Source organism: Chionomys nivalis, chromosome 4, assembly GCF_950005125.1.
Source record: "Chionomys nivalis chromosome 4, mChiNiv1.1, whole genome shotgun sequence".
Taxonomy (NCBI): domain Eukaryota; kingdom Metazoa; phylum Chordata; class Mammalia; order Rodentia; family Cricetidae; genus Chionomys; species Chionomys nivalis.
This window is the reverse complement of record NC_080089.1, coordinates 31364463-31508641: the sequence shown is the minus strand read 5'-3', so window position 1 is coordinate 31508641 and position 144179 is coordinate 31364463. Positions and strand designations below refer to the sequence as shown.

The window sequence follows — 144179 nt, the reverse complement described above, 5'->3', positions numbered from 1 at the left end:
TCTTTCTCTCTCTCTCTCCCCCCCTCTCTCCCTCTCTCCCTCTCTCCCTCTCTCTCCCTCTCTCTCCCTCTCTCTCTCTCTCTCTCTCTCTCTCTCTCTCTCGATCTCTCTTGGTCTTCCTTTGTCTTTCTCTCTTACTCCCTGCCACCTCTCTCATGGCCAAGTCCACTCTGCTGACTATGTCCAGTTACTACTTTTTAATCTCTGCTTAGGACTCTTCCAGAGTCTTTAGCTGTACTCTCCCTCATATCTAAAATAAAAAAAAAAAAACCTTCCCTTCAACTATACCTTGAAATAATCATGTCCACATTGTATGTATATGGTGTCAGAACTCTTAGTTTTAATACTAGGTCCTATGAGGAAGTAGACTGAGCAAGCCGTGATGAGCAAGCTAGTAAGCAGCACCCTCCATGGCCTCTGCATCAGCTCCTGTCTCCAGGTTTCTGCCCTGTTTGAGTTCCTGTCCTGACTTCCTTCAATGATGAACTATAACATTGAAGTGTAAGCCAAATAAACCCTTTTCTCACCTACTTTCTTTTTGGTCATGGTGTTTTGTCCTAGCAATAGAAAACCTAACTAAGACACAGGATATCTATATTACTCCCTCAAAGGCTCAAGAAATGTTGTAGAAAGTGGGGTGAAATTAATGTAAGAATCAGAGGTAGGTTGGGATGGAGTACTGTGAAATGCTGTCTTCTAGACATGACAGGGCTGCTTCACCTATGAACCCAGAGCAACATTGGCTACTTGCACAGGACTGGGCTCATTGGCATTCCATCATGGATGGGAGAGGAGGTCATAGGTGCCACCCTTTGCTGAGAAGCTATAGGCACATAAAGGTTGTTGTTGTGGTTTGAATGAGAACAGTCACATAGGCTTATATGTTTCAACTCTTGGTTGGCAGGTAGTGGAAATGTGTGGCAAGGATTAGGAGGTATGGCCTTATTGGAGGAGGTATCTTACTGAGAGTGGATTTTGAAATTTCCAAAGTCCATGCCATTCCCAGTTAGCCCCTTCTCTTCTATCTCTGTCTGTCTGTTTGTCCATCTCTCCTTCCCTCTATCCCTCACTTGTGAAACAGTGAAACAGAAGCTCTTAGTTACTTCTCCAGTGCCATGTCTGCTGCCAACTCCCCATCATGAGGGTCAGGGACTAATCCTCTGGAACCATGAGCCCCAAATTACATGCTTTCTTTTATAAGTTGCCTTGAACATGGTGTCTCTTCACAGCAAAAGAAAAGTAACTAAAACAGTTGCTGAAAGAGAGAAATTCCTGTTCCTCAGTGGTGTAACCATCAGTAAGTTTCCCTTGCTCAAGTAAGCCCAGCAGGCAGTCTTTACTAAATGTAGTGGGCGATATAGATATATAAACAGTCATGAAAGCAGAAGGGGTCTATTGGAAGAAGGAAGGAAAAATGAATAAGGAAATAACTGGGAAATTATGATAAAATATATTTAATACATATAAAGTAGTGAAGAAATAAACACAATTTTTAAAAAAGTTGGAACCCTTATGATCCTTCACTTCTCACGTCTGAATATGGATGCACTGGAGAATAAACCTTTAATGTACAACTCTTTGGGATATTCCTTGTTCAAACCACAATAGTGTATAAGAAGCATGGGTGAATTTGGGGTTTAGAAGTATATCTCATGCCTAAGACAACCCATTATATCTATGCAACTTTTCTAAAATACAGAAAAACTCTGAAACAATTCTGGTCACAAGCAGTTCAGATGAGGGATACTCAATCTGCATTTGCTACAACAGGAATGTTTATGGATAGAATGGGAGGCTGACATAGTCTCTGAAAATGTGAAGGCAGTTTTATGGAGGAGGTAACATCAGAGTTGACCACTGATGGTTGTGATCGCCCTACAGAACTACAGAATGCATTGATACAGGGCCAAGGACTCGTGATAGAAGATGGGGTGGGGCTAGAGTATGGCTTAGTGGCTAGGAGTACTTGTCACTCTTGTAGAGGATTCACCACGCATGAAGTGGCTCACAAGCTTCGGTAACTCCAGGTCCAGGTGACTGAATGCCTTCTTTTGACCTCTTCAGGCACCAAGTGCAGGTGGAGTTTTCTTTTCTGCCCACCAGTTCTCAAATAACCAACACGGAGGCTTAATATTAAGTGCTCGGCCAATAGTTCAAGCTTGTTACTAACTAACTCTTACATTTTCAATTAAGCTATATTTTTATCTATGCTTTGCCATATGGCTTAGTACCTTTTCTCAGTATGGCATGTCCATTTTGCTTCTCTCTGAATCCACTCACTACTCCTGAGACTCTGCCCTTCTTCCCAGCATTCTCTGTTTGGCTCTCCCCCTGACCTTATCCTGCCCAGCTATTGCCAGTCAGCTTCTTTATTAAACCAATCACAGTGACATATATTCACACAGTGTGAAGGAATATTCCACAACCCAGCATTCATGTAGCATGCATACATACATGTAGGCAAAACACACATAAATTAAATAAATCTAAGACAATAAGGAGGATAGGGCAACTGGAAAACTGACTACTTTTGGGGTCCTTAAATGTATTTGTTTCCTTCAAATATTGAAAAATTACCAAATATATATCCTTACCATGTTTTGTTCTGAGTGTGGCCTTCCTGAATGAATTAAAGCATTTTTACAGAAGTGCGCCCGTGAAGACATGGGTGAGCAGACTCATACTGCCTTCCATGCAAGTAGACAATTGTCCTTTGTAGCTGGTTTGGGAATCACGCTGCTCTTCGTTTTGCAAAATTCAGACTCACAGTTCAGACTGAAGTAATCACAGACTGAGGCCATTAGGCGTATATAAAATGGCCACCTCAATTTTATAGCCAGGCCTACAAAGTGACTCGTGTAATCAGTTGGCATCAGCACATTGCCCACTCAGTCAGCATTAGACTCAGAGTTTGAGTATGACCGTCACAGGCTCAGCTGTGACCCTTCAAGGTTTATGTGCTGAGGCCCTAAGCCTTGTCCGCCTGGGATCTGACCAGATTTGGAGGCCTGAGATAGCCGAGTAGGTTCTAGCCTAGCCTGAGGGCCACAGAAGGAGAGGAGATAGCAGAACTGATGAGCACGGGAGGAAGGCTGTGTGAAAACCAAGGGAGACTGTGGTGCATCTGTATGCCAAAGAGAGATCTCGGAAGCCAGTTCCACCAACTTGGACTTGCAGCCTTCTGAAGTGTGAGGAATCCGTCTGGGCTGTGTAAGCTTCTCAGTCTGTCGCAGGTTGCTATGGCAGCCCTAGCAGAGGGAGACCAGTGTCCTAACAGCAAGGCTCATGCTCCTGTAGCTGTTTGGCAGCCTGCGCTGGCAAGTATTATGGGGCAATGCAGCAGCTCTCCGCATGTCCTTGGCTGCTGGGGGAGGATGGAAACAACCTGCCTGGTGAGGATGACCTTTGACATGGCAAGGCTCTCATCCTCACAGGCAATATTCTTGGAATGACTATTACCCTAGGCCGTCTGTGCAATTTACAGCATTGCTCAGGCAATTTGGAAGGTCAATCCAGTGATGTTTGTAGTTCACAATAACAATGCTGATGGTCTAATTGGGACACAGTGCCTGTCCCTTTTACAGGTTTGTTTCTATGTCATAACTACTGGTCCCAAGCATAGATTTTACTGTGTGTCAAGAATATAGCAATGAACTCACTTTCGTATTCTTTGCTGCTGAGAAAAAAAGTCCTCATTAGACAATGAGAAGAAGCCTTATCATCAGCAATCTAAGCAAACAGTTCCTCCGCTCCAGAGGCCACACAGGGCCTTTTAATCGGGGCTCCCAGAGTCTCCCCAGCCAGGCTCCCCGTTGACACACTGCCATCTGCTGGAGCTGGGCCTGCGGAGCAGCTTTTGTAGGCTGAGGCTGCCCGTGTCTGCGCATATGTTTGTTCCTCTCCCCTGCTGATTTTCCTGACAGCTGTCCAGATCTAAGAGCGAGCACGACACAGGCTTAAGCCTCTGTAAAATACTGAGGAAGACAACGTTTTTCTCTGCTTCCCAGTTTAGAGATGTCCTCAGCAGGGCGCTCTTCCTTCTAGGGAAGAAATGCTAGTTCCAGGCCCCCAGAAAACATCTCTTTCCTCACCCCCAGATTTCTTTTATTTGTCTAGACTCTCAGGTATTTTTGTTGTTGCTGTTCTTTCTGAGACAAGTTCTTTCTGTGTCATCTGGCTGTTGTGGAGCTTGCTGTGTGCAACAGGCTGGCCTTGAACTTACAAAAACCCACCTGCCTCTATACTATCACATCCAGCTATTATAAATCGCTTCCTCTTTCATTTGATATTTAATTCTTTTTTTTTTTTTTCAAGACAGGGTTCCTCTATGTAGCCCTGACTGTCCCGGAACTCACTCTGTAGATCAGGCTGGCCCAAACTCAGAGGTCCACTTGCTTTTGCCTCCCAAGTGCTGGATTAAAGGTGTGAGCCACCACTGCCTGGCTTCTCATTTGATTCTTAAACAACCTTTTTTGTTTTCGTTATTAGTTTTTTTTGTAGGTGGGCCTAGAACTTTAATTTCATTAAAAATAAGCATCTTGAGTATCAATTGTGAACAGACTAGGAACTAAGGAAACAAAGACAGAAAGACTAAAGAAAGTTTAATAAGTTGGACTCAAAAGGCCCAGCACCTGGATCTCCCAATATTTTCAGGGACTTGTAGAATGATTTCAATTATATTAAAGTAAACCACCTCCAAATTTTAGGAGGAAGAAAATAAAGCTTTTATACTAAGGCCAATGTTTAATCCCATTTTCATTCTTTAAAAAATAACTTTCTGCTGAGCATAGTGTTACAGGCCTACAATCTTAGCACTCCAGAGTCTGAGGCAGGAGGATCATGAAGACTGGCATGGGCTACAAAAAAAATTCCATGTAAGCCTAAGGGGACTCTATCTCTAGAAACCAAAAATGAATAAATAAACAAGTTAAATGATATTATAATTCTTAGTCTTGTTTTAAATTTATTTTTATTTTGTAACAGGTCCCAAGACCTTAGTAGGTCCCAAACCTTAGCACAATTGATGCCATGGTGAAAGCATCATGCCTTGGAACCCAGCAATACCTGCCAAAAGGAAATGGAAGACCTGATCCATCCAAGTTTTAAACATAGGCACCATGCTTTGCAGCTTCTGTAGTTCCACTCTGGCTGTCCTTGCTTGGGTGTGTCAATGCAAGATGTGGGGTTTTTTTGTTTGTTTTTGTTTTGTTTTGTTTTTGTCCTTAAAAGTCGACCCGGTGAGAGGCTCAGGACTGCACTCAGGTCCAGAACAATGAGTTTCATCACTAGCTGCCTAATAAAACCTTTTATTGATACCTCACAACATTTTAAGTGTGTGTGTCTCTGTGTTTGCATGCATGCGTGCTCTCTGTGTGTTCAGGTGTCTGGAGAAGCCAGAAGAGGATCCTGAATCGACTAGAGCCATCCAGTGTGGGTGCTGGGAACTGAACTTGAGTCCTCTGTGAGAGAAGCAAGCCCTCTTAGCTACTGAACTATCTATTCAACCTCCAGAATTTCATGGAGAAACTCATAAGGCCAAATTGTCTATGACCTAAAAAAGACAATGATATAACCCTATAAAAGAGAGATTTTTTTTTAAATAGTTCACTTATTTTAATTTTATTTAATTTTCCTGCATATATCCCTGTGCGAATGTGACAAATCCCTTGGAACTGGAGTTACAGGCTGTTGTGAGCTGCCATGTGGGTGCTAGGACTTGGACCCAGGACCAAAAGATTCTTTAAAGAAATCAATTATAGCCGGGCGGTGGTGGGGCATGCCTTTAATCCCAGCACTCGGGAGGCAGAGGCAGGTGGATCTCTGGGAGTTCGAGGCCAGCCTGGTCTACAAGAGCTAGTTTCAGGACAGGCACCAAAGCTACAGAGAAATCCTGTCTCGAAAACAAAAACAAAAACAAAAACAAACAAAAAAAAAAAAGAAAGAAAGAAAGAAAGAAAGAAAAAAGAAAGAAATCAATTATGTATGAGAAACAACATGGGACAATGGACGGAGGGGGACTTTCTTTTGTTTCTAAATGGGATTGAAATGATGTTTGATCACATCAGGAAAGCTAAAAGTAATTGCTTGAGGGTTCAGACCTGAGGGCTGGGAGCATCTGATGACACTCTATGAAGACACCATATCATTCATTCCTCCATGATCAGCATGCAGGGGAGTAATAAAGAGAACTGAGGGAGAGAAGTCATTCTGAGAAAGAAGAAAACAGCTGTAATACACTTAACTATGTAAGAAAGTCTTCTGTTGGGGAAGATGACTTATAGGGTGCCTATTACTGTTGCAACAAGTATTCTCCATTCCGCTGGTTCTCCTCTCTCCACCCACCAGGTTCTGCTCACCAGCTCCTGCAATAACCATTCTGAGGCTTAATAATATTTTCATTCTTTGACCTATTAACTCAAGCTTATTAACTAACTCTTACATCTTAAATTAACCCATTTCTATTATTTTATACTTTACCTCGAGGTTTGTGGTTTGTTACCTTTGCTTCTTGGGCAGCTACATGGCATTTGTCTGACTCCACCTTCTTTCCTCCTCTATCTCTGCTTGGATTTCACACCTTGCTGTATTCTGCCCTGTCATAAGCCAAAGCAGCTTCTTTATTAATCAATGGCAATAAAACATAGTCAAAGCATACAAAGGGGAATCCTACATCATATCACTTATGTTTATTTTTTATTTATTTTTTAATCAGGGAAGACCTGGTAGGCAGGGCCACAAGCTTGATTGTATAAAATGATACCTAATCTAATAATAGTAGGTTTCATTGTTCTTGTTCAATGATTTATTTTGTGAAATGGAGTTGTATATGCTGTCCTTGAATTTGTAATCCTACTTTAGTCTTCTGAGTGCTTGGATTACAGGCTACCATATTAAGCCTTCATTGTGGCTTTAGTTTGCTTATCACTGATAACTAGAGATGTTGATGTCTTTTCAGGTCTTCATGTGCCATTCTTATTGATTTTTTTGAGAAATGTATATTCAGTTCCTTTGCCTAAAGAGATAAAATTTATTTGTGCTAATACCCACAAGATTCCTAGGAAAAAAATGTGATGATAAATCTTTACGACTTTAGTCTGACAATATGTTTTTCAGTTAGTATATACATAAAGTCTTCAAGAGTTAGTCTTGTGTTTCCTGCTAAGAACTTTATTGTTTAGCTCTAGTATTTAGGATTCCAACTTATTTTGCGTTATTTCTTGTATATGTTGGGAGGTAAGGTCCCAGCTTCATTCATGTGCATGTAGCCATCCAGTTGTCTCAGCATCATTGCTTCTTCCAGGATCGTTTTCGAATGGTTGTTCTTCTGCCTGGAATGGTCTTGGAGACCTTGCTGCTCATAGGTTATATAGACTTTCAATCCTACGATATATGTTCATCCTTTTCAGAACCACACTTTCTTGCTCACTCTTGGTTGGAAGTAAATGTTTTCTTTTTGTGGTGTGTGTGTGTGTGTGTGTACATGCCTGTGCATGCACCTGTGTGTAGATCAGAGGTCAATGTCAGATATCTATTTATCCTTTTTTACCTTATGTTTATTGAGACAGCATCTCCCCCTGAACTCATTGATTTTCTAGAATGGCTGGCCTTCTAGTGCCAGGGATTTGCCTGTCTCCACCCTCATATTGCTTATGTTTTGGACACAAGAGACTACACCTGTGTTTTAAAAGAGGGTACAAGGGATTAGAACTCAAGTCTTCATGCTTGCCTGGCAGGCATCTTTCTCACAAGTCATCTCCTTAGTCCCCTGCTGTAAGTTTTCAAGTTGGGAAACTTGAGCCCTTTCACTTTGTTCTTCCTTTTCAAAAACACTTTCTTAATTTTGGGTGTCTTGAAGCTTCATAAGACTTTTAAAAGAAGCTTGTTAATTTTTGTTTTTTACAGAGAAAGCAGTGGGCACTCAAATGGGAATTACAGTGAACTATAGGCCACTTTGAATAGTATTTGAATCTCCATAGTGAGAATCTCTGTCTCTTCATTGGATTGTTTGATTCATTCATATTTAAGGCTATTATTGACATGAATTTATTCTGGAATGATTTGCTATTCCAGACACAGGGTATTTTCAAGTTTTTGTTAGTCTCGATGTCTTTAATAAAGCCAATCTCTTAATGGCTGCCATCACTTCCTTCTTTTTTTTTAAAGATTTTATTTATTTATTATGTATACAGCATTCCTTCCATGTACGTCTGCACACCAGAAGGGGACACCAGATCTCATTACAGATGGCTGTGAGCCACCATGTGGTTGCTGGGAATTGAACTCAGGACCTTTGGAAGAGCAGGCAGAACTCTTAACCACTGAGTCATCTCGTCAGCCCCATCACTTCCTTCTTGATCTTCAAGCCCAGAGCTGTTGTGGAGAAGAGAACCCTGCCCCCATTCTGTATGTTTTTCTTACCACTGGTATGACTATCACCATCGTGGATGAATTGTCATTTCTCTTTTCCAAGAGGTTTCTCCTCTTTGAATCGAACCTTTATTAATTTTGATGGTTCAATTTTTCTTCTCCTGTGGAAACAAGGTATTCCTGATTGAAGAACAACAGCTGTCATTGACTGACCTTCTATCTTCAGAGTCCTTAACCGTTGTAAATTTTGTTTCCAGGTCAGTTGTTCAATGCAGCCTTTTACTGCCAGTGTTAATAGTGGATATTGGACACTTAAGGGATATGGACAATTAAGCACAAGAGAAAATGATACATTAAACTGTTTTCATTATTATTATTTTGAGACAAGGTCTTACTATGTAGCTCATTATTTTGACTCTGTTCCTGTGGCTTCTTTACAAGACACCAAGTTCAATTCTGAGCATCCGTATGGGGTAGTATATGACCACCAGTAACTCCAACTCCAGGCGGCACTTGCCCTTGTGTCCATACCAACTCAATATACATAATTATAAATAAATATAAATATTTTAAAAACTAATTGTCTCAAAGCCTTTACCTTCCTCCTTTTCTCCCTTCCATTCCCCTGCTTCAGCAACTTTCCTGCTTGGGAACTCTGGACCAATGACGCCACCTCCCCCCTTCACCTCACTGTAGTAAGAATGTGATGATGTTCCTTGGGAGTACAGCTTCTGTGGCCTAACAGACAGCCATGCTGAAAAGTCAATGGTTCCGCATGGATTTCTTCCTTTCTTCTGACCACAAATACCAGGTGATTGCTTCTCTGTTTGCAAGGATTTCCTAATGCATAAACCACTCTATTGAAAAATGTAATAAAATCATAGCTGTTTTATAGAAATGGTTTCTGAGGTTGGCGCTTGGTATTTTCCCAAGAGGCTCTTTTTGGTTGTTGTAGTCTGAGCTCTTGTCCTACACAGCAGCCAGTTTGTGGCTTGTGTTGGACCTTGAACTGCTCCTGTCACCCACAGTTTCTATGTAGGACCTACTTCTCCAAGCTCTGTTATAAATGAGAGGATTCTTTTGGGGAGGAAATTAGGAGTTCCCTCTATCATGGGCCATTTTTTTTGATCCAGGTGACTCCTCTGAGCCAGTCTGGTGCTTCTGGGTGAGGATTGAGGACAGCAAGCTTCGCTGTGAAGGACACTGCTGCCCCTAGAGTGCTCAGTGGCGGGATGAGGGCAGTTTCCAAGTGTCCTCCCATCTTGCCTCTTCTGACACAGATCCAGTACTGCATTGGCCGTTGCTAAAGTGCCAGGGCTCCAGTCTTTCCCACAGGCAAAGCCCAAGGTTGGCCCTCCCTTTTGTAAGTGGATTGAGCAGCAGAAGGGAGCCATCTCTCTAGTGTGTTCCCACAGGACTTGACCCTAACAAGAAGTCACAAAGACGGAGCAATTCTCCCAGAGTCAATACCGTGAGTCATAATTCCCAAGCCTTCTTGGCCACCAATGCCAGACTTATTCAAACTATGAGAAAATCAAAAAGGAGTATGCAGTGACTGAGCTGGAGGGAACTCACAACTCAGCTGTTGTGAGACCACTGTGATCAACATGCCCAGAGAGGCCTCTGTGCCCACCGGTGTAGTCTGGTCCCTGTTCAACACACTTTTCTTGGACATCTGTTGCCTGGGCTTCATTGCCTGTGCCTACTCCATGAAGTCCAGGGACAGGAAGACTCTGGGTGATGGGATGGGAGTCCAGGCCTCTGCCTGAATATCAGCTCCCTGATCTTCTGCATCCAGTGGTCACTATCTGCATCATTTTGTCCCCACCACCCCGTGTCCATCATTCAAGCCTTTTCACAAAGAGCGCCACAGTCTGGATTCTAGTCCTGCCTTGTGCTCCACGGTCCACAGCTGGTTTCCCGCCTAGGCTGAAGCCTTGACCCCTTACCCTACAGATATGCAAATGCTACCTTCACGTGTCTGTCCCCAGTGAAGTCAATAAAGTGCACACGGTGGCAAGGAGAAAAAAGAAGTCATGGAGACAGGATGGGAAACTCTGGTAGCCTGATCCTCCAGAGAAGATTTTCTGACTGAAAAGGGAGGGGGATGGAATCTTGTACGCGCAGCTGCAGTAGCTGTAGTGGAGTGGGTACGGGGTGACGGGAGAGGGCATGTTGCCAGGGTTGTTAGCGTCAGACCATAGGCCCTGGCAGCGCACAAGCTAGGCTTGTCATCCCATTCTCAATAGGCCAATTAAAGAAGCAGATAATGGTGGGAAGCAGAGAGAGGAGACTTATTCACTGTGGCCACATTGAGAGGAGATAAAGGGGTCCAGTGACCCCCAAATCCATCTTTGGAGTCCTAACTTGAGGCGTAGGTTAAAGTTGAGGACACTAGATATGTTATGGCCAGCTAAGAAGAGCTGGTCAAGGCCCGGCTCTGCCCACCACTGACTCATCCTTGTCTTGGGTCCAGTATCTCCCACAGGCAGTCAGACATGCTGACTCTCTTTCTGGCAGTATCTGCCTTTTGCTTCTCCCAGCAAGAGACTCCTGGGGAAATTCCAGTTTCTTCCAATCCATTGTTTCAGTATTCCAGTAACCAAAAGGAGGGGTTTTTAGACTGATCCCATTCCTCTCAGGGCAGTTACAAGGAACTGGCTGTGTTCAGACCACAGACTCTTCCCCTGACACTAGACGCTCTTGGTTAGTCATTTCTTCATTTGCCATTTGCCCTTAGGACTATTTCTAGGAAACTTAAAAGAATTCTTTCTCCAATAACAGTTTGCATGAGTTTTACTGGAGAGCTGGGCAGGGCTGTGCTTCACTACATGTGATGGAAAGACATCTGTCTGCGAACTCCAAAGTCATAGCTAACGCTTTTTTTTCTTCACACGTTTTTTAAAATGCTGCTCACAAGTTCGAGGCCAGCCTGGTCTACAAAAGCTAGTTCCGGGACAGGCACCAAAGCTACAGAGAAACCCTGTCTCGAAAACAAAACAAAACAAAGCAAAAAAATGCCTTTATGTATTGCTGCCTTCTCAACGTTTTCTTTTCTTTTCTTATATTGAAAGTAGCTTTCTTCATGCAATATACTCTAATTACTATTCCCCTCCTCCCAGTTCCACACTTCCACTGTTAATCCCATTGGTCGAGAGTAAGACCACTATGACAATCTTAACCAAATTTGAAGTAAGCTTTAATTAAATACTAACCAAGTAGATGGACTCTAGTTAGATCCATACCTAGGTTCTCAGGCAATGGCCACAAGTCATGTTTTATAGGGTCTTAAAAAGGCAAAGCCCATAATTCACCCCATTTCCCATTCAGTCCAATCAGGGGAAAGCACACATTGTGACATAGTTCCAGCCTATGTACCTCCCACCTACTTGGATCCAGCACATCCAGTGCAGATAGGTCAAACAAAGAGGATAAACAGAATTATTTTTAGCTGTCTTAACCGCAAACAGAACCCCTGACTTGCAAGGCCTATTGCTCCTGATTTGGTTTCACACTTCCCTTCCCATCTGTATCCACCCCTTTCTGTCTCTCTTAGAAAACAAAAGCCATTGGGAGGTGATGGCGCACACCTTTAATCCCGGCACTCAGGAGGAAGAAGCAGCTGGATCTCTGTGAGTTCAAGGTCAGTCTGGTCTACAAAGTGAGTTCCAGGATAGCTAGAACAACACAGAGAAACTCTGTCTCAAAAAAGCCAAGATAGATAGATAGATAGATAGATAGATAGATAGATAGATAGATAGATAGATAGATGGATAGACAGACAGACAGATAGAATCTAAGGAATAATAATAAAATGAAATAAGATAAATCAGTAACAAAAACGATTAGAGTATGACAAAACAACCTAACAAATGAGCCAAAGGAAAAAAGCACAAGAAACATGTATAGATGCAGACACACACATACACACACACACACACACACATACACACACACACATACACACACTCGGGAATCCCATTAAAACTCCAAACTGGAAGATTTAATGTAACAGAATCGGCCTGTAAAGTGGGAAAAAATAAAACAAACATTATGAGACTTATGACTTAACATTATGAGACAAAGTACCTCCAAAAATGCTGATGAGTTTGTTTTGTGTTGACTAACTACTGTTGGAATAGTGAAATTCCTTTGGTGAAAACTAATTATTCATTGTAAGTGTTATCAATTGGAGATAGCTTCTGGGCGAAGGATGGGGTGTGTGTCCACTTCTTTCAGCTTCAAGACCTCATTTGGTGAAGATCTATGCAGGATCTGCGCATGCTGCCTCAGTCTCTAAGTTCGTATGTGTGTCTGTCCTGTTGTATCTGAAAAACACTGTTTCCTTGGTGTCCTCTGTACCCTCTGACTTTTACCCTCTTTCTGGTTCCTCTTCCACAGAATTCCCTGAGTCCCAAGGGGAAAGAGCTGATGGAGACATCCCATTTAGGGCTGAGTGTACCAGAATCTCTCATTCTCTGCCTAACCTCTGGCTCTGGGTCTCTGTATTTGTTCCCATCTGCTGCAAGAGGAATTGTCTCTCACAATGGTTAAGCAATGCATGAATCTATGAATATAGCAGGATGTCATTAAGAGTCATTTTATTGCTTCATTCCTTTAGTAGAACAGTAATATTTGGTTTCCCCTAGATCCCTGGGCTATCCAGTCTCAGGTTCTTGACCACCCAAGCAGCGTTGGATGTGGGTTCTACCTCATCAAGTGGGTCTTAACTCAAATCAGATATTCGTTGGTTCTTTCCACAAGTTTTGTGACATTTTGCCCCAGTGTGTCTTGCAGACTGGTGACTCCTGAAGATGGAAGCATTTGGTGTCTACCTCTCTCCTTTGGTAGTGTGCAGACTACCTCCCAGTGCCATGAATAGATACTGTAGGGGTGAAGGCTCCAGCTCAGCTTCTCTGTGTTCAATGAGTTGTGGAGGTGTAGTCTTTAGCGATAGGACCTTGGCATCAGTTTCTGGAGAGTTATCACTAGCCTTGGCAAAAGCCTGGGTTGTTTGGGGGTTCCCATAGGACACCTTTGGCTAACAACTTGACTAGATGTAACCCATTACTGGTACCGGAAGCTTCATTTGGTGCTGAGACATGCAGTTGGAGCTCTGTCTTTCTTGCTATTTGGTGATTTCATTCAGGTTGACATAGCAGTAGGAAGCTGCTACTGTATTAAGTTTCTGTATGACCCCCTCAAATGGCCCTTAGTTTTAGCTGTTTTCCCTCCATTATCCCCTTCATCCCCCTTTCTCCTTCCTGTTTGGTTCTTCCATTTGAGTCCTCATCCCTATCCACCCATAACTACTTATTCCATTTCCCCTTCCTAGGAAGATCCATCCCTCTCCTCTACCCCTTTACTTTCCATTTAACCTCTGGGCCTAAATAGACTGTAGCTTGATTATCAATGACTTAACAGCTAACATCACATATAAGGGAATAAATGCATACCATATTTGCCTTTCTGGGTCTGAGTTACCTTACTGAGGATGATTTGTTTTAGTTCCATCCACTTACTGCAAATTTCGTGATTTCATTTGTTTGGATGGATGAATAATATCCCGTTGTATAAATTGCCACATTTTCATTATCCTTTCATCTGTTGACAGATACCTAAATTGTTCCCAACTTTTGGATATTATGAACCGAGCAGCAACAAATATGGCTGAGAAGTTGTCTCTGTAGTAGGATGAAGCATCCTTTGGGTATATGCCCAAGAGTGGTATAGCTAGATCTTGAAGTAGATCAATTCCCATCTTTCTGATGAACCATCACACTGATTTCCACAAAGGCTGTTCCAGCATGCACTCCCTCCAGCAGCGGATGGGTGTTCTCCTTACTCTGCATCTTAGCCAGCATGAGCTGTCTCTTGTTTTATTGAGTTTGGCCATTCTGATTGGCCAAAGATGAAATCTCAAAAGAGTTTTGGTTTACATTTCCCTGATGACTAAGGATGTTGCACATTCTTAAAGTGCTTCTTGGCTAGTTGTGTTTCCTCATTTGAGAATTTTCTGTTTGTTTCTGCACTCCACTTTTAAACTGGGTTATTTGTTTTGATGTCCAGTTTTTGAATGTTTTATTTATTTTGTGTATTAGTCCTCTATCAGATGTGGAGTTGGAAAAAAATCTTTTTCCATTCTGAAGCCTGCTGCTTCATTCAAATGACGGTGTCATTTGCCTTACAGAAGTTTCTTAGTTTCATGAGGTTCCATTTGTTAATTGTTGATCTTAATGCCTGTGCTATAGGTGTTCTGGTCAGAAAGTCTTTTCCTGTGTCAATAAGCCCAAGGCTATTCCCACTTTCTCCTCGATCAGATTCAGTGTATTGGGCCTTATGGTAATGTCTTTGATCCGTTTGGAGTCTGGTTTTGGCAGAGTTATAAGTATAGACCTATTGCAATCTTCACATGCCATCCACATTGACCAGCAGCATTTGTTGAAGAGATTGTCTTTTTTTCCCAGTATATATTTCTGGTTTCTTTATCCAAATTCAGGTGTCCATAAGCATGTGGACTTATGTCTGGGACTTCAATTCTATTCCATTCACCAACATTCCTGGTTTTGTGGCAATGCCACGCTGTTTTAGTTACAATAGCTCTGTAGGATAACTTGAGACTGGGGGTGGAGATACTTCCAGCAGTTCTTTTATTATTTAGGAATGTTTTAGCTATCCCGAATATTTGTTTTTTCAGATAAAGCTTAAATTGTACTCTGAAGTTCTGTAAAGAATTATATTGGAATTTTTAGGGGATTATATCAAATATGTAGATTATTTTTAGTAGGACAGCCATTTTTACTGTTAATCCTACTGATCCATGAGCACAGAAGATCTTTCCATCTTTGATTTCTTTCTTCCATGTCGTAAAGCTTTTATTAGGTAAGTCTTTCACTTTCGCTTAGAGCTACCCCAAGTTATTTTATATTTTTTGAGACTATTGTGAAAGATGTTGCTTTCCTGACTTTTTTCCTTAATCTGTCTTGTCATTTGTATATAGGTTTTTAAATAAAATTATAATTGTCATTTGTATATATACTGATTTTTGTATATTAATTTTGTATTCTGCTATTTTGTTGAAAATGATTGTCAGCTGTAGGAGTTTCTTGATGGAATTTTTAGGGTTACTTATGTGTTCATATCTGCAAATAAAGATACTTCGACTTCTTTTTCTATTTGTATTTCCTTGATCTCCTTCAGTTGTCTTATTGCTCTAGCTAAGATTTCAAGTACTATATTGGGTAGGTATGAAGAAAGTGGACAACATTCTCTTGTTTCTGATTTTAGTGGAAATGCTCTGAGGTTTTTTTGTTTTTTGTTTTCTTAAGTTTATGTTGGCTATAAGCCTGCTGTAAATTTCCTTTATTATATTGAGGCACATCTCTTGTATCCCAAATCTCTCCAGGACTTTTGCTATAAAGGGTGTTGGATTTTGTCAAAGACCTTTACTGAATCTTGTAAGATGATCACACAATTTTTGTCTTTCAGTTTGTTTATAAAGTGGATTACATTTATTGTTTTACAAATATCAAACCATTCCTGCATTTCTGTGATGAAGCCTACTTGATCATAGAGGATGATCTTTTAGAAATGTTCTTGGAATTTGTTTTTGAGTAATTTATTGAGAATTTTGCATCTATGTTCATAAGGGAAATTGGTACTTTTTCTGTTGGGTTATTGTGTGATTTAGGTATCAGCAGAGTAATGTGACTTTGTAAAAAGAATTAGGCAGTGTTCTTTCTGTTTCTGTTTTGTGGAATAATTTGTGGAGTATAGGGGTTAACTCTTCTTTGAATATCTGATAGACTTCTGAGATAAAACAATCTGACCCTGTGCTTTTTTGGTTGGAAGATTTCTAATTACGCCTCCTATTTTACTATTGGTTATAGGCCTGTTTAAATTGCTTGTCTGATCTTGATTTAACTTTGGTAGGTGATATGTTTTAAGAAAATTATCCATTTCTTTTAAATTTTCCAATTTGGTAGAGCACGGGTTTAAAATTTCCTCAGTGTCCGTTGTTGCATCCCTCTTTTTCTCTCGAATAGTGTTGATTTAGATCTTCTCTCTGTGTGTCTTTTAGTTAATTTAGCTAAGATTTTGTCAATCTTATTAAAATAATATTTATCTTTGCAGTTTTTACAAAAGATTTTGTTTTATCTTATTTTATTTCAAACTTTCTTTTTTTTAATAAGTTTTACCAATACAATATATTTTTTTAGTTTATTTGTTCAGTTTTTCTCTGTGTAGGCCTGATTGTCCTGGAACTCGCTCTGCAGACCAGGTTGGCCTCGAACTTGCAATGCATCTGTCTGCCTCTGTCTCCTGAGTGCCGGAGATAAAGGCAAGCACCACCACTGCCAAGTGGATACAAAATATTTTGATCATGTTTTTCTTTCTCCCGGCTCCTCCTAGATCCTCTCCACCTCCATACCCCCCAACTTTATACTCTTTCCCCCTCTCCATTTCAAAAAAAGAGAAACAAAAATGAGAACAAATACCCTCTAAAAATGAATATCCAAAGAAACTGACAAAAGACCAGTAAGACAAAAAAAAAAGTCAAAACACAGCAGAACAAAAAGTCACTTACAAAAAAATACCCTTCCATTAACCTTGTTTTGTGTTGTTGATTAGCTACTTCTGGGCAAGGGGACTGTCTTGGTGTCATTGATATACCCAGTGACACTGCACTGGGGAAAACCGATGATGTTCCCTTTCCCAGAGTGTGTAAATTGCAGATAGCTTCTTGGTTAGGAGTGGAACCCTGTGTCCACTTCTTCCTCCCCGTGCTAGAACCCCATCTACCTCAGACCTGCACAGGTCCTGTGCATGTTCCCACAGCATCCATGAGTTCGTCTGTTTATTGGTCCTGTGTCTGGCAGACCCTTCCTTTGGAGTCATCCACCACAGCTGGCTCTTACAATCTCTCTGCCTCCTCTTCCACATAGATCCCTGACCCCTGAGAGGAGTTTGATGAAAACATCCCATTTAGGACTGAGTGTTCCAAAGCCTCTTACTCTTTCCACATGATCAAGTTGTGGGTCTCTGAGCTAATTCTCATCTACTACAAGAAGCTTCTCTGCTGATGGCTAAGGAAGGAACTGATCCATGGGTATAGCACTATGCCATTAGGAGTCATTTTATTTCAATGTTCCCTTAGAATAATAGCACTATGTGTTTCCCAGGCCCATGACCTATCTGGCTTCAGATTCGTGTCTACTTTAGTAGTGTCAGGTATGGGTTCCAGCTCATGGAATGGGACTAAAATTCAATCAAAAAGTGGTTGTTTACTCCCATAGTATTTGTGCCACTATTGTATCAATATGTCTTGCAGGCAGGTCACTGTTGTAGGTGACAGCGTCTGTAGCTGAGTGCTGTTGATGACTACCTTCCTCCTCCAGCAGCATGCAAAGTATCTTCCAGGACCACAAACACTAATCCATGCAGGTGAAGCTTCTAGTTGGGGACCAACTTGACTTTTTCCAGTTTGATGACACATACAAGTATTATCTTTCTTCAGGTTGTGGAGAACAGACAACAGCCTTGGCAATTGTCTGTGATGTTTGTGGGTTTCCTGGGATCCCTTTGGCCAATGACTCAACAAGATGTAATCTATTCCATGGCACTGGAGGTTTCACTTGGTGGCATAAGATGTTTAGTTGAGCATTGTCACTTCTATTATTTGGTGACTTCATTTAGATTTCTTTCATAGATGTATATATTTCAGGGAATTAAGCATGTTACACTGCACTAGGTTTCCATGTGGTTTTTCAAATGGCTTATAGTGTTAATTGTTCCTCCATTTACTTCCTCCCCTCCCCTTCTCCTCCATCCCTCTCTCTCATTTCCCCTTCTCTCTCCATAACACTGTATTCTATTTCACATTCCTCAGTGTTCTCTTCCCTGGTCCCTTCCTAGGTAATTAATTTCTGTGGTTATCCAGATTGTAGCACACATATTAAAAATTTAAAGCTAACATCCACATATAAAAAACATAAAATATTTGTCATTTGGGGTCTGGGTTACCTCACTCAGGATTTTTTTCTAGCTCCATCCATTTACCTGTGAATTTCATAATTTCTTTTTTCTTAGCAACTGAATAATATTCCACTGTGTGAATGCACTGTATTTTCAGTATCTATGCATCAGTCGTTGGACATCTAGGCCATTTACTATTTCTGACTATTATGAAGACAGCAGCAATGAACATGGGTAAGCAAGATCTCTGCAGCAGGGTGTAGAGCCCTTTGGGTTTATGCCCAAGAGTGGTATAGTTAGATATGGTGGTTTGAATGAAAATGGTCCTCATAGGCTCATATATTTGAATACTTGGTCATCAGGGAGTGGAACTGTTTGAAAGAATTGCAAGGATTAGGAAGTGTGACCTTGCTGGAGGAGCAGTGTCCCTGGGTTTTGCAGTTTCAAAAGCCTATGTCAGGCCCAGTCTCTCCCCCCCTTCCTGCCTCCCTGTCAAAACAAAAGATTGTCTTTTTTTTTTTTTAATTTCTGTGAAGAATTGTCTTGGAATTTTCATAAGGGATTACATTAAATTTGTAGATTGCTTTTTCTAGGATGGCCATTTTCACAATATTAGTCCTACCAATTCATGAGTGTTGGGACATCTATCTTCTGATGTCTTTTTCAATTTCCTTTTTAAAATGTCTTAAAGTTGTTTTGTTTTTTTTAATCATGCAGGTCTTTTACTTGCTTGGTTAGAGTCATCCTAATATATCTTATAATAAATCTTAATATATATCTTATATCTATTACATTTAAAAGTTATCTATTGTAAGATACATAAGATATATCTATTATATAGGTTTCATATACACATATTCATATATTTATATTTAAATACATCTATATGTATTTAAGGTTATTGTGGAAGGAAGTACTGTTTCCCTGATTTCTTTCTGTTAACTTTGTACTACATATTTCTGTGTGTTAATTTTGTATCTTCCTACTTTGTTGAAAGCGTTTATCAGCTATAAAAAGTTTCCTGGCGGGGCGGTGGTGGCGCACGCCTTTAATCCCAGCACTTGGGAGGCAGAGGCAGGCAGATCTCTGTGAGTTCGAGGCCAGCCTGGTCTACAAAGGGAGTTCCAGGACAGGCTCCAAAGCTACAGAGAAACCCTGTCTCGAAAAACAAAAAACAAAAAAAAAGTTTCCTGGTGGAGTTTTTAGGATCCCTTAAGTATAATAAAGATAAGTAAAGATACTTCAACTTTTTTCTTTTCTGTTTGCATCCCTTTGATGTCCTTCAGTTGTCTTATTGTTCTGTTTAAAACTTCAAGTACTAAATTGAATAGATATGAAGAGAGTGGACAACCTTGTCTAGCTTCTGATTTTAGTGAAAATATTTTGAGTTTCTGTTTAGGTTGATGTTGGCTATGACCTTACTATAAATTGCAGTAAGTAAAGACAGATAATCTTTTTATCATGTTATTGGACATTGGTTTCAAGTATTTTATTGAGAACTGTAGTATCTATGTTCATAATGAATATTGGCCTGTAATTCTCTTTTTTTAGGAGATCATTGTATGGTTTTGGTATCAGGGTAATATTAGCCTCATGAAAACAATTAGGAAATGTTCCTTCAATTTCTGTTTCATGAAATAATTTGAAGAATATTGGCATCAATTCTTCTTCAAAGTACTGGTAAAAATCTACAGTGAATCTATCAGACCCTAAGCTTTTGTTGTTGTTGTTGGGAAGTTAAAAAATATTTATTTTTATTTATTTATTATTTCAGTTTTCAAGACAAGGTTTCTCTATGTAGCCCTGGCTGTCCTGGAACTCACTTTGTAGACCAGGCTGGCGTTGAACTCATAGAGATCCATTTGCTTTTACCTCCCAAGTGCTGGGATTAAAGGCATGTGCCACCACCACCCAGTTGTACGGTTGGGGAATTTTTAATTACTTCTTCTATTCACTAGTGGCTGTGGGTCTGCTTAACTTGCTTATTTCATCTTGATTAACTTTGGTAGGTTATATATGACAGGAAATTCATCCATTTTTAAAAGATTATTTAAATACAGATTTTTTTTGACATCACGTTTTATTTATTCTTTGGGAATTTCACATCATGAACCCCAATCCTACTCATTTCTCAGTCATTTCTCCCCTCTTGTAGCCTTCCACCCCCCCATTAAAACTATCAATTAAAGACAAAGCAAAGCATAAAAACAAAACAAAACACTTCTCTGTCTCTCCTATATCTCCATCCATCCAGTGGCACCGGGAGCTGAGGCGTGTCACACAGTATATATGCCGTTTTTTCCACTCAGTTTTACTTGCAAATGTTCATTGTGTAATGTATTGTTGGTTAGGTTCGAGATCTCTGGCTTCTGGCACATCATCAGTACTGGACCTTCACTGAGACTCTTCTCGGATATCCTGCTGCTGCCCCAAGTCATGGAGATCTTGCAGCTAAGGTTCTACAGGATCAGTTCCTTCATGCAGTTCCTTCATGCATTCCTGCAAGTCATAGACAGGGTAGTTTTTGGAGTGTACCAACTCAAAGTCCCGGATATGGCTCTGGATTTTAGCTGATTTGATCAGTCTGGGCTGCTGGGACCGCCCCATCTCAGGTGAGGGGCTGAGCTAGCTCTTCTATACTTGTACCATTAGGGCAAGTTCTCCCATGCCTATTGCGAGGGTGGGGCAACCTCTCCCATATGGGACCAGTTCTTCAGCTGCAGTGGCCAGAGAGAGGCAGGGTCAGCTCTCTATAGGGTCAGCAAAGTGTGGTGCTGGCTCAACACAACCCTCAGATTTCAACAGGAATGGTCTCTATGGCCCCTGCGGTAACATGGGCCACGAAGATCAACACAGACCCTGGCTGTGGCAGAACCATGGACCCAATACGGCCCTTGGCCGCAACTGGGGCCCAGACATCACTATGGCCCCAGACATCACTATGGCCCCAGACATCACTATGGCCCCAGATGGCAGCCCAGGCCACTCAGATCAGCATTGTCGCAGAGTCAGCGTGGCCCTCAGAGACCGAGAAGGACCCAGGTTTCAGCCCAGACCCTGGGCATGCACACAGCCTTTGGTGGTAACAGGAGTCATGGATACAAACACAGGCCCTGACTGCTGTAGGGTCACAGATCCAGACATGACCTTGGCTGCAGTTTGGGCCCAGACATTACCATTGTCCCAGATAACATCCCAGGCCCCTCAGGTCAGCCTGGGTACATTGGCAGCATGGCTCTCGGACACCAACATGGACTCAGATGACTGACCAGATCCCAGGAAATCCGACACTGGGCCTTCAGCAATAACTGAGGCCATGGACATCAACACAAACCCTGGCTGGTGTAAGGCCATGTACCTAGACATGGCCCTTGGGAGAAGCCGGGGCCTGGATGTCACCATGGCCCGGATGGCAAGCAGTCACCGCCACCTTTCTTCAGATCTGCCTCTTTCCACAGCACATGGACTGGTCTGCTTCTCTTTCCCATTTTCCACCATATATTCGCTCATCATAATCGTGACTACCAGGTTGGCCTGTGGGCGCCTTCCCCAAACACAGATTTTTAAGGTGTGTTCTCATGAGTCTCTGAATTTCTCAGTATCTGTTGAAATGCTCCCTCTTTTTCATCTCTGACTTATTAATTTGGATCACCTCTCATTGCCTTTTGCTTTGCTGCTTGCAGAAAGTGAGACCTAATTTTTCATTTCACTTATATAAGAATCCAGGGCATTGGAGCGACCTCCACCTAACAGCTTTCCATAACCCATTTAAAAGAACCCTAGCTACAACGGTTTGAATAAGAAATGACCCCCAGCTGGGCAGTGGTGGCACAGACCTTTAATCTCAGCACTTGGATGTGGCCTGGATGGTAGCTGAGTCTGAGCCTCTAGGCAAGGGTCATGAGGGGTAAGGCCAATCTTCCCATGGCCGGCTGGTGGTAACACGACCCACGGACGTCAGCACAGACCCTGGTTGTGGTAGGACCACAGACCCAGACACGGCACTGGGCTCCAGCAGGGCTCAGCTGTCACCAGGGCCTCTGGTGGCAGCACAGGCCACCCAGATTGGCCTTTTCTTCACCTCCTTTGTGTTTTCAGTTCTGCTGCTCTCCACAGTATGGGAACTGCTCTGCTCCTCCTTCTCGCTCATTTCTGCTCCACAAGCCTGTTCCTCATAGGTTCGTGCCAGGAGTGGGGCTGTCTTCTCTCTGCCCCACCTCCTTTTCTTTTACCCCCTCCCAGTACTAATAGCCAATATTCTCTGAATAACCAGCATTCTCTTAGACCGTAGTTAAACTCAGCACACTAAAGCTCCGCACAATCGTCTCTGTAGTTTTAGCCTTTTTGTGGAAAATAGGTTTAGTCTGCCCACCAAAACCAGTCTGTTTCCTGTCCCAATGCCGCCCCCCCCCCCGGGCATGCAAAGAATTCTTGCTCATCTTGTACTGTGTCACTTCGTGAACTGGTGCTTGTTGCTTTTCTAGCAGAATGTCCGGTGGGTCTTCACAACGTTCAACGTGTGCATGGAAGCGATTGTCACAGAAAACCAGCCGATTTGTTTTTTACAAGAGGTCTTATGAGCTGAGGTTCCCTGAAAAAAAAAATTCCCACCTACATGGAAGAATCTGAAGATTGTGTAGAATTTCATGACTGTGTAGAGTTAGTTGTGTAGAGAATGTGCTGGAATCCAGAGCCCAATTTGGAACATGTGAAGTCTCTGAATAGCCATCCGCTGGCTGCCGATTGCACTGTCTGATCTGTCATCCTGCCCTTCCTGACCACCCTCCACGGTGTTGGGTCAGAGTCTGGATTTGTGACTGTCTTTTGTTCTGTAACTATGAAAGTTCACGCAACCAATTCCAGGAGCAGTGTGTGATTTGATGCAGCGGGAATCAGTGTCCCAGGTCATCTGCACTCGAATTTGGCTCATAATAAACTGCCTTTTATCCCTTCGGAGGGAAGGTTTACTTTGCCCTCATATCATGAGGAATAACTGGAGAGTTAAAATTATAATCCTCCTGCTAGTACATGTTAGGAGTTAGTCCTTTTGTTGTTGTGTTTACCAACACCTTGCTAAATACCACACTAAAGACATAATCTACAAAAGAAAACTAAAAAATAAATAAATAAATAAAAAGCCCCCAACAAATTGTAAACACCTGTGCTTCAAAGAAATTTTAAAAAGTGAAAAACAAAATAAAACAAAAAACAACCCAAAGAATGGGAAAGAATATTTTTAAAGGCATGTCTAATGAGAAACTGTGGTTACGCCTGGATCAATGGATTGCTCTTGCTGCTCTTCCAGGGAGCCTGGGTTTCCATCCCCAGCACCAATATGACAACTCCAGGCCCAGAGGATCCAACACCCTCTTCTGACCTCTGGGGTGCTACATGAATGTGGTGTACAGACATGCTTGCAGGCAAAACACCCAGACATGGGAAATAATAAAGTGATTTTTTAAAAAGAAAAGAAAAAGAAAGTGGTGGGATACACCCAACAAAGTGACGTGAGATGGTAGCTCGTGTGACATGTGAACCTGTCGTTGATGGTCCACTGCCTGGGCAAGCCAAAAAATGTGCTGAGGAATTCAGCATGTGGAGGCAGAGGCATGAGTTCACCACAGGTGAATGGGCTTGATCTGCAGCTTGGGAGAACTCCAGAGTGGACGCCAAGAAACACAGTGGAGCGCTGGTGAGGAGAACCTTTCCAGGTCCAAATAAGGCCAGCAGAGGGGCGTGGTCAGGCCCTAACTGAACCCCAGTACTTGGTGCAACAATAATAATTGGTGGTGATTTTTCAGAAGAGTTCTGGAGAGACTGAAAAAAGAAAAAGAAAAACCAAAGGGTGTGCTGACACCTACTGGTGACTGTGCAGAAGCTCAACTCAGTAGATGTTTGAACTCCACGGGACTCAGCAATTGCGTTTTACAGGTTTGAACTGGAGCTGTAAATCGCACCTCCTGCTTCTGCATATTCAAAACCAATTCCACAAAGGAAGCCATGTTTCAGTTTAAAAAACAGAATCTTAAAAATGTATTTACTTATTACTCTGTCGCGAGCGCACACACAAATTTGTGGAATCTGTTCTCTCTGACCACCTTTATGTCAATTCCAGGCTTGGTCAGCAAGCTCCTTTGCCTCCTTGGCCATCTTACCTGCCAACTATAAATAATTTTCAAAATCTCTTTTATTTTGTTTAAAAATCATTAGTTTATATTTTTCGCTCAGGCTTATGCTTATTCTGTATGTTTCTACGTCCGTTCTGTCATCTACTTCCCTTCTACACACGGTCTGTGCGCTCCCCGTCTCATTCGACCTCACTTTCTCTGCCGTGTCTCTCCCATCCCTTCCCCTTTTACCTCTTACTTTCTGTGGTTTTAATAAGCTTTCTTTTCTTTAGGCATTTCCTTTGAATGGTCTGTTCTTGGGTGGTGCTCAGGTAATCTCAGTTTATGGTTCTTCCTGCAACCAGATATTGCTTCAGGATAAACTACTGAGACTCAGGTCTCCATTAAACTTATTGATGGCCGAGTCCTACACTGGCAGGTGACAATGGTTGGAAGTAAAGAATTTCCTTTGGGTGGTCTGTTTCTATTTAACTTATCATGACTGGCTCCTACATTCTTCTTCCTCTTTCTTTTTTTCTTTCTTTGAAATTGGGTCACAGTACTAACTCAGGCTGACCTCAGATCATGTCCTTCTACTCCCCCCCTCCCAAATGCTAGGATTATAGACAACTGCCTCTATAACTAACTGGGTTATAAATTTAATTTATTCAATAATTTAGAAATTTAATTAATAAAATGCTTATATACTTGAATCTAGTTTATTTCAGTTAGTGTAATACCTAAATGGATGCATCTACGTAGAATGTATCAGAACTTTATTTGTGTGTATGCAACATTTGATGTTTATTTAATTTTTTTTGTTGTTAGACTCATGTTGTTTCTGTAATTTTTAGCCATAGTAGATAATAATGTAGTGAACATCTGAGTATACTTTTGCAATTCCTTTTAAGATTATTTTGAGTACCTGGATAGTATGTGGGGTGGCTTGATTGAGAACGCCCCCATAGGCCTATATGTTTGAATATTTGGTCCCCATTTGGTGGAACAATTTGGGAAGGATTAGGAAGTGTGACCTTGTTGGGGGAAGTGTGTTCCTGGGGGTGGGCTTGGAGTTTCAAAAGTCCATAGCATTTCCACTTAGCTCTTTCTACTTTCTGCTTTGGATCAGGATGTAAGCTCTTGGCTACTGCTCCAACACCATGCCTGCTAGCCTGTTGCCATGCTCCCTGTCATGATGGTCATGGACTCATCTTTTGAAACTGTAAGGAAAATGTGATGGTTTGAACGTCATTGGCCCCCATAATTTCATAGGAAGCAGCACTATTAGGAAAGTGGATTTGTCGAGTGGGTATGGCCTTGTTGGAGGAAGTATGTCACTTTTGGTTGGGCTTTGATAGCCCTCATCATGTTGATGGGGATCTTTGTCAGCCAATTATCTTTAAGAGATAGGTCCAAGTTAGGGCGTGGCTTTCTGGGTATCTGGAGAAAAATGCCTTGCAGCCCAGGTGTTCTCTCTCTTTGTGGTTCCTGCTCTACACAACTGAGCTTGGACCTCTCATTTCTGTTTCATGAGTTTGCCCCTTGTCATAAAGAAAAATATAATTGCTCTATCTTTTAGCTAGCCTGGCTATTTCTTGACCTGAGATAATTCACCAGTTGGCACTGAATCGTGGGGCTAGGATCTCCTGTGGCTCCAGCCAGCCGCCGCCAGACCAAATGGTGCATTTGGGTATAGGATCCCCGTGTGGCAGCCCTGAGTAGCCGCTAGCCTTGATAGCATCTTGGAGCCACTCCAGGTCCTCAGACATCTGTGCCGCTGAGAGCTGCGCATCTGGCTTGTGGGTCAGCTTTACCAGTGGGCCACGGAAGCTCAGGTGGGATGCTTCTCCTGGTGTCTGTCGGCATCGCTGCCTTGCTATCCTTGTGCTTGTGATGCTGCTGACCATTCAGGAACCTCTGCAGAGCACACAGTCTGTGATTTACACTGAATAACTCTTTTTAATCTGAGCATATTTTTCAGTATCTAGCACTATAACCAAGTTCAAGCTGGTCAGGTAACTACAACTGTGCCACGACACCTACTGGCCAGTAATGGTTATTGCACCTATTCCAATTCATTACAGGTGAGATTTATAATTTAAAATAAATTATAAATTTATAATTTAAAAGGGAAAGATGACAGATAACTTGACAATACAATTCTCAACAGAAGAAATTCAAATGGCCAAAAGACACTTAAGGTCATGCTCAACCTCCTTAGCGATAAGGGAAATGCAAATTAAAACAACTTTGAGATACCATCTTACACCTGTCAGAATGGCTAAAATCAAAAACACCAATGATAGCCTTTGCTGGCGAGGTTGTGGAGAAAGAGGCACACTCATTCATTGCTGGTGGGAATGCAAACTTGTGCAACCACTTTGGAAATCAGTGTGGCGATTTCTCAGGAAATTTGGGATCAACCTACCCCAAGATCCAGTAATACCACTATTGGGAATATACCCAAGAGATGCCCCATCAAATGACAAAAGTATCTGTTCAACTATGTTCATAGCAGCATTGTTTGTAATAGCCAAAACCTGGAAACAACCTAGATGCCCTTCAATGGAGGAATGGATGAAGAAAGTGTGGAATATATACATATTAGAGTACTACTCAGCAGTAAAAAACAATGACTTCTCGAATTTTGCGTGCAAATGGATGGAAATAGAAAACACTATCCTGAGTGAGGTATCCCAGACCCAAAAAGAGGAACATGGGATGTACTCACTCATAATCGGTTTCTAGCCATAAATAAAAGACATTAAGCATATAATTTGTGATCCTAGAGAAGTTAAATAAGAAAGTGAACCCAAAGAAAATCATATAGTCATCCGCATGGAGAGGGGAAGTAGACAAGATTGCAGGGCAAAAACTGGGAACTTGCGGGTGAGGTGGCATGGGGCAAAGGGGAAATGGGATGAGAATCATGAGAAGGGGAGGATGGGAGGAGCTCGGGGGATTGGGATGGTTGGGATATAGGAAGGATTGATACGGGAGCAGCGAAGTATATACCCTATCTAAGGGAGCCATCTTAGGGTTGGCAAGAGACTTGACTCTTGAGGGGTTCGCAGGTGTCCAGGAATATGTCCCCAGCTGGTACCTTGGGCAACTAAGGAGAGGGAACCTGAAATGACCCTATCCTATACTGATGAATATCTTGCATATCACCTTAGAACCTTCATCTGGCGATGGATCGAGGTAGAGACAGAGTCTCAATTTGGAGCAACGGTCTGAGCTCTTAAGGTCCAAATGAGGAGCAGAAGGAGGGAGAACATGAGCAAAAAATCAGGACCACGAGGGATGCACCCACCCACTGTGACAGTGGAACTGATTTATTGGGAGCCCACCAAGGCCAGCTGGTCTGGGACTGAATAAGCATGGGTTGATTCCGGACTCTCTGAGCATGGCGGACAATGAAGGCAGATGAGAAGCCAAGGACAATGGCACTAGGTTTCGATCCTAATACATGAACCGGCTTTGTGGGAGCTTAGCCTGTTTAGATGCTCACCTTCCTGGAAGTAGATAGAAGACCTTCGTCTTCCCGCAGGGCAGAGAATTTGGACTGCTCTTCAGTATCGAGAGGGAGGGGGAATGGTGTGGGGGGAGGAGAAGAGGAGCGGGGATAGGGGGAGGGAAGTGGGGGGAGGGGGCAATATTTGGGAGGAGGGAGGGAAATGGGAAACGGGGAGCAGGTGGAAATTTTAATTAAAAAAGAATAAAAATAAAAAAAAAGAATTTAACAGCTTTTTTTACTTATATCATGTATAATATTATGTAAGGTATATGTAATTTTTTTTCTACGTCCCTCTATTTGATTCTGGGGATTAGCTTTGTCCTTCATATTTTCTCCTTAAAAACATGGTTTAATAATAGGGCCAAGAATGAGGCACTTTTAGAAATGATTCAGTCTTTACAGACTTATAATGATCAACTAAAAGGGAAATTCAGCACTCTGCAGAAGGATAAAACCAATTTGATGAGCAAAATCAAGTCAATGACAGAAGGTGCTGAGACACTGTCTGAGAGAGTTTGAACTGTTGTATGTATTAATCGGACTCTGTCAAATAGTTATGAAATATTGATGGATAGAATATCTCTCCAGGAAGGTAATATGCATGATATTAAATTTACATCTAACGATGAGACATTATCTTTATTGAACAGACTTCACACCTTGGAATCCTCAATGAGGGCATTAGAACAGAACACCAGACAGGAGATCTACTCTTTACAAAGGACAGTGGTAAAAAGATTTGAAAAGATTTTTTGAGGAGTTTATCAAATTTGATGACCAGGGACAGAAGGTATAAAAATAAAATGTAGCCTAATCAGTATGTACCAAACTCTAGGATAGCTTGCCCAGAGTTCTACATGCCTATCCAGTGACATCATCAGAAAGAGCATCTGGCACCAAGTAGCCTAAGGTAGTTGAAGAATTTACATGGGAACCCATACATATGAATGATCTAAGGGAAATTAAACAAGCAATAGTTAATTATGGAATACATTTACCTTTGTTAGGGAAATGGTCAAAACGTGGGCTTCAGGCAATAAGGCAATCTCACAAGATTGGCTTCAATTAATCTCAGTGGTCCTAGAAAATGGACTGCAGCTTCTTCTTTGGAAATGTTATTGGAGGGAAGAAGCAAAATTTTTAGAACAGTAGGGAAAAACAAACAGACTTGAGATTTCCCGAGATCAAATTCTGGGTGAGGGACTTTACTCTGATCCTCAGGATCAGGCTCTTTACCATGAACACACCTTGTCCCTATGTAGCACAGCAGCTTTAAATGCTTGGGACAGGATTCAGGAATCAGGAAAGGGAACTGAGTCATATATTAGGGTTAAACAGGGTCAGAGAGAATCCTTTAGTGACTTTTTACAAAGATTAACTAAGGCTGTACAAATAGGAGTAACAGACCCAGAAGCTAGATGTGTATTAATTGAATCTTTGGCTTTTGAGAGTGCCAACTTAGATTGCAAAAGATCTTTGGGCTTTTAAGATCAGATCAGCACCAATGGATGAATGGATCTTGCATACAATGAATGTTGAGACATTTGACTATAGTACTGAAGCTTGGGTAGGAGAAGCAATTTCCAATGGCATGAAGAGACACCAAAATTCCAAATGCATTAATTGTGGTAGAATAGGACATCTAAGAAGGGACTGTAGACATGGAATTCCTAGGAATAATATCTCCTCTGGGAATGGCAAGAATAGAAGGACTCAGCCTTCAGGTATATATAGGAGGTGTGGCAAAGGCCAACTTTGGACCAATAAATGTAGGTCAACAAAAGACAGACAAGGCAACCCAATACCATTGGGAAACTCCTTGGGGGCTTCTTGTAGGACCCCATGACAAGCATGGTCCAATCATTCCCAGTTACTGCGTAGAGTATGTCTCACCAGGAAAATTAAAAAATCCAGTGCTGACTGTAAAAACCCATACTGGTCTGGATGATGGAATAGACGTGGAGGATGAGTCAAAAACCCCAGTAGGACATAGGAAACATATATTCTGGCAGACTTCTATAAATGATCAAAGACCAAAGAGTTGGAGATCTTTACAGTGTTTTGACATCAGATACGGAGATGCAGAGTTTGGAGTTTGCCCAACTGGTTTTCAGTCTTGCTTTGGTCCAAAATTTCCTCACTATACTTCCTTCCCTATGTTTTGGAATGATAATGTATATCCTGTTTTATTATATGTTGGAAGTATGTGATCTGCTTTTTTATTTTGACTTTTATAGGTGATTACAGGTAAGAGATTGCATGAATCTCAGAAGAGACTTTGAACTTTCAAACATTGGTGAGACTGTGATAGACTATGGGGACTTTTGAAGTCGGGCTAAACAAATTTTGCATTGTGATAATGTTACAAGTTTATGGGGTCAGGGAGTGGAATGTGAGAGTTTGAATGTATTTGTCCCCAATAATCTCATAGGGAGTGGCACTATTAGGAGGTGAGACTTTGTTGGAGTGGGTGTGGCCTTGTTGAGGAAGTGTGTTCATGTGGTGGTGGGCTTTGAGGTTTCCTATACTTGAGATAGCACTCCGTGTGTCAGTTGACTTCCTGTTGCCTATAAGATGTAGGACTCTCAGCTACTATTCCAGCACCATATCTGCCTGCACGTTGCCATGCTCCCCACCATGATGATAATGGACTGAACTTCTGAAACTGTAAGGAAGCCTCCCCAGTTAGATGTCTTCATAAGAGTTGCCATGATCATACTGTCTCTTCACCGCAATAGAAATAGTAAGGTAAGCAATAAACTCTTTCTTCTATAAGTTGCCTTGGTCATGGTGTCTTAGCACAGCAATAGAAAAGTAACTAAGACAGTTTAGTCATCTTATGTTAGGTTTCTGAGGCGCTGCCAAACTGCTTTCTAGAGCAATTGCACCATTTAACTTTCCCAGCAGCCTCGTCAAAGCAAGGGCTCCAATTTCTCTATATCTACACCAATACTTTTTTATCGTTTCTTTTTAGTGATAATATGTGTGAAGGATTATATCGTTATGATTTTGATTTATTCATTTAATTTTCCTAGTGATAAATAATATTGAACATCTTTTCTTGTCTGTGTTTGACATTTCTGTAACTTTATTGGAGAAAATATATTCAAGCCATTTTTTTGAGACAGTTGGACTCAATTCACTGTCTAGCACAGGCTGGGCTCAAATTCCTGGCCACACTTCTGTTTTAGCCTCCCAAGTTTTGGGATTATAGGTATGAATCAGTGCACTGGCTCCCCTTGGAATGAAGTTGTTAGGGAATTTAAATATTCTGAATATTAAATTGAAACATTCTTTCTTTCCTTTCCTTTTCTTTTTGAGACAGTCTCCCAGTGTAGCCCTGGCTGGCCTAGAAGTGCTTCTAACCCAGAGAGGTATGCCTGTCTCTGGACCTGCTAGGGTTAAAGTCACGTACCACCATGACCTGCCCTCACTCTATTTTTGAGGCAATGTCTTTCTATATAATGGACTAGACTTGCCTGATGTTGCTATGTAGTCTAAAATAGGCTTAAATTCATAATCATTCTGCTACAGCCTCCAAAAGACTGGGATTATAGGAATGATCACAATGCTTGGCCTGACTTTGACTTCTTTGTTTTTCTCACATCAAAGTAATCCTCGAGTCTCACAGATTCAAATTTCTCAAAACCGTTCCCATCTCTCCTTCACTTCATCTCCATCACTTCCGAAAATAGCTACTACCCACAGACCCCAGTATCGTAATGTCCTAACTGGCTTCCCATCTCTCTTTGTCACATCTGCATGTGTGTGTTTACATCACTCCTGCCGTGGAGGTGGCAGGGCTTCTCTAGGCTTTCAGAATAAGGTTAAGTGGATGACAGTTTGGGAGATGCTTTACGGTCCTGCTCATCTTCTTACCTGCCCGTCAACTGACCTTACCCTCTCTATAACTGCTCTCCAGCTACACTTGGCACCTCCAGACCACCAGGTACTTTCTTTCACTTGCCTCTCGCCTTTGGATGCCTCTCCTGTCGACCTTGAATGACTTTCACTTTCCATTCACTGCTTGCTAACTTATATCTTCTTTCAGACCTTAACTTAGGTGGAAGTGAGTTTTTTTTCCTTTTCTGTCTCTGAAATTCTTCCATGGTCTCCTCTAAGACTGAGCTCTGACTACACTATCTCCGAGCACTCTCTAGGACATAGGCAGTTAGTTGCTTGGTGATTCATTTGTCTGCTATTCTGAGGTGGCACTGTACACTTCTTAACCCATGTTTCTCTGACAGGCCCCCCCCCCCAGGGCTTCTGGGAGAGAACTGATGGTCAACAAATAATTAGATACATTATCTCTATATTTACCTTATGTGCATTTTCTCTGCCACACAGAATTACAGCACACAGCCTTGATTGTGGGAAGGCAATGCAGTGCAAGGAAAAATGCCGCTATTGAACAATGTGGTATTAAATATCAGGAAGCAACAATGTCCTGGTCCTAAGCTCACTTATCTGATTGACTAAATCATCACTGGGAATGCAGTACCAAAGCCAGCTTCTTAATGATTATCTACAGTGCTCTGTAGTTTGTGCTGGTTTCAGCCAGTCACATGAACTGGAGCATTGCTCTGAAAGGTTCTGCAGGGCTGGATGGCTGTAGAGACATACAAACTTGCTATTCATGCCTAGCCAGACTGGTTAGCTTGCTATGTCCTATTGCAGAACAGGGGTGAATAAGGAAATAGGCATTTCATGTGAAAGCACCAATGTCACTGCTGCCAAGTCAACAGTGACCTAGGCATTTCTAAGACCAGGGCTTTTTCTCCATGGTAGGAAGGGTAAGATGTTTTCAGTCTGTTTTCTTTTATGTGCACCCTGTTTTTTTTTTTTTTTTTTTTTTTTTTTTTTTTTTTTTTTAACATTTTGTACCTTACATCTTCCTATTTCAGCCACACTCTTTACTTCTTTTCTCAGAAGGTCTACAGGCTTGGTTAAAGGAGACCATGTGTGTCTGTAAGTTCAGAGTGATGTTAAATACAGCCAACCCTCAGAAGCTGGGTGTGTTAAAATACGGCCCGAAGTCGGCATACATAGACTAAAACACACTGTAAGTACGTAGTGTAGATCATATTGGAGATTTGCTGAGTGCACCAATGAGGTCTCTGAGGCTAACTCTCTCAGGCCAGTGGGCTTTTAGTATTGCTTGAGGCCCACAAATGGAGCTTGGACTTGGGCTCACTTAAATTATTTTCGATGCATATTTAAGTCCTTGACGGTGGGGATTACCAGGACCTACACGAAGGTAGGACCAGCAGAGAGCCTTTCTTGTCACGGCCAAAGCTGGTTCCGAATCTGGGAAGAACAGTTGGCAGTGATGCTTTCAGACACAGTGTTGAAATCAGCGCCCTGAGGATCCCTGGAGAACAGAAGTTGGTAGAGCCTGACTCGGTACCTCAGGAGCCCTGCCTTCAGGGACATTCCCGTGTCCTGCCAATAGAGGGAGCCGTGACTCCACCTCACAGACGACATCTCTGAGAGAGGGCAGTAACCACCGAACTGCTGCTTTGAGATGTGGCCTCTGCCAGGGGCTCCTGAGGGTTCCAGGCAGAGTCAACAGCTAAATTTGCTTGCTGATAACTCTCCGCCAGGCTCCTCGCTGTATTGCTGGCCTGGGAACGCTTAGGAGTCCAGTTGGCAGCGTTGACTTCACACACTCAGCTGATTTCCTTGCTCAGGAAATTTCTGTTAATTCAAAAAGGCAATTGGAACTATTTATATCTAGATTGCTTCATAACTGAAGCTTCATGGGCCATGAGATGATTAAGGTTTCTACAAATATGTTTTCCTACCAGTCTTCTTAATATTCAAATAATTTCAATGTCATCAATGGCTTGGCATATAAAACAAAACCATAGGGCAGACAAATGAACAGTAGAAATTAGAATTCTTTTTTAAAACATAACTGGGGTCAAAAGAAAATATTGTCCAACATAGAGCATTCTTAACTTGGACCAAAAACAAAAACAAAAACAACAACAACAACAAAAAAAAAAAAAACAAAAACAACAACAAAAACCCAAACAACCTGGATTTGGCACTCAACTCTTAAAAACTGAGCAGTCTTTGGAAAGCCTAAGGGAAGCGGATGATTTCATTTCCTTCAATGTAAAACAGGAGTAGTGCACATATTAGTTTTCCATGCATAGGATTGCTTGAGGCTCCCAGGAAGCAATGCACGCAAAATACTTCTGTAAATGTATTATTCAAATATAAGATAGTATTAAAGTACACTTTACATGGCTAAACTTAACCACACAACTTTCACATAGTTACTTTTTAGGCGAAGTCTCACTGTGTAGTTCTGACTGACCTAGAACTCACTATGCAAACCAGGCTGACCTCAAATTCACATTGATTTGCCTACCCCTGCCTCCGTGTGCTGAGGTTAAAGGTGTGTGATTTAACTCCATATAAATTGCTTTACATAGATAATACAAAATAAAATAATGGAAATATTTGTTTAAAATTTTAGATAAATCCTATAAATATCCACCAGCAAGAGATTATCAGCTAATATTCAAACATGTTCTGGGCCATGTCTGCATGTAAACTCAAGCCCATGAACAGCATTTCAAAGATTGAACTGTATTTTACATATTTTTTAATGGACCCTTTCTTTTTTAAATGATAAAGTTAAACTTTATCATTCAGTATTCATAATTAACAGTTGCTTATCTTTATGTTGGACAATTTTAAAATGTTTGTCTTTTTAAATCCCACAAGAGCTTCAAAAGATTTGTGTGTGTGTGTGTGTATGTGTGTGTATGTGTGTGTGTATGTGTGTATGTGCGTGTGTGTATCAAACACAAGAAAACTAAGGCTCAGAAATATGAAATAACTTTCTCTAATTTCTGCAATTTCAATGAATGTTATAATCAACGTATATCTTTCTGTTTATGACTTCCCCACTTTTATTGTAAAAACAAGAGCAGACAGCTTGTTTGAAAACGTCAATTCTTCCTGGCATGGTGGTACTTGCCTTTAGTCTCAGCACTTTGGAGACAGAGGCAGAAGAATCTCTGTAAGTATGAGGTCAGACTGGTCTACAGAGTGAGTTCTAGGAGAGTCAAAGCTACACAGAGAGAGCCTGTCTCAAGAAACAACCAAAAACAAAACAACAACAAAAAACAATCTAAAGAACAGCAAACCAAAAAACCCTCAAAACCCAAAGGGAGGTCGATTCTCACATGCCAGGCATCGACAGTCGATTCTCACATGCCAGGCATCGACAGTCGATTCTCACATGCTAGGCATCAACAGTTTTCAGGCAAGTTCTCTTAAACTCCAGGAGAAGTTGAGGACTCTAGGATCTAGAATGTTAATGTCCATATCGCACTGGAGAGCCACAACTTTGGATTCAGTTGCTAGATCGCTTCTGAGTTTGACATGATGCCAAGCTGCCCTCCAGAAGTGTCACACCAGGCCACATGCCCACAAACAGGGTGGGAGTCGCTTAGCCTCTTTTCTGTGTGTCTAACCGTGCTCCTTGTAAGTTGCTTCTCGGTTTGTCATTAGGACGGCAGCTCACTTGTAGGCTGCTAGCCTCCGTGTGTCCACGGGCAGGTATGGCATTCTCAAGTTGGAACTGCAAGTCTGGCATGTTCATCTTGCTTGTCAGTAACTCTGAAGTTGCTGGGAGTTGGGTGTCATAGCCTGTTCAAGAATATACTCCCACCTCGTCAGCGTTCTTTCATGCTCTGCTCCCTGGCCACTCTCTGCAAGGCCCATGTTCCTAAGGTTATACTGGCCGAAGGAAGGCTAGCGTACAAACAGCATAGGAGCTGGTTGTATAACTCAGTGTAGGATGCACACATGGGTCTGGACTCCAACCCAGCACCCACTCTGCTCAAGGAATGTGAGCTCCAGAGTTGCATCGTTATTTATTTATTTATTTATTTATTTATTTATTTATTTAAATGTATTTTCTGTATATAGGTGATATACTTGCATGCATGTGCACCGCATGCTTGCCTAGTGCTCTTAGAGGCAAGAAGAAAGGGGGAATCCCCTTGAATGGGAGTTACAGATGGTTGTGAGCCACCATGGAGGTGCTGGGAATTGAACCCGGGTCCTCTGGAAGAGTAGCTACAGCTACTGATCCCTGAGTCATCTCTCCAGCCCTTACCTATTTTTTTAAACGAAGCAAGGGTATACTCATGCTGAGTTTCTAAATAAAGTATTTTTCCTTCCCCCAAAAAACAACAAAAACCCCACTTCCTCCTACTGAGAAAATGAGTTCCTTTAAATTTCTTTGCCCTTGAAAGCCTTTTCCCTTTAGGAGAAAGAAATTCTTTAAACAAAGCAAAGCAAAAACCTAGTTTATTAGCAATTAACTCTGAGCCATTAAGCTGTAGACATCTAACAAGTTCCACACAGACATCAGCATAAACGATTACGTGCTCTGGAATATTCAGAACGAAAGTGAGTCACCCCCGACCTTTACACAAAGTTTATATTGTATACATGACAATAATTGTTTCTAATCATCTCTGGTTTTCTTTTTTCAGTTTAAAGCTATATGCAGATAAGAAAGCTATAAAAATTAGACATAGGTAATTAATTAGACATAGTCATCTGTCTTTAATGTACAAATCAATATGAACATGTTTTCTTTTTCTAGTGAGTTTCTTCAAGAAAGAATCTGTATCGTGGTGCAGATTTCTGAACCAAATCATTCAGTAGAACGTTACAATTCATAGGATATTTCCTCCCCAGGGAACACATGGGAAAGGAAAATCAGGACAACGTCCTCGGAATGCCGGGCTCTCGGGGCTTTCCCTCTTCTTATTCTCTTGGGGCTGTGACTATATGATTCATAAAGATAATGACTTGAAATTCCTGGTATCAGCTGAGGATGTCATATGAGAGGCTGAGGAAATCAAAGTTCTCTGTTGATCCCAGCTTATACTCTATCGTATGGAGAAACATTTCACACACGAAGCTTCCAGCGGAAAGCTGCGGGCTAGGCTTGTTTTAGGCAATGAAAGCACGTGTGGAGTTTTGTTACAGCGAAGACACCATTCTGTGATTGCTAGCATGGCTACTTTTCTTTTTCAGCATTCAGTGAATACCAACCAGCTTTGGTCTGTTGGCTTGGTCCCAACTTCTAGAATTTAAATAACACAGAATTGTCTCACAGACGTGAATCAGTCAGCTTCACACCCATCACCTCGTAGACCGAAGATCTGTCAGAATACTTTGCAAGCATTAACTGATAAAAATCACAACCTCTTTCAGGAATTACGGACTGTATTATGGTTTCCGAAGAGAAAACCAAAACTGGTTGGAGCTATATCCACTCACTGTCTATGCGAAGAAAACAAGCCCTTGTTCTGCCTATACAAATGAGTAATCGTACTAATTTTTTTCCCCCCGACTTGGCACAATCTCTTATTGACCTGATTGAAACCACCAGATGTTCTGGCAGCTCCTGGAGACATAATCTAAGTAACTCAATAATTGATCTAAGTAAACGTATCAGAATGCACTGGCAGTGGAATCAGGGAGTCTCTGTTCCGTGATGACTTTGAATTAAACAAAAAAAAAAAAGGCAGTCTGCTCACATAATCGAAATGAATAGAGACTGGTACCATCTCATTCATTTACTTCGCTAATTTACAGCCTGTTTAGGTCTGTGCATTCCTATAACTGTTGAAAGACATGAAAGAAAACCCATAGCGTCACAGAAATGGAAAAATTGTCCTGGGGTTGTCTGTTGGAAGTTAAGTTTCTCCACAGGGGGAAAAATTGATTAAAAAAGAAAAGACAAAAACAGAGATTCCTTTGACTTATTTTCTAAGGAAAGACACTTTAGCATTTTAAGTTTTGGATTATTTCATATGGTATTCCAGAATGCTTCATACTTTCTTTTTCTCTGCTTTCCCCTGTATTATCATCTCTACAGCTGATAAAGAATATTCCTTATAAGTAGATCTTAGAAACAGAAACAATTTACATCTTTGTACATGCAGCAAAGAGCAGGAAGAACCATGCTTCAGATGTGAAACTGTGGGTTGCTGGGAATGCTCAGGGGTTTGTTGTTGTTGTTGTTGTTTCCTCCTGTAGTATGGGCAAGTTCTTTTGAATTTGATTAATAAATACTATTTTAAAATGCCTTTTCTTTCCATTTCTCCGCTCTCCATTGGAAGAAAAACAAAAACAAAGCCACAATGACGAGAGAGAGAGACAGAGACAGAGACAGAGACAGACAGAGAGAGAGAGAGAGAGAGAGAGAGAGAGAGAGAGAGAGAGAGAGAGAGAGGATAGTCAGACAAAAAGTTCAAGGAGCAAGACCATTTGTGGTCCTACAGAAAGAAGCACACAACCTCACACACTCACTCACACACACCCTCTGCACTTAGACCAAAGTAGGTGATTAGCAGTACCTGTGTCCAGGACTCTGCACAAACTTCCTCTTTCTTAAGGGCCTGGAGTGCAGAGACCATTACACTTTGATTGGCATATTGCCCCCAGTGTTCTTGGTAAATATTGTCCTGAATTAGCAGAGTAATGATCCTGCCAGCAGATTCTCTTAATCACCCAATGCTCTCATGACTGTTGTTTTTCTTCGTGTGCTCTGAAGGCCAACTGGCTCCACAAGTCTCTTCCTGGCTGGCTGACAGGGACCCTTCTGTCCTCATTAGCATAACAGCCTAAGCTAGTGGCCCAGGGACTGCTGGCTGTCTTTGAAACCCAGCTCTCTTGCGAAGAATACACACAAAATCCCATTCAAAACGACTTGAGAACAAGAAGAGACAAACATATTTTATGAACTGGTTTTGATGAGATGTCTCCTAGTGGATCAATCATAAGGACATAAGTGTTGGGTAAACTGGTCAGTAAACTGTAAAGTGCTGGGTAAACCTGAAGATGTGCTGTAGGCCAGAAGTTTTTAGGCACCCCACATAGACAAGGCTGTTTCTTTACTTTAGTCCTGCCCTCTGTTTCTACCCTTGATTTCATTTAATAAATAAATAAATAAATAATAATAATAATAATAATAATAATAATAATAATAAAATCTTTTTTGAGCAAGGGTTTCATGTATTCCAGGTTGACCTTAAACTTGCTTTGTAACCAAGGATGGGCTCGAACCCCTGATTCTGCTGCTCTCTGTGACGACAGCGCAGGCACACACTCTCATATCTGGTTTAATGTGGTCCTGAGCATTGAACCCAGGCAGGCATTTCACAAACTGCTAAGTTCTGTGTCCTGTCTTCCCACTCTTAATACCTTGGTTGATTTTGGTCTTAGAACACTGAGAAAATCTAAGACTATGAAGCAGGAAAGGCAGGTCCTTGTGCCTATTAAGGAACAGTTTTGTTTTGTGAAAATCATTTCTGTTATTGAAACAGTGCAAGTGTCAGGGACAGGAGCAATTCTTGAGCATTGGGAACATGGAGTCCCACAGTATCTTCCTCAAAACTTGCATCTGCTCTTATACACAGGTGACTGAAGACCAGCGGTCAGAGAATAGCTCGGCGTCTGAGCTAGGAAGAAGGTTTATGTTTCTCACCCCAGAAGCAATTCTACCGTGTCTTACTCTGCCGCTTTCTGCTGCAGCTTTCTCCTTAGCGAAGGGATAACAGGTGGGGAAAGCACTGGCAGTGACGATCCAGGCTTCCCATGGGTTTCACACAATATTACGGTAAACTTCACAATGCATAATTTTGGTTCTCTGGCTACAGAAGTTGGAATGACAAAGGCACATAGACCATTTGCAGAAAGATGTCCAAGTGATATCAGCATAGTACAGGAGAAAAGAAGAAGCACAGCCAGGTACTTATATAATCTTAGCACTTGGGAGATGGACATGGCAGGATCTGGAGTTCAAGGTCAGCCTTTGCTACATAGTAAGTACAAGGGGAGTCTGGATACATGAAACATTATCTCAAAAAACAAAGAAAGCATTCAAGCTGGCTCACATGCACACACACATATGTGTGTCTGTATTGTGAAAATCTATGAATCTTAATCTGTATACTAAGCTTCTCAAATTTGGAACTACCTGGGTCATTTACTGAACCTTTATAACTTTGTGTTAATGCTCAGTGCTTTATAGATACAGCTATTGTCTTACTTTTTTCCAGGTTGCATTTGGCTTTTGGGCAAGGCTAGAGGGCTGTACTTCATCCTTTCTAAGCTCATTGGTCAAGTGGATTGTATCTGTGGCCTCTCTTAAAAAGGTGCCTTACAGTGGATGAGAGCAATTTTGTAATTAATATCATCATTAAAAATAAGCTGGCCTCCTCGTACACCTCCTTTAACTTGTTATTTGAGGCTGCCTGGTCGGGCTGCACAGACAGCAAGCGGTTTTGGCATGAACCTGGGGCCCAGGGGAATATTAACTTACAAGACTTTCCCTATTTTGCTTTTACATGTCTGAAACTATTTCGAAACTTAGTGGCTGAAATAGAAGTTATTAAATACACGTGACCAGACTATAAGAAATGCTTTCTGCTCCCTCAGTCCCCTTTAAAGAAATCACAGTTGGGAAATGAACTGTGTATTTGTCATAATTATATCTGATTGCATTATAATCAAGATTATAAAGGGTTGGCTAACGAGCTAAGGTGATAGCGCCTAAGGTGGGTCCTACATGTAATTTAAGTGTCACGTTTGAAATTAGAGGAATTCATTCATTAAACTTCAAGAGTTCTTGTTGAGCAGAGATGTCCAGTGTAAGATCTAAGGGGGAATGGAGTCGCTGGTTTTCAGATCACCCAGTCCAACTTTTATCCTCCTGCCCTTCTCTCCTGCTGGGCTGTCTCAGGAATCAGGGGCCAACTGGGGGAGGGGTGTGATCCTCTGAGACCTGTCCTCCAAGGTGTGAAGTTTTCTCACCTTGTATGCTCACTAAGCAGGGTAAACAGTCTGTCCGTCTCTCTGTGTGTTCCTTTGTGCCTGCGAGGGCAGACACTGCCTGGGCATGGAGACCGGGATGCTGAAGAGTGTCTGCCAGTCTCCAGCAGCTGGAAAAGGTTTGAGCCCCCTTTGGCAGATGTTTGTTGTTTCAGCCACTTCATTAACTTTGGAAACAAAACCCCTGACTATTCTGAACAGAGTTCCACTTCGTGATTGACAGCTGGGGTGTGCTCCCTCCCGTGGAAGTGCTGTACAGTCTAAGAATGGCAGAGAGGGGCTGGAAAGAAGGAGCTTGGAGAAATTGGGCTGCATGCCATTGCTCAAAGCCCAAAATTAACAAGGAAAGGGGAGAGACTCGTTTAAAGAGAAAGACAAATTTAGTACAACTAATTAAGATGTGATGTCCCATCAAACACATTATATAATTCCGTTTCCAGAGCTCGCATACAATCATTTTTTCAGGACACACTTACTGAGAAGGGACCATGTGCCAGGTGCTATGTGGATAATGATGGTAAGAGATGAATAATGTTGAAGAAAGCATTGGCGGTGAGGAATTCATTGTCCAGTGGCTGAAGTAAACACGCAGAAGCAACACAGCAAAGGCAACGCTGGGGCAGAGGCAGAACAGCCAGGGGCAGGTCTCGTGCTGAGAAAGGAGGTCTTGGGAGGAGGTTGTATTTGAGATGGGTCTCTAGTTTTTCTGGCAGAGAAGGAGGGAGGGGAGAGGTGGCAGGACATTCCAGTTAAAGGCAAGGCTTGTAAAAGGTGTGGATTTTGCAAGGCCAGCCTTGTGAAGTAGAAATTAGGATTAGCATTTGGAAATGAAAAGACAAGGTCAGTTTAGGAAAGGAACCCCAGAGTGCCAAAGACTCCAGATTCCAAGATCCAGAATCACCCACTTCTCCCTCCAGAGGAAATTTGTTCCCACAGACCTCTCGGACATTTCGGGTCTTCCTAGTGGAAAGTGGAAAAACAGCAAATCAAAGAAACAAACAAACTAACTAACTAAGGCACTGATAGGGGATGCTCTACTTCTTTGGCTGGCTATCGGAATTCACTAGATTTTCAAACCAAATCTACAGCAGGGCCTAAGTGAATTTTATATCCGCAGCTCTGTGGATGTAGGGAGTTAGAGGGCTGAAAGATGGTTGCCTTGGGAGAGACATGTCAGGGCAGAGGCCAATTCAAGGGCTGAGTCCTGCCCGCTGGGCTGGGGGTTCGAAGCCCTCTGTCTGCAGATGAGCTTCCGCAGGAAAGGGGTACACAGATGCCACTCCCGACCCGAGTTTGGAAAGAGAGAAGGTGGAGAAGAAGATGAGAAAGGAAGAAAGAAAAAGAAACAAAGACGCGCTATGGGGGAGAACAGAATAAGAAAGAGAGGGGGGAGGGCTAAACCCAGAGGCCCCAAATGCAAGGACAAATGAGGGAAAAGGAGAAATGGGGGGGGGGGCTTAGTGGGAGAAAGAGTGAAAAGAGTCAAGAAAAAGGTTGGTGGAAAGGAGTGCAGTGGGCAGGGTTCCTGCAGGGTGACCCAGAGCGTCCGCCTTCCCTACGCCCACGGCGGAGCCTGCTTGCTTAAGCGCGACAGCTGCCACTCTGGTACCGGGCTCCCTAGCGCTGTAAACCCGCCTCGCTGTCACGTCGGTTAGACGCGGATCCCGCACAGCATTCAGCTTCCCTGAGGTGGCCGATAGTGCGGCACTGTCCTGGGGATAAAGAGAGCTCTCCAGGATTGCCCTGGCAGCGAGCGATGCGCTCCAGTCCCTGGCCCGGTTTCCTCGCGCAGCGCAGCGGGCCACGGCGTCGGGAGCGCTCAGACTGAACAAGTGCTAGGCCCTTGATTCCCCCACATCAGATAGACCACAGGGTCCGGGGATGAAAGCAAGGAAGGCGTCACCACTGGGGTACCTAGCTGCAGTCCTGGCGGGTTGCCTCAGTCTGGAGAAGAAATAAAAGCAATTCCAAATGGAGAGGGGGGAAGCGGAATCGGGAGGACGCAGACACGTGGGAAATGAAGATCGTCAATACGGGCTGCGGGTCATAGCAAACGCTCGGTTATGATTCCGTCTATTAAAACCTATTTTTCCCTAAGTGCTTAATCATTAGTTCAACAAGTTTGTTCCTTCGCGAGTTTAACCACCCGCCTGGGTACGCGTCCGGACTTGCTTTCTTAGCTAGTCATGCTCGGAGCGCGCAGCCGGGCAAGAACACTCCTCGAGACTCATGGTCACCCCCAGGGTGAGAGCACCGAGGAAGCATCACCGGCTGTCCGGGTCCAAAATTCTGTGTCTTCATGTCGGTTTCCTTCCCAGGTCGCCTATATCGCTCCAAGGACACAATCTTGGGACCGAGAGTGCACCGGGAGGTCGCTTTCCAGGGCGGTGCGCAGCTAGGACAGCGGGAGCTGTCCCAGGCTCTTAGGTGCCCGCTGGTCCCTCTCACTCTAGGACTCTGTGATTGAAAACAAAAGTTCGTCCAGACAGTGATTGGGACAGACTTTGAGGTTAGAACGTTAAAATAGATAGATAAATAAAAATTAAAAAAAAAAAAGACGAACCATCTCCAAACACCTGAAGTCTGTCATGCCTGGGAATGAAAACCGGGACTGGGCAATAGAAAAAGACAAAATTTAGGCTGACTGTGGAAGAGCCGCGGACACGCCACGATCCTGCTGTTTTGGCCCTTTCCAGCAAAGCAAACCATTTTATGACCAGAATTTAAACGCACACAAATACACATTATTCTTCCAGTTTATTATTGGGGTAACGGACTGTGCTAAAGTCATTTGTAGTTTGGGATCGTAAGACAATCAAGTTTACAACCTCGGCGCAAATGGCCCCACGCCGGGAGCGCGCGGGTGCAGCGCGGGTTTAGGAGCTGCGGGCTGAGAAGGGGACACCGTGGTCCTGGGAAACGGCCCACGCGAGGACAAGTGAGACACAGAGGTCGTTGGGAAGCGCGTGTTCTGGAGTCTGAAAGAGGACTCCACTATTTTGTGGTAAGAGAAGAGGACGTAGCTATACAAAGGGTTGCGGGGCAGGGAGCGGTGGCCCCTTTAGCAGCATTGGCTTTAAGCGAGGACAGAGGAAGACAAGGCTCGGAAAAGCGGCGGCGGGACGCCTGGGCCACAGGAGGAGGTGGCGCGCGCCGGCCGTGCTGCGCGTGCACATACACGCGCTCGCGCACCCCCGGACACACACCTGGAGCTTGGGGGATGGGGAGAGAAGAGTCGACGCGAGTGTCTTAAAATAGCTAGCGTGGGGGAGCGCTCGACTCGGACTGGCGGGAGGAGGTGAGTTGGAGCTGCCGGACCCTGGGTGCGCAGTTCAGCACCAGGGCCTCACGGACGCGCAGGGGCGGGGTGGCGGCCGACGCCCCTCGGCTCGCGCTCCGCACCTGGCCCTGCAGGAAGTGCGCGCTGATTGACAGCTGCGGTGTCCCCAAAAGGCTGTAGTCAAAGATGCTGCTCCGCGGGTGGGTGTAGACGCAGCAGGCGCGCCCGTGCCCGCTCTGGTCCGCGCGCCTCACCTGCCTCCGGCGCCCCTCTGGCTGCGGAAGAGCGGGGCTCAGGCCCCAGCCCGCGTGCCAGCCCCCGCGGTCCGAGAAGAGTCGGCGGCGCTCGCAGCACTCAGGTCGCCAGGCTCTAGTCCCGGCTCACCATGCATTGCCACGCGGAACTGAGACTGAGCTCACCCGGCCAGCTCAAAGCAGCCAGGCGGCGCTACAAGACTTTCATGATCGATGAGATCCTCTCCAAGGAGACCTGCGACTACTTTGAGAAACTTTCCCTCTACTCTGTGTGCCCGTCGCTGGTGGTGCGACCCAAGCCTCTGCATTCTTGTACTGGTAAGAATCGCTGGGAGATAGTGGGCTGTGGTACTTTCTCCCTTGTGTGGTCGCCTTTGCTTTCCAAGCCGAGAGCGAGAGGGACCAAGAGATTTCTTTCCTGCGTCCTTGCAAGGAGAACAGACCCGCCAGCGGTGGACATTCAAAAGCGGAGCATTTGCAACCCGGCCCGGGCAGGTACTGCTCCCTGGATGGGAGATAAGTTAAGACCAAGCAGCCCTGGGAGTGGGACGCCTCTATAGCGCCCTTTTCTGTTTCGTGGAGAAAACACCTTTTCTGGCACTATGGAGTTCCAATGAGAAACTTCAAAGCACTTGACCAGATTCAGTGCCTAGGTGGTTTCACGCAGTGAGTTTGTCTGTTTCATCTTGAGCTTGGTGGTCGTACACTTAATGCCCGACTTCTTATTTTTTCTTTGTAATTTTACAAGTAAATCGGTTTCCTGGGCTTCAAAATAAACTACTGAATTCACCGAACTTTACTTAAAATGATCTCTCTCTGGGGAAGCAGTTTTGGATTATGCTGCGTTTTGACATAGGCAGGGGACCAACCCCTTGTTTGTTTTAAGGGACTAAAACCAACACTAGTAACAGTAAAAGCATCCCTCCAACCTGGTTTCCTCTCGTCACAAAAACTAGACCAATAGGAAAAAGACAGAATTTAGTAACAATATTGAAAAAGTAGTTCTGTAGGAAACCAATCCAAAGACGTTTAAAACACTTGGAGTGCAGTGAGAGAAACTCAAGGGGTTCAGACTCGCTTGGCATGGTGGGGATTCAGGGATTTGTGGTGTGCATACAAAACCCGTAGGAGCGGCAAAAAAAAAAAAAAAAAAAGTTAAAGAAAAAAATTCTTTTAAAAAGAAGTTTTGACCATGCTTCCCATTAAAAACAAACATTTAGTGCTTCTAAACCAGAGGGGCCTTGGCGTTATGCTTGTTGTATGACTGCCATAAAGTAAGTTCAAGAAACTATACTTTGAAAAATAAAAGTGCATGCTAGCAGTGTTCTCAAAGGCTTCCTTATGGGAGCCGTTGGGATAAAAATCGCTAAACATAGTGCTTGGGATCCTATTTCTCCTTTGCTTCTCTGACAGTCCTGCTAAACCTGTCACCAAATCTGTAATAAATACAGCAAAGATTTTCCAAAAGCAAGATATTCCTACATTTTTTTGGCCAAGAAATGAATATTACACATTTTGTCGGCAAGGCAGAGTTAGATCTGATGGCCCACAACAAGCCTTATAATACTGGATTTTACAAACAAGGAAATGAGTAAGATACACAAAAGACATTTTAGAAACACAGGAGAGACCCATCATGTTAACATTTTTACTTTCGGTGTCTGCTATATGTGGTGCCTCCCATGAAAGTAGTCTGTGGATATACTGGGTTGGGAGAAGGGGACTCAATCTTCTTTTGAGAACATCTATTTGCTACAATAATGCAAATCCCATCAAGGATTTGTTTCTGTGGTAAATCCTAGTGCACCCTGTTTAGTCATTGCCCAGGAGAGAGACTCCGGGAGGAAAATACAATTCCTGAGGACCTAGGGATCCTTTAGTACCTGCTGACTTTCACAGACTCTGCCATAATTCTAAGGCAACTTTTCATGGCTTGTAGGAGAATTGGGTCATGAAAAAAAAAAAAATAAAAAAATAAAAACATGCTGGAAAAAGAGAGGGAGAAAAAGGCCCTGCAGAAAATTGTCATGCAGTCATATAAGCTGCGTGATTTATTGAACCTTGTGTGGGAAATAAAACAGACAAAATGTAATGATTCAAAGGCAGTTTTGTGAGTGTTAAAAGTGGGTTGACAGGCATGGCAGGCTAGTCCTATGCTCCTAGAAGTTCCTTAATGGTTTGCGGCAGAAGGGGTTGTTGGCAGTGGCTTTCTTCCTCTGGATTGTTTCTTTCAAAATGCGTCTCGATTTTGCTCTAGTTGAGACTTAAAATATAGAAAGTAGGATTTGCTAGTGGAATTAAACTCATAAAACCTAGCTACAACAATTCATGCTTTCAGATCGTAAGCCTTCAGCGGGTTTACGATTTCAGCGGAAGCCTTACGTGTAAGATCATGGGAAGCCCATTAGTGACTTCTCTGGGGTCTCATGCTTCCAAAGCCTTTTTTATACTTTTTAACTGTCAAATGTCAAAATCTTAGCTAGGATAAGTACAACCTTTTAAAAATGAATTAAAAATAGAAATCATAAGCTGCTGGTATCTATAACGAAACGGTAACTCATTTTTCTGCATAGAGACAGATATTTAGTGTATGTGGCAGGAGCAATGTACAAGAAATTCAAAGTAAGTGAAAATTTATACTGAAATTAAAGTTACCAAAATGCTCTCATCTTAGTTTGCCCATGTCCACCAGCTTAAGTCACTGCGGCAGAAGTGAACTTTGTCAGGCAAACTACTGAAAACTAAGACTAAAAATATCCTTCACAATTGACTTAGCAGCATGTCTAATAACCTCACAGGACAGGGGCAGAACAAAAGCCACGTTTAAAAGACTTCTGCCTAATTAAGCAGTCCGTGTTGCTAGATCTGGTAATCCAAGTTGCAGCGCATGATATCAGAGATGAGTATGCATTTACGCGAACAGAAGAATGGAAGGCTTTTTCATTAGGCAGATAATCGCCTGGAAGTAATTGATTACTAAACATTTACTCTTGATGGAGTACTCATCACCAAGAAGTATGTTTAATAGGCCCTTTATTGAAAACACAATAATTATCCTCTTTGAGAGTCGTCTCTAAATGTTGTTTTCCAGTAGTTCCCCCTAAATCACCTTACTAGATCCCGAGGAGAGTCCTTCTCTTTAAGCCAAACTAAAGAAAAGTTTATCATTAAAGTACAAGAGAAAACAAAATCTAAAGGAAACCTCCAATTAAACAAAGTTTGCTGTTTTTCACACCGTCAGCGAGGTATAGAATATTTTTGACTTAATGTGTATGTGACCCGTAGGTCTTGTGTTTAAATCTGCTAGCAGCAATCCTCACACAGAATCAAATATATTGCCAGCTGGAAGTTAGTGATCATCTCTCAAATATTAGAATGGAGGTGGTGATCAAAAGTTTACCCAAACAAGGTACACTTTATGATTTTATAAATACAGTATACCTTCTGGGGTATGTTGTTGTTGTCTGTTTTGGATCAGGATGAACTCTCATTGGTGGAAAGTCATTTGGATAAGATTGGCCCCTCACAGTGGACTAGATTGTGAAGTCGTTGGCACTGGAACGTTTGAAAACTTTGCCCCTGTGTTTAAATCTTTAGACACAGTCAGAGTTTCTAAGTTTGAGGAATGTTCAGGGAAAACAGGTAACTTGTTCCACAAACACAAACATGTGACAGCTCACCCTAAGGGTTTTCCTGTGAGGTGATTGATAAACACACCTACGGGATTAATCACTTATAATTTATTGTTGCTATTTAGAAGGAGCTTACATTTCCACTTGCTCATCTTGGGGAGGAGCTTACAGATATTTGGACACTTTGAGACCTGCGACTTTCAATTATTCTGGTACAATCTGTAGTCTGGCTCCTTCCCCCTTCTTGGGCAGGATGGTTCTGCTGAATCTATTCATGACCTTCAGAGTTGATTCTTTAGGTCTGGTCATGACTTTGGAGCTGGCAGGGGTCGAGAGGTCAATCTATCCAAGTGGAAGAAGATAGATTTATCGATTTTTTTTTCAGAGTCACAGCATCACAGTGGTGTTTTGACATAGTTCAATCCATTTTTTTACGCAGTTGTTCTTGTCAGGATTCTCAGAAATCAGGAAGACTGTTGTGTCTTGGTTACACACCCTGGATAAACTCGTGCAGTCGCACCCAGAGGCCAGTCAACCAATCAAAAGGGACATTTGGGACAGGGTGATTATCTTAGGAGGTGGCATTGAGAACATTTTATCCTCTGGTGGGTCCGTGAGAAACAAGTTCTTTGGGGTGGTGTCCTTGTGCACACTTACCACAAAGACCAGGTTGTCACGCCGGGGAAGAGTTATCCGAGGCCCAGACTTGCATGACTCTGTTAGAGAGCCAGCAAGTGCTTCATGAGTTTCCTTCCACTGATTCACCGAACCTCAGGTCTTTCAGCTGGAGACTAAATCCAGTAGCATTTTGGAAACTTGAGAACTGGGCCCTGGAATGTTGATGGAGAAACATAAACCAGGGTCTGGGAAAATGATCATTATCAGTGCTGCCAAAGGCAAGCAGACTTTTATTAGCAATTACTCACACCAGTTTCTCTATTCCCATTTGAAGGGAGAGCACATTGAGGGACAGCGTCGGGACATCAGGGTCAGAATATATTTGCAGAGCAGCTGTTGACTCACCCACCACCTCTTAAGTTTTATGATTTCTCTTTAAAGAGATTATATTGAGATGCTGAGGGGTTCCTTAGGAATTGGCTCTAAGAGCTTATGAGTTGTTTCCTAGCAGTTTCTGTTGCTGCTGATTTTTCTAATTGCAGATGGAAAAAGGATTAGAAATTTTATGCAGACTTAAAGTGCCTCTTCCAATGTCCTTTATAACATTGAATTTGATAATTTAATTAAACAAATATTTATATTTGCTTAGAATACCCAGACAGACAGGCTCGCGTATAAGGCCTGTTGCATATCATGCAGGCTATTTATTCTCTGAGATGGAGACTGAATTTATAACGCAAATAGAGACAGACAGTATAAAACTAGTTTTAGCACATTGTCGGTTTTCCATTGGTCTGTATGAGAAGCAGTAAGAACTGAAGTGGTTGTTTAAATTGTAAAGAGAGATTAGAAAGAAAAAAACAGGAAGATAAAAGAGAAAGAGTGGATTTCTGTGAAGTCTTGAGGCTGCTCAGGTTCAACCTTATGCCACAGGATAGCTTAGAGCATTATGTTCTATAGACCAAATCAAGGTGACTTCTGAGATCACTGTCCACAGACAATAAACAGGTAACATTGATTACTTAAATTCATGCTTGGCACCTTAAGTGGAGTCCCCTGGAATGTGGTACTGCCCATCATTGAACATTCATGGCAGAGGGTAAGTGGCTGGAAAAATGTCATACCCCAAACATCTTGAGGGTCTGTTTCTCCTTCGGAGGGCTTAGCATTGTAAGTTTGGAAGGCTGCAGGCAAAGGAACAAACGAAAAGCAAAGCAGGTCAGATGGCCCGAGCTTCATTCGCTGTACCCTGCCTGTTGGCTTGTGTGGAAGCCGTCGAGCCAGCTCTCCCATTTTGCCATTGTCCCGTCCTGGAGGAAATTTTGTGGCTTCATGGCTGAGCTAATTTGCCAACTCTTAACTGGAATATGATTGAAGGGTTTGGATGCAAGAATTTAGGTGATAGGGGATAGGCACATGTTTTAGGAAGCACTTGCGTGGCACTTCTGTTGGGTGGAAGAGCTATCTCCAGTGTGTCTCTTGAGATGGGTTCATATTTGGATTAGCCAACATCCTTCTTCCCACCCATGAACTTGCTAAAGCCACAGGTGCTCACTGAGTGTTCACAGAACATTCTACGGCCAGGACACATGTCTACTGCAAGCTGCAGGGCAGGAAAAAGAGGACGGAGGGTTAAGGGAATTCTTAGGGGCCTACACACCAGTGCCTGCTGTTTTAGCCGCCAGAGAGCTGCAAACGGTGTCTCTCACAGCACGTGTGGCAGATATAGAATCGGCATTAGGACTCATTACTAATGGGGTTCTGATCTGGACCTTACACACACTTCACGGCATTAACAAAATAAACACTCTCCAGGAGAGTGTTCACTTGTTTGTTTTTTTTTTTTTAAACAGAATGCCTTTGTAAATTCTCAGGATTTAATTTATTTTTATTGCAATTTAATAATAGAAAAAAAAGTCTTGTTAAAATAAGTGCTCTAAATAAAAACACAGTTAATTTTCCATTACAGTGTCTAATTACTCATCCTTGCTAGAGCATTTTATATGGCAGTTTAAGTTCTTGAAAGTGGAAACTTGGCACTCATGTGAGGAAGAAAGCCTTGCACCTAGATAGTTCCAGAAGGCCGCCTAATTATATTTGGGCCGCAGCTGAGCCCCGAGTCAACTCTGGAGAGGAGAGAGAACCTTGGAGTGTAGTTACTGAGGAGTTTCTGGTCTCTGAGTGCCAGCTCAAAGTGATTGCAGAGGATAGGAATCATGAACTTCAGAGGCTAAGAAAGCACATCTGAGCAGGCCCTGCCAATCAATCGCCAGCGGGTGCTGATGTCAGACTATGCCATAGGTGTAGCATGCAGCTCTATGTATTTCCTGACTCTACTAGTTAAGGTTGCAAAGACGAGCGCAGCTGTCCACAAAGGAAAGGTCAGCTGCAAGTGAAGCAAGTCCAGAGGCGATTGATCACAGGACATTGAATATGGCATGGGTCCAGGCAGAGCACACATCTTTTTTTTTTTTTTTTTAAAATTAGGTCTCACTACGTATTCTATGTTAGATTGGAATTGATTGTGTAGTTCAAGGCCATATCTAATTTGAAATGCTATGATCTCAGCCTCCTGAGTGAGGGAAGGCAGATAAGCGCCACTATGCCAGCTCAGTATACTTTGTTTGAGACAGGGTCTCGCTGTGTAGCCCTGGCCCTGGCTGGAACTCCATTTGTAGACTAGGCTGACCTTAAACTCACAGAGATCTGCCTGCCTCTGCCTCCAAAGTGCTGGGATTCAAGGTGTGTGCTACCATGCCCGGATTCAATATACTTTTGATTATTCCTTTTATTACACATGACTTAGTTTTTCGGTAAATGCTATGATTGTTCTTTCCCTTCGCATACGCAAGATCACTGTGGCCCTGTGGGGGAGTGGAGTGACCTTGGGAATAGTGACACTTACGAAGGCCTGGCTGTGTGTCCACTCCAGGAAATTCTTGGGCATGGCAAGTCCCTGTCATCCTCCACCACCCTGTTTTTCAAGAGTTCCCTTTACTCTGTGACAAAACAATTGGTGAGATTCAAGATAATGATCCTGGGGCTGGAGAGATGGCTCAGCGGTTAAGAGCACTGCCTGCTCTTCCAAAGGTCCTGAGTTCAATTCCCAGCAACCACATGGTGGCTCACAACCATCTGTAATGAGGTCTGGTGCCCTCTTCTGGCCTGCAGGTGTACACACATACAGAACATTGTATACATAATAAATAAATAAATAAAAAATAAAAATAAAAAAAAAAAAAGATAATGATCCTGTCACAAACAAGGTGGCAGTCACGTGTGTATTGATTGAGGTTCAGTTTACGTAAGACCTTGTGTTGCTGACTGTACTTTTCCTGAATGGACCGTAGAAACAGACAGTATAGCTTCTTATCTTGTTGACTGAGCAAGAGGGATTGCAAAGAATCTGCTCTCTGAGTCAGGCAGTAATCATCCAGACCAGACTGTAAACTTGGGGGAAGTGGTAGAAAGACTTTATGTTTCGAGCCTCCTTATTCACATGCATAACCATAATCGTATGGGGATGCGTCCGTCCTCTCCTTCCGCCATGTGAGCCCAAGCAATCAAACTCAACATTGTCAGGTTTGGCGGCAAGCACCTTTACGTACTAAGCCGTCTAGCTGGCCCAGTAATTTTTTTTTAAATCAACTGATATATTATAGCACTGGAATAAATGCTTTTTAAGTCAGTTCTAAAACATCCCTGAGAGGGGGCACTGTTACCTTCATTTGCTAGTGAGGAACTCGAGAAGTTAAGTCACGTTAATGGTCTAGATGTCCAATAAAATGCAGAGATGCTCAGCCTAACTGTGTCAGGAAAATGTAATGGGATGTTTTACAGCCGCCAGGTAGGCAAAGCAGAGGGTCTGGCAATCTTAGTTGAAGACGGAGATGTAAGGAAGTAGACCTGCTCAAATCCCAGACAGACACTGATGATTAGCATGTTACTTCGTTAGTTCGTTAGTCTAATTACCTTTTTTTTTTTTTTTTTTTTTTTTTTGGTGGTGGTATCAAATTTGGGACTTTGTTAGGGCCGAGTCAGGATGCCAGTCTGAGTTGGATTACTACAAAAAGCAGTTGGCAACTCCTGGTAATGCCGCAGATGTGTGCACCCTGCAATGCAGTGCCTTGAGGAGTCATGGTCGATGTGTACCAGGGCACGCATAACAGTGTTCATTTCCATGCTTTTTAGTTTAGGGAAAACTAAAACAAACAAACAAACAACCTAACTGGCCTTTCTGGGAATAAAATAACATGTGCTGTAATCATGCAATAAACTTTATGTAGTAATTAAAATAAATGAACGAAATGTGCTTGTTTCAACATGGATCATTTTTAGAAATAAAAATCCTGGGGATGAACAAGCTGTGGATTGGTGTGTAGAGTCTGGTACCGTTTATAGAGTGACCGAAAACATTCAGGGAGGTACAGGATATTAGCGGGCAGGAGGATGGCAGTGGGGAGAGCTACCCCACAAGTTTTTATTTTCCTATGTAATTGTTTGCCATTTAAAAAGGCCTCTGTGACTCAGTCTAAGCATTACAAATCTGTCACTTGGTTGTGGGTACACAGATGTTCATGATATTACTCTTTGCACTTCTGGGTACAGTTGAAACTTTTCATAATGTAAACATTGAAAAGCGATAGGGTATGGGACCACACATATCCGTGAAACTCTTAATCTTGTGGAACTTTTGATGGCTTTCTCAATAGCTTTTCCATCTCAAGATAAAAGCTTTTAAATACAGAGCTTGTCGACAGTTTCACAGCGGGGACACAAGGTCAATTTATAATTAGATACATGAACAGCTCATACTCCACAGCCACTGTGGCTTTTGAAGCTGGATTTGAGGTCTTGCCCACCTTCCTAACCTGGTTGACAATGTTATTTCTCTCCAGGGTAACTGTTGTACCCCATCAATGCTCTGGCATGCGAGCAAAGAAACTCTGAACTTCTGAAGGAATTATTAGAACTCTTAACTCTTAATTGTTGTTCCCTGCTAATGTGTGTTGATAATTATTTAAGTCTGAGTTATTGGGATTTCTTATTGTTAGCAATGCTTAAAGTCACAACAAACCGCCTCTGCTTTGCATCCTACTTTTATACATATTTGCTGATATGGTGACGTACTACCCTTGACTTTTGGTCAGGTTATCACTGGTACTGATATTTTGATTTACAAAAATTGTCTATGATAGTTGAGATTAAATTTCAAAGAATATAATGTTAAATTATAGTTTCTTTGGCAATGGAGGATAAGTCTATTTGTATGCCATCTTAAAACTTCTTTATATTTTGTAACCATGATTTAATTTAAAAACGGCTCAGTGTGTGGTGTCAGGGATTGTTGGAAGGGATGAATGTTACCATGGTGATCTCCAGAGAGATGTCTATTACCAGTAATAAGTGGTCATCTTGTTGTTAGAGGTGCTAATCTCAACCACATTATTCTGTAATGGCAGCCATAGTGGCAGATGCTTTATTCAGCTCTCCTAGCAGTCTAGACACTTTAATTATCTTAGCATGGTACATCTAATTTAGAAATACTGCTTTTAGGCCTTTTGGTAAAAAAAAAAAACAAAAAAAACAAAAAAAAAACAAAAAACATAGCCTTCTGTGAGCTTTGCCCTCCTTTATGTGAAGTCATTAATACAGTTGAATTTGCCAAAGCATCCCCCACTCCCCAGACTATGCCTTTATGGCCAAATAAATGTATGAGCAAAGATACAGCTAACATCTCCCAACATGGGAAGAAGGGTGAGAACAGTTCAATAAGATGTTGACAGGGGCATCGCTCTTACATAAATATAGTATGTTACTACAATTGTTCTATTTTATTATTATCAATCACCTACTAATATATATATTATATTATAATAGTAGGTGACTGATTATATATATATATATATGCCAGCAGAACACACACGGGGATTGGTAGTAGTTACGCTTTCATGCATCCATGGATGGTACTGAAACACGTCATCTTTGGAGTAAGGATGATTGCTGAAACCAAAGAACTTCCATGCAGCCATGTGAATGTCTATGAGAAAATTGCAGGGGCCATCATTCTGCAAGCTATGCAAGTCTGCACATTGGCATCACATCTGGTAGTTCTACTTCTAAATCTTCATGTTGAAACTACCTGAGACAGGGCCTGGAGAGGTGGTTCAGTGATTGGGAGTACTCGTTGTTCTTTGAGAGGACCATAGTTCTGTTCAGTACCCACATCTAGCTGCTCACAACTTCCTGTACCTCTAGCTCCAGGGGATCCAATGCCCTCTTCTGGCCTCCTTAGACACCTTCACCCCACAAAATGCATATAAAGGAAAATAAAATAAATCTAAGAAGGTACTACTTAAGCTAGGTGTGGTGGTGAATGCCCTTAATCATAGCACTCAGAAAGCATAGGCAGGTGGATCTCTGAGTTTTAGACTAGCCAGGTCTACACAGCAAGATCCAGCCTTCTCAAGGCTACTCTGTGTGAAAAAACAAATTATTAAATAAAATAGGAAACTACTTGAGACAAGAAGAGTTAAGAAACAGGATATTCAGGGAATGGTGAATGCATGGACAAACTGGGGGGAGAAAAGGCATTTTATCTATGTTACTTCTTCTTTCATGATTAAAACTGTTGTATTAAGCATGGTGGTGGTGGCACACAACTTTAATCCCAGCACTCGGGAGACAGAGGCAGTCGGATCTCTGTGAGTTCGAGGCCATCCTGGTCTACAAAGCAATTTTCAGGACAGTCTCCAAAGCTACACTGAGGAACCCTGTCTTGAAAAACCAAGAAAAGAAAAAAGAAAAAAAAACCCTTTTTATTGAAAAAAAATTGCTTTTCCATGGTAGCTCATGAGTGCTCTTAGCACATTTGAGGGCTGTGCCTACTGAAAGTTTATTTCCCAGGTTGCCTGTTCAGATCATAGCATGACAGATCACCTTGCCAGAGGGTTAGCCTTGTGTTTTCCTACTGGAATATTCTGTCTTTGATGCTTGTAACAATTAGCCGAAACAGAATGTGTTATGCTGTTTAAGGTGCTGAGGATAAAAAGGCAGCTGTGTGGCAGGCTCTGCGCTAAGAACTTGTAGATGTAAGGGCAGTTAACCTAAACGGAGACCTTGTATGAAATGGTTCCCATCACTGCTTATGGAAGCGACGAGAAGATGGCAGAGTTGAGATTACACCATGCATCTCTTTCAAGGGGGAGTTACATACTTCATGTGATTATAAGGCTTGCATCTGTCCCCCGTTAGGCAGGCTTCATAATATATATTTGTGTATGTGTGTATTTATAATATACACAGCAAAGTCCAAAGTTTTCCCTGTGATTGAGGTTTTCAGTGATTCCAGAAAAATCCCATGAGGCAATGGGATTTTGGGTGGGAAATGAAGTTATCTGGTCATCAGGAGGTTTCCGATCTGCTGCCATCTGCTTCTGTGACTCACTTGTTGCTGGGTGACATTCGCTGAGTCTCTCTCGGGCATCACTGAGCTGTGATTCACTGAGTAAAGCTGCTCACAGAAGAACCAGGGTGGAATCTGTATTCCTTCGTTGTCATTAGCTGGGTAGCAAATGCTTAACTACTCAGACCCAGTCTCCACGTATTTCCACAAGCAGGTGGGGTGTAGTGGGATAATCCAGTACATCATGCAGTCTATAGTGAGCAAAACCTGCAGTGGAGGCATGCCGTGTACAGGATTTTAGTTAGACAGCCCTGGGTTTGTATTTTATTGTCTGTGTGACCTGTCTGCAAACCACTTAACTTCTCTGACACTCGATTTCCTCATCTGTAAAATAGAGATAATAATGACTACACAATAGGGTTGGTTGTTCAAGTTAAATAAGATAAGTGTTTATAAAGCTATTAAGCATAGTTCCTGGAAACAAAGCACTCAGTAATTGATAGCTTGTATTAAAAATAATTATCTTATAAAAAGAATGTCTTCTCAGTTGATTGAGGCACAGCCCTTTAGGGAAAGATTACCATTATTTATGAATTAAACTCAAGCAAAATTAACTCTCTCTCTCAAAAACCTCCACTTTACTCTGTGCACCCTCCTGGGTGACATCATGTCTTTTAGGGCATCGTGGGTGGTCCGTGTGAAGTGTTTGAGTTCAGGTCTTCCTGGATAGGTTTGCTTCATTCCTCCCACCTTTCTGTGTTACAATGGGAGCTCAGAGTTTCGTAAAGTTAAATGAGCGGCGCACACAGGTCAACCCTGCCGCCTCACTGAATGAGCTCTGTGACTTTCTTTTCCATAGGAGTTGCTTTGGATTAATTACCCGTAGGAAATGTTTCGTCACGGGGTGTTAGAGACCCCAGGACTGTATTAGGAAGGGAGAGGACCCCCTCAAGGATTTTGATTTCTTTTCTTCCAAAGAGTAGAGTTCAAGGGTCGTCTTTTGGAAGAGAGCAAGAGTTCGTATTCTTTTATATCAGAATCCCGAGGCGGAAATCTCTTGACGGAAACATTTGCTAACTGGACAGGATGGAGAAAGTAGCAGTTTGAGGGTGACCCGCACCTTCCTGGTTTATTTCTGGGTCTGCGATTTGAGGCGCATTCTACACAAAGCCCCTATTTTATAATTTTGAATTGTTAGTGAATGCTTTGGTGATCTTCTAAGTGGTCATGGTGGATGATCAATGTGTGGAAGGACTGCCTAGATTAAGAGTCCTGCATGGCTCTTTCTGGAATCGTGTCTCTGAGGATCACTGGTATCTTAAAAAATTTAGAATCTGCTGGCGATTCTTTATTTGGTGATTCCCTGTGGCGTGAGAAAAGTCCCCTGACAAGCAGTTCTGACTCCTGTGGCACAAAGGAAACACAGGGCAGGACAACTGTCCAACCGCTCAAATGCTGTGTCCTATAAACAAGACCTAGTGTCCTCTTCCATGTTCACGGCCCTGGGGGCTAGGTGGGAGGATAAGATAACACGGGTGTGCCACCATAGGGCGGTGTTTGTGAGGAGGGCGGTCAAGTCTCTGGTGGACTTTCAGCCGTAGGCTGAGTTTTGACTAGGTGGTACAGGATGCAGCTGAGCTTACGGATCTTCAGCAGCTTGTTGAAAATATTATGTGAGACTTGTGGATCCAGACAAAGTGTGTGTGTGTGTGTGTGTGTGTGTGTGTGTTCTCGTGGGAAGACAGTAGGCAGGAATAGGGAGGGGGTGGACGAGGAATGCCGGCAAATGGGGAATGAGAAGTTAGGCGTGAGGAAGCTGGCCAGTGGACTGCAGCCGGTTCCCGAGGTGCTTGCTCAGCACCTGCTCTCCTCAGGAGACAAACAAATGTTAAAGTCAAGCCTGGAACACTGTCTTTGGAGACAGCCCTGTGCATACGTGCTCCACTCAGAGGCGTTCCTGCCCGCTCATGGCAGCCGCGGATTTCTGATGGGGCAACAGCCTGCTCGGTCACACATGTAGCCTAATTACCGCACACATTAATGATGTGTTAAAAGGGTCATCATCCTGGCTCACCAAAGATCCTCACAACTGGATTCTAACCCAGCCATGGGAGTCAGACAGTGCCACACAGGAAACCGAGTGCTTGGTGCGCATAGACAGTGTGTAAGCAGAGATCAAGGTGGAAACTCTGCCAAAACCACCTTTCTTCCTGGGCTGGGGATGTAGCGTGGTGGCAGAGTGCTTGCCTAGCATTTGTGAAGCCCTGGGTTCTGCCTGTAGCACTACACACAAACCAAACCAAAACAAACCAGTACTTCCCACCCCCATGCCTGGTTACTGTGGCCCTTCCCTCACTATAATGTCTGAATGCTTTACGTTCTATTATTGATAAAACAAGCCCCACCTCCCCATAGTGTTAGGGAGGAATGCATAAGGAAAACTAACTTAGCTCGGAAAAGATAGAAACATGATAAACATCCAGGAAGCTAAATGGTCTTTGTAATTATATATATTACTGTGTGCTGTAGACCGGCCAAATCTGGCCCACCATCTATTTTTTGATATTATGAGCTAAGAATAGTTTTTCCATTTATAAATAGTCACAGAGACATCAATAGAACATTTCACGATCTGAGAAAGTTTTCTGAAATTCGGCTGGTGCCCATACGTAGAAGTTTCACTAGCGCTTACGCGTGCCCTCTGGTTTGTTTGCGTATGGGGCATCTCTCGCGGTGAGCAGTAGAGGCAGGGAGCTGTGACAGATGTGACAGCGTGGCTCACAAAAGCTTTAAGTATTTATTTTCCAGAAAAACTGCCAACCCTTGATAGAGGCTATTAGAGGAGGAGTTCCTAGTTGCGAAACAGGGCGGTTACTGATCCACAGCATCTGATGTCATCTCAAGCCACACAAGTAACTCTCTTCATCCATCGAGGTCCCTGGTGCTGCTGTCATGCTCGGGTGTGTGAAGGGCTGAAGGTGAGAGCGTAGTGGGGATCTTTGCAAAGACTCTCAGAGATTGACGCTCAGGCACGAGCTCTTAGGATGAACTCCCAAATTTTTCTTGAAATGATTCTGTGCCGAGAGAACAGTCAAAAAATGCTTTCAATGAAGTGGGTGAGTTTCAACCACAATAAAGTGGTTGGAATTCAATAAAATAATTTTAGGATTCCCTCTTTGCTGTCTGAACCCACACTGTTTCTCCTGGAGGGAATCTGAGGGTGACAAGTGAGGACAGACTGAAGTATCAACATGACTGATGGTTTCAGCTTGAGAACTGGTGATGGTTCGTGTGCTTCTTAATTGGCTTGAACTTGTCACCCATCCCTAGACATAATATTAAATGCAAACAAAAGTCATGTAGTCATTTGCCACAGCCCTGGCTGGAGAGAGGATTCACAACAGGGTGAGGCAGTTGACTGTGGTTGTCTGTCCTGCTGTGGAGTGGATGTCTCTCTGTCTCTCTGTGCCTGTGAGTTCCCAAATGTCTGGGTCAGGAGCTCTCAAATCCTTCCAGAAGGGCAAAGTGTGATGCTTGCTCTAGCTCTTCCATGGCTCCCTTGCTTCCCTTCAGAAGGCTGACTCATGGGAGACAGCCTTTGAGCCGAACGAACTCTTCAGGGAACAGGGCATGTGACAATAAGCTGATTTTCCTTAGCTGTCTCTACCTTAAATGGGTTAACCCAGACTCTATAGCTGCCTCTACAGTATAGGGTTAATCTAGACTCCATATCTGCCTCTGCATTATAGGGTTAACCCAGACTCTAGAGCTGCCTCTACCTTATAGGGTTAACCCAGACTCTATAACTGCCTCTGCCTTGTAGGGTTAACCTAGACTCTAGGCTGATTTAGCTCTTACCACTAAACAGGAGTTGGAGAATCATAAGGTCAGTTATTCTCAGAGGAATACATTATTGATTTTGGTGGGTAGAATTCCACTAAGTATGGATTTTCTTTTTCAGTCTTAGGTGAAGTTCATAAAATGACAGTGGTGACAAACACACATCATAGCAAACACTTGCATATATCTACCTTTTGACACCTGGATGTTCTATATGAGCCCCTTATGTAATTCCTACCATAACTATGGTGAACTCAGAGTAACTCACCTCATCTGACAGAGAAGGGATCACATGAGACCTCCCTCAACTTGAAGGAATAGGATGGAGGAGAAGATGAAGTAACTTTCCATGTTGGACAGGGTTACTCGCATTGAGGGCAGTCCTGGGTTTCTGCCACGCTAACAAGGAAAGCCAAGCAACACTCCCAAACAGTATGGGTAAAGGGACAGAAGACAAATCCAAACCTTAACACACTGAGGATACTGCTGCCCAATTTAGAACTTTGTTATCCAAAAATAAAAATATATTTGAAAAAGTATGGTGCTGTGTAGAGAATAGTAGATCCTCAGACATACATCTATTTTGGAATTTTTCTGTTTTTGAGTGGAACGTTTTATTTATTTATTTGTGTGTGTGTGTGTGTGTGTGTGTATGTGTGTGTGTGTGTGTGTGCGCACATGCATGCATGCTCTTTAGAGTGCTATAGTGGAGGTGTGAAGGCCAGAAGATAGCTTGTTCTCTCCTCTGTGTGGATACTGGGGACTGAGCTCGGGTTGTCGGGCACATTTCCCAGCTGAGCTGTCTTGGAGACTCTTCTGCTCTTAATTTGATTGTTACTGATTTGATTTGTAAAACTTAGGATCTATCAAACTATCCCTAAAAAGGATTAAGGCATCTTTTAATTTTACTTCTTCTTTTAGAGCCATTCAAATCTCATATGGCTGAAGTCCTAGGAATGTGTTTTATGCCAAATTTGCAAAACAATTTTGTGTCGGGGATGTTGCTCCACTCTGACCCATCGTGCTTTGCCAGTTAGGTACTGGTTAAGGATGCAAGTGATTAAATACATTTCCTATCACTGTTGCTTTGCTTTAAAGTGGGTTGAGGGTGTGGTTCAGTGGTTGAGTGTGTGCTTAGCATGCACAAGGTCTTTGGTTCAATCCCAAGTCAGAACATCACACACACACACACACGTAAAATTATCAATAAAATACAAGTAGAACATCAAGAATGACAATAAAATGAGCAACACTATGCCCTTCAACCTGTTTGGGAAAGAGCATCTTTGCCTGATGCCTGTCCCTTTACAGGTCACAGTGTCTCAGCTCTCTGCTATGCCTGCTTTTCTCTGTAGCTTTGACATGTTTGTGTCCCTGTCATGTATTGCTTTGCCTTGTTCACTTTGGGGTGTCACACCAGTGTAACTGAGCGTGTCTTGTGTGACTCCCCTTTTTACGTACTATTTCCAAGGTTCCTCCTTGCTGTTGCTGTGGCAATAGTTCACGCGTTTTCATTAAAGTGGATAGAGCATAGGAACATGCCATGTTGTCTCCTTGCCTAACTGATGGACTTTTGGAATATTTCCTGTTCTTAGTGGTGTACATATTGTTGCTTGAAACTTCTTGTCAAACTTTCCCCCAGCTCATTAACTTCAAGAGTCATTTAAATAAAATATTTTTTCTACAGTTCGTAGTTGCCAATGGCAATTATATCTGTCCTGTATACACAAAGATGCAGTTTTAATTTGGGGCACAGATTTACCAGTTAAATAAGTTTTTTTTTAGTTGGTTTATAGGTTAATATTGTCCAGAATTGAATAATGATTTGTTTAATTTTCTTTTATTTCTTTCTTTTTTTTCTTTGTGGTATTTCAAGACAGGGATTCTCTGTAGCTTTGGAGCCTGCCTTGGAACTTGTTCTGTAGACCAGGCTGGTATTGAACTCACAGAGATTCACCTATTTCTGCCTCCTGAGTGCTGGGATTAAAGGTGTGTGCCATCACCTCCTGGTTTTTGTTTAATTTTCTAAAGTAAATGAAAACATTTATGATTTAAAAAAACATCAAACGATGTGTATTTCATAGTTAATATGTTTACATTTCATAAAATGAATAAACTTGACATATTAAATCGTGGTAGAATGTGAAACACTTTCTTCTGAAAACTGAACATTCAGTGAGCTTTCCCGTACCGGTCAACAGACAGCATCACCGTATGTCCGTAAGATGGTCCCTGCGCCACTTGTTTATTAACAGACTGGAAAAGAAATTTTTATTTTTTTACATTTTTTTTCAATTAAAACAGTAGACCCTAAAGCTGTTCTGGAATAATCTCCAGAGTTATGCAGAAGCCCTGAGTTAGAGCAGACACGGATTGATCCACCGTTCTGCTCTGACTGGAGAAGAGCAGGGCCCCAGTAATGACGTCCTTTAGTGATTGGAATCCTGCTGTGTCTTTTCAATGGGGCTCCTCTAAAACAGCTCTGTGAATTCGTCGTCATTTCTTCTCGTGTCGAAAGCGACAGGCTTCTTTATACCTAAGTATTTGCCTCAATGTGAATTCATCTGAATATCTAATATTATTTTAAAATACTAAGTCTCTAATTCAGTCTTGACACTTGGAGGTGTGCCGATTACACTAAGTTTTCTCCATGCTGAGCCTGCAGGGGTCTCACCTCGTCCCTGCTTCCTGCTGGTGACAATATTTCCATGTCTTACAATTTGCTCTCTACCAGTGGTTCCAGGCGAGCCCTGAGCCTGAAGGCGCCTGTTGTGTCAACAGAGGCACAGGGCTCTCCAGACAGTTTGTCCACCTGCTGTGCTGTGCCTTGTGGGGTGGGTGAAGTGGGGGGGGGGGGATGGGGTGGGAGTGAGTAAGGCTTTCCTTCTTAAGGAAGATCCTCGGGAGTCCATTTGGATTAGCCTGAGTTGGTGGGAAGTGAGGGCCTCCATTTAGGGCTGGGTGTGAAGCTTTTCATCTTCTTCACATCCCCTAGCCCTCCCTGTCACACCCCTAAGGCCACCTCCCACCCTCGACCTGTGTCCCCATCCTGAAATAGCCATGGTTTATCATGGAAGAAATGTAGTCCCTTAATCCCTCAGGAACTGGTGCGTTCTACATTTGCCAGGGGTGGGCTTTGCCTTTCTGCTCCTTGAGGAGAAATCTCCACATGCTCAACATCTATTTAATGAGACATTAGAGGAATGCAATCAGGCTTGGAGCTCGCTACATCGGGCTCAGCTGTGGACAAAGCATTGCACCTCTGAAAAACTTTAAATAAAAAATCAACATGTACTTTAGATTTTGCATGAGAAAGCCAGAGAACAGAATGGGCAAGAGCCCAGGGGCCCTACCAACTGTGAGACCCTACTCCTGCAGCTTGAACTGAGGTGTTATTCCCTTTCTCGGTCCACTGTGTCAGTGGCTTTCATTGCATCCTTTCTGCTAGGAGCGCTAAGATTTCTTTGGGCAAAGGTCTACTTTCTTAATCTTTTGGCTCTAGCATTCAGGATGCATTTTGGCACCTGGATGCTAAAACCTCTGTTTTTCTTGCTGTGCTGGGGACCAAGGGAAGAGCTGGCTTTGGCTAGGCAAGTACCCTCTCAGGGCTTGGTCCCCAGTCCTAACAGTGTGGATTTGAACCTTAGTAAGCTGCTGAGAATTATCTTTGCCTGATGGCTCTTGGCCTTCGCTTTTTTACTATGAACAACTCGTAATTTTCCCTGCTCCTTCTGCCCGCATGAACCTTTTCCAGGTTTGGGGTCCTCTGATTCTACACATGCAGTTTTCATATGTTCCTCCTCCCAGCTTTTTTTTTCCCTTTCGGACTAAGTACTTAAAATATGCAGCTGGAGTTGTTGTCTGGAATGTTCTGCTTCAACTTTAAAATCCTTAATATTTAAGGCCTTATTTATAGACATTAAAGTGTCTGCTGGCTGTGTGTGTGTGTATTTAAATTCTCTAAGTTCATTTTGATTGTATTTCATCCTGGGGGATAATAGTTCATTTCAAGTTAATCTACAAGACTAAAGTGTAGCCTCTTTGGGTGGATGTGGGGGAATGGGAGCGAAATGGCAGCTGTTAAGTGTGCATAGCAACTCTTCACAACAGCTTAAACATGAAAAAGAAGTCGGAGTAATAGAATATGCTGGAATTTGATGAGGACACTGAGAGCTGTGGGATGCGGGATTTGAACTTAGGGTTGTAGACAATAACTATTTCTCAGACCGGAACTCTTGAACCTTTGTCCCATGATGTCCTAGGAGAAAGACTGGTGGAATTATCAGCAGAAACATTTACTCTTGGGGCTGTGTATGCTGCCTCTGTTCCTAGTCTACTCCTTCTTAAATTAAGCTTCTATGAGAAGGACAATGTAATTGGTGTCACCTTAGTGTCCTATAAAGAAGAATCACAGAACCCTTTAAAGCCTTTAGAGATAAGATATACCAAGAAACAAGAAAAATAAAACCCTCATCACTTAATGTGTGTGACTACAATTAAACACGATTTTATGAGAGAGTCTGGTCTTTGCTCTCAGATAGTGGAAAATTCCCTGGGAAAGTCATAGCATTTAAGAGTGCTAACCCACTTGGAAATGAAATTATTAGTGAGATCATTAGCCACTTTTAACTCACAGGAAATTATCTAAGCATTGCAGGGTTTTAAAAAACATTTATTCAGAATCAAAGTTCTAACAAGTTAATAAAGAAGTTACAGTACAGACAGACCGGCTTCCCTACTCGGAAACCTTTGACCAAACGGCACAGAACTCAAAGTTTTAGGAAGTGACAAAGCACCAAGAGCTGAAGATTGCAGAGTAGTAATGGGGCTGGAGAAGCAGCTTTGAGGTTAAGAGCACTGGCTCTTCTGGAGGACCTGGGTTCAGTTCCCAGCGCTGACATCAGGTGGCTTCAGCTCAGGGAAGCATCAGCTGCAGCAGCTTCAAAGGTCTCTTCTGGCCTCAAGGGCACCTATACTCATATAGACCACAAATACACACATAAATAATAATAATTAAAAAATAATGAGTCATCGATCATTTTAGATTTAGGATTTTGAGTTAGAGTTGCACAACTCATAAATTCTATGAAAATATTAAATCTGAGATACCTCTGTCCCAACATTTTGGATAAGGGACACTCAACCCATATCTATACAAAAAAAAAAAACCTTTATTGAATTTGAATCCAGCTCCAAAATGATGGAGCGATCATACTTCTTGATTAAAACAGTGAAAAGCTAATGGCCTTCATTATTTCAACTAAAACTTAAAAAAATGTACTTGCTCCCGACCTCCACTCTGCAAGACGTGGAGATGGATTATTAGCCTCTACGTCCTGCTATTTCCCTCATCAGTGGATCTGACGAGGCTATGTCAGTGTCATCTGACAGATTCCGTGTCGGGAGGTGGAGGTGCTGAAGGGGCCCTGAAATCCCACTGTGATTGGAACAGTTAAGGAAGACAGCCTTGAAGCTGAGCCTGCAGAGCAACCGGCTGATTAAAAGGAGTGGTCCAGGAGAGGCAGAAACTTTCTAAATGATTGCTCCCGTTCTTATTCTGAGTAAGATACCTAATACACATACACACGAACACTTGTGGTGGCTGAGGATCTCAAAACTTTTAGGGTATTAACTTTTAATTTTTTTTTTTTTTTTTTTTTGGTTTTTCGAGGCAGGGTTTCTCTGTGGTTTTGGAGCCTGTCCTGGAACTAGCTCTTGTAGACCAGTCTGGTCTCGAACTCACAGAGATCCGCCTGCCTCTGCCTCCCAAGTGCTGGGATTAAAGGCGTGCGCCACCACCGCCCGGCTAACTTTTAATTTTTTTATCACTAGTCTTCACACAGTGTTATAAATGTCCCATATAAACAATTTAAGTAGAGTCTGAGTGATAATTTAGTTGCAAATGTGTATTTCCATGGTATGTTTGTAAACATGTATTAATGCCCGTGGGCACAGTCATGAGTGTGTATGAATCCTTACTAAATGCTACTTCATGAATTTCAAACTTTTTTTTTCCTCTTTGACATAGATGCCTTGGAGGGTCACGGTAGTATCGACATCTTTTTGATGGAACTATGGCTTTGGGCTTTACCAGGAACGGAGGCTCCTTGACCTGTGACGTGTATTCATAGCTTTGTAATGAGAGTGACATGGATAGATGGTTTCTCTTTTGAACTCTTTTTCTCTTCTTGTACAGAGGGACCAGTCTCATTGCAGAAGCCCCTTGATTCTTACACATCAGCTAAGAACAGAAAATCCAAAGTAAGAGTCTGCAGGTTTTTAGCTGTTCCAAACAGAGTCCCAGCAACTGTTTTCCGATTTGAACTTTGAAGTTTAAACACTTAGAGCTTACAACAGAACGTTAGAATCCCAGTTGTGATCTAGATGGAGAAGCACACGCCTTGAGGGCCAGTACTTAGGAGACTGAGGCAGGCAGATCTCTGAGCTTGAGATGACCCAAGGCTATTAAGTGCTTTTCAAGACAGGACAGCCAGGACTACACAGGGAAACCCTGTTTCTTCAACAACAACAACAAAAGAAAAGACAACAAAGCAGAATCCTTGTTGCAGCTGATGAATAAAAAGTTCTGTAATGAATTTTGTTCCCATTGGAACTTGCGAGTTTTACGTTTGAGTATTTTTTATTCGAATCACACATCATTTGAATGTGTTCATGTGTAGAGAGTACAGTTTAGAGTCGGTGCTAAGAGCTGAGTGTGAGTGAGTCCCGTTCCCTACAGTCACAGGCTGTGCAATGACACGTAGGCTAATGACTGACTCCATGTACCGTTGTCATGCCATACGATTGTATTTCCTAGTGACACTATAACTGTCTTTGTATAAGCATACTATACTGTTTACACAAGAAACTACCTGGCTGTTAGGAGGTGAGAGCAGGGCTCTGTTTAGTTGTGAACTTCTTCTCTAACACGGTGACTCAGAGAAATCGTGTGCTACTTTATCTCCCTAAGCGACCAGCGTGGGATTGTAAGTCAGCTACAGAGATATTGTCAAAGAGAGAGGTGTGACCATCGCTCTGTAGTTTTAAAGAGCAGCATGAGAGACCTTGTCCCTCAGCTCATGCCTGTCCACATCAGCCCACCGGCATTGCTTCTGTAGCTTTCCCCAGCTCTGCAGGCTTTCGGAAGTGTGCTTCATGACTTCTTGTTATTTGGAGAACTTTCTGCATAGGAAGACATTCAGGTTGATCAGGGTCAAACTGGCAAATAGCCAGGAGAGCCAACAAGGCAACCTTGACTCAGCTAGCTCCTTTTCCTTTAAAGACAGAGAGCTGGTTCGTTGGTTAGAACTGCAGAGCTTACAGCAGAAAGACACTTAGGATTCCTCTCATAAACATTTTGATTTGGTGGAGGAGAGATAGAAGCTGAGGTCCATTCCCAAAACATTCATCAAGAACCTACTCTTTGCAGGGTTGGAGAAGAATCTAGAAGGATAAATTACTCCCTCACAGAGTTTTCTGACTCATAAAGGGATACAAGTAAGTAAAAAGTCAGTTCAAATACCCAGGAACTCTCTAGCTGAGAGACAGTAAGCACGGAGGCTTGGAAGGACATGCAAGTGCACAGAAAGTAGATTGACCCAGAGTGCACTGTAGGGATGAGAAAAGGCTTTAGAATGCTTTCCGGATGAGCAAAGCAGAGCTCAATAATAAAGGATGAATAAGAATTAGCTAAGGCTGAGCCGTAGTGGTACACACTTCAATCCCAGCACTTGGGAGGCGGAAGCAGGTGGATCTCTGTGAGTTTGAGGCCAGCCTGGTCTACAGAGCGAGTACCAGGACAGGCTTCAAGCTATACAGAGAAACCCCGTCTCAAAAAAAAAAAAAAAAAGAAAGAAAGAATTAGCTAAACAAATGAGATCATGAGGTGAGGCAGGAGACGTTCTGAGAAAAGAGAAAATGTCACCAAGGGTGAGGTGGCTTGAAGCAGCACATACATTTGAGACTCTGGACAAGTCTATGGAATTTGAATAGAAAGAAAATGTAGAGGGGTGAGATTGGAGAGCAGGGCCCAGGCCATGCTGTATAGGCTCTGGAGAACCATCAAATGGACTTAAGAAAGGGAAAAATATGACTAGAGTTATATTTGAGGAGTTTTTGGAAGATGATCTTGACAAGGACAAGAGTCAGGATGGGAGAACCCATTTGGGAGTATTTGGAGGCTTCTACCAACATACAGGCAGGAGACGAGGAGCCACGGTGGTGGTGGTAGAACCCTGGCATTTAACAGGAAAGAAAGGTCAGGAGCCTGAGCAAACTCAGCTAGAGAATTAAAGGAGATCAGTAGAGTCAGGGTCCCACTGGATAAAGAGTTAGGGTACCAAACTGCGGCTTGGGCTTGAGCAGCGTCAGTGGTTTGTAAGGACTGCAGGCTCACGCTGCATACTTGGAGGTGCTACCTGAGTCTGCAAGTGGTTGCTGATGACCTTGATATACTGTTTCATTGCAATGGTTGGGGTAAGGGAACACTACTGAAAATTTACTAGGACTGAAAAGTAGAGATGATATAGTCTTAAGAAACTCAACTACAGTAGGAAGAGACAGTTGTTAGAGATGGATATAAGTTGAGAAACACATTTTTATTATGACCGCAAGCAATCACCTTTAGTTGATAGGAGAACGGAGAGTTTGAAGCTTATGAAGAACTCAGAAGATGGACATCCAAGGGCTCTAGATCAAGACGATAATAAAGATATCTTTATTTATATAAAACTATTTCAGCCTTCAGTAGTTTGATCCTGAACTTTCTGTAGTTAAGAGGGGGTAGCATTGATTATAGATGGCATACAGGATGCAGAGACAAAACAAGAAATAGCAACTAACTCTAGCCAGAAGTTTATGTATAGTAGGTAATGCAAGCTTGGTGTATTTGGCCCAAATTACCCACGACACTTAGTATGTAAAGGTTTGTGCTGAGTATTAGCAGCATTTAATGAAATAATGGCCAATTTCTAGCACACAGGCTGACAGAGGTTTTGTTTGTTGATTGAAACATACCAAACATGCAGCAGAAGACCCGTGTCTTTACACAGAAGTGTGAGTCACCGCGGTGTGGGCTGACATGAAGTAACTGTCGCTATGCAGCAATGAGGCTTGGCTCTGAGGCCCGGCTCTGCCTTGTGTTGCATTGAGAGACATTCGTAACAGCTCGTTTCTAGAGGGACAGCCCTCATGTGGCTCTCAATGTGATAAAGTGGTCAAATGACTTAGATGCTTTGAGCATTTGTTTCTTTGTTTCTAAAAAAAGGCGTGCTGATACCCACTCTCCAGGATTGCCATGGTGATTAAATGAGCAAGTGTGTATGCAGACAGTCAGGTGTGCCACATTAGTGCCCACAACACGATGCCCAACAGCTGTTCGGATGATGTGTGAGTGAATGCAAAAGCCACTGCATGACCAGGCGGCCACTTACATTGGAATGTCACAGCCTCCCGAGCTCCAAGGAAGGGGTTCATGGGAGCATTCTTTTATTTATAAAATTTTATGATAAAAATGCGCTATTTATGAAAAGCACTTTTTTTTTTTGAGACAGGGTTTCTCTGTAGCTTTGGAGCCTGTTCTGGGACTAGTTCTTGTAGACCAGGTTGGCCTTGAACTCACAGAGATCTGCCTGCCTCTGCCTCCCAGATACTGAGATTAAAGGCATGCCACCACTGCACTCTTATGAAATGAAATGCTTTGGAAGCTGAAGGAATAAATGCACTAAGTTTGTAAGTACCGAGTAAATGTTGGTGGTGAGACGACCAACTGGATGTTTAACTCCTTTTCTTTCTCGGATTCCTGGTAGGTTCTCTGTAGGAGAAATAGGCCTGCCAGTCCACAGCTTGCTAATGAAATCCCTAGCGTAGATAAGCCACCGCAATTCCCAGGAAGAACCAGAATAAACAGCAAAGGGCAGAAGGTCTACAAAGGGGAGAGATGCTAGGAAGAAGGATCAGGCTAAGTGAGAGCCAAACAGCTCCTGCGAAGGAACTGCTCACAGGAGGGGAGCCCTGCCACAGAGCAGTTCTGAGCAAATGCATCTTCAGAGAGAGAAACCTTGGAAGGAGGTGCGGTGTGCAGTTCTCTCCATTCTGCCGTCACACAGACCTGGTTTGCTTAGCCTGTAGGTTTCCTCATTGGAATTGTCACCAGTCATTCACTTAGAAGTGTCTTCTACTTCATCGGTGGGTGTAGGAGGGCAGTGCAGAAAGCTCGCTCTTTATTGTGGAAATTGGGGTTTCCTGTGTTGGATCACAGCAAAAGGTTTGTATAAATGTGGATCTGCCTTGGATGCCACTCCAGGCTTGTTCAACAGGAAGCTCTGGTTTCTCAGCCTATGCTCCTGGACCATTTCTGTATATGTCCTACCACCTTTGGCCATGGTCCCCACTCAGCACTCTGGGAGAACCTCCCTGCTAGTCCGTTGTGCTGTGCCCTGCTTCCATACTGCATGGCCATTTTTATGGTTACTGTGCTGCCAACTTGTATTTCCTGTTGAAGAACGTAGGCGGAGTTGCCAGAACCTCGTTGAGAAATCAGTGACCTAGTGGTCACCCTGCTTCTTTCTGATATAGCCCTTGGTCATTTCCATGGTTATGGCGTTTAATGTCAACATGCAGATTGTCCTTTCCAACACAGAAAGGTCAGCAGGTGTAAGGACAAAATTGAAACCAGGATCAGGATCCTGGCCTGGAAACCTGTCCCCTATAGTGATTGGATAGGAGATTCCGTGACGCAGTTCTTACCCAGCCCATCCTGAAGTTTCCCAAAGGAAAAGAACTATGGAGACCCAAAGTTACATCTACTGCCACACAGCATTTTTGTTATGGTATTGATTGCTATGGTTATTACCATAACTCCAGGCAAACCCGGGCCGCTTGGAGAGGGCAGTAGCTGTGCCACAGGCCGATGAGATGAACAATGCGCCATTCACAGCTCACAAGGGCACGCCTGTCTCTGCAGCCAACCAAAATGGTGGTGGATATGAATGTCACCCTACAGTCTTGGTCTTGCTCTCGGTGATTAGAACCAATTAAAAGCATGACATAGTAGAAAGGATGAGCGACAACCCAGAAGGTGCCAGTCCTTTCCTTTTGGCCCAGGAGAGAAAGCAAGTGTTTGCCACCTTCCTGAGTCCACTACAAATGGCTGGATAACCTTTAGTTTGCCAGTTGACCTTTGCAGGCTTTCCTCCTTTTCTAAACCCCACCCCTTTTGGTTCATAAAGCAGTGTGGCGCTGTGTGCTCTGAGATAGCAATACGGCCTCAGTAAACCTGGTGTGAAATGCTGTTTCTTTTGAGAGTTTCAGTGTTATTCCGTGGCTCACTCCCAGGAGAGCAGAGGCATGCCCATCTGGTGTGAGCAGTGAAAGGAGGGTCCCAACAGGTGCCGCCACCAGCCTGCTGCTGGGGAGCCCGGCCAGCGGCCAGCGCTGCAGCCTTGTTTTTTTTGATCTTTGCTGAGATGGAGGGCTGGAGTGTAGCACTCTCCCAAGCTGGTTAGGGACTCTTTGATCTGCCTGTGCCTAATAGGCAGAACTCTCTTCTCCATTTCCTCTAACGACGAAAATAAACAGACAAGTTGCGTTTGTGGACAGCTGCATAAACAGAGCAGCTTGGAAGTATGCAGAGAGTATGTGGGCTGTATAGACATCTGCGCATGGATGCTCTCCATCTGCATTCTGCATCCTTGGGATCAGAGCATGATCTGAGGGAGATTTCTGCCTAATGCAGGGAAATCCAGGCTCTCTTATGATCCGAGGGATCAAGGTCTCAGGACACTGGGGCAGCAGCATTTCACACGGACATGTATCATTTCTGAGACATTACAGTTCCATAAGGCCCATGATTGCCAGTGGCTCTGCTTAGGATTTCTTTAATTGACCTTTTATGACAAAAAGGCCTTAGACGTTTTTGCACAACTGTAAGCTAACTGATGTACTCTGAGCACAGTAGAGACAGGTTATGTGCCTTAAATGCGTGTGCACTCTGAGCACAGTAGAGACAGGTTATGTGCCTTAAATGTGTGTTTGCACAATTGTAAGCTAACGGATGCACTCTGAGCACAGGAGAAGCAGGTTATGTGCCTTAAATGCGTGTTTGACCTGCATCATTACAAGTCCCAATGGTTTCATTGGACCTGAATCCCTAAGTTGAGGAACCCCTTCAGTGAGATCCCCTTTAATGTCAAAAGGCTGCCCATAGTTGGGGCAGAAGCCTGAGGTGCTTTTTCGTGTGTGGTGAGTCTAAACTTGGATGTTGGAGTTTGCAAAGCTGAATCCAAACTTCCCTTTCCCCTCCCTTCTTCCTTCCATCATGCCCTCCCTTCCTCTCAAGGGGCTCTTTTCTTTTGACTTATTGGATTGCCATTTGCTTCCTTACATAGACACTGAGTTCTGGGGAAGCCTCTCTCTTCTCTCTCACCAGCCTCCAGAGGCTACGTAGACTTTCTTTCTGTTCTAAGATCTGCTTCTTCACAAATACGTTTAGTCCAGGCCATTATTACCAGGTCTGGTATCCTAATGGATGATCTACCCTCACACTGAATGAGGACAGACAGAATTGAATTTTGGGATAACACATGCTCTAGGGTAACACATAGCTTAGGCATGCCATTTAGGGACCTCGGGAGATCATAAAAGAAGCTGTGACTTTTAAAAGGGCACATACTTTGAAAACTTAGAAATTAGATTTTGTGTCTCACCGTAAGTCTCCACTTATTTTTCATGACTTTTCCTCTCAAACCTGTCATGAACCATTTTGTATTTTAGTCTCCACTGTGAAGCCCCTGCTGCCTGGAATGCTGTCATGACTTGTCTGCTGGTCAGATCTTTTCAGAGTCCAGCTTATTTGCCATCTTCCATCAGGACACTCCAGTCAGATGGTTTCACTCTTTCTACTGAATAATTAGAACACTTAACATTCCTAATTCTGATTGCTTCACTTAATCCCAGAATGCAAGAGCCTGAAGCGTGGAAATTGTCATGAGTTCAAGACCAGCCTGTGCTCCATAGTTGCTCCAGTCAATCCTGAGCTACAGAGTGACTCATTGTCTAAAAATACCCATAAATAAATAAATAAAATAAATAAATAAATAAATAAATGGATGGCATTAACCTATGATAACCATGTATCCACCTAGTATGGCCTGTGTCCATAAATCTTAAGTAAAGATGTAAAGAGATCCTCATTAATAAGATTCATATAAATGTCATTTAATCCTCATGATAATCCCATGGCATAGTTTTTTAAAAAAACTTTTTTCCTCATTGCATTTTAGAAAAACAGGCCCCAAAGACATAGCTTCCTTCATAGCTTTCCAACTTGTTGGTACCTGAGTCTGAACTCAAACTGGGGTCTGTCTGACTCCAAAACTGTGCTTGGACCAGTGAACTGTGCTTTCCTCTGGTGAGCCCTCTGGAGCCATCAGGAGGTACAGGAGGTAAAGCCCAGCCCCAGCAGGAGATGCTGAGATGCCTCCGGGCTCCTGGGGGAGATGGATCCACAAGTTCCCTTGCGGTGACGGGCTCTGTAAGAGAGGTACCTGCTGTAAATGTACCCAGGGACGTGGAGGAGCAAGGACACTGCAAGACATTTCACCAGTGAGAGGAGATGGGACCGTGGTGTGCTGTCCATCCGCAATGTTGATTCATCCATCACCATCCCTTTTCATGGTCCTAGCAGAGGGACATCTGTTCCACAGTCAACTGTGACACCGACCTTGGTTTTAGCATTCATGTAAAATAAAGGCTGTGGTGGTGGGAATGGAGGTGAAATGATGGTAGGCAGAAAGGCCATATGAAAGCCTAAAAAATATGTCTATAGATTTTGTAAATAAAACAATTAGGTTAAGGAGCTGGAAAGATGGCTCGGTCGTTAAGAGCATTTGCTGCTCTTGCAGAGGACCTGGTCTGGTTATTATCTCCCATATGGAAGCTGCAGCTGTCTGTAACTTCAGTTCCAGGGGACCTGGCACCCATTTCTGGACTCTGTGGGCAGTAGGCACACATGTGGTATACATAGGTACCTTCAGGCAAAACACTCAGAGACGTTAAAAAAAAAGCTAAGTTTGAAATTGCTAAAGAGTAAATAGAATATATTCTAATTAAAGTTGGGTTGAAAATGTTACCGTGAATCCTTCCCCGACCCCTGTTAATGAAGCTTCAGCTCGGTTTGGTTGTCTTGAACTATAGTCAAACGCCACCCTCCACTCTTCTGTACTCCACAGGCAGCTACTATGGTGTTTACTGTGTTATGTTTATTATAATGCACTGTGCAGAAGAACCAGGGAAGCACTGAAGGGCATCTAGTGAGAAATATGACAGTGTGTACAGGAAGCATGTTCTTGGATTTGCTGTGCACACACGTGTTTTTCCACATGTTCTCTGTTGTAGACTGAGTCCTAGAGCCTATAGCATGGGGCCTAAGAAGACACTTGGTTCACTATTCTGTATACTGTAAGGCCTTTATTCTCAGGCCACTGTACTGGTGGCAGCCTCTGCTTGGGTGCAACTGGTGTGGAGGACGCCAGTTTATTTGCTTAGTTAATCCCTGGGCATCGTCACAGGACACATTTGATAAGGCTAAGCCTCTTCTATTTTGTGGCTTCCTTGAATTATAATCATTCCAAAGCTTACCTTCTCCTATATACCTTTATTTTAAGATACAACCCTGGACTAAGAGTATGTTTTTAGATTCAAGATGAGACCAATAGGAAAAGCAAACAGAAATTACCAAAATACCGTGTTGAATGTTATGATGAAAATGCATGCATGCTACACGCTCCCTGACTACAAAAGAAAACTGTGCTTTCTCACTTGCAGTGGAAGAGGACCAGAGAAACATTTCTGGGTCTGGTACCTTGGTTTGAACTGGGAACGCAAAAGCTTCCACTAGGACCCATTTCCTCACAATTCCATCATGTCTCAGTAGTGCCACAAGTTAGTGAGCAAGCCCAGCACAAGGACCTGCAGCATGTTTACAAATGGCCATAAATGTTTAGAGGGTGCCCAGCTCTGCTGTTGAGATATTCCAGTATCTGATTTTTGCTTTACTCTTCTTAGTGTACTTGATAGCTGTATGCTTTTAATTTGTTTCTTATTTATTTGTCTATTCATTTACTTTTAAGATAGGATTTTGCTGTCAGTTAGTCCAGGCTGGTCCTGAACTTGTGATCCTCCTGCTTCCTTCCCGAGTACTTGGGTTAGAGGCGTGCCCCAACATACCCAGTTTCCTGCATGTGTTATTTTCTCAACTCTGCCCCTGAACCATTGTTTTTTGTTGTTGTTGGAAATAATAATAAAACTATCTGTCATCTATCTACCTATGAATCTACTTATGTATCTATCTATGTACGTATGTATATACATATGTATGTATGTATGTATGTATCTATCTATCTATCTATGTATCTATCTATTTATCATCTATCTATTGTGTATGTGGAGACATGCATATGTCATGGCACATGAGAAAAGGTCAGAGGTTAATTTATGAGCATTGGTTTTCTCTTTCTACTGTATGGATTTGGAGAGTGAATTTAGGGCGTTAGGCTTGGCAGCAAGTTTTTTTTTCCCTGCTGAGTCATCTCAATGGCCCCCAGCTATCATATTTTTTGTGTTCTAAAAGTTTGTTCTTATTCTCTGATAGTTTCTTCTATAAATAAAAATAGCATCCTATTTCATGAATATGAAAAATTTTCTCATCTCTTTGAGGATGTTAATGAGTTTTCTTTTAAGTTTTTCTTCTACTTCTCTGAATTGTCTTTAATTGCACCAGTTTTCCTTTTTCTTCCAATTTCATTTTTGACTTTCATGTTCGAGGCTTGCTTCAATGTTTAATGACTTGGGCTGTGTCTTTTTATACCAGAATGGAACTCTAAGCCACTGAGTGGGACGGGTGTGTGTACAAGAATGGCTGTGTGCACGCCCCCTCAACAGGTGTGCTTCCCTGTGTCCAGGCAGGGGGAAGGCGGTCCAGCTGGTGGACACAGCATTATGAGTGCTAGGAGTTCTTTCTCCAAGGCTATTCTCCCCCCTCTGGAGAAGGATCCCTCAATTTCTGTTGGAATGTGACCTGAGGTGTGTCTAATGGGTCAGGAGAGCTGAATCCCAGCAGGGTTCATAGTAAGTCTCTGTACAAGATGCCCAACATACCTGCCTGCTCTGTGGTCTACATTGATTTTTGGAGTCCGGAGTCCTTATGGATCCTGGACTGTTGAAGCTATGCTCTCTTCATGATATAAGCTGCGTGGCCACATTATAGACGTGTCTGAATTATCACAAGATTCTTTCCAAGTAAATTCTTGGACAGGCTTGAATACGATCTGTGCTCGACAGATCCAGGCTCTCAGTGCAGCAGTAGCATGCTGTATGGAGAGTGGGCATCCGCGACAAGCAGAGGGGATGAAACTGAGGATTGTATAGACGAGGAGTCAGGGGCAGCATCTGGCACTAAAGTCTTCAGGGAGCTTGCTTAGATAGCAAGTCTATAATTGAGTTGTGGGTTCATATGCTCAGTGGAATTGGAGAGAACAGAAAGAACTAGATGGGGTCCACACAAGGGTACCAGGTCTGGAGAGAGTAAGCTCACTCACACAAAGATGGGACCAAGAGCTTCACTGCGGTCTGCAAGCTTATTTATCCCCCAACAAGAATGATGGTTTGAGTCTGATGGTAAGTCACTTCTCAGGTCTGGCTGCACGGTACAAACGTCAGGACCCACCCCAGGCCATTTAATCAGAAGTCCTGGGTGGTTAAAAGTTCTTCAGGCCATTTTGATTTGGAACAAATATGAAACCCGTAAGAGTTGGAGAGTCTTGTATAAAAGAAGCAGATGTGAGAGACTCTGCTTTTAAGGTGATTTTTTTGGAGTCCATAACGTAACACTCAGAATTTAAATTATAGTATTAGATGTCTATAAACTGCAAATAGGCAGCTTGTGAACTGTGATACAGGAGTTGACAAGATGGTTCGGCTGGTAAAGATTCTTATTCATCCAGCCTGAGGACCTGAGTTCGATTCCTGGGACCCACATGGTGGAAGGAGAGAGCCGACTCCAGCTAGCTTTCCTCTGACTTCCATACACACTCTGTGGCGCACACTTCTTCATTTGCAAAAAGAAAGAAACGGAATGAAATTCTTTTAAAAGTGAAAAAAAAATATTCGTGCAGATGAGCTTAGAAGAGGGAGCCATCTTTATAGCTGGAATTTCTGGAGTGCGCCACCTAACTGAGGGCTAGTTTTGTGCCTGGCCTAAAATATGTTCCAAAGTAAAGACAACAGTCTGTATTCTGAAGAAATTTCTATTTTAAATTGAGGACAGTAAGAAGAACAAGCTAGAAGAAATGGAGTTATTTGATGCTAAATTATGTTTGGGAATGAGTACAATATAAATTTGAAGATGGTTTGGCTATGTTTGGAAAAAGTTCCTAGTTGCACATCTAATTTGAGTTTTGCCGTGAAGAACTCCAGACAACAGATTAGTGATGTAAACACGGACCAGCAAGCATCATTGCAGTTTCCCGGTGGCCATCGCTCTAAACTTTTTCATGAAGTACCTCTTACTCTCCCTGCTGTCCTTAGGAGGCATGTGTTGTTTTTGAAAAACCCCCATTTTCAAGGGCGGTGGGAGAAATCCCCCAGACTCAATAATTCAGGCCAACAGATGCAATCAGCAAGAGGTGTCTTTATTGATTACACAGGCGCCTGTGGGTGCAACAGTAGCTTACACCAACTGCCCACCCCAGGCAAATTCAAACAGCCATAATTATAGGGAAAAATGATTACATAAGAGGGTAGTATAGCACAAGCATTTCATTGGCTCTCAAATTGGCGGGCTTAGCTCATCCTGGGAATGGTCCCATGTCTATTCTCGAATTTCCCCGAAAAACCATAAAGACAGATAAAACACCCTGCAGCGAGTTTACAGTTTAGATAGGATATCTTGGGGGGGGGGGGTGGAGTATCCCTTCTCCTTAGTCCCGAAAATCCACAAAGCTAGATATAGCACTCTGTCTCTCTCCTTAGCCTAGTCAGTGAGTCTGCAACCCATAGATATCCAGTTTTAGCATTGGCTGAGCTAAGGGGCCCGGCTAAATTTCAGCAAAATTTAACATAGTACATGGTCATGGGGGGGTCTTTCAAGTATGGGGGTCTTTCATTTTTATCTCTGCTTTGCAGGTGGAAAAGCCAAGTCTTCTCAGTTGGAGTTTTTCTTTAAAATGGGGCTGTGTGGTTCTTTGCTGGATCCGTCAGCACCATCTGTAGAACCAGAGTAAGAAGAGGCGAGCCGGGTCTGAACCACATGCTTTCTAAACCACGACTCAGCGTCTGGTTAGTGTCAGAAGATACCTCCATTGCAGCTTTTGAGACAGGTCTCTCACTGAGCCTGGAGTTGGCCGGGCTGACTGCCTCCCTGGTGTGGGAGTTCCAGATATGCATGCACCACGCCAGGCATTTTACCTGGGTGCTGGGAATCTGAACTCAGATCCTCACGCTTGTACGGCGAGCCCTCCGTCCACTGAGCCATTTCCTAAGCTGACAGTTTGTCCACCACCATTTCCCAGAGTTCAGTTTTATGTTTTATATACTGTAGAGTCCGTGAAGGCTTTCGAGAGAGAGGGGCAGGGCACGAAGATGGAAAGTATTGTTTTGAGAGACAAAAAAGTAAATCCAGGAGACATGGAAGGCCAGTTAAAAAGATATCTCCACAGACAAAGCTGAGAGACCTGAACAGTGGGGGAGGGGAGGGCAGGGAAGAACAGGAAAAGTTCTTAGACAGCAGGTCCCAGGCTGGCACCCCTGTGAGCTTCCCTGTGTCTTACAGTTGAGACTCCATATTCTTCACAGACTTTTAAGGAAAAGGCAAATGGCTTTTCTCAGCTGGCCTAAGTTCTATCTTCATTCTAGGCTTATCAGGACGACATGACCTTTGATTCAGCTCACTGTTGTGTATAATTGAATTTTGGCCTCTGTGACTAAGCTGTTTTATAAGCCTTAAATCTAAGAAGTTCTGAGATAAAGGGATTACATTAATTAAATACAATCAGATTCTGATGCCGGACTCTGACAATATTTCTCAACAGGCCAGCAAGTTGTTTTTCTTATTTCCTTCTTTTCTTTTCTTTTCTTTTCCTGTTCATTATAGCTACCCAGTTTAATATACCTCTTTTCCACGGTGTTGTATTTCTGAATCTCACCGGTGCCTTTAAATCGTGTTAGCATGGCATGCAAATGACCTCAGTGGGGAGAAGCAGGCAGTGAATCAGGGTGTGTTTGTACCTCTGTTGTGATTGTAGTCATGTGGTAGCTTGAGAAAGACCCTGGGCCTTGATTACTCCTATCAAAGGTATGTGGAGATGCTACCCAAGCTAGGTGTGAGAAATTCAAATGCATTCTTACTAATGATTTTCATAAGGGTTAAGGAGTTTAGGCCAAAAATAATTAAAGCGAACAATAGCCCTGTCAACAACACTCCCAAATAATGAGATAGCAATTATTGACTGAGTGAGCTCATTGTCCTTTGTGGCTCCAGGCACCAGGCATCTCATGATAACTGGTGTTCACTTACACCTTTGCTTCCTACTGCCCTTTTCATTTTGATCTCTTTAACTTTTGTTTGTTTTGATTTAGTTGTCTGTTCTTAAGCAGACTCCCAAGTCCCCCTCCCTAGCCTAAGCTCTGCAGTACCTGTGGCTTTCCTACTGTGGAACTTCCTTGGTTCCCTCCCTCTGATAGGCCCCGTAATTAGGTTCTTAATAGGCAGTTTGATGGTGCTATTGATGATAATGATGGGTTTTAAGTGGACGCCTGTTGCCTAATAGGCCTGCTTCTTTGATGTCCTCTCTGGCTTGGTTGTGTGGGCTCTGCTGGCCAGCTGCTCACTTCTTGGCGATTTACTCCCCATTCCCCAGCTCAGAAAGAGCTTTCTCTTGCCTCCCGGTGAAACCTACAGGGAATCATGGGAAGGGGGCTTCTGAACTGGCTCAGGTAGTAAGCTTGCTTTCTCATAGCTGGCCCAACACTTAAATAAAGCAAGAGTGTCTCTTTTGTTCATCTATCTTTAACCCCTTTCCTTTATTCCCAGGAAAAGCTGATGCCTGTTCACGTTACCAAAGCACTGGGTTCTGGGAACTTACTGTTCTTTTTCAGGCCTAAATTGTTACTGAGCCGAGGAATGAACATGCCCTTTAGCATATATGATATACTTAGACAGGACACTTACCAAATTGTTTTATAGCTGTGTTGTTGTTGCTAATGACAGGGTTTTGTTCTATGATTTTACTTGTGATGCTGGGGTCAAACCCGGAACCTTGTGCATGATAGACAAACGTTTTACCACTGAGCTATAGCCTAGTTCTCCCCTTTATTTTTCCCTGAGACAAGTCTACTCTGTGTAGCCCTGGCTGTCCTGGAACTAGCTCTGTAGACCAGGCTGGCCTTGAACTCAGAGATCCGCCTGCCTCTGCCTCCTGAGTGCTGGGATTAAAGGCGCGCACCACACCACCTTGCCCTTTCCTCTTCTTATGGCTGAGTAATATTCTGTTATATACACGTTCTAAGCTTTCTTTATCCAGTCATCAGCTCGCTGATGGACCCTTCCCATTTCCAAGCTGTCATGAAGAGAATCACAGCGAATACAAGAGCCCACATGTTCCCCTGCCGCCTTTACTTTTGCTATTTTGAGATGGTCTCTCTGTGTAGCCCTGGGTGTTTCTGAAGCCTCTGTGTAGATCAGGCTGGCCGTGAATGTACAGATATATGCCTGCTTTCGCCGTACAGACCTCATTGACAAATGGGCTTCCGTTCTTTTGTTTCTATGTGGATTATAAAATATTGAGAATAGGATGGTGTTTAGCAGAGGCTGGGCCTGGGGGAGGGTTGAGAAGAAGTTCATCAACAGTAGTCCTGAGACAGGAGTGAAACTGGGGGCCATTGCACAGAAGACTGACCCAAGACAGTGATGGGGTATATATTTCAAAAGGCTAAAAGAAAGGATTTTGGATATTTTTACCATAAGGAAATAATAACTATTTGAGGAGATAGACGGATTTATTCTAATTTGAATATTGCACAGTGTACGTGTAATGCATGCATACATGCAAGGAAACATAAAATGGTACACGCTTAAATATGTATGATTTTATGTATCTGTTAAGTTGATTGTAAAAGTTTTTTTTATAACATTCTCTTCCCTTCCCTCTACTCTTTCCTGATGCCTCTCCTCCAGAAGAAAAAAATGTTAAATTTCTTCAATAAGTCTTATCCTGAAGTCATGGACCATATGACTAGATATTTTTGAAGTTAGTTGTGGCTTAGGTCTTAGAAATGGCAATATTTCCATACCTTTTTTGAGGGTGGTGATGTTCAGGGGTGGTTCTCGAGAGAGTAGGGTGTGGTAAGGGATGGAGGTGGAACTGTTAAGAAAGACTAGCCGATACTCCCATGATGAGGAGGAGGAGGAGGACTGGGCCTGGGTATGGAGAAGTTAACAAGGCCACTCTTCCTACAGAAACTTTCTCAAGAGTTCTCAGAAATGACTTAGCTTTGCAACTCTGACCGCTTCCCTTCATCTGCAACGCCCCAAGAATTTTCAAACCAAGAGCTGTATGGTGCCTCATCAGATCCCACTGTTGAGAAATTGTGTGGTCTGTCCAAAACACTTGAGGCTGATACATGGAGAGTGCTTGTTTCCACTTTGAACTCTGACCAGATTAGAAGCCCTAACCAGCGAGTGGGTGGGCTGACAAGTTGACAGTGGCAGTTGCTGTTTAATTAACACGTTGGCAGCTGGAACCTGACTTCACTAGCTTCATTATCGGCATAAAAATGTAAGAGACCGACTGGTTCTTCCTCTCCTCAGGGACGGGCAGTGTCTGCCTGGATTTTGGAATGGTATATATAATTCAGCTGCTGGTTGAAGCTATTTGTTGGAGACTCTTGGAATATCGTAGGAGTGCATCTATCAGGGTCGTTGTTTCATTTTAAGGGATGTTACAGCTCCTGCCTCTACTGGTCCTTCACTGAGCCATGGGATATAAACATGTGCAAAGTCCAACGGAAGGGAAACCCCTCTCTACTCCAGTTCCCGCTCAAATCTGCTCCCCAAGGCAGAGAAGTACACCCCTTGGAACCACTCTCCATTCTTGCTCTCAGATGTGCAATGAGAGAGGGAAGGTAGGCTCTGTCCTCAAAGGCCCAGGGACCACTGAGCCTCTGAATGGAAGTGGTGGCTCAGTGCAGGGTCCACACCCTGGCTGTGCCAGCTCCACACTTAAACTCTCCCTTTGGGACTCACTGAAGGGATTTTTTTTTTGGTTTTTCGAGACAGGGTTTCTCTGTGGTTTTGGAGCCTGTCCTGGAACTAGCTCTTGTAGACCAGGCTGGTCTCGAACTCACAAAGATCCGCCTGCCTCTGCCTCCCGAGGGCTGGGATTAAAGGCGTGCGCCACCACCGCCCGGCTGAAGGGATTTTTTTTAACTTCAAAAATCTTCCTTTTTATGCCAAATGAAATTAAAGAAATGAATAGATACTGTAATTTTTAAAGTCCTGTGGGTATATTTCATAATATATATCTTCATTTTTGGTGAGAAATAGGTTCTCTGATACCAAGGTCAAGAGAGCGATGTACTAGGGAGGACTGGGCTCACAAATGGGTTCCTGACAGATCATAGTCATGGTTTACATTTGTACTGAATTTTCCTTTTTAAATTTTTCTTAATCAAATTTACATCCCTAACTGTAACACAGGTACAATAATGCCTCTGGAGTAAATTTACTAAATTATCATCGTAATAATTTTTTCTTTTATAACAGAATTTCAGAATGATTCTAACATCCATCTTACTAGGAAGACAAAAGAGATCCAAAATTTATATGAAGACAGGCTCTTGTATAGACAGGCTTGGCTTAAATTTGTGATATTTCTGTCTTTGATGCCTGGGTTTTGGAACTACAGGTGTAGATTACGCATGCCTAGCTAAAATGCATGCTTTGAAATTGTCATGGTAAAAAATTTCACTGTGATTGATTTATTTATTTCCTTTTAAAGATTTATTTTCTTTTTATTGTATGTATGTGTGCATGGTGTTTTGCCTGTATGTATGTTTGTGTACCACATGTGTGCCTGGTGCCCACAGAGACCAGAAGAGGGCATTGGATCCCCTGGAACTGGAGTTACAGATGGCTGTCGCCATGTGGGTGCTTGGTGTTCAACCCTGGTCCTTTGGGAAAGCAGTGCTCTTAACTGCTAAGTGGTCCCTCCAGCTCTGCTGCGTTTTAATCTTATCTCTTCTGTTGTGAGAACAATTCTTGAGCCTATAATCCAAAGTCAATCTTTGGAGGTGGTTACACTCCTTTTAACTTTGATTGTTTGGTTTTTTGTACTTGTGTTCCTGAAGCACTTACTATATCATCATCAGTTTAAAAAGTAAATTTGACTCATTAAAGGAAATCTCAAGCAATATACATTCTCACAGTCAGTAGGCAGAAAGCTCATGGAAAAATAGAAAATTCCTGAGCATCTGGCTGCAAATCTGAGTTCATTACTTCTGTGTGTGTGCTGGCTCAGTTTTCTGGATTTGGTCACGGAGTCGTTATGTTAGATGAACTTTAAAATGTCATTATTTAAACCCAAGTTGTTCCCTGGTAAAGACAATTCTTTGTCCCATTCTTACCTGAACTGGAACCTGAGTGCCACGGTTCTCCTCAACGGTGAAGAACCTCTCTGCATTGGGTCCCCTTTATCTTTTAGAAACCGGTGGGCTTTTGGTAGCTTTTCTGTATGTAGAAATATATGTGTCTATATGGGGGGACACATATTTCTGTGTTTCTGTACTCTGCAATCTATTATTGCCTTTTGTGGAGCAATTGTCATCTAGAAGAAATTAAATGCATCCTTTGACTGTCTCTTCCTTTTGGGAATCAGGTACCATGAGAAAAACCCCTAAGGCCTTGAGACAAGGTACAACCAGTCTTAAGCAATGTAAGATAACACGGTCATAGCTGTTGAATGCACTTTGGAGTCTTAACCGTGTCTGAAGGCACACTTAGAGTTTAGGGAGTGTAAGTGTCAGAGAGGTGAGCTCCTGGTGAGCTGTGTTCTGGAATTTTGTGAAGTGGTATTATATAATTAAAAGATGAAGGCTACTAACTAAAAAGTCTATATTCAAATCCCAGACACATGCCCTAGTCACTGAGTGGTGTTTATGAGGTAGAGGAGATGAAATACACATGGTGGGACTCATGAACTTTCCTTCCCCTCCTTTTTCTTCTATGACCATTGCCCTTAGATTAGAGGTATTATTTAAACAATGTGAAGTTGGTTGAATGGCTTGTTGGACTTCCTTTCTTTCAGTGAGATCGATCCTTCAAAAGTCTGTTATTATCACTATTATTTTTTAGTGATCAAACAATGCCAGAAGCAGTACTTCTGTGTTGTCAACTAATCAGAAGCTTACCCTTTCTTCCTGCTCCTCTTCCTACATATGTATTGATCTTAAGGAACACGTTCTAAGCAGAATGTCATACACTTGCTGATAATAATGAGATAATTAGCTATGACATTCTAGCCCACACGCTTTCTGATAAACAGATTACATGAAGCAGAATAAGGGGCAGCCGTGCTCAGGAGTCGATGGCCCTTGTCCACAAAGGCAGTCTAGTGAGATAAGCAGACCTCTCCTCCAGAGGTCTGAGCGCTGGTGCCCGAGTTCGGATGCAGACCATCTGTGTGGCTGTGTTCAGTGCTTGCTACCGCCTTAGAAAACAATAGCTTCATGTTTTGTTTCCAGTGTGTCATTAGGTATAAAGCACAGGACCTCAAAGTCTCAATTGTGCAAGTCGAGAATTATGCAGATAGAGTCATTTGCCTCCAGTAGTTAATCAGGATCACCTATGGGGATATCAGATAAGTAAACAGCTTATCACTCCACTTCCTGTGGGCCAAGCAGAGCTGGAAAAGTTTATCTGCGTGTATTACTTTTCATGCTCTTTGGATGCTTGTTTAATTCAGCTAGTGTTTGTTGAGTTGATATCCTATGAGAAATATAATAGAAGGGCAGGTAGCAATATAAAGCAAAGAGTTCAAATCAGACTTAGAGATATAGAAAGACTCTTGTTTCTCAGCGTGACAAACCAATAAAACCACCGCATTTTGGTACCAAAAGAGCCATAAAATCATCCACCTTCCTATTTACAGATGAGGAAGTTTCAGAGAGACCTCACGGTGGTTGGAAGACTGAGCAAACTGAACAGAGTTTCTGCAAGGGATGAATCTTAATGTATAAGAATTGGTTCAGTGTAGGGTAAGCCCAGAGTCATTTTGCTGAGGGGAGAATCTGGCCTTGGTCCTGTTTGGGTACCATGATGTGCACTATTGCTTTTGATGGAGTTGTGACGTCTTGTTACTGTTAGCTCAGTGGGATGCACACCTCCAGGAGTAGGCCTCGGACATGAGTGAGTACTTATGCGACACACAGTTTTCATGGCTGGGACACCCCGGCTTGAGTAAGAGAGAAAGGCAGAAGAATGCGTTCATTCTTACTGCTGACATTCTGTCAGTGGGCTCTGCAGAGATGGTACAGTGACCAAGAATGTTTGCGACTCTCACAGAGGACCCACGTTCAGTCCCCAGCCATACGAGAAACTCACAACTTCTTGTAACTCCAGCTGCAGGGGATCCTGCACCCTCTTTCTGGCTGCTATGGTCACCCACATATGTGTGCCTACATGCAAATAAAATTAAAATAAATTTTTAAAAGATCCCACCATTACACAGGACTTCCCTTTCTTCCTTACCTCACACTTGAGATGTTTTTGCAACTGTTTCGTCTCCTGACCACAAGCTGCCTTTTAATAAGATGCTTGGGAGGAAAACTACCCACAGAGATCATAGGACTGGGTGTATGACATCAAAATATTCCCATGGAAACGTCCCAGTACCGCTCATCACACCGTGGGAACTGTTCTGATCCCTAGCGATCTTTTCGAACCCTTTTGAGACCAGGGTTTGGTGGAGAGTATCCGCCTTAGTGACTTGTTCCAGAGGGTTTCTCACTCTCCTTTACTCTGTGGGACGGCTTTCAACATAGGAACTTCTTCAGAGTGTGCTTGAGTAAGGGACAAGTCCCTTTCCTTCTGTTTTCTTGACTGCTGTGCCTGTGTGCGTTTTCCCTTGTAGTTTTTAATGGGGTTTGGCAAACTTGTAAACTTTTGCGCCAGCATACCTTACATTTCTACTTCTTCCTTCTTAGCTGTTTGCTATTTGTGTTGGAATCTCAGTCAAATGCACCTTTCCGACCTCAATTAGGTCTGTTCTTTCAGGAAAATCTGCTCCCCTCCCCGTTGTTTGCTTGGGCCCTCGTATGCTGACAGAATTAATGGTTTCCTTCTAAGTAACCATACAGGTGGTGCCCACATGAGCCCCAGACCCTAACTAGAAGCCACTGAAGAGGAGACATGGGAGAGGGGCTAGTGGACAAGACATTAGAGTTGGTATTTCCTAGCCAGTGTGGTCATCTGCAAAATAGAAAGCTTCAGTTGGGTCTGCTAACTGGGTGCTTGGGGGAAAAAAAGTGAGAACTTTTTGGGAACAATTCTTCACTGATTCTCATACTTATTACCCAGTGTTGCCCTATGACATGCTTGGAGAAAAGCGTTACTGGCGTTTTAAAAAGAGAAAGTAGAAGCTGGGAAGATGACCAAAGCCCCAGAGCCCCGTGGGTCAGAGCTACTTTCCCTGGGCTTAATCTCTTGACTCTTGTAAAATCGGTTCAATGGGAGTCCAAGTTCCACAAAGATAAGCCTTTTGATTTTGTCTTCTGATACAGAAATTTGCAAGTTGATGAGAAGCAGATGGGTAATAAATTATTTTGTAACTTAGGGTTTGAATTAAGTAAGGGTGAACAAGGACACAAACGAAAGGTGTGGGTACACGAAGGTAGGAGTGATTAATTCTGTCTTTGGTAATAAACAACAGCTGTTCTGGGCAGTGCAGTCAGTGCTGCCCTGCGAGGAGTGAGTGACAGCAGGTGTGGCTATAGGATGGCTGCGGGGGAGGGGAAAGACCAGGCCTTTTCTCCTGTGTCCCTGGCAGAGGGAGCTGGGGACGGCTGAGGACCCACAGTGGCGGGGTGCGGTGGGGCAACCTGCGTGTTCACAGCGCAGAAAGGCCCAGAAATCCATCCTCTTGGGTGTCTTCATTGATCTCAGCTTCTAGCACAGCCTGATGTTTCGTGGATATCTGCAGAGCTGATAACATCGTAGGTCGAATGTGACAAGACTGAGCTTGCATGCATAGCGAACGGAGAGGGTGATGCAACCAGCCTCCCAGGGTTTCTCTAAGTTTCTGCTTCCTTCCCAGATGTGGTTTTTCCACATCTCCTTGATTCCTCCAGTGCACCTCCTGCCTCTTGTTTTGAACCTTTATGAATCTTCTTCAGGGTTTTTTGCTTCTTTGCTTTATAGCCACGTAGATGGCTATTCCATACTCCACACCATGGGCATTTCATGTGGGTTTTTAAATAAATTTCTTCTATGCTTCAAATTCATCTACACTTACCTCATTAAAAGCCAACACCTCCTTTTAATGAGGGAGTTAACAGCTAAGAAATTTTGTTGGCTTTTGAGTCGGCTTCTCGAAAAAGCTTCTCCTTTCTTCAGCCACGCAAAGCTGTGACCGGGAGTCCAGCCTATTTCATTTACTGTGCTGGCCTGGAAACCTAGTGTGTCTTAGAGTTAAAGGGCCATCCAGCACCTCCTTGTATATCCCCTCATGCAACACTTACAGCCGCTAAACTTCATGTCCAGTTCGTTTACCCTCAGCTCATGCGCCACAAAGTCATTTGAACAACCGTGTACTTGTTTTCCTGCGCTTCATGGACACTGACTTTGCTTTTGTCTGCTGGGTCCTGAAATTTACCTTTCCTTCCCTATTACCTTGACAAGGGCTGTGTCTTCAAATGCTCAAGGCTGGTCAATGAATTGGTTTTTGTGTGTGTTTGTATGTGTGTGAGTGTGTGTATGTATGTCTGTTTGTGTGTTTGTGGATGTGAGTGTGTGTATGTGTGTTTGTGTGTGTATGTATGTGTGTTTGTGTGTATATATATGTGTGTTTGTGGATGTGAGTGTGTGTATGTGTGTCTTGGGGATGAAATCCAGGGCTTCTTGCTTGCTAAGCAGGTGATTTGCCTTTGAGCTACTTTTCTACCTCTGTTATTTTTTTTTTCCTATAGATTAGCAAAGCCAACTGCTTCTGGACTCTGGTGGTTTTAGAAGACTTTCTGGCCAGCTTACACTGATGTCTTTGCTCTCTGGGTTGTGGTCAGTCCCAGCACATGGCTTCCAGGGCCTTTGAAGCCTTTCACTGGGTAGAGAAGCTACTTGACTCTGGGTTGCTGGTTTTTTGTGTTGCATTTGAATACACAGAGGGCAAGAGGATATGCCCATGGTTCCTTAATAGGTTTGCTTTTTCTTTTCTTACTTTTGATACTGAGGTTTGAACCCATGTGTACTAGGCAAGTGCTCAACCACTAAGCTATCTGCCTAACTCTGAAGCAGTTAACAGCTATCCGACTACACTTCCCAGGCTAGCCAGGCCTTGAGCCTGCAATCCCCTTACCTCAATCTCCTGACTAACTGGGATTACAGGCCTATACCACCAAGCCAAATTTAAGCCTGCTTTTTTCATAAGAAAAATCAACCACACCAGAATCTCTGTTCAGCGGACTGAGGCTTTTGCTGTGGCCACCACATAGGGGTTTTATACAAGAAAAATAAAGTGAAATGAGTCTGCTTAAAAAAAAAAAAGCGTTATTAATGAGAAAAAAAAGAAAGAAAGATCAACCTGCTGCCCACGGGGGCTTCCCATATCTAAATTCATTTAATTCTCACAGTTACATAAGGGTATTTGCTCTTGCTGGTATTTGTTTGACTTTATAGATGATGACATTAGAACTAAGGAATATTTGACCTCTATCTGCTCCAGATCACTCTGAGAATCAGAAGTAGAGGCCCCATCTCCCCAGTACCCTCCCCCGCAATTTACCAGCCAGTTGGGAGAAATGAGATCCTATTGGAATTATTCGATGTGAGTGGGTATGTGATTCCCCACCCCAACCCCCCAGGGAACTCAGCTGTTGCTTCCTGGTTGTCCCATCCGGTCTCAGGCTAACAGAGCACACCTCCCTCTTTGTCTTTGTGTGTGCTGCTTGGGATGCTCTGAAGCTTTCTACACATATATAGGTCACACATTCCTGGGACATAAATGAGTCAATCAGCAGCTTAGAGATTCTTATTCAATCTGACCTTTGACCCTTTCTGTGTCAGCCATAAATGTGGGTGTGGAGAGGCAGTTTGAGAACTGTATGTTGAAAAAATAAAAGAGAAGCCCAAAGGAGATTTGTGGAAGGTACTATTGTCTGGGCTATAGTTCAAATACAGCCATGGCTAAAGGTGAGATATGCTAGGAATTGGGAACCCTGGATGATGCCCATGCCTGACTTTGGCATGTATATGCATGTGAGCTCACATACAGTATGTGGAATCTGGGAGCACTGTCATCCTCCAGTAATCACAGAAACTGATTCTAGGTCACCCTGCCCCTATGGATATGAAACATAGGGATGGACATATCCCTTGTATAAAAAGGCATATTTTCTCTTTGATAATGTAAGCCTTTCCAGATGATTTTAATACCTGACATAGTGGAAACACTGTGGAAGTGGTTGTATACTTGTTTAGGGAATAATGGGAAAAAAAGTATACATGTTCAGTACAGACTTGATTTTTTAAAAAATATTTTCACCCTGTGTTTGTGTAAGCTCATGGATGTAGAGTTCATGAGTCCAGATTATGACTACTCTGTTTAGCTCATCTCCTCAAACTAGTTGGTCAACCACTAATATACTTAGGTTTTAAAATCAAAGGCAGAGTCTTAGAAAGGCCAAACATTCGGCAAGGGAAGTGTTTCTAGATACAACACACACACACACAGGAAAACACTGTTTAAGTTGGAGGAAAAAAACTATTAGAAAATGCATCGAGTGTGGTCATGTTTACACTCCTTTTGTCAACTGAAAGTGAATTTGTTGAAATGGGGTGTCCGGGCTGTGACAGTCATCACTCCCTCTGAGGCAGATAACTGCCTGAGTTTCACAAGTGCTTGTGAGTGATCCAGGCTAGCCTGGCGGCTGTCTTCCGTCAACATTCTTCCTGATAATTTCTAGGAATTATGCATTAATTTGTAAATTCCCCCCACTTTTAGGTAAAATGTAGGCACATTGACTAAACCATCTCAGCACTTTGATCGGACTATGAAATGCTGATGCAACTGGCTTATGAAACTGAAGCTCTGAGCAGAGTTATTTTGATGAAAATCGGGTCGTGCAAGAAAAGACAGGAACAGCTGACTCGCTCGTACTTCGCCTCCCTTTTCTGTGTATGGATTTACCCTTCAAGAGACTCAGGGCTTTGATGCACACACACTACCCACCAGCTCTTCTCCCAGTAATGCTAGTCTCTTCTAAACCTTAGAGATGCACACCAAGGACCTATGACCCTGAGTTCACTGCGGCTCTATTTGTCATGGTAGTGGTCCTCCATCTGTGTGTGTCCCTTGCCTCAGAAGTGCTCTCTGGGGGTAGCTGGATGTAATTTTTGTCACTGAATTTGAATTAGAATATTCAGTTAAGATTCTTGACTATAGATTTGGGTGATTCTGATGTTCCTTAAAGTTTTGTGCCCCACCAGGAGACAGAGAGAGAGAGAGAGAGAGAGAGAGAGAGAGAGAGAGAGAGAGAGAGAGAGAGAGATTTTAAAGGTTTCCTTAAATTAACATATGAGGTGAACATAATTTTACAGGAGTATTAATAGTATTTGCTTCTTCACTTGTGTGTGTGTGTGTGTTGTTTCTTAAAAGAGACCAACAAGTTGATGGTAAAGTTTAATTAAACAAGTAGTGAATGACAACAGTCAAGAGATTTATGAACAGAATAAAGGAGAACTTGTTCTATCTGATAACAAAATATGCTAAGACACATTTTAAAGTTAAAGTGAATTTGTTGTTGTTTGAGACAGGCTCTCTCTGCCTTAGGACTTGTTATGTATACCGTGCTAGTCTTGAACTCATAGAGATCCACCTACTTCTGCTGTCGGAGTGCCAGGAGTATGCCACCATGTCTGGTAATAGTCAAAGTGAAATTACTCAGTAGAACAGACTTCAGAATCAGACTGGCATATACAAAATATTAACCAACCATCTCTAGGGCCTTAAGTGGTACACTGTATGTGTAGAATTACATTAATAAACAATAGAAGTCTGTTTTGTGTTTGGCATGGAGCCAGACATAGTGATACATACAAAGCAGGGGGCCCTTGGGTTCATAGCTAGCCTGGGCTACATAGCAAGAGACCTTTTGTTGAAAAGAAAGCCTTGGGTAGGAAGATCTTATAAACTTTCCATGGATGTTCTATAGTACATAGAACATTAGCTAATGCCCTTTCTAGAATTATCTCTTGTAGCTTCCACTTTCATCTAAGTTGCACATTCCCAACACCCTCTAAAATGTGTTCCCCACTCTTGTCCCCCCTTAGCCTTCCCTTCTCTCCTCCCCTATCTTGTATTCTCTGTGTGACTCCTGTGTAGAGGACACCTTGGGAAGGGCAGTTCCTTCCCCAGTCTGGTAGCTTTTCTAGGAAGCAAGAGTCCCAGGATTCTGGCTATGGGAATTCCCTTGCAAGCTCCCGGAATTGTAATGAACAAAAATTCCCAGCTTCTTTTTTGGGGGGTCATTTGCTAAACCTTAAACCTGGCATTTTAAACTGTTGAACAGCCCAGCATTATGCCTGTTAGAATTGTTCCAAAGGAACTGATCCCTCACAGCTCTGCATTTCTGAGTTCGCACACATCACTAGATTTGGTACACATGTGTTTGCATGCACACAGCAGCGCGTCTGCATTTATCTCAGAGACTTGGTGTCACAAACAGTGAGGGGTGTCTTCTACCTTAGAGGTTCCTGAATTGATTTGAATTTCTTTTAAAATAGTGTGTGTTCATTTGTGATTAAAAACAAAATGGTTAAGATACTCCTAACAGTCAGGTACAGTGGTGTCCACACATAATCCCAACACATGGAAGATGGAGGCAGAGGGTGATGGCTATCTCCAGCTACATAGAGACTTTAAGGATTGATTTCATGGGATATATGAGACTCTCCCTCGAAAAACAAGAGCAATAGCAACAACAACCAAATAAGCAAAAATTTCTATTTTTGAATTTGAGCTTAGCCTTTAGTAGCCAAAACAAAACTTCTTAAAAGATAGGCATGTTAGTTAGTGACAGAATGCTTGCCTAGCTCATGTGAGGCTCCAGCCTCAATCCCCAGAACCCGTGGGCAGGGGGCAGACCCTATATACACATCCATGGCATCTTAATACAAATGTATGGAAATGAAAGTTGCCTAAAACAAAACAAACAAAAACCAAAACAAAACAAAAACCTGAGCTGTTTTCCATTTCTTTAAGTTTGTGTTCTGTAAAATTTCATTACTATATGGATATGAGTTCTGATGAAAAGAAACTGTCATAGTTACTGTTGTATTCAAACATAAAGCCATCTCATCACCGTCAGCTCCTTTGCGCTGTGTTCCCTCTGTAGTGAGCACCACCCTGTTCCCACTTCTGGCAGTGCCCTCTTCAGTCACAGCCATGCAGTGTCCAGAGCATCAGGGATGGAAGCAGGCAGCATTTAGTGCTTTACTTAGAACCCTGTGCTCTGTGCATCTGAAGTGATCTCTTTTATTTCTGAGCAGTATAGAGTAGTCATTGTGAATTCTGGTTTATTTACCCCACTCTAGCTAAGGGGCACTTGGCATGTGTCCAGTGTTGGGCAATTGCTAATACGCTGTTGTAAGCATTGGCTTGTAGGTTTTGGGTGCTCTTCTCACTTGGATCAACACCTCGGAGCTTGCTCTGTTGGCGCATACAGAGTCTGTGTGTTTGACTTAGGAAGAAACTGAAGATTCAGCAGTGCATCAGAGTCCAGTTGCTCCTTTCCTTGTCAGCCCTTGATTCTAGCAGTTTATAAAAAGTTGTGAACATTTCTAGCCCTGTATGGTAAAATTTCAGGTTATAGTTTGCATTTTCATAGTGACTAATCATCCTAATCACCTTCGATGGTATGTTTTTACATAAAACTTCAAATCTGTGTCTTTAAAAAGTATACTTAAAATATGTATGGCGAGTTGTCGCTGTCTAGCCCAGGCTGGCCTCGAATTTGCAAACTTCTTGACTTGGCCTCCCTGGTTTTGGGATTACAGAGATTATGAGGGATTACACCACACTTTGCCTAATTTTGGTCATTTTATTTATCATTTTTAAATTGAAATCTTCCATATACTCTATATACAAGTCATTTATCAGTTGTGATACATATCCCCCTCCCTCCCCCATCAATCCGTGGCGTGCCTTTTCCTTTCCTTAATAGTATCTTTTGTATGGCAAAAGTTAGAGCACAAAGTAGGGAGTGTCACTGTGAAATGTTCACACAGGTGTGATTATACTTTGTTCTCAGGTATCCCCTTCCTCCATCACACTCTCCCAACCCCTGGACTCCCCACTTCCTGGTCCTCTTTCTCTCCCCACACAGTCTCCACTTCTGTGTCAACGTATTCTGCTACTCGTCTCAAAATCCCTTGAGATCTCTTTTGCCTCTTTCTATTCGTCTTCCTCTCCCATCTTGCACCACACACACGCATGTGCACACGTGTACACACACACACACACACGGAATTTAAATCTAGATTCCACATATGAAAAAGCATGCTGTATATGAAAGATTTAATTTTGACACACATCAACTTTTTTTTTCTGTTTTAAAATGCATTGTATTTTTGGTGCCACTACTAAGAATTCTCAGCCTACTCCAAAGCCATGAGACTTTTCTGTGTGTTTGGGATCTATGGTCTATTTTGAGTAAACTTTTATGTAATTCAGAGCATGGGTTTTCCCCTGCTCCAAAGCTGTTGTCCTTTTCACTGTAGACAAATCCTTTATTTTTTCACACTTAGTGAAATTTATTCTAAAGGACAGAAAATAATCCAGCCTAGAGCTCAAGCATCTTCCAGCATGAAGAAAAAGTTCTGTAGACGCTTGATGTGATGAAGAGTCCCCTTGCCTAAGAGGACACCCAGTTGGCTTTCCAATAGTGTCCCAAACCAAACATAGTTTATACTTCAGTTCTCGTTGCCCAGCTTCTTAGAAGCTCAAGAAAGACTGAAAATATATCACACTTTAGAATGAGAATGGAAATTAAGGCTCATTTAACTGAATTCTGCCTTTTTTAAACTTACAAAAATAACACAAGTATGTGGCGGAGTGTACACACAGCAGAAGTATCTTCTGGGTACTGGGACACCACGGGGGCTGGTTTCTATTTTTTCCCCATTTCCTAGCTGTCTGGGACTGGCATCTCTCCCTCCTCATGACCTCAGACGTTGGGCTCAGTCCTTGGCTCTCTTATTTTCTTCTTCTACTCACTCTCTGGTGATCTCACTCAGGTCGTGGCTGAAAATGCCACATACACTTCATGAGTCAAAGCTCCTCCTGCCTCCTGCTTCCCCGAACTCCAGACTGCTTTGCCCAACTGCCTCCTCAACACATCAGACATGGCCAGCAGCTACTTGTCGACCACAGGAGTCTTGGCTTCCCCACCCACCCTCTTTGCCTCGGCTTTCCCGTTGAGGTGAAGTTCAGTGCTGTCCCTCCATTTGCTAAGACAAAAGAGCCTGGATGTCACCTGAAACTGTCCACCAGACCTTTTCATACTATCAGTGAAGTATACCCAGTATTGGATTATACCATGGTCACTAATGTTGCCTCTAGGGCGGTGGTTCTCAACCTTCCTAATGCTGTGACCCTTTAATACGGTTCCTTACGTTGTGGTGACCCCCCAACCATATGATTATTTTCATTGTCACTTTATAACTGTAAATCTGCTACTGTTATGTATCGTAATGTAAATAAATATCTTATATGCAGGATATCTGATATGTGACCCCTGTGAAGGGGTCATGACCCATAGGCTGAGAACTGCTGCCCCGGGACCTGGGATTTAGCCTCTACTCCTCAATGGGTTGTAGCTTCCTTACTGACTGTGAAGCCTGCTCTCTGCAGTAGCCATAAAGCATTAATGACGAGGCCAGATCATGTCCTTGCCCAGTCAGAGTTTCATGGACAGCTTGTCATCATTCTTGGTCACATCTCCATGTGGCCTGATCCCTGTTCTTCTCACTTCTGCCCATTTAGTAGTCTTTGAGTCAAAGCTTGTTCCTGAACAGGTTTGCACATGCTGGTTCTGTGCCGTGGTGCTCAACCCTGTGTCTTCTCCAGACTCCAGCACCCTGAGATGCCCTTATCCTCCGAGAGGCCGCCACTCCTCAGAGGCCTTCCCTGACTCCTTCCCTACCTGGCTGCCTGTCTTCTCTCTTTGTAGAGTTCACCACTGCCTGTGGGTCTTTTGCTTGCTTTCTGCTTACCTCCTCTACCAAGATGTAAACACCATGAAGGTGGAACTTGGATTGATTCATAGCTGTAACCCCGGCTTTTGGACAGGTGTGGCCCATAGTCCATGCTCAGAGTATTCTGGGAGGATCTCATACTCGGTGAGATCAATACCAGTCAATTCCTTCCTGTTCTATTTTACTTCCTCCTTTCCCATGGAGGTTGCTATTGTTATTCATGAGGGAAATTGCTTTTCGGTTTTCAAAAACAATGCATTTGTAACAGTGGTCACACAGCTTTTCTGATCACACAAATTTTACACTATATCTTTCTCACTTAATAATGCATTTGGATAATTAGTTTATCCATCCCTCTATGTATTTATCAGATTATACAGATGGCCCACACTACAAACAGAACCAAGTTCATTGTCCTGTCAATAGGTCTGTGGATTGTGTCCCCTTTCCACTACTAGTGGAGGTGTTGGCACTCACAACTTGGACAGGAGAACTCATATGGAGTTTTCTTTTTTAAAAAAATATTTTATTTATTTATTATGTGTACAATATTCTGTCTGTGTGTCTGCCTGCAGGCCAGAAGAGGGCATCAGATCGCATTTCAGATGGTTGTGAGCCACCATGTGGTTGCTGGGAATTGAACTCAGGACCTTTGGAAGAGCAGGCAGTGCTCTTAGCCACTGAGCCATCTCTCCAGCCCTCATATGGAGTTTTCTGTTAGTGACTTGGTAGATATTGATGATGGGACTGTAAAATGCTTTTTCCTCTTTTGTATTCCCAGCAACAGTATATTGGTACCTGCTATTCCACGTCTTTGCCAACACAACATATAATGCCACTTTATCGAAAAAAAAAAAAAGGTCAACTCCTTTACAAATGAGATCAGTAATAAAAACCTAGACTTGAAAGTATATATTTTCCATTTCCTAGCTGGTAAACTCTTGAATCCCTAAATCTGAAACTTGCTTCACAAAGAAGGAATAAAGTATGAAAGAAAGTATAGAAAGTGATTTGAGATGAGAAACATTTGTCTTTGCAGAAGCTTCCAGACACTTTTTTTATGTAGAGTTGTTTCTGGTGTGTGCTGAGACATCAAATATCTGCTTCCAGGATCTTGGTTTTCTTTCCATAAAGTACTATTTCTAGATGATTTTTTTCTTAAATTAACATTTATTATTTTCATATATCAGTGTGTGAGTGTGTGCAAGTGAGGCCAGAGGCCTAGGATCCCCTGGAACTAGAGTGACAGACAGGTGTGTTCTGCCTGTCAAAGGTGCTGGGAACCAAACTCAGGCCCTCAGGAAGAACAAAAGTGTTCTTACCCACTGAGCCACTGTTCCAGCCCTGATTTTTACTTTTTTTCTTAAAACGAATCCACAACACAAAACCTCAAGTGTTGGAGTTGGCTTTAGGGTTCGTAAAAGTTGTTGCACTGGGTGATTTATTGTTACTTAACAGCCTTGCGGTTTCTGCCGGGCTTCGCTAGAGCATACTCAAAGAACAAGAACAGTTATCTGTTTTAATGACTCGGCCTGGCGTCCAGAACACAGGCACAGGAATGAATACAAAGAGCCATGCCAAGCCAGAGGAGAGCCGGTTCACAGCAGCACCCGGGGGCTTCTGTGATGTAGCTGGTTTCAGCCCAGGACTAGTGTGAATGTTGGTTGACTCTCACTTGCTCTGCCCCTGTGGCTGCCGGCAGGGATGCACTGAGGTTCAAAGGGCAAACCCCAGTCTTCTCTGTTTCCATCAGTTGTCGAATGTGGCATGAGAGATTCTTGGGTGGCATCAGTATGTCAGAACTGAAGAACTCTCTGAAGTTAGCTACTCCGATTCTCTAGATGATGAAACAGGTCAGGGAGACAAACTGAGATTCATAGGCGATAGTCCAGACGCTTTAGAACTCGTCCTATTAAACGGGGAGAGTAAAGCGGGCACTGTCATGTGTGCTTTATAGACTTAGATTGCTAGCTGCAAAAAAGCACTTTTGCTTTGAAATCCCTAAGAAGCAGTGTCAAACCAGTACACATGTCTCTAAACCCTTGCACCCACCACCTGCCTGTGGCAGACATTGTTAACCCCAGAAAGTTCCGGTCTGGGACCCCTCCTTCTACAGTGCTGCTGCTAACTAGTCCTAATGGAGCCAAGTTTTTATGTGAGTTGAGTATCTGTTGGTTCCCCCTTGTAAACGCGTGATTCATGACCTGATGCTAAGAGCCCTGGACCTGAAGCCAGAAGACTGTGGTTTGACTTCTCGATCTGCTTTTCCTGGTTATGTTGTCTTAGGCAAGCCACTTAACTGTTCTAGACCAGTTTGCCCTGACATGAGGGCGTTGAGCAGGGTAATCATTAAGCATCCCCCTGCTCTGATGTCGTTATGAGTCAAGGCACAGAGATTTTGACTCTGTGATTTTATAAGCTGATCATGACCATAGAAGTTTTTGGTTTGTTTGTTTAGGAAATTTGCTTATTATAGGTCTGTTACTGGAATTTAGAAGTACATGTTTCTAGCCTCTTGGCTACTGCTTTTTATTTGCACGTTTCCATTGATCTATATCCCTGAAACCAGAATTTAGGTGTTCACAGTGGGAAAGGGAGTTATTTAAATGAAAGGACTTACAAGAACCTTTCTTGGCTAAGTGGGGCACAAATGGCCTCCCTCACCAAGCTGGAGCAAGGCTTCATATAGTTGGCCCACCCTGCAGTTCAGGGCCTTGAGTTGCTTTTCTCTTCATTTTGCTTGCTCTGCTGGAACCTTCTGATGATCTAGAGGCCCTACATTCATGCAGGTCTTAGCAAGGAGTTCTCTTGGGATCCCTCGTCTCGGGTCTCTCCTCTGCTCTGCCCCGTGGTGACATGATTCTTTGTTTTCCAGGCTCTCCTTCCTTAAGGGCGTATCCCCTCCTCTCTGTGATCACCCGACAACCCACAGTCATCTCCCATCTGGTTCCCACCGGCCCAGGAATCACCCCAGTGTTATCGCGCCATGCAGTCGCCACCGAGGCTGCCACCACCGAGCCCCCTGGTGGTGAGGCATTAGCCAGCAGCGAGTCCGAGACAGAACAACCCACACAGCGGCAGAAGAAACCACGCAGGAGTCGCACCATCTTCACGGAGCTGCAGCTCATGGGCCTGGAGAAGAAATTTCAGAAACAGAAATACCTGTCTACTCCGGACAGGTGAGGGCGTAAGGAAGGCACTCTCTGTAGGTACCAGCCTGGAGAAGCGGTTTGCCCTTTGTGGGGTGTGGATTCGCGAAGGGCACTTTCCATTCTGGCTTCCACTCTTGGTCCAGACTCTATTCCTTTGCTCAAGTCATGTCAACTTCGGGTTAGAAGAGGTGGCCATCTAAATCTAGTGCTCAGAACCTGAATGCAATCTCTTCTCTGTCTCTTCTATGCATTAGACAAACCTCTTCAGTGTAACAATCAGGGGAAAGCTCGGCAAATAGTTGCCCAGGCTCTCTGCCAGGAAGCTATCTGGGGGTTTAAAGCCTCCAGCCTCTAGCATCTTGTGCAGGGGGTCTAGACCTGGCCACGGGGCTGTGACTTCAGTCCTTCCTCACCATCTTGACACCTAGGGGACTCAGCTTGCTGGCCTGGCTTTGGCTGGGAGAGGCCAGGATTGGTCCAGGTGAGGAGGTTTCTGACTCCGTAGTGTGTCCTAGCAGGACTGAAAGCAGAGATCGCTGTGGAGCGGGAGCGAAGTCTCCTCTTGAGACCCCTTTGCAGTTCATGTGGGGGTGATTGTAACCCTTGCTTTCCTCACCCTCTGTCTTTAGTATCTCAAGTACAAAATACGCTGAGAGGCATCTCTGGCCTTTCTGCCTTATCTCATCCTGAGATGGTTAAGCTCAGGGATAGACTATTTATTGGGGGACTTTTCCAGGCCTTTTTAAAAATCATTTTTTCCTTTGCTAACTACTTCGTGTCTATTCAGTTGACCCCAGTCCTGTGAGAGAACGGGGGAGGGGTGAATGTAAATGAACGCCTGAAGTTATTTAGGACTTGTTTAGGAAACAAAATGGAAGTGCACATCCCCCCTTCCGGCAGAATGTCTGCTGGTTCCCCAATCAGCTGCTTGCTGAGGATCTCTTGGGTTCTGGCAAAGTGGGGTGGCAGGGCTCCAGGAAGCGGTACATGGAGCCCTGCTTTGAAGGACTCCACGGGGGAAGAATAACTGCAATTGCTCTAGCATAGCTAGCTGGTACCAGTGGCTGATGCTGCCATAGAAACCCAAAGCTATTGCTAAGTGTGGCAGGGAAACCTTTAAGAAGAGCTTTGGTTCCAGGAGAGACAAAGCATCCTACATAGGAGGGGATGCCCTTAAAAGGCTTAGACTCTTGTCTCCCTGGGCACGTTGTAGGAACTATAAGCATGGGTGTGAATAGGGTAAGAAAGACCTCAGGTGCCTGGCTGAAGAGCAAGGTTTTGTAGTTGAGGCAGTCACTGCTCCATAAGAGCCAGATTTACGGTTTAGGATCATAGCTTTGGTAGCACCACGGCTGGTAATTGGTGGGGCAGAGAAGCCAGCTCTGAAAGAATCTAGGGATAGCTGCTGGATGTCATACTGGGAATAGAAAGGATAGGGGGATGCTTGAAAATGGAATGGACAGTACTGAGCCTGGATGAGGGAGAAGGGTGGAAGCTGAGTACCCTGTGGTTCCTGAATGAGGCGGGACACTAAGAAACAAGGATGCTATTCACAGAAGCTGAAAGGCCAGGGCAGGCTGGGATTACTGGGGAAAGTGACCTTTGCCTTGAGCATTCACACTGCGAGTTGGTCAGTCAGGTCTGTGGATTGGAGAATTAATCCATGTGCTCCCCAGGTAGCAAGTTACTAACTTCATGTGTAAGCAGGTAGAGCGGCCATCATTATTAGATGTAGGGTTGAGTATCTAAGAGCCTTCAGAAAGGATGGAAGAAAAGTTAGATTTATTGCTCAGAAGTCAGAGAACTTTAAAACATTTAGAAATGTTAGTTCTTAATAAATCTGTTGGGGCTTCCTGATACTTGCCCCGGCATCTCTCAGGTGACCCACACAGAAGTGATTCACTTGCCTAGGGAGGAGGATACCATCTGGCTGACATTGAGGCTGACGCCTCAACCCGCCCTCCCTCCCTCTCCGATGTTCCCTGCCTCCCTACGTGACCGGAGCCATGAGCACTCCCTCCTCCCACAGCTCCTGCCCTCCTCCTTCGTGTTTGTTTCCACAGTTTCCTAGGTGACCCATTTGAGTGAATATGCAGGGAAGTGAGAATTTGTAGCGGTGGCAGGTAACGAGAGAAAGCTGATGACAGCGAGATGTTTCCGCAGCCAGTGTGAGTCAGGGATGCATTTTTCCCAAGTGAGCTAACAGCATTTGCTAATGCTGGGGCAGAACTATGAACCTTCCACTGACGAGTGCACCTGATGGCCTCAGGTGAACCAGGCTCAGGAGAACCCTGCAGGAGCCCGAGAGGACTAGAACTGTGGCATCCCCCTGGGTTGCTGTTCATAGGAATGACTGCTTAGGGCATAGCACTTCATTAATGGGAAGAGCTAAGTGCTGTTGGCACTGGGAACTTAGTGCTTTTGTCAGTTGTCAAACACTCAGCTGCCAGTAGCCCCTCTGTAGGGATGACCAGGTAGGTATGTGTGGATGTAGTTTTAAGACAGGCTCAGCATTCCTTTGAGGGCAGGTTCAATTTTTAAAATTATTATTAGAGGCTTAATTAATATACCCTATTCAGAGGTCCTGGGAGTCATGCCTGTGAACACCAAGAGTTGGCTGATAGCAGGGTCAGAGTTCCTGCCAATGCTAGATCTCCTCAGGTAGGGAAAGCTGCAGCTGAGGCAGCACACCTGGACTGCCTGTGGCTTAGGTTTTTGAGCCTGTGCAGGCTTGCAAGAAATAGCAGCCCGAGGTCTGCAAGTGGCAATTCTCAGAAACCTGGGAACCTTCGAGCAGCAGTGGTCACTGCTCAGGCTGATGTACAAGTCTGAACTGCTTCGCTGAGCAGGGTTGGTGCTCCAGGGAGCTTGCAGGCTGGTGGCTCATGTTCTCTCAGATCTCACATCTCTCCGCATGGTGCCCGGGGAACCACATAGGTCCCTGGCTGCAGCCTTGAGAACTAAGGGTAGGAACCTGACTAATTGTCCCTTCCTCCATGTGCTCCCTGGGAATGCTGGCTGCGCCCTCAGGTGGTGGCATTTCTGTGTCCCCTTCGCAATTCTGCTTTGTAGAGAAGTGTTGTGAGGTGAACCCTCAGAGAAGGTGGTCCCCACAGAAGGTGATCCTCACAGGAGGTGACCCTCACAGAAGGTGGTCCTCACCCAGAAGGTGCCCCTCACACAGAAGGTGGCCCTCACAGAAGGTGGGCCTCACACAGAAGGTAGTCCTCACACAGAAGGTGGGCCTCACACAGAAGGTGCTCCTCACACAGAAGGTGCCCCTCACACAGAAGGTGACCCTCACAGAAGGTGGTCCTCACACAGAAGGTGGGCCTCACACAGAAGGTGCCCCTCACACAGAAGGTGCCCCTCACACAGAAGGTGGCCTTCACATAGAAGGTGGCCCTCACAGAAGGTGGCCCTCATAGAAGGTGGCCCTCACAGAAGGTGGTCCTCACACAGAAGGTGGGCCTCACACAGAAGGTGGCCTTCACATAGAAGGTGGTCCTCACAGAAGGTGGCCTCCACAGAAGGTGGCCCTCACACAGAAGGTGGCCTTCACATAGAAGGTGGTCCTCACAGAAGGTGGCCCTCACACAGAAGGTGGTCCTCATACAGAAGATGGCCCTCACATAGAACATGGCCCTCACAGAAGGTGGCCAGCACAGAAGGTGGCATACAAGTCAGCCAGGGGTGGATTTCGCTCTCACTCCAGGATCCAGAAGTCAGTAAAAACAGAGCCAGAAGACTGTTTATTTCAGGCTTTTGGGGACACATGGTCTGCACAGCATCGATCAAGTCTTCTGATGGAGCACAGAGGTAGCCATGAGCAATATGAAAGTAAACAAACTTATCTGTGTTCTGATAAACTTTATTTAAAAGAAAGTCAAGTATCAGGAAGAGTTTGGTTTTGTTGAGAAATTCTAATCTCTCTCTAAGCTTTAAATCTTTTACCTGTAAAATGGGAATAACCACACCCACTTCAGAATAATAAGTTGATAGCACTGGGCAGGGGCTTAGTGTGTGTCTGGGATGCTGTCGTGCTCTGGGAACAGTTGCTGTGCTGTTGGGATTACCTCCCACTGCACACTCTATGGCAATGACTTTGCTGTTGGGGCCTTTCCAAAGGCCACAGAGAGAAGCAGGGACACGATGAGCGTAGAAGGCAGGAGGGACTCTGGGTTTGATGCTTGGACTCTTTATGGCGTTCTGTTCCAATCGTTGTAACAATTTAGGACAGCTCTAGTAAGTTCCTGGGGCTAAAGAGATGGCTCAGGCGATGAGCCACTTGCTTCACAGGTGTGAGGACAAGTCCAGAGTCCCAGAACCCACATCAAAGTCAGACAGATGCAACTGTTCCCTATAATTCCAGAATTTAGTAGGAAGAAACAGGGGGTGCTCAGGGCAATGGGAGAACTCTGGGTTCAGCAAGGTACACTGTCTCAATAAAGCAAGGAGTGTGATGGAAGAGGAAGCCTGACATCGCCTTCAGGTGTCCACACATCACACCCAAACATGCACACGTTTAACCATATACTCATGGCAATGCAAAAATATCTCTGAACCCTGCTTCTGGATTTAGCAGTGTTGTAGTAGGTACTTCTGTGAACATATAGTGAAAGACTTGATCTTGAGCTGGGAGGCTGAAGTAATGTGTTCTCTGAAGAGAGCTAACAACATGGTCCATTGGGGGACTGCTGAATATGAGGGGTCATGGGAGCTGGGGGGCTTGTCAGAGATGGATCTGGATTGATGCATGGAATTCCCACAGAAGTATAGCTTTATTTTTTATTGCCCGTGTTTGGGGATCAGAATCCATGGTTTACAGAGGATCAGGGTGAAGACTGAAGGCTCAGATGTCTGAGATTCAGAAGCCAGTGTCTGGGGCTAGCCAGTATGACCCCTCCTCTCTTGTTCCCTCTTCTCTCCCTCATGCTTCCTTTGTGTCTCGTGCCTTCTAGGTTGGACTTGGCCCAGTCTCTGGGACTCACTCAGCTGCAAGTGAAGACTTGGTATCAGAACCGCAGGATGAAATGGAAGAAGATGGTAAGAGAGGACAGGGAGTCGAGCCCCAAGCCCATCCTTATGGGAAGAACCCCACCCTGTGCTGTGGGGGGCAGGGAGGACTGGTGGCAGTTTGGTTGTTAAGACAGGAAGGTCTTCCACCGTGTTGGCTGGGAGGGAGACTGAGCTTGACCTCATCCCTTAACCAGAGAGAGATTCTTTTTTTCAGTTTTCCTAGAAATCAAAGAAGAAAGCCTACAAGCTTCTCAGCTGCTCTTCTGAATCCCAGCTGCTGGTGCTTCCAAAGAACTCTGTCCCCTCCTAGAAGTAGCGACAGTCATAAAAAAGACATGTGTTTCTGTACCTAGGCCCCTAAATGCAGGAATCTTTTTTTTTTCTTTTTCTTTCTTTTTTCTTTTTTTTTTCTTTTTTTTTTTTTTTTTTTTTTGGATTTTCGAGACAGGGTTTCTCCATAGCTTTTGGTTCCTGTCCTGGAACTAGCTCTTGTAAACCAGGATGGCCTCGAACTCACAGAGATCCGCCTGCCTCTGCCTCCTGAGTGCTGGGATTAAAGGCACGTGCCACCACCGCCAGGTCATGTAGGAATCTTTAAAACTGGTCATAGTCACCTGGGTAGCAAGATAAATCCTTCTCTCTCTGGGGATTCTGATTTCAGAGACCCATGCCAGGGCTGGGGCCAGGCCAGGTTATAGCAAAGCATGCTCCCTTCAACCAGTTCCCACCTTCCAGTGACCTATGAGTTTATGAACCCACCATGAGGCCAGAACCCCCACACTATGCTCACTACCTTGAAGTCCCACCTCTGAACACTTTGTCTTCGACATCGTGCTGTGAACACACGTGACACCCAAACGTTGCTGCTCCTCTGCTAGCCATGCTGGCCCAGTCACCATGGGAAAGACAGTAAATAAACTGTAAGCCCCGCTCCCAAGGGAATTTGTTATGAAGCTGGAGGAAGAAGGCCCAGGAAGCAGCAAGGAGGCCAGAATGACCCAGGGCCGGTTATTTCGTTTGAGTTGATGAGCCCCCAAAGAGTTCCGAAGAAGCCAGCTGCAGACGGAAGTTGAAAGTGCAGGAACATGAAATTCAGATAAACAGAATCATTCGAAAAATTCCATAAGGCTCTACACGCATGAAACTTCCAGTGGAAACTGGGGTGTGTGGGGGGGATTGTTGTTCTATGAAGGAACCAAGTTTGGGAGTGAGAGGCACTGGGCTGCATTCCCGTGCATGCCCCTCCCTGCCCATTTGGGGCACGTCCCTTTGGTTCTTTTCCTTTTAAGCTCCACCACCTACCTCTTTCTTCATCAATCTTCATCATGGAAATCAATGTCTCCTGAGTAGCAGAGTATTGTTTAAATTGGTTATCAGCAATCTTCTCGTGAGTCATTTGAATAACGAACTGACAACCAATCCTCTGGGCCAGCACCGCCCAGTCCCCCGTGGGACAACGCGTGTGCCTTGGGCTCTGACGTCACTTGTTTTTCATCAGCCACTGTACTGCTGGCACAGTGCTGGGGTAGTTGATGGTGATTTTCAACCCTACACATCAAAGTGGAAGTAACTTTACAGATTTAACCTCAGAGAGCGTTCTAGGCAAACCAAACTCCGGGTCCCTTCAGGAGAGAAGAGAACCGAGCTTGTAGTTCATGTTAGCAATAACATGGACCAATTAATTTATAACCAATAATAGAGACAAAGTGACAAGCTGAATCTGTCTCGTGAAACCTTAAGAACGTTCTGTGACCCTTTGTGTTTCCATACGGCGGCTGTGAGTGTGAGTCAGGAAGCTCCAATGGACCGTGAGAGGAGAAAAAGGTGAAGGGGCAGGAAAGATGGGGTGAAGAGTACAAGGGGAAGCAGAGGATGTGAAGAATAGGGGGAAGGCCATCACAAACAAATAATTGGAAATACTTCGTGAAATCTAATGCTTTGAATGCTAGTTAAAATATTAATCAAAACACATAAAATAGAAAAAAAAATATTAAAAAGTCAAGTCACGACCACAGACCTGAAAACTAAGTTACACAAAGTAACCAGGGCACCAGAGAGGAAGGGATGACAGGCTTCAGAAGCAGGAGAGGGAGAGAAGGGAGGGCTTTGTGGGAGAGACGCCATCAAGCTGTTTTCAGTGGCTGAATGGATGTGTGTCCAGTGATGGTTGGGGATGGACTGCAGGCAGAAGACCTAAGCTTGGGGTGCTTAGAACCTTCAAAATGGCGGGAGCTACAAAGGCTTGGCATTCCATTGTGAGTGTTGAGTTCTGACTCCCTCCGAACAGCAAGGCATTGTTGAGCTCTAGATTGCTTCACAGATTTTCCGGCTAAAAACTCTTTCAAGGCTATCTCTTCAGGTACTGAGGAGGGAAGAGAAAGATAATTGGGTAATAAAGATGTCTCAAGGCTAGTAACCTAATTGGAACTGGAAAAAGATTAGTATTTGATTCTCAGACTCACTCCTGAGGCTGCCAAGGACAAAGCTGCCAAGAGCAAGATAGGATCTCTGACGAGTTTTGACTGGTCAGCATCTGTAACCTATAGCGGGTTGAGTAAATTCAATCTTGCACATGAGATGGGGTGCTTATCCTATATTCCATTTCTGTGGCGCCTCATAATTTGTATCTGCCTGGAAACATCTTATTATTCAGTGGTCTTTCTTCTGAAAGAGGATCCAATCCCACGCCAGAATGTGGGTGGACTATTCTGTCATGCTTTTTTAAATTTATTTTTAATTTAAAAAAAATTATTTTTGGTCTAGCTTTTGCATTGTCTCGAGAGCGTCAACAGTTCAGTGAGACTGTTACCGGTTGTTACCTGTATGAGCCTGGACAGGTTCTTGTGTGCCTCCTTGGTAAAAACCTCACATCTACTTCAGAGTGGTGCTAAAACTGAGGTGACATCTATAAAATACATAGCACAGTGCTTGCCAAACAAGATACAGACAAGGGATATTAGCTGCCATTATTATTGCTTGTTATCTGCAAAATCCATGTTTCCAGATAACCTGAATCTTTGGAGACCACCATCAGTAAAGTCAAAGGCTTCCAGGGCCCCTCGAGTTGCTCTTTTGGTTGAGAGAGTCCTGGGTTGTTGGTCCCCGGTCAGAGTTTGGCACTGGGACACAGTTTGAGGCCTTGGGTCTTCAGACTGGGGCAATAGTAATGCGAGGAGTAATGCCCTGGGAGAGACTGGCGTAGGAGAACCCAGACATTTTATCCTGGCATCACTGAATCTGTGGTCCCCACTGTGCTGGAGGGAGGAAGCGGGAGAGAAGCAAGACTCTGAGTTCATAAGCCTGGCATCTGTTGGGTAAATGCAGATGAACAGAAAACAAAACATATTGGTATGTGCTTTGTGTTCATTGCACATTAAGCAGAATCAATTGCTGGTCAGCCTGTTAGATTTGAGTGATTAGGGGTCTTAGGTTCAAGGCCAGCTCTGTCTGTGGCTCACTTTGACCCTGAAAGCCCTTTCTGTCAATTCTTTCTTGATTGGAAGAGGAAGGAAGGCAGATCCACCCTTCTACACTGCCTCCTGTTCTGTTGTCCGAGGTGACTGCCTGAACCCCATCTAGGTACCTCACGAAGAAAGCAATAGACCCATCCTGACAGTCTCAGCTTCAGGACAGTCACATGCCCCAATTTAGAGTTCAGAGGAGGACTGCCGACAGACACAGTTAGTGAAGTACCTTGTTCTAGGTGTTTTCGTGAGAGACAGAGAAGTGTGTGACCTCGTGTCCAATGGATTGCCTAGCCCGTCTGGACTAAGGAACAGACTGTCTCTAGGAGTCAGTGAGGAAGCCCCCAGAGAGGGCTGCAGGGTGCATGCCAGTCCACAGTTCTGGCGCAGGGTGGGTGCGGGATAATTGCATGTCTCAGGTGTGCTGGGAGGCAGGGGCCAGAGGTCGATGTGGAAAGTAGCCAGGAGGGTAGTTGTCTTCTAATTACTGCTTGCACTGGAATGTTCTATTCCATGTAGAAAATGGTTTGATTGTTTTGACTGTTTTTCCATGCTGTCGGAAAGCAGCCAGGTGGGGTAAATCCAAGCTGTGTGGGTGGTGTCCTCTAATTGCCGGGCTTTCCTTTGCCAATTAGGTGGCTTCCTTAGACCCGCCCTTTTCTAACTTGATTACTCCATGGGGCAACTGCTTTTTGTATAACCCCTTTCATACCCGGTGGAGCTGCTTTCAACATGTAGGTTCCGTCCTGGCACAGCCAGGCACTTTCAAAAGCACTGATGACATCAAAATCAGATACTGACTTACCCAAAAAGGAATACAGGGGTGTCGTGTCTCCAGATGTGAATTCTGTTAAGGTCTACACCTTGCTGAAGGTTACTTCGTGTCTCCATGGGAGCTATATAATCGGGTTCAAATAAGCCAAGAAGAATTGCAGCTGGAAAGAGGTGTTTGTTGAGAATACATATTGTCCTGGCCTTTGTACATGAAAACTAACTCAAAACAGATCACAGATCTACATAAGAGCTAAAACAGTAAAAGCCTTAGAAGAAAACCTAAGTAAATATTTTTTGCCTTAGGATCGAACAAGGCTTTCTGATATAAGACACAAAAGCAGAGTCAACACAGAAAAACTAAGCTGGATTTTATGAAAATGAAAACTTTTGAACTGTGAAGGATCTGTCACAAAGTGAGAACAATAGAGAGAGAGGAAGAAGTGAAAAAAAAAGAGCCCTTAGCACGGGAACAAATTTTTCAAATGTTTTATCTGATAAGGGACACATATCTAAATTTTTTTTTTTTAAAAAAGCATCCCTTGCAATGTATTCTAAGGAGAAAATTTGACAGACCTACTTCCAAAACATATGTACAAATGGTTTTCCCATTCCACATGGTCAATCCTGAGATGGTATACACACAAGAAGTAAACCAACTGAGAAAGCTGTACTTATATACTTAAGAGAAAATGTATATCAACAATTAAAAGAAAAGAAGCCCATAAATTTGTGGGAGACCAATGTGGGGAGGGATACATGAGAATGGTTGGAGGAAAGGAATGGGGAATGATGCAATTATATTTTAAAATTTATTTTGAAAAGATATACAAATAGCCAATAAGCCCACAAAAAGCTGCTCAGCCTTGTTCACATCAGGGAAATGCAAATCAAATGAGATCCCACTTTACACTAGCGAGGATGGCTATAATCAGGAAGGCGTAATGACAGACATTGGTGAGGAGGTAGAGACTTGAAATCCACACACATTGCTTGTTGGAATGCACAATGGTGCAGCTACTTTAGAAAAAGTCCCTAGAATGTTAATCATAGAGTTGCCATATGATGTAGCAATTACATGTCTGGGTATAGACCTGAAAGAGATCAAAGCAAAAACTTGCAGGGATATTTGTTCACCCATGTTAATAACAGCATTATTCACAGAGCCCAAAGGTAGTAGTAACCAAACTTTGATACAGACATAAAGTGAATATTATTTTCACTACAACATGTTATGATTCTGTTTATACGAACTGTCCAGAACGGATTCATTTGTAAGGAACACGAAGACTACTGATTGCCAAGGCACAAGGCAAAGATGTTGTGGGGAGTGGAGATTTGGTGCTAATGGGTATAAGGTTGAGGATGAGAGAAATGCTCTAAAATTGCCTTGCAACAATAGATGTCCAAGTTGGCAATTATACTAAACATTGTTGAATTGGGTAGTTTAAATACATGAAGCATGCTTGCAAATTATGTCTTAAAGCTGTTTTAATAAGAACTTAAAGTTTGGCGAGTTGCTGTACTCATTCTTGAGGTTTAGCCTAAGAAGGTCCTCTTCTGTCCTTAAAAAAAGAGACAGTGTTGTTAAATACCCAGTGACTACATAGAAAGATCCCGGCAGCTGAAGTGTCAGGAGAGATTTAGAAGGTCCTCTTTTGTCCTTGAAGAAAGAGACAGGGTCAATAAATACCCAGTGACTACACAGAAAGGTCCTGGCAGCTGAAGTGTCAGGAGAGATTTGCCCCTAAGGTGCTTCTGTGCAAATGGAGAAGACAGTGATTAATTAGAGATGTTCTATAGTTTGATCTAGAATGGCCCCAAAGGCCCATGTGTAGAGGGCTCCATCTTTAGCCTATAATGCTGTTGGGAGTGAAGGAATGATGGAAGATATATATATATATATATATATGTGTGTGTGTGTGTGTGTGTGTGTGTGTGTATGTATATATATATGTATATATACATATATATCTTTAAGAATATACATATATATGTGTATGTATGTATTGTATGTTTTGTTCATATCTACCTCCCATCTCCTAAGTTCTATTTGTATTTTAAGATAGGATCTTACGTAGCTCAGCTCGCCTTGAACTTGTTATATAATCAGAGATGATCCACTTGCCTCTACCTCCCAAATTCTGGGATCACAGGTGTATGTCACTATGCTGAGCTTTTTTTTTTTTTATCATCTTTCTTCAACTTTCTGAAGTGTATATTGACAAAGATCTGTCCATAATAGCTGTCAAAGGCCTGCTGCGTGCTGGGAGCCAGTGGGAGGGGCCGGCAAATATGCATGCAGAGGTGGTGCTTTTATGAAAGTTCTCATAGGGCACATGGGAAGAGCATGTGATTGACTCAGGAGAGCAGGGCAGGTAGGCTTCCAAAAGATGTAATCCAGGGAGAGGCTGCCATTCAGCCACCTTCCTGGTGTCTCATGCACACAATGGGTTCTTCCCAGTCACCCTGTGGTAGAAGGTACTCTGAACCCCATTTTACAGACAAGGAAACCGAGACTGAGGTTCCTAAAAGAGTTTCCCAAAGACAAAGCTGGGAAGTGGCTGGAATTTAGTGGTTTCATTTCTTTCTATGGTAGCCAACTATCTCTTTCCACAAGACAGGAGGATATATTTTTAACATCTTTTCTTCTAATAACAGAAATTCTAATGAATGATCCTTGGTAGAAATTTAGAAAATAGCATAATATAAAGAAATGAAATGTTGTTCATGATCTTGATCCTGCAAACAAGGCAGCATATAGCTGTCTATTCTCAAAATTGAACGATGCTGTATTATGGCTTGTTTTTAATAAAAATATATTTATAATGTTTCTCAAGCCTCTCCTCTCCTCTATAATAATTGTTTTGGTTATCGGAAACCTCTCTTTGGAATTGACTGTAATTATCTCATATTTAGGGTACCCACTCTAACTTTTGCTGTTATAATCAATGTTGGGTTGACTGTATTTTTCAGATCAACCTTTTTATAGACATGGGTGAGCGTTGAGAATTTATCCAGAGGAATTTCTTTTTTAGAGGGGTTCATGTTTTAAAGCTTTTAGCTTGAATCGTCAGATTGTCCAGGCTCCATCTTCACACAAAATGAGTTTATTCTCTTGCTCTACAGATCTATCACTTCGATAGTTATCACATTACCATTTGAAGTTTAATTGCTTTCCTCACCAAATAAGGTGACTTTTTTCTGTGTCTATGATTGGGGTATTAAATGCCAAAGTATATAATGCGGTCTAAACGTCTACTGAACATGAAAGAAGCCGACTTCAGGGGATGGTCTTAAAATACATGTGGTCAAACCCTATGGCTTTGCTATTGGCGGGAGAGACCGTACAATGCTGTGTGAGGATGAACCAGGACCAGGAAGGTGCAGGCTGAAGGGATTTCTTAGATTCAGTAATTTCTCTCTCCCTTTATCCCACATAGGTTCTTAAAGGTGGACAAGAAGCACCCACAAAACCTAAGGGGCGTCCCAAGAAGAACTCTATTCCCACATCAGAGGAGATTGAGGCTGAAGAGAAGATGAACAGCCAGGCCCAGAGCCAAGAGCACCTGGAGTCCTTGCAGGGACACAAGGAGCCCTGTGATACCCAGGAGCCCAAAGCATGCCATGTCCCCCTAGAGGTAGCAGAAGCGCCGCCTCACCAGCCCCAGGAGTTGCCAGAAGCTTCTTCTGAACCCCCACCATTAAGCTAAGCTGAAGTTCTTTGGGGGAAGGGGGATACTGGGGAAAAGGGAAGAGAGAGAAGGCAAGGAGACTCAGGATAGAAGACTGCTAAAGCCTAGTCCCGTGGGTGAAGGAGCGCCATTTGGCCACCTCCTCCCAGTGGCATTTTCATCTTGAGCATTTGATGAAGACTTGTTTTCCTTGGGTCTTGCCCTTCTTGCAAGGCTGTGTTAGCCACAGATACCCCTGAGCAAGGGGCTAGCACCTTGGAGCTGTTTGCCCAGGCTGGGGCGAAGGCTGTGGGGTTGAGTACAGCAGCCTGTCAGTATGACAAGCTGGGCTGGCCTGCAGAGAGGGCTGCTCTTCTCCCTCCCCGCTTCCCTCTGGGTAGCCGGTCAGCGGCGCAGAGAGAGGTAGGTGGGAGCGCTTGGGAAGCCCGGCCAGGCTCCTTGCTAACTCAGCGCTTATTTCTGTAGTTTTAAGAGAATGGAATGTTTTGGGGTTCTTTTTGGAGGGTGGGGTAGGGAAGACTGTTGAAGGCAGGCAAAGAAAGAAAAGAAAAAGAAAAAAAAAGGAGTTGGAGGGAGTTGCAAGTTACTAGGGGCATCTCTGAGTCCTGCTTGCCTGTTTGGAGACACGTGTGCCTTTGTACCTTTATAAGATGGTCAGGTGATAAAACCCTTACGAGCCTTGGTTTTCCTGCCTCATTAAGTTGCCATCCCTGAAGCTGCAAATGCAGATACGTTAAGATAACTTTTATTTTTTAATTAAAAATTACATCTTTCAAGAGGATTGTCTTGTTTTCTTTTCTTTCTTTATTATTTTGAGAAGTGTCCTATGAAAAGAGGGTAGCCAGGTACCCTGGACCTGCCTTTCCCCATCTACAAAGCAAAAGGTTAGACCAGACCACTAACGCCAAAGCACAGGAGCCACAGAAGTGATGCTGTGGTCACGAGGCGAGGAAGCTGATCAGCTAGGCTGCCCCCACGAAGCAGCCCCATGCAGCAGCTGTGGATCCGGGATTTCAACTTTCAAAAGTTGTTGTGGCCTTTAAAAGTATATCTATTTTATTTGCATGTATGTGTGAATGGCTACATACATGCTTATATCTCTCTCTATCTCTCTCTGTCTGTCTGTCTGTCTGTCTCTCTGTCTCTGTCTGTCTCTCTGTCTCTCCCTCTCTCTCTCTGTGCTGCATGCTCATGCCACAGTGTGTGTGTGGAGGCCAGAGGAAAAACTGTGGGAATCAGTTCTGTTCTTCTACCATGTGGATTCTGGTGACTGAACTCAAGTCATTAGGCTTGGAGGTGAGCGGCTTTACCTGCTCACTGTCTTGCAGGCTGGCCCTGTTTTACCTTTCGAATAGCTAACTAAGTTATATGCTATAAAAGGTCAAAACTCATTTGTATTGGTTTTTCCCTTGTCCTCCCATCTTTTCTTTGTAGAGTGTCCAGTTTTTAAGAGAAGAAAACTTAAGAACAGACCGCCTAGCTGTGCTAAGTCATATCAAATTTAAAAGTGACTCCCCAATAGCTCAGCCCCACCGTCTCAGTGGGTGGGTGCCCCCCTTGCGGTCTTGACTTCCTTGCTCATGTTCTCCCTCCTTCTGTTCCTCATTTGGACCTTGGGAGCTCAGTCCATTGCTCCAATGTGGGTCTCTGTCTCTACCTCCATTCATTGCCAGATGAAGGTTCTATGGTGATATGCAAGATATTCGTTCGTATGGCTATAGGATCGGGCCATTTCAGGGTCTCTCTCCTCAGCTGCCCAAGGACCTAGTTGGGTACATGTCTCTGAACCCCTGGGAACCCCTCTAGAGTCAAGGCTCTTGCCAACCCTAAACTGGCTCCCTTAATTCCCTGCTCCCATATCCAACTTTCAGATTGGGGCTGGTGGCCGGTGGGTACCGGCTTTCTTACATGCACAGGGGCCTGGGCGCAACTCCCAGCATCAGAGGGAGACAAATGAGATGCAGTAAGAATGCCACACTTTAAATAAGACCAAAGAAGGGCCAGGAACCAAGTTTCCCAAGGAGGGTTCGTCTGATTCTCACACACTCTGGTTGGGAGAATCTTACAGGGCCACCGATAGGGTTTTTTCCCTGTGGCGCCCTTCAGGACTCAATACCCAGTGGCTAGCCAGCCACCGATTGCTATCAACTCTGCAAAGTCGAAACCTTGGCGGATACCAGTCAACTGCTAACAGGGCCTCGACTAGGAGGCAGTACTGATTACTATTTCTGAAATAGTCCTATAACACACTTCAGAGCCCACCAGGAAAACGCGGCTTGTGTGCACACATCTGGCTGCCTGCTTCCCTCCGTTAGGACAACCGCAGCTTTGGTGTTGCCGTGGCAGACCTTACTCCTCTGCTACCAAGCAGAGTAGAGAAAGCCCTCTTTCTTTTCTTTCCACTCCGGTGAATAGACAAAGGAGTCAAGGACTTGGCCTCCGAGAACCAGTTTGTGCAGACCACACCCAGCTGCCTGTGTGAGGTGGTTTGTAGCAAGAGTACGGAGAACTGTCTCTCTTGCCTCTACCCACCCCGCAGTACAATTGTACAATCCGCTGACCAGGTGGTGTCACAACAAGACAGGGAATATGCACAATGGCCAGAGTAAGCCGCGGAGGGCAGCCGGGTTAGACTCTGAGGGCCGTTCTATTGACCTCAATCCAAGAGACGCCTCTCAGTGAGATACGGGTTTCCTATGAGGGCTTTCGGTCTCTTGCCCCAAGTGTAACCTTCTTCCTTACTGTGCTCTGACGATGACTGCAACCTTATGGACCTGTTTGAGCGCATACACGCCGCTTTTCCCACGTGCTGGGGTCCAGGCGCTTCTGACTCCAGCTTACTCCTTGGCCCATCCTCTTCGGTTTGTTTCTTGCCTGGAGGGGTTGAAGACATTTCACTGGTGAATTTAAGACCTGGGATTATCGTTCCTTATGTTTGGGAAGGCCCAGCCCAAGGGTACCTCCATTTACAAGCTCTTGGCTTATCCTCAGATGTGCAAAGCTTCTTTTTTCTTTTTCTGATGAATCAAAGACGAGACAGGCGGGACCTTTATTATTATTTTTTAATTGACAGACACAGATTATACATACTTAAGGTATACCTGATGCTTCAGAATCTTCACACAATGTAGAATGGTTACATTAGGCAAATTGGCATTTGCATTAACTCATATACCATTATTCTGTGGCTAGACTAAGAAAATCTACTCTCAATAACTTAATGACTTAATACTCTAAAACCTGTAATTGCCATGTGTACAATACTCTTGAACCTATTCATCTTAACCGAAACCTTTTTAAAAAATTTATTTACTTATTTTTATTTCATGTGCATTGGTGTTTGACCTGCATGTATGTCTGTGTCAGTGTATTGGAGCCTCTAGAACTGGAATTGCACACTGTTGTGAGCGGCCATAGGGTGTTGGGAATTGAACCCAGGTCTTTTGGAAGAGCAGCCAGTGTTCTTAACCACTGAGTCGTCTCTCCAGCCCCATGAAATCTTGTATCTTTTACCCAGCATCTCTCCTGACCTAGTCCCCCATCTCTAACATGTGGTAATTACCATGGTTACGCTGTACTTCTATCATGCCCTCAACTTCTTTAGCATCCACGTACAAGTCAGGACATGCCATGGTTGTCTTCGATTGCTGTCCCCCTTTTCCACTTAGTATGTTGACCTCCAGGCCCATTTCTTTTGTCCCAAATGCTAAGATTTTCTTCACTTTTGTGCCAACAGTATTTCATTGTAGCTATGTACGAGTCTCTTTAGCCACCTGTTAGTTGGATCCTAGGGTTGACGGTGTCTCTGCCATTGTGAGGAGTGCTGTCATGAATACAGGCAGGCCGATGTCTTCCTCCAGCAGTGGAGAGGAAAGGGTTTATGCTGTGCTTGTAAGCCGAGCCCTGCTCTTCCTCCAACTCTGCTTTCTCTTTGCACATACTTCCCAGGACCAGTGCTAGGCATCCAGGTGCCAGCTTCACAAGTTTCCTCTGGGACGTCAAAGTAGGTAGCTTGTTCTAATGAATTCTGGAACAAATTACTGAGTGGCTTCCTCAGCATCGCCTCATCCCCAGCATTTCTTAGTGCCTCTTAACCTCCTTTCTCCATTTGTAGCTCTTGCTAAGTGAATGCAGGACAATGCTCACCAAGGGCTCAGAGTTTAATGTTATAGGTGGCCTCTGGTCAATGTCCGAAGTTTTCCAGAGGAAGAGAAAGAACTTAGACAAGTCTTTCAGAATCTGCCTGGATCAACTGACCCAAGAGATTTTGATGTTTGAGCTTGGCAGTGATGGTGTATGCCTTTAATCGCAGCACTCAGAGGCAGGAGGATCTCCGTGAGTTCGAGTTTAGTCTTGTCTGAAGAATGAGGACAGCCAGGGATACACAGAGAAACCTTGTCTTGAGAAACAAGCAAACAAAATGTGTGTGTGTGTGTGTGTGTGTGCAAGTGTGTGAGAGAGATAGGGAGAGAGAAAGAGAGGGAGGGAGGGAGGGAGGGAGGGAGGGAGGGAGGGAGGGAGGGAGGGAGGGAGGGAGGGAGGGAGGGAGAAAGGAAGGAGAGACCCTGCTCTGGGAGCTTGGACAGAGCCTTTCCCCCCATGTTTCTGACCTACTGCTGCCTGTTTGGATCACCAGTCCTCAAACAACAACATGGAGACTTATTATTAATTATGAAAGCTTGGCCTTTCACTTAGGCTTGTTTCCAACCAGCTCTTATAACTTAATTAACCCATATTTTTAATCTGCATTCTGCCACGTGACTCAGTTATCTCTCCTCAGTAGAGCACCTCCAACTTCCAAGCCTGCTGTTGAAATCTGCTTACCTACACTCCTCCTGCTCTTCCTCTCTCTCCCTGGAATCCTACGGATCCTCTCCTGCCTAGCTATTGACCATTTGGCTTTTTATTACACCAATCACAGCAATACATCTTCACACAGTGTACCCCACAACATACCCCCACATCCCACAACAGCTGTCCAATTGGGCTGTGAAGTGGGCTGATTCTTTCAGTTTTATGCAAGCCCATTAGTAAGAGAGAGACCAATGCCATTTGTCTTGCAGTGACGCAAGAGCCATGCTCAGGACCAAGCCAGGGTCCCAGTCCCTGTAGAATCTTCCTCATAAGCTTGGCTTCTCTCTCCCAAACAAGGGCCTGTGATGGGCATGCCATTGGCCCCACTGAGGGTTTCTGAGGGGATTTCTCTGGCTCTGCTTCCACTGAGTGGATTCTTTCTTGGAGAAAACAGACTTCTGCTGTGCAGCCTATTGTAGGCCATCAGTGAACTCATCTAACCACGTGACTGTGTACTGGATCACTGTGTGTGCCAGATGGCGCCCATGCTATCTTTAAAGATTTGCTAAGATATACCCAAACCACGCAGAATTCAGTAATGCATTGGGTCTCACAGTATGAGCCATAACCCCCAAACTCATCTGAACAGATTCATCAGAAGCAAGTTTTAAGTAGACCAGTTTGGAGTCTTTGCTCCTGCCTAAGTCTGTGGCTAGGTGAAGACCTACTCCTCCCACAATTGTCTGTAGACACTTCCCCGGCTTGACAGGAGCCAGGATGGACGTTAGGGGCAGAGCTGAAATGCATAAGTGCTTCGTTGCCTACACTCCCTAAAGTCTGACCTAGCTGGTGCTTTTCAACCCGCTCCCATGAGCCTCACTGCTCTCTCTACGGTTGTGTTTGCTGCCTGCTACGCTCTCCAGGCACAGAGGCATCCCTCTTCCTTGGGTCAGGTGACTCTGTGAGACACTGGACCCCAGTGTGCCCTGTGCCCAAGAGGCAGTGTCCTTTCTCCACTCCTTTTCCTCACACCTCAGCAGGACAGTGTGAAGTCACCTCCTAAGAGTGTTCTGTAACTAACCCCACCTTCTCGCCAGTCCAACCTGTTCCCTCCTCCCTCGCCTCTTCTTAATGCGCCTTTTGTAAGTGCTGCTGCCTTCTGCCATTTTCCCAAGGAGGACACCGATTCTTTTTTGTTCCCCTATTTAGAGCATAAATCCCTTGAGGCTGTTTCTCAGTTTACTGCTGACACTTCCTCTTTCTCTGCTGAGGTCTTCAAAGGCCTGCGACTGTGTAGGTAGAGGGTCTGTGCTCTCCTGAATTCCTGCTACGTTGTTATTGTTATGTTTGTTGTTGTTGTTATTGGCTCTACAGAAATTTGCATTGCTTACTGTCATGAAGCCTGAAGCCCCTTATCATAAAGTACTTCTCCTGGTTCCTGGCCATCCTCAGAGCAGCAGATCTGTCCGTGGGGTTTGGCTTGTCTGCAGTTTTCAGTCAAAGAAAAGAGCTTCACTACCTTACTAAAATCCTCCCAGAACCCAGGAAAATAATGCCGGGCACTTTCCCCTGGGGAAGCTGTGCAGAAAGAAGGGTTACAGGGAATCCACAATGAAGGCCCTCTCCTTTTGGAAAGAGTCTGGACAGGGCTTTGAAGAGATCCTCAAAGTGTTTTCCATGAAGAGTCCCGGGCAGTGTGAGCTGTATGGGGCCTGGGAGAAAGGCAATACTTGCTGAGTATTTATCTAAAACAAAAATTAAAATCTGTCTAGAACAAAATGATATTGGGTAGCTGGTGGGGAGTCATGGGGCTGTTTGGCCTGGGATAGCAAGAGGCAGAGTGGGAAGATGAGCCCTAGAGTTGGGCAGAGTAGCTGGAAGGTGAAGGCAAGAATGTCTGAGCCATGCCTCTAGGCTTGGCTTTAGGATGGAGGCAAGCTCCAAAGCTCCAAGCTCCGTCCGGACCACAGTCAGAGACATGCTTTCCGTTCTGCAGAGTGGAAGCTGGTGGGGATGGCAGGGATTTGAAAGAGATCCCCGAGTGTGCAGAACCTGGGGCTCCGGAGAGCCATTAGTAGCCACAGGCACAAGCTGACGAGCATTTTAACATGTGTTTTTGTGCCTAGGCCTAAAATAGCACTGAGTGGGGGCAAGAGGTGAACAAAGAGGAAGAGGAAGTGGTTTTGCCCTCTAGTGAATTCAGATCCTAGGGAAGTTTATAATCTGTGGGCTTGAGGATGGAGCTAAAGGTTCCAGCTATGTCTCCACTGTGTAGACATTCTCCCTTTCGCTGTGTTGTGATGGTGTTCATGACAGCTACACCCCAAAGCATGTCCTTACCATGCTAGGCTGGCTAAGAAAGGGTTAAGGTCTTCTGCAGGCCCCTTGTACACCTGGAGTGGTGATTAACACCGGAGCAACAGGTGTTTGCTAAGATCACCTGAATGTCTCTAATCCCAGTTTGTCTCCCAAATCCTGGGCGGAGGGTGATCGGGGTAGGCAGACAGAACCTGGTAATGCCATTTGTAATCTGGGTGTGGAGCCCAAGGTGCTTCAGCACCACTCTGGTTTTGCCTCCTTGCATTTTGCCCTCATCTCTCTGATGGGCAGTGGACACATCCTTTCTTGTCCACCATTCACACACCCCATCCAGGTGTGCTCTGGGATTGGCCTCTACCTGGCTGCTTTGGACTGATCTCCAGGTCAGCTGCGCCTGGGAGGGGCAGGATGCCTTGCTTTCTAAGGGTCTGTGTAAATCTGTGTGACGGGCTCCTTTCGTGCCCGCCAGCCTGCCTGACTCCTTTCTTTCCCAAACCCTCTTCTCTTCTGTTTATTTTTGTTGCGGATTTATTAGACACACAGTTAAAGTGTCCATTTAACTCTGTGAACTGTCATCATGCCTGCTTCATGAATAAGTTCATTCATGGACAAAACCTTTAAACTTTTTTTTTTTAAGAAGGTGGGGGAGGCACGGAGGAGAAGAGGAGGAAATAGTGCCCCAGGTCAGTGAGGAGGCCAAAAGCACCCGAAACCCAAGCAGAGGCCTCTCCTACAGCTCAAGAATGTACCAAGGGCCCTCAGAGGTGCCTGGATTTACATCAAGACGTGTGTCATCGCTCCTTCACGATGCTGGGGTCTAGAGTTCATTCCTTTGTTTTGCCTGCTAGAGAACACACAATTTGAGGCGGGCTGAGTGGCGGCTGTGCACCTGTTCAAAAACGCCTGCCAAGAACCTCAAGACATGCCAGGCCGAATCCTCATCCCTTTGGGATCAGACAGCAGCTCCCTTCATCCAAATTCCCTGGGCTCCTTCAGGGTCTCTCTCCTTCAGGTGGCCTTTCTTCCTCACTTGGATCCTCACTCTTGTAAGTCCCTTGGCTGAAAGCAGCAAGGTTCAGATCGGCTGTCTTTTCCAACATATCCCTACAGTGGGGACTTTCTTTCCAGTGCCAGGCTAATTCCCTTAGCAGACCAAGGACGTAGGCCTCATTGCTGTGTCCATTTTAGAGATGGGGAAACTCAGGCCTAATATGGCTAGGGAGTTAGTGCAGCTGCTTGACACAGCTGGAGTTCTGCTGTTTCCCCACACCAGGCTTTGGCAGCTTGCTCTTAAGTAGGTTGATTCCAGGACAGAAGAGCATGGCATCCGCAGGCCTTACACGTACTCATGGTCCCGGCAGGCCTTGCGCGCCCTCACGCTCCCCGCAAGTGTCTTTGCCTCTGCTCCCACACAGTGGAAATAAGGACCCCATTCCTCATAGGTTGAGGTGCAATCTCCCCCCCCCCACCATAAACATGACAAGTCCGGGTTCTTTCTCACCTCTTTGGTTATGTGTCCAGAGGCTTAAGAGGTTCAAGGCTGCCGTTTGCAGTAACCTTGGGAGCAGGTACTAACGCCCGGACGAACTTGGAGGGAGAAGTCTCATCTGAAGCAATGAAATAGGACTTCCGACTTGCAGTGTTCAAGGTTGTGGCTGTTTATACCAGAGAGGGAGGGACGTGCGAGGAAAATGTGGGACCGGAGGACCACTCAAATGTAGAGTTCCTTGTTATAGCTATGGCCACAGAGGCCACTCTTCTCCAGGTGTCCTTGGAGTGACCTCTGAGATCCCAGCAGTCTTCATGCACTGATCCCATTTCCAGGGTCAGCCCCCAAACACCCCAGGCCACCTCTTCCTTCCCTGGCTGTCCACTTCTTCATCGTTTTGTTTTTTATTCCAGCCACTGCTTTCTTTTCTCGGGCACTTTGTTTTCAGTTGGTCTTCAAGGCAAACATGGTAGAAGATAGGAACTCCCCACTTTATACGATCCCATGAAAACAGCCGCTCCCAAGGCAAATACGAAGAATCCTCGGGGACACAGCAGCCTGCCGTGGCTGCTCTGATCGCTTTCTGGGATGGCAAACGCTGGCTTTTGCCATCAAGGCAGCTGTGTGTGTCCGGATCCTGGAACACGGCTGTGGTCACAGGAGCCAAAGATGTCAGTTTCCTTACAAAGGTGAAGGGACTTTCCAGAATCAGGTCAGTTTTAGATTTAGCATCGAGCTCCATGTAAAACACCAGACCACGGTGGTAAAACACCAGCTGAGACACTGTGGTAAAACAAACACTGGGTAAGACAGGGTGGTAAAACACCGGGTTAGGCCCGGTGCTCCAAAGGCAGCCTGTTTTCCTGCCAGGAGAACTAAAAAAATGTTCATAGTATAATGAAGGATTTGTGAGCTAAACTCAGGTGAGTTTGAAAAAACATTTTTAGCCATTTTTATTAGTGAACATTAATGGCACAATATGGAGATTTTATTATGACAGTTTCATATCTGTATATGATGTCCCTAGAGAGTATTCATTCCCCATCGTCCTCTCTTGTCCCTTTTCCCTCCCTCATTGTCCCCCATCTCTTCCCAAACATTCCTCTTTTTATTTTCATGGTTTTACCTTAAAAAAAAAATCTAGATTCTGTATATGAGAGGAAACACATTGTCTTTCGGAGTTTGGTTAATTCGGTTTACCTTGAGAATTTCTGGTTCTTTCTATTTTTCTATAGAGGGCAGACTTTTATTCTTTACGGTTGGATAATATTTAATTAATTGTGTATATATCACATTTTATCTACCCATTCACCCGATGTGGCCATCTAGGATGCTTACACTGTTCTGGTGTGGTCAATAATGCTCCAGCTGCAGGTGTGGTGTGGGGGCACACACTGCTCCTGAGTGCTGATGGATTCATTTGTGGGTATTCCATGGAGCATCACAGCTCGAGAACATACAGCAGTCCTTTTAGCTTTAAAGATTCATTTTAAAATGTGTGCATAAGTATACATATATGTATGCATATCTGCGTTACTTTGTGTGCACCTTGCTTGTGCAAGTGCTCTTTGGAGCCAGAGAACATCGGCTTCCTTGGAACTGGAGTTACAGGTGACTGTGAGCTTGGAACCCAGCCTTGTCCTCTGTAAGAGCAGTGTGTTGGTCAGATATTGGTCAGTTTGAAAAACTAGAGTCAGTTGGGAAGAGGGAATCCCAGCTGGGGAATTGCCTCTATCATACTGACCTGTAGGGGCATTTTCCTAGTTAATGACTGATGTGGGAGACTCTGGTCCACTGTGGGCAGTGTTACCCCTAGGTACTGCTTTGTGTATGAAGGCAAACTCAGGAAGTCAGTAAGTAGCCTTTCTCTGTGTTTCCTGCCTCTGCTCCTGCTTGAATTCACACCTTGACTCCATCTCTGATGGACTGTGGTCAGGATGTATAAGCCAAATAAACCCTTTCCTTTTTAAGTCACTTTGGTCTTGGCGTTCACCGTAGCAACAGAAAGCAAACTGGAATGGACAGTAAACATTCTAACCATGGAGCCATCTCTCCAGCTCCTATCTTCCTCCTTTTGAGGAAACGTCACACTGATTTCCATATGAACTGGACCAATTCACGTTTACCAGCAATGTATAAGGGGGTCCTTCCTCCACAGCATCTTTGATTTGCTGTTTCTTCTTTAAATTTTTATAGATATTTATTTTATGCGTATGAATGTTTCTATTGCATGTATGTCTACACACCGTGTGTATGACCAGTGCCTGAAGAGATCAGAAGAGAGTATCAGATCTTCTGGAACTAGAGTTATGGATGGTGTGAGCCACCACATGGGTGCTGGAAATCGAAGCCTGGTCGTTTGCAAGAACGAATGTTTGTAACCGATGAACCATTGCTGTAGCCTCTTTTTTTATGCTTGTTTCATGTTTCCAAGCTGACCTAGAATTTATTATGTGACTGAAAATAGATTGAACTTCTGATTCTTTTGTTTCCACTTCCCAAATTCTGAGATTACAGATATGGACCAACATTCTAGTTTATATGATGCTGAGAATTGAGCTCAGTTCTCTGTGCATCCTAGGCAAGCGCTCTACCAATGAGCTGCGTCCTTAGCCTCTTTTTCATTTACTTTTTTTAAAAAAAGAATTGAGGGTTTTTTTATTATTTTAGAATTTTATATATGAATACTGCATTTACATAATTCTGTCCCTCCCTCTACCTCTACCTCCCCTTGGGTCCCCTGTAAACAACTCCCTGTTAAGTTCATGACCTCCCCTATAATTACTATTTTTACACACACACACACACACACACACACACACACTCTACTGACCCCATTTATCATTGCTCTTATGTATGTATGTTTAGGGTTGACCCTTATGGACTGGTCAATGTCTCAGGGTACTCATCCCTACAGAAGACTGTTTCTTCCTTTCTCAGCAGCCATGATGGCCTGTAGGCCTCCATCTAGGCATGAGCCCGACTTGTCACCTAGTGTTCCACTGTGCAGGTCTTGGTTAGGCAATGATGTTGCTGCTGTGTCTAGAAAACACAATTTGGCAGCAATCATCCTGGTCCTCTGGCTCTTACCTTCTCTCTGCCCTTGCTTTACGTTATACTCTGAGCTGGAGATGTACCAGTTAGGTATAGGCTCCCCCATGGCCACTTAGTCTCTGCATTTTGACCAGTTCTAAGTCTCTGTAGTTGCCTCTGTCTGCTGAAAAAGAAGTCACTTTGATGAGGACTGAGAGCTACCATTTGGCATAATGTTGGTTGCAGTTTGTTGTATGCATTCTCTATAATGTTGAGGCAAGATCCTGCTACCCCTAGCTTCTTTGGATATTTAGTTTTGTCAAAGGCTTTTGCTGCAGCTATTGATATGATCATGTGACTTTTGTCCTTGACTCTCTTTGTGTGCTCTGTTACATTTATCAACCTGCAAAGACTGAACTTTCCTTGTATCTACAATGAAAACAGTTTGAGCGAGTATTTTAAATGTGTTGTTGAATAAGCTTTGCTGACATTTTAGTGAGTATTTTTGTGTTTGTGTACATAAGAAAAGTCATCTAAAATCTCTCCACCCCTTCTTTTCTCCCCATGTTTTCCTGAATCTTTATCTGGTTTTGGTATCACAGTAATCCTGGCCCCACAGGGCGAATTTGGAAGTAGTTTTTTTTCATTTTTATTCAGTTCTATATTCTGAGGAGACTGGTGGTAGATAATTCTCATTTAAAGGTCTTGTAGAATTTGATAGTGACTCCATTCAGCACTGGCCAGGCCTTTGCTGGGAGACATTTTATTAGTGCTTCAATCTTATTGCTTGTTACTGTTCTGATTATTTGTTAATGTCCTCTTGGGTGAGTGTGGTCAGTTGTGTCTAGAAACATCTCAATTTATTCATGATATTCCAATTTTTTACAATATGTGTTTTCAAAATATTCCTGAAAAATCTTCTGGATTTCATTGACATGTTGTAACAACCCCCCTTTTGTCTATAATTATTAATTTGGGTCAATTAAGCTTATTAATTTCATTTATATTTTCAAAGAACTTATTCCTTGTTTCACTGATTTTGTTCTTTAATTTCTGACATAATCCTTATTCTTTCTTTCTATCTACTAATTTTGAATCTGATTTGCTTTTATTTTACTAATGATTTGAGGTGCATCATTAAGGCATTTACTTGAGATCTGACATTTTAATGCTAATATTCATAGCTAAAACTTCCCTTTTATAACACCATCTCTGCATTCCAAAGGTTCTGCTAAGTTGTGTTTTCATTTAGTTTATTCTAAGCGTTAAGGATATTTATTTTACTTTTGTGTATGTGATTATGCATGTGTATATATACTTGTTTGTGCATGAGAGTGTGTGCATGCCATATGGTATGTGCGTAGAGGACAGGGATCACCTTGGGTATTAGGTCATCTTTGCATCGACTGAGGGAATATCTCTCTGTGGTTTGCTACTGCTCTGTGTATTCCAGAATAGCTGGCCCATGAGATTTGGTATGGGGGATGGGTGGCTCTCCTGCCTCCACTTCCCTACTCATATTAGGGGACTTAATATATAATATGTAATATAAACATATTACAAAAACATGTTTACTACATATGGTTTTCATATGGGTTCTAGGGATCTGAATGTGGATTGTCAGACTTGTATGACAAGGCATTTACTTACTGAGTTATTTCTCTAGCCTGATGCTATAAAATTTCAGATTTTTCTCCTGCCTTCTTCAGTGCAACTCATCGAAAGATATCCTGTTCAGTTTTCATGTGCTTATGTGGTTTCTTTTGCTAGATCTACTCTGTTATGGTTTGTTAAGAGATTATCTGATTTTTAAGTGAATTTCAGTATCATATAAAATGTAATTTATTTTGGACAAAGTGTCATGAGTTACTTAAAAGAGCATGTATCATCACTGTTGGGTGAAATAATCCGTAGATATTTGTTAAGCCTATCTAATCTGTGGAACAGGTGTAACTTTGAAGTTTCTTGCTCAACTTTTTTCATCTGAATGATCTACCTATTATTGTTAAAGCTTTGCTTTTTTTTGTATCTGGATCTCTCTGTCCATTATGCTCAGTTATGTTTGCTTTCTGAAGTTAGTGTACCAATATTCTTTGGTATATTTACTTTATTATTCAATATTCATTGGTTCAACCAATTTATTTATTTGAATTTTTGAGACAGGGTTTCTCTGTGTAGCCTTACGTGTTCTGGAACTCAGAGATCTGATTTTCTGTCTTCTGCTGAGACTGAAGGTGTGAGCTACCATGCCGTGCTCTACATTCATTGTAGTTAGATCTTCCATATGCATCTATACAAATGTATATATGCACACGTATAGATATAATATATACATTTAGATCTTCCTTATATAATATACAATATATATGTGTGTATATATATGCATTTAGACCTTCCATATTCATATGTGATGACCTTTATCCCCTTGACTACTCTTGGTTTGCTTTCTGCTTGTTCAACTATGACTATGACTTCTTTGCTTGTCTCTGAATCCCATTTGTTTGGAATATCATCTATCCTTTCGGTTCCTACTCTTTTCTTCTTTGTCAGTAGGATGGTTTTCTTGAAGACAATAAACATTTGGATCTTGCTTTTCCATCCATTCATTCAGTCTGCATATTTTAATTGCGTAATTATGACCATTTACATTGAATTATTATTGCAAAAAGCATATAGAATTTCTCCTCTCTTCATCTTAGATTATTTCTAGATTACTGGAGAGATTTTGACTATTTGCTGATTCTCATTTGCTTTTCTACACTACTAGTAAGTGTTTTTATTTTCTGAGCTTTCTTATTTTCCTTTTCTACGTGTGTATGCCTTTAAGTTTCCCCTGCAACACTCACTGTTCCTAAGTTGCTTTAGTTTGTGATTATTATGGAAATTATTTCTCCTTTGACATTAAAGGATAACTTTTCTAGATATAGTAATCTGGGTTGTCAAGGGCTTGAAATGGATCCGTTTTATAGCTTAAACTACATCATTTCATAGTCTCCTTGCCTTTGGGACTTCTGCCAAGAGGTCTATTGTTATTCATATGTTTGTTTTATAAGTAACTTGGGCCTTTTCTCTTGCAGTTTTTATTTGTTGTGTCCCCGTGGCATTTATTTTTTAGGTTGAATTTATTTTATGAACTTTTCTTCATTTTTTAAATTGAAATTGAATTCCAACAGTTCTCCCTTCTCTTTCTTCTCTTGGAAATTCAGAGTCTAAACCATCCCATATACTCCTTTCTCCCCACTCTCCTTTAGACCCATGACCTCTTTTTCATTATTGTTATTACATACGCATATGCATTTGTATATTGTCTTTTTTTTTTTTTTTGGGATTTTTCGAGACAGGGTTTCTCTGTAGCTTTTGGTTCCTATCCTGGAACTAGCTCTTGTAGACCAGGCTGGCCTCGAACTCATAGAGATCCGCCTGCCTCTGCCTCCCGAGTGCTGGGATTAAAGGTGTGCGCCACCACCGCCCGGCTGTATATTGTCTTATTTGGGGTTATTACTGCTATGGTGAAACACCATGGCCGAAAGCAAGTTGGGGAGGAGCCTATTTGTCTTACACTTCCACATTGCTGCTCGTCATGAGAGGAAGTCAAGACCGGAGCTCAAACAGGAGTGGAACCTGGAGGCAGGAGCTGATGCCGAGGCCATGAAGGGGAGCTGCTTACTGGTTTGTTCCTCATGGTTTGCTCAGCCAGCTTTCTTATAGAAAGGACCACCAGCCCAGGGATGGCACCACCCACAACAGGCTGGGATATTCCCCATCAATTACTAATTAATAAAATTTCCTAAAAGCTTGCCTACAGCCAGACCTTATGTAGACATTTTCTTAATTGAGGTCCCCTCCTCTCGAATGACGTTAGCTTGTGTCAAGTTGACACAAAACTATGCAGTGTGTGTGTGCGTGCGCACGTGCACAAACACACTGCCAAATATGATTTGCTGAGTCCATATAACTTTACTTATGTGTATGTGTTTCAGGGTTGACCTTTTAGTACTGGACAGCCAATTGGTGTGTTCTTCCCTGGGGAGGACCGTCTTTCCCATTGGCAACTTCACTCAGCTGCCTGTAGTTCTTTGTGCTATGTTGCGGCTTCACGGGCTTTTCTTTGTCCAGTTGGGCATGTGCCCTAGTGCCATCTTTGTTCAGCTCATGTCTGGGTGGTCATTTTAACTGTAGTAGAACTTCATTTCTGTTTGGGATCCTAAGTGCTTTCTATACTTAAAAGTCCAAATCATTACCAAGGTTTGCAAAACTTTCTGCTACAATATCATTGAATAGACTTTTCTATGTCTTTATTCTGTGTTCTAGGTCCCTCTCCTATACTACAGACTGGTAAGTTTGATCTCTTAATCGTATCCTAGCGTCTAGGATGTTGTGTTGATGATGGCCTTTCTCTCTGCGTTCTTTATTGCCATCTGAAATCAAGAACTCCTCAACTTTGTTTTGTGTCTCTGGTATTCTTTCTTCCACCTGGATTGATTTAACCATTTAGTTTTTGAAATTTGATTCACTGAGCTTTTTTTTAAACACTATTTTTTAAATTTAATCATCATTATTTATTATTATTATTATATTCTTTTCCTGCATGTTTGTCTGTGTGAGAGTGTCAGATACTGTCAAAGTGGAGTTACAAACAGGTGTGATCTGCCATGTGGGTGCTGGGAATTGAACCCAGGTTCTCTGGGAAAGCATCCAGTGTTCTTGACTGCTAACTCACCTCTACAGTCCCATTATTGAGCTTTTTATTTCCAGGATTTTATTTTGTTTTTTTTTTCCTCTTGAATCCCTGTCTCTTTGTTGAGTTCTCCTCCAACTTCCAGTCTCTATAAGTTCTCCAATCAGACTGGAGCAATCTAATGATCCCTTGGGCCCAGACTTATAGCTCAGAGTCCTGCCCAGGAGCAAACCACAAAGGACAAGAGATGAGCTCTGGACGAAGCCCGTCGGCCAAGAGCTCCTAGCTCTCAACCTCTCAAGTCTCTACAGGTGATGGACTCACTGGGTAGCCCTGAGAGTGGGGACACTGGTCCCCACAGCGCAAGCTCTCTGCTACCTGCCCTTCTCAGCAGTTCTAGGTTCAACTGTTCCTCCCCTCCATAACTGCATCTCTTAGCATTTCTCACCCATCTCCTGTGGCAAGGTGTCCCCAGGCTCTCTGACTTCCAATTGTCCCCTACTTTTAAGTCCCCATAGTAGCTCAGTCTCAAACAATGAGCCCCTTCTCAAGAAGACACCCATTACATACTCTGAAATGCAGGAAGCAGCACAATGACATTTGTGTCTGATATTAGCCTGCCATACAAGAGAAGTCGTGATCACACCAACTGGTCCCACTCGATTCAAGGTTTCTCCTGTTGGCCAGGACTGCCTGTGGCTGTGGCTTTGGTTCTCCCCTCCTGCCTCCAGAGGAGTTTCTGGCTATTGCCTCTTTCCCTCTGCCTCACTTTCCACATTTGAACCATATTTGTACTGATAACAGTAATGAGTAAAAGTTAGTAAATCTGACACAGGTATTCTTCATCTTTTTGCTGGCATTGTCAGCTTTCAGAAGGAACCAGCCCAATTTTTTGAAAGATGGATTGGGGAAATGTAGCTGGTATTGCCCTGGGATAAAGGCTCTGCTTGAGCTTAGGAGCAAGTATGCCTCCCATGTTTCTTTCATCTATGAACTTCTCCATATTGTCTGTCTCCTTGACCCTTTTGTAATTTATTTGTCAATCAGATTCACTGTTTTCATGAACTTTAGCCATTGACTGCTAATATAGGTGTGAATTCATTTGCTTCCAAAAACAATTGCTTCTTAGCTCTGCCTTTTGAAAAAAATGCAAGCAATAATGGCTAACCCAGTAGTACTTAGATGATCCTCTTCAAAATATCTTCCCTCCAAATAATAGCTAGGAGTCTTAGAGAGGTGACTCATCCCAGATCTAGGGTGGGACTTCTGCAAGTTTGGCCTGAAATGTCTTGTTAGACCAGGAAGCAGTGGGGTTGTAGAACACTACTGCGTCATGCCAAAGGAATGGGGAGCAAAGGAGCCGGATCCAAGATGCTTTCATTGACTGAAATGAATGATGTGAGTTGAAACCAGTAAGAATTATAACCATGACTGAAGTCCATCGGATATGCACAAATCCATGTATTCAGAATTTAAAATGCAAAATTAATACATACCTATAGAAGGATAATAAGAAACCAACTCATGCTTTTGAAAACTAATAAAGAGATGACATGAGATAGTTATCTTCTACGAAAGATGCTTCTAGGTGTCTGAATAACTAGTGAAAGAAAGCTATTCCCTGGGAGCTAAAAGAATAAGAAATGATGTGAGCAATCATCGCCAATGGATCTTAGAGCCACAGGGAAATAAGGAGACACTGACTCTGTCCCGGTAAAAGTCTACGACATTATTTAGGAAGGACTCCTGCAAAAACAGAAATCAAACTAGACTCTGATCGAACTTCTAGATCAAAATGTCAATATATATATAAAACAAAAGACTGAGGAATGTGTTAAAACTTGCCCCAGAGACACAGCCCACAGAATCCACACACTCTAATGATGTACTTTATGTAGACTTCACCCTTGATATCAGCCCTGATTTCTGTCAGTGTAACAAAATACACATGCTCTTTTTATAAAGAAATGAAATGAGGTTTACAGCTGTGGGAGCTGAAGTTCAAATATCAGGCTCATTTGTGGGCCTCTCCTGGCCGTGCCACCTCCTGGAGGGTGGCAGGGAATGAAAGATAAACCAGACAAGAAGCCAGAAAGTGGTTAGAGGCCCAAATCTATGAGCTTAAGATCAGTTATCATCATGGCCTAACAATGGGCTGTACCTTTTTTTTTTTTTTTTTTAAATCTCTTCCATACCACCAAAATGGAGGCTGAACTTCCATCTGTAAGCCATGATCTATATTCAGAGGACCTTGTGCAGACCTGTGCAGGTCCTGTGTCTGCTACCCCATCTCTGTGAGCTCCCGTGAGCTTTGATCATGCTGATTTAGAGGCTGTGTTTTCTTGTATTCTCCATCTCCTCTGCCTCTGGCATCCTTTCTGCCTTCTCTTCCGTGGGATTCCCTGAACTCTCAGGGGAGGGATTTGATAGAGACAACTCCTGTAGAGTTGAGTGTCCCAAGGTCTCTCACTCTCTGCATAATGTCTGGCTGTGGGTCTCCGTATCTGTTCCCATCCGCTGCAGGAGGAAATTTCTCTGAAGATGGCTGAGCAAGGCACTGATCTGTGAGTATAGGGCAATATGTGGGAGGAGGGGGAGGGAAATGGGAAACGGGGAGCAGTTGGAAATTTTAATTAAAAAAGAATAAAAAAAATGAGAAAAAAAAGTCATTATGAGCTATTCTGTCACTACATTTTATTTGTTTTAGAACAGTAGGATTTGGTTTTACCCTAGGTTCCCAGGCTATCTAGTATCAGGTTCTTAGTCACCCAAAAGGTGTTGGTTATAACAAGTTCCATCTAGTGGAGTAGGGTCTTAAGTCAAATCAGATGTTGATCAATTAACTCCCACAAGCTTGGTGGCCCCACTGCCCAAGCATAACTTGCAGGCAGGACACCAAAGATTTGTGGCTGGGTTGGTGTTTCCATGTCTCCTTTAGTAGTGTGCCGAGTACCTTCCTGTACCAAAGATGCTAGCATGCAGGGGTGAAGGCTCTGTGTAGGCATAAGCTCGACTTCACCATAGTCAAGGAGTTGTGTAGCTGCTGTCTTTAGCAAAATGGAGCCTTGCTGTTAATTTGTGGAGAGCAGCCTATTGTCTTGGCAACAGCCTGTGTTGTTTGGGAATTTCCATGGGGCATCTTTGGCAAAAACTCAGTTAGGTGTAACCCAAACTGAACAAGAGATGGCTATCTGGGTCTCGGTCTCCCCCATTATTTGGCTATTTTATTAAGATCACCTTCGTGTGTGTGTGTGTGTGTGTGTGTGTGTGTGTGCGTGTGTGTGTGTTAGGAAGCTTCTACTGTATCAGGCTTCCATACTATCCCACAAATGGCCTTTTATTTTAGCTGTCTCTCCCGCATTCCCTCCCTCATTCCCCTCTTTTCTCCCACTCTCCACTTGATCCTCCATCTTAATTCCCCCATCCATCCTTAACCGGATATTCTATTTCTCTTACGTAGAGAGGTCGCCCTGTACTCTGCAGTCCCTTACTCTCTACCAACCCTCTGTGGTTTACAGATTGTAGCTTGGTTATCATTGTCTTAAGATAACAGCTAACGTCATATATAAGCACATACATACCATATTTGTCTCTCTGGGTCTGGGATACCTCACTCAGAGTGATTTTTTTCTAGTTCTGTCATTTACCTGCAAATTTTATGATGCCATTTTTTAAATGGCTGAGTAATACTCCATGCGTAAATGTACCACATTTTTTTTTTATCCATTCATCTGTTGAGGGATGACTAAGTTGTTTCCATTTTCTGATTTTTATTTAATAGAGCAGCAATGAACAGTCTCACAACAACTTTTAATTCTTGCCATTTTAAATTTAACTTACTCTGTGACCATTAGCAAATACCCCAGACCCTCCATCTCTAGGTGCGTTTTCTCAGACAACATTAGCTTTGTCTTTTTTGCTCCGAATTCATCTTAGATTCTACATCTAGCTGGTGTCAGGTCTGTCTTCCCTTTTCATATTTTTGCCATCACTGTCTGCAGAGGGAGTCTGGTTGCTTTGGAGGAAATCCCATGAAGAGCAACAGACACTGTTACCTCTTCAAGATGAGCCTTCTCTGCCACGCCCTGACTCTTCCTGCAAACCGTTTTTCTGCTTAAGAAAACTTTGCATTGTGTCTGCAGTGACTAGTTCATGCCTCCACCCATGTTCAGCGGATGATTTTACTTCTAACTCTTCATTAAAAAAAAAGACATAGAGGGGACTCCTTCAATTTCCTGTTACAAAACCTACAGGCCTTTCTCTCTGCCTGTCTCCTTTTTCCTTCACTCCTGTTACTAAAAGCTGTTCTTCTTCTTTGTGAAACTATTCTTTCCACCTGTGTGTTGGATGCCCCTTTCTCAATTTCTGGAAATTTAGCATATATCCCTCCTCTTTCATCTCTGTGCCTACTTCAGAAGTATTATTTTTAAACAGTGTTACTGACAGATAATTGACATATAATAGACTTTCAATATCGCAGGTGTATAATTTGACAGATGTGTACACATGTAAAAGCCAGCACCACAGTAAGAAGCCAGAAGGCTTCTCTATTGCCTTCCCAGACGGCTTCTCCATTGCCCCTTTCTAATCCCTTCCTCTACTCCTCCCTGCCTGTCATCCACAAATAATCAAGCATCTGCCTTCTGTCATTATAGATTAGTTTGTTTTCTAAAGATTTATAGAAATGAATCATACTCTCTATGTACTCTTTGTCTGGCTTCTCTTAGTCGGTGTAATTATTTTGAGATTCCTGTTTTATGTATAAATCATTTTTTATTGCTAAGTAACATTCTAAGGCATATAAAAACAAACTTAACTTATCCATTTACCAGTTGATGGACACCGGAGGGTGTTTCCATTTTCATGTCATTATAAATGAGGCTAATGTGGATATTAATGTACTACTTGCATTCTTTTCTCATAGGTAAGTTCCTAAAAACTGGCTGGTAATTGTGCAACTTAGTGTTTAACTTCTTGCAAAGCTACCAAACTGTTTTCCAAAGCGATTGCATTAGTTTTGATTCCTACCAACAGCGTGAGACAGTTTCTACCCTTTGTATCCTCACCAACACAGGATACTCACTCTTTCTACTTGGAGTGTATAAGCCTGTACTGTTTTTTAAAACTATGATTTTAATTTACTTTTATTTTTGAGACAGGGCTCACTGTGTAGCATGACCGGCCTGGAGCTGGCTATGTACACCAAGCAGGCTCTGAAGTCGCAGTGGTCTGCCTGCTCTTCTTCTAGAGTGCTGGATTAAAGATGTATGACACCATATTTGACCCATTTATAGTGTGCGTGTTTTTATAAATATTTTTATTTGGTTGTTTTTAAGTGTTTTTCTTACAACACATCTTGATCATTTTTCCTTCCCCCAACTCCTTCCAGATCCTTTCCACCTCCCTACCATCTTTCTCTTTCAAAGAAATCAAAATAAAACAAAATAAAACCACATATACCCACAAAAATGAAAATCAAAAAAAAATAAGCAAAAAAAAGGACAAGAAATACCCCAAAGCACAACAAAACGTTCCCCAAATACAGGAAATTACTTATGCGTTGGCCAACTACTCACAGGCATGGACTTTGCCCTGGAGTGTGTTTGATATACCCAGTGCCCAGTGACACCCCGTTAGATAAAAATGATTTTTTCCCTCTGCCAGCAGGTATTAGTTACAAATAGCTTTTTGGCTATAGGGGGACCCAAATATTCACTTCCCACTTTTGGTGCAGGGATCCCATCTGGACTGAAGCTGTGCATGGTGCCATAGTTTATGTGCGTTCCTATGTGCAGCCGTCCCGCTGTGTAGGGAAGACACTGCTCCTTTGAATCTTCCTGCCTCCTCTTCTTCATAGATCCCTGAGCCTGGAGGTATTGGAAACAGACTAAATGTCCATCCAGTGATGAGTGGTTACTGAAGATGTGGTGCGTTTGCACCATGGACTATTATCCAGCTGTTAAGAATAATAAAGTTATGAGACACACAGGTAAATGAATAAAGCTATAAAATAATCAATCTCGGTGAGGTCACCCAGACCCCCAATGATACTGCATGTTTTCTCTTACATGTAGACGTTAGCTTTCAAGATTTTGATATGTATACTACAATATGAATAACCACAGAAGTTAGGTATCTCATAAAGGACTAGGGAAAAGAAGGGAATCTCTCAGGAAAAGGGCAATAAAATATAGTGTTATGGAGAGATAAAGGGGAACTGGAAGAGGACGGTTAAACAGGGGAAGCGAGGGGAGAGAAGGGTAGACGGAATATGGGGAGGAACAACTAATTCTAATGGGCATTGGAAAAGCCACATGCAAATCTACTACTTTAGAAACTTTCTGAAACATGTGCTTGTACAAGGGAATCTGAGTGGAGTCATTAAATAATAGGGGAGACAATGCCTCAGCTAGGCAAGTGAAACCTTCAGTGCCGGGGAGGATTGCATTTCACTGAGTCAACAGCCAATGGGGTCCAGTGGGATATTCCAAATATGCAGGCTATTGCCAGGGTTATTGGGTACTTGCTACAGCGTGATGGTGAGGCCCTATTGCTCAGGACCACACTTATGTCATCTAACAGGGAGAAGCAGAACTGGTGCCTAACTAGATGCTTCCTTCCTCATTATTAGCATTCATGTTCGAGGATATTCTGCGTGTTACCAGAGGAGAAAGGTAATTATCAATATCACCCAGATACAAACCCTGAGACTTATAATAGTGCCCTGTCTGCCAGCTATATTGGTGTAACAGCAGCATCTGTGTTATACGAGTAACTAATCACTCTTTCTAAAATTGGATTTGAGGCCCGCTTCATGAGATGGAAGCCATATCTGACCCTGCTAAAGGGGCCAAGAATCTGAGACCTGATAGGCCACTGGCCCAATACTGATACTAATTACTCAGCTAAAGGAACACAGTAATAAAATGGCTCCTAATGACATCCTGTTGTACCCATAAATCAGAGCCATTGCTCAACCCTCATTGGAGAAGCTTCTTCTTGAAGTAGATGGGAATTAGCAGAGTCCTCTGATTGGACAATATGTGTCACTACATTTGGAGGCTTTGGAGGACTCCTATTGGGGTTTGAATATGTATTTCCTTAATGAATAGTTGTGTTGAACTTCTTTTCAGATGGTTATCTATTATCTGTATATCTTTTTGAAATTTCTTATTTTATTTTTTTAAGAAGAAAACAAACTACCTTTTTCATTATATATGCCAATCCAAGTTCCCACTCCCTCCCCTCTTCCTATTCCCTCCTTTACCCCCTCACCTCACCCCCATCCACTTCTCAGAGAGGGTAAGGCACACTGATTTGGGGAAGGTCTAAGAATATCCCTACTATGTCCAGGATGAGCAAAGTATCCATCCAAAGGGAACAGGTCCCAAAAAGCCAGTACAAGCAGTAGCGCTAAGTCCTGGTGCCACTGCCAGTGGCCCCTCAGTCTGCCCCAGCCATGCAACTGTCAACCACATTCAGAGGGACTAGTTTGGTCCCATGCTGATTCCTTCCCTGTCCTGCTGGAGTTGGTGAGCTCCCAACTGGTTAGCTCAGGTAAACTGTTTTAGTGGGTGTACCCATCATGGTCTTGATCTCTTTGTTCATATTCTCATTCCTCCCATTTTTCAACTGGACTTTGGGAGCTCAGTCCAGTGCCCCAATGTGGGTCTCTGCCTCTGTTTCCATCAGGTGCTGGATGAAGGTTCTATGGTGATATTTAGAAATTCATCAGTCTGACTACAGAGCAAGGCCAGTTCGGGCACCCTCTCCTCTATTCTTTGGTTCTTAGCTGGGGTCATCCTTGTGGATTCCTGGGAATTTCTCTAGAGCTAGGTTTACTGCTAACTCAATAACAGCTCCCTCAATCAAGAGATCTCCTTCCTTGCTCTCATCTTTGTTCTTCCTTCATCTCAACTATTCCATTCTCTCAAGTTCTCTTCACTCCTCCTTTTCTCCCCTCCTCTTCTCCCCTCCTCTTCCCTTCCACCTTCCCTTTTCCCCCTACTTCTATGTTCCCAAATTTGTCAGGTGATCTTGTCTATTTCAACTTTCCAGGTGGATCTATGTATGTTTTTCTTAGGGTTCACTTTGTTACTTAGCTTTCCTAGAGTCATGAACTATAGGCTCAATAGCCTTTGTTTATAGCTAGTATCCATTTATGAGTGAGTACATACCATATTCATCTTTTTGGGTCTGGGTTACCTTACTCAGGATGGTGTTTTCTAGTCCCATCCATTTGCATGCAAAATTCAAGATGTCATTGTTTTTGACCACTGAGTAGTACTCTGATGTGTAAATGTGTCACATTTTCTTTATCCATTCTTGGGTTGAGGGGCATCTAGGTTGTTTCCAGGTTCTGGCTATTACAAATAATACTGCTACGAACATAGTCAAACAAATGTCTTTGTAGTATGATTGAGCAGTTTTGGGGTATATGCCCAAGAGTGGTATTTCTGGATCTTGAGATAAATGGATTCCCAATTTTCTGAGAAATTGCCATACTGATTTCCAAAGTGGTTGTACAAGTTTGCATTCCCACCAGCAATGAATGAGTATTCCCCTTACTTTGTGAAATGTTGGTTTAAACCTTTAGTCCATTTTAATTGAGTTCCTTTCTTATCATTAAGATTTTACATTGTTTAGAATTTTCTCCTATTCTCTGTACCAGAGATCAGGTACGTAGTTTACACATACTTTTGTCTTTTTCATTTCTTCACCAGCATCTTTTGGTAAACCGAAGCCTTATTATTTTATGGGTAGTGCCTTTAGTAACAAATCTAAGATATTTTTGTGTCAAAGTCACAAAGATATTTTCTAGGAATCATAAGGTCAGTTTATCATCTATCTGCTTATGAATTAGATTTTGTATAAGGTACAAAGAATATGTCAATGTTCTTGGTCTCTAGTCCCCCTCTTTTTGAGTATTGATATCTACTTGTTCAGCAACTGCTGGTTGTAAAGCTTATCCTGTAGTCACTAAGGGCTTTTAGATTTTTGTCAGAAGTCAGCTGTCTATAATATGTCTAGACTATTCTGTTTCCTGATCTGCTTCTGTTGTTGTACTAACACCTCCTTGTCCTAATTTCTGTAGTTTTATGATAAGTATTGAACCAAGGTAGCATTACCCCTCTTAGTTCTTCTTACAGGTTTTTGGGTCTGTTTTAAGCTCTTTGAACATATGAACAGGGAGATGACTCAAGGTTAAAGTACTGGCCATACAAGTGTGAAGGTTGAGTTAAGATCTCCACAATCGTGTAAATGCCAGGTGGGTGTAGCCTACCTGTGACCTCTGCACTCAGAAGGCAGAGGCAGGGAATCCTTGATTCAAGCTGGCTACCTAAACTTGTCATATCTGTGAGCTCTGGGTTCAACTGAGAGACCCCACCTAGGAGAATAATGGAGAAAGCAGCTGAAGAAGGCACCTGCCATTGACTTCAGGCCTTGACATGCACACATGTGCATGCACACTCACACATGTGGTCAGACTTCCCTGCAGTGTATGTGGTCTCTCGAGGCAGCTCCATTTGGTATCAGTAGCTTTCCTATGGTACAGGACAGGAGCTTGTTTGAACAGTCACTTGTGGAAATGATTGGTGGTTCATCCACATAGACACTCAGAGGCTGTTGCCACCATGTCTCAGAGATGCTAGGCCACTTCTCCATCTCTGAGCAGAACTAGGTATTGTCCATATAGTACTGGTCTTGCAGGCATCTGAATACAATAGTTAGAGGGTTATTGAGGGCTGCATCTAGATTCCAGAAAAAAAATTCAAGGATGACATATATATGCATTAGAATATATGTGTGCTGGGATTCCTTTAATAATTTATACAGACAACCTTGATAAGAGTTTAACTGCAACTTAATATACAAATAAATTTAAGTAGCTTTATGGTTTGATTGTGAAATATCCCCATTGTGTTGGTAGGTCATGCAACTTTTGGGATTATGGCTTATCTAGAAAAATTATGTTGCTGGGGACAAACTTTGAAGGCTTACTTGTCTCTAGTTATTTTGAAGTGTAGTGGGAGCAGTGGGCCGCTTCCCGCCTCCCACCTCCCGGCCACCGGCTAGCTTTATACCCCAAATAACAACACACAAATTGTATTCTTTTAAACTCTGGTTGGCCCATTAGCTCTAGCCTCTTACTGGCTAATTCTCACATCTAGGTTAACCCATTTCTCTTAATGTGTGTAGCACCACGAGATGGTGACTTACCAGGAAGATTATAGCCTATGTCCATCTTGGGTCGGAGCTTCATCACTTCTGGCTCAGAGAGGAGAGGCATGGCGTCTGCCTCACTTCCTCTTCCTCCCAGCATTCTGTTCTGTTTACTCCACCCACCTATGTTCTAACCTATCAGGCCAAGCAGTTTCTTTATTAATTAACCAATGAAAGCAACAGATTGATATATGACACTCCCACATCACTGAAGCTCTTTGATTTCTCATATGCCCAGATATAACAATCCATACTGCAAGCTCCTGCCACGATGGACAGAGCCACCTGAGCCCACACACCTTCTCTATCATAATAAATGGACTAATATGTCCTAAAACTATGATCCAAAATAAACTGAAGTGAGAGCCCGCAAGGTCTGGTCAATAATTTGTTAAGGGGTGCAATGGAAAAACAGACTCATACTGAACAATGCTGCTGCTGACCCAGCTGCCGTTGTCCTGCCATTCTGCCCAAGGGCGATGAGGACCAACCTCAAGGCTTGTTCCTGCTCCGACCACCCAAGAAAGAGTGCACACCCTCTCCTTGGTTTTATCAGGTCACATATCCATAGAAAACCATGCCCATAGGGTTAGCCACCCCAAATGTCACTAGCCAAAACAGACCAAATTTCCATAATTCCCACAACAATAAACTTATTTTTATTAAATTGCTATGTCAGGCATTTTTGCTAAAGTGGCACAAAACTTACTGAAAGAGAAAATTGGTGCTGAGAAGTGGGGTTATTGGCTGCAATACACAACAAATGTGATTCCTTGGTCTCTAGAACAGTTTACATGAAGGATGTGGAAGAGCTTGGAGATGTGTCTAGAGCTTAATGGGTCATTCTGGTGGAAGTTTGGAAGAACATGTTATCTACAGAAGTGAGGACAGTAAGGATGGTGCTAGTGAGTTCTCAGGCAGAAACAGGGAGTTTAAAAATTGAGCGAAGGCCATTTATGGTACATTCTGGTGAGAAATCTTTGTACATTCTGTCCAGGACCTGAAAATTTGAAATTAATTTAAAAAGAGTGAACTGATTTATTTGAAAGAGGAAATTTTAAGTCAGCACAAATTTAGCTGTGATTCCAGTTAGATTTATAGTGAAAATTCAAAGCAAAAGGTGGAAGATAAAAATATAAAAGGCGTAGAGTTTAGCAAGAAATCGACATGAAGACATTTAAGAGCAGACAAAGCAGGTGCAGACAAAGTGGTTGTAGTTAAATCGATTAGTACTGAGAAGAGTAGCCTCAGACTTTGCTAGGATAACAGCAAAGGTAACTTTAGAGCAAGACCCCACCCAGCGAAGTCTCCAAGGTGTCAAAACATGAACTAATTAGAAAGGAGTGTCTTGAACAAAGAGATCCTCCAGGGCACCTCTCGAACAGGGCTACCAATAGAAGTGCTTATCCTGCTTCATCCACATGGACACTCGTAGGCTCTTGTTGCTATGGCTACTTCTCAACCTACCAGTGCACCTAGACATCACCATGCAGTGCTGGTTTTCCAGGTACCAGAATACAACAATGACAAGGTATTGAGGGCTGCACCAGAGTTCCAGACAAAAGGCAATGAAGACAGGCAATGTGTGATAGGATCAGACCCTCCGAAGAAAGGTTCTACAGTGCAGATGTATAACGTTGTGAGAGTGAGCATCAAGATTCAATAGAGACTACAGAGAGTTGGAAATATCAGGAATGTGCTAAAGATGCTAATGAAAGTTGCAGGCACCAGATGGAGCAGGCCCAAGAGAGAGGCCAAATGTGATGTAGGGAACAGAAATGGAGTTACCTAAGTCCATCATATCCCAGATGAGTCTCTGACACTGGACATGAGATTCTGGGTTTTATGTCTACCCTGTTGCATTTTGATCTTGCTTTGGTCCAGTCTTTCCTTATTTTTCTATTCTTCCCTTTTGGAGTGAAAATGTTTGCTATGTGACATATTGTATATTGGGAGTATGTACTTTTTTTTTTTTACTTTAAAAAGACACAGCTAAGAACTTGCCTTGAATCTCAGAAAATCTTTGAACTCTTGAACAGTATTGAGACTGTTAAGAGTAGAAGTTCTTGAACACACTGGCACAGGAGACCACTTCCTACATATAACCCCAGCAGCACAGACACTAAGAGAAACAATTAATAAATAGGACCTCCTGAAACTGAAAAGCTTCTGTAAAGCAAAGGACACGGTCAACAAGACAAAATGACAGCCTACAGAATGGGAAAAGATCTTCACCAACCCCACATCAGACAGAGGTCTGATCTCCAAAATATACAAAGAACTCAAAAAATTGGTCATCAAAAGTACAATACCTTCTATTTAAGAGTTCAGATTAATATGAACATAAATGGTGTTCACATTTAGACTTACGTTCCATTCTTATGTATATATGAAAATTCCCAAATCCAAAGATCTTTGAATTGTGAAGCACTTTTGGTCTTGAACATTTTAAATAAGAACTATTTAACAGGTATTTGCCTAACTGTTGATGCTGTCATGTCAAGCAGGAAGGTAGATCTGGTCTCTGTTACTCCATCTTGGGTGGAAACAGAAATTTGTTTCATTAGTATTTAAATATCAGGAATAAAATGCTCTCTTGAGCGTACTTTTATCTCTAGCAATGGATCATGCCATTTTCCAGCGATGCATGCCTTCTGGGAAAAGCTGCCTGGATTCAAAATCTAGATTTTTTTTTTACCTCCCACTCTTTTTAATTAACTCCTATCTGGATTCTGGTTCATCACATCACTGAAAGAGTTTGTAAACACTGAACTGTCTCTAGAGCTGGGGACAATTTTTGGACGTGGTCTTAATTAACATTCTCACATATCTGAGCCATTTCTCACTCTTCAGTCTGTTGGATGACATTTATTCATCTTTTCTCCCATTTCAGCATTGTTTCCTTGGGTTTCTTTGAAGGTTTATCTTAATCTGTGAAAGTCATTAAGTTCTTGTATGTCTCTAGATTCTCCACAAGTCCTCTGTTTTCTCTATTATGTGTATTTATTCTATGAAATATCTCTTGTACACCCAAAGCTTCAAAGATAACTCAGCTGCCGGCTAGACATGTGTACTAAGTGGCTGGAAAAAAGAAAAAACACATCATAAGCTCAGCATATCCCAAATTTAATCCACAATATTCCCCCAGGTTCATTCTCAGAAAATAAAATAACAAAAAGAGATTTTGCTGTGCCCCTGTGAGTGGCATTATTAGATACCCAGGAACTGAATCAGAGACCCAGGAAGCAGTTCCATCCCTTCCCATCTTTTACAGTACCTCTATTGTCTAGAGCTGCCTTGCTTGGCCTGCCTTGACAGCTCCTACCCCCACACTCTTCCTCTGGCTGCTATGGGACTCCAACTACATTTGCCTTCTCTGGGGTCACCTTCTCTTCTCTCATTGGTCTACTGTGCTCTTCTCTCCTCCCCAGTACTGCTGCCATCCTTTCCCTTCTCTGTTAAGCTCTGCTCCATGTTTTGTTTTTCGCCTCACACATTGCTAGTTTAGGAAAATCAGTCACCACAGACTTTCTAGAGCAGCTCAAAAGTTCTTTTTATATGCTCTTTATCTTGTCTTTGAAGCAGTAGGCATGGTTTACAATGATAGATCTATGTGTATTTTCTCAATTTCTGCCTCCCACTGCCTGGATTGTAAGTACTCAGGTGGTAGACATAATGTCTGATTTTGTTTGCCGCTAGAGCTTCAAAGTCTCAAAAGCTCCCTCACTAATGATAGATCCTTGGTATTCTCTTGAATAAGTAAATGAATAAGAGTTCAGGGCCTGTCTTTAATAACTAGAGTCAGGAGGTAATTACAGTTATGGTCATACTCCAGCATCAATTTCACCATGACCAGGGCAAATCTTATATTGGCACGAAGTTCAAAATGTTAGGCCTCTATCGCCTTAGATATACCCACTGTTCACAGTTGTCTCTGACTGTCCTCAGCCCTCCCACCCATCCTTCAGTAACATCAGGAAGGGCAGACCCACCCACCTGCCCACTGTGTGTCCCATGGCAAAGCTCTGAGGCCTTTGCACCTCTGTCCCTTCTGTTTAAAGTTAGTTCTATTTTTGATTGTCTAATCCCCATGGCTGGTTTCTGAAGCTGGTTATGATTGGTAGGGGGATGGAAGGCAGTCCACTAGAATCCATGGACTTTCCCCAAATCAACACAATACAAGCGTGGAATTTATCCACCAGAATAGCCTTGTAGAGTGATTTCTTGTCCTTGAAATTCTCGTTGCTTCCCTGCTCTTTCCTTTTCTGCAACCCCTGGCAACCATGGTCCACTGTCTCCATAGCTTTACCTTTTCTAGCACATCACACAGCTGGAATCATATGGTACAAGTCCTTTCGGATTGGATCCTTTAGTAATGTGCGTTTTAATTTCCTTCATGTGTTTTGAGGCCTTAAGAGGTAATAATGAAGAAATTTACTACATATGTCATGTGTGTATGTATGTATGTATATATATGTGTGTGTGTGTGTGTGTGTGTATTATATTCTGGTTGGGGCAAGACACTCTCAATGTGGTTTTTGCATTTCCCTGATGGTGAGTTCTCTTTTGAGAACTATGTGTTCATTTCATTTATTGATTGGGTTGTTTGATTTCTCAGTAGTTTTGAGTTATTTGTATGTTATATATACAAATATAGTATATTTGCATAGAATTATTTGTATTAATTCTGTCATGTGTATAGCAAGCAAAGATTCTCTCCCATTATATAGGCTGTCTATTCACCTGGGTTGCTTGCTTTGCTGTGCAGAGGACTTTAAATTTAGTGAAGTCTCATTTGTGAGTAGTTCAGAGTTTCTAGTCTTTCGTTAATGGCCATTGACCCATTTAGAGACAATTTTATAGAGGGTGAAAGGTAAGTATCTTATTTCATTCTCCTACAGGTAGATATATAAATGGAGACTGAGCTTTAGTTTCCTAGCCACCCAGACCCGAATAATCACACAGAAACTATATTAATTACAGTACTGTTTGGACAATAGCTTAGGTGTATTCCTAGCTAACTCTTACATCTTAAATTAACCCATTTCTATTAATCTATGTATCACTACAAGGCTGTGGCTTACAGGTCAGGTTCTGGAGTCTTTCTCCTTCAGCAACTACATGGCGTCTCTCCGACTTCATCTTCTTTCTCCCTACATTCAGTTTAGTTTTCCCACCTAGCTCTATTTTGCCATGCCATAGGCCAGAGCAGCTTTTTTACTAACCAATGGTAATAAAACATATTTATAGCATACAGAGAGGAATCTCACATCATAGATATCAGTTTTTGCTGCCATCTCTTGTAGAAGAGATTGACTTTTCTCCCATGGATACTTTTAGGATCTCTGCCAAAAATCATGTGACTACATTTGTGTGGGTCCACTGTTCTGTCCACTGATCTACATCCTTGTTCTTGTGCAGGTATTGTGTAAATTGTTTCTATGTGAACTTTCTCTGGGGAGACAGGAACAAACGTCTACTCAGCCCAGATTGGGCACCACAGTACAAGTCCACCAAAGCCCAAGCTCATAGGCCAATTAGCTAATTGACTTGCATACAGAGCATGTGTGAAGGGCTACTTAGAGGAGACTGACTCCAAAATAATTACACCACAGAAAAGCCTCACCCAGCCTTGAGGACAGCTTCTCCATAGTAGCACAGTGGAGTCCCCTCTTCCATTAACTTTCCGCACTCAGCATGCGCATTCACTTCCTGAGACTCCTAGACCACTTGCAACATATGCTGAATTTCATGCAGAGGGAGGTATAGGAAACAATGGCTGGAATCTCAAGTGAGGTTCTGATGACCCTCAGGACACTCATCTACGAAGGGAATCCAAAAGATCCGAGCTTGAAGGGTCCTGGACTCGTCACAGTGGCTCTTACGGAGATGATAATGGCCGCTCAGCTCAGAGGACAGCGCCATGGCTTGGCAGTAGAACTTGCAAACAGGTAGGTGAAGGCTCCAGCACTGTTCTTTTGCTGAGGATTACTTTGGTTATCTTGGGTCTTGTCCTAGATAGCCACAACTGCCAGTTTGACAAAGATCACAGTCATTTGAGGAAGTCTCACTTGGGGGATTGCCCAGATCAGATTGGCCTGTGACCAGCATCTGCTGTAAGGAAATTGTCTTGACTAATGATTGATGTGGTAGGG

General features: G+C 43.3%; 1 protein-coding gene across 1 annotated transcript; it reads left to right on the top strand.

Annotated features, from left to right (window-relative positions):
- Nucleotides 1–44304: 44304 nt before the first annotated feature.
- Nucleotides 44305–112192, top strand: Barx2 (BARX homeobox 2). Its single transcript, XM_057768333.1, has 4 exons — nucleotides 44305–44694; nucleotides 98262–98565; nucleotides 103500–103584; nucleotides 111236–112192. Exons 1-4 carry the CDS (start codon nucleotides 44508–44510, stop codon nucleotides 111503–111505), a joined length of 846 nt encoding a protein of 281 aa, XP_057624316.1. The 5' UTR covers nucleotides 44305–44507; the 3' UTR covers nucleotides 111506–112192.
- The last annotated feature ends 31987 nt before the right edge of the window (nucleotides 112193–144179 follow it).

Coding starts and splice junctions, on each gene's coding strand:
- Barx2 (XM_057768333.1), top strand. CDS start 44,508: ATGCATTGCCACGCGGAACTGAGACTGAGCTCACCCGGCCAGCTCAAA. Junction 98,566..103,499: donor TACCTGTCTACTCCGGACAG/GTGAGGGCGTAA, acceptor CGTGCCTTCTAG/GTTGGACTTGGCCCAGTCTC. Junction 103,585..111,235: donor GGATGAAATGGAAGAAGATG/GTAAGAGAGGAC, acceptor TATCCCACATAG/GTTCTTAAAGGTGGACAAGA.